The following is a 144,179-nucleotide window of genomic DNA, read 5'->3' on the forward strand; positions in this document are numbered from 1 at the left end:
TAAAAATCTGAAGCACTGCTAACACCAGACGTGGGTGAGAATGTGGAACAACAGAAATCTCATTTATTGCTGGTGAGAATACAAAATGGTATAGCCACTTTGGAAGGCAGCTGGTCAGTTCCTTACAAAATTAAGCATATCCTTACCATAAAATTCAGCAATCTTATTCCTTGGTATTCACTCAAATGAATTGAAAACTTATGTCCACATAAAAAACTGCACACAGATGTTTATGGTAATTTTATTCATAATTTTCAAATCTTAAAAGCAACCAAAATACCCTTCAGTACATAAATGGATAAATCAACTATGGCACATCTAGACAGTGGAATATTATTCAGCATTAAAAAGAAGTGAGCTATCATCAAGCCATGAAAAGAAATAAAGGCACCTTAAATGAATTTTATTAAGTGAAAGAAGTGAACCTGAAAAGGCAACATACTGTATTATGTTATATGACATTCTAGAAAAGGCAGAATGACAGAGACAATAGAAGGATCAGTGGTTTTCTAGGGTTTGGAGGGATTGGGGTGAGTATGTAGAGCACAGGGACATTTTAGGGCAATGAAGCTATTCTGTATGATTCTGTAATGGCAGATATATATCATTATACATTTGTCAAAATCAATAAAATATAAAACAGCAAGAGTTGACTATTTTGTAAACTATTGACTTTGGGTGATAACGATGTGTCAGTGTTGGTTCATGAATTGCAAAAAATGTACCACTCTACTGTGAGATGTTAATGGTGGGTGTGTTAATCCATTTCTGTTGCTTAGAACAGAATACCTGAACTGGGTAATTTATAAAGAAATGGAATTTATTTCTTAAGGTTTGGAGGCTGAGAAGTCCAAGGTCCAGGGAACACATCCAGTAAGGGCATTTTTGATGGTGAGTCTCTACAGCAATGCAGGGTGTCATGTGGGGACAATGACCTGAACAAGAGACCTAACCTTCTCACATGTTCTCCTTATAAAGCCATCAGAACCAAGCCTATGATAACTCATTACTTCATGAATGGATTAATCCATTCATGAAGACAGTTTCCATGACCCAATCATACAGTTTCCATGATCCAACCACCTCTCAAAGGCCCTGCCTTTCAAATACCATAATTGGATTACCCACCCTCTTAACACTGTTACAATGGAGATCAATTTTTCAATACAAGGACTTGTGGGAGACACGTTTTTCCAATAACAGTGGGGGAGTGTGTGCAAGTGTTGTTAAGGGGGTGAATGGAAATTCTGTACTTTTCACTCAATTTTGCCTTAAAACTAAAAGTATCCTAAAAAAAAAAAATACTATCTCAATTTGTGGTAACAGGCATGCTGATAGTCTTGATCTGGCCATCACATCTTGGGCACGAATGGTGATGGTCAGCTTTGTACCTCATGAATATGAATAACCAATAAAAATTTTAAAAATAAAAGTAAATAAAAATAAAATGAAATAGTCAGTAGATGAGGCCCTGCAAGTAGTCACCACAAAATTCGTGCACCTTAATACATGAGATTCCTACCCACCCCCACCAAAAAAAAATCTCAGTATTTCTTACCATTTAAAGAAGAAAATGTGTGGTGAAATTCTAGCCTAATTTACTTACAGCACATTTGCAAATAAAAAGCTCTGATTGCATAGCAATATATAATTATCCAGAAGAAAGTATCTTAGACTACCAAGTTCTGAATCTAGACGTACTGAATTTATGCTGAATTAGAGAATTTTAAAAACTTTTTGCATTGATCTCTTAGCAAGGATGTTCTACTTCTACTACCTGTGGTTATACAGAAAGTCTAATAGGATCATTTTTCAAATATATAAATCTGTATTTTTCAGATAGTGTTATTTGATTTGGTTCAGTAGAATATTTTGTTCATCTTCCTTTCTTTCCACTTTGAGGGGTTAAGCTTATACAATATCTTACTGCTGAATGTGTTTCTTATCCTCTCTGTGTGATCTGTCAATTGACAAATACCTAAATGTAGGTACACAGGAATGTAGACTCTCAGAAGTGAGCTCATCGCATTATTCCACTTGCCAAGCAACATGGTTTAAGTAATAGGGCCAGGGCATACATCAGCATGAAGAAAGACCCAACCCTTTCATTTACCGGCTTTGTAATCTTGTGTAAATTCTTTTAAATCTTTAGGGCTGAGATTCCTCATTTGAATAAAATATCAATTCTTTATCAGCATGATTAGCTATAAAGATTTAAAATATTTAAGGCTTGCAATCTATTTGAAAATAATAAGGAAGCTTGGAAAAATAAGGCTATTTATTATAAGCAAATGTGTTTGTATTTATTAAAATGAGAAAATAATTCTGCTTTAAAAAAAATTAGCTCACTTTTTGAGGTACTTTAATCTTATTGAGTTTGATTCTGAAGTGAAATAAGCCAAATTTCCAACAACACATTATTGTATAATACCCTGGTGTTTGTAATGTGACAACTGTGTGATCATTGATAACTCTTATAATGGTATTCATTATGTTTCTAGTCATGCAATGCTGTAGTGTGTGATAAGGCCTCCAGGCAGATCTTTTACTTGGAGCTGACCTAAAATTAAAAATGCCAACAGTTACTTACCATTTCTTTTCAGTTATTCAGAAGTCAAGTTAAATCACAACAATTATTAAGTGAGAAATAAACGCTTTTATGATTTTAAATATTGTTTATGTGTCTCATTTTTATAATATTTCTCATTTGTTTTAAGTTAAAGAATCTATTTTCCAAATCTTCTGTAATTGATCTTCCCATTTACACAAATGAAATTTCACCCATTTTAAATCAGCCCTGTATCAACACTCAGATTAGCATCTGCATGAATAGAATTTAGAAATGCTATGCTTTCTAAATCACATGTATCTTTTCTAATCTGCTTTTATTTGTACACTAGCTTCATCTTCCACTTATTTCACACACTTAAATTTTTTTTAAAAAGCCTTTAAAATTAGTAATTACCTACCCAGAGTTATTTGGTTCATTTGTATATATAATCATTTGTATCACAAAGCAAAAGATTTTCATTTCTTTATCAATCTGTATGGAACACCATATATAGACAGGCAAGCAGTTCACCCTTCTAATCATAGCTGTGGCCAATTATAGTTCCAAAATTAAAGATTAGCTTGCTGTCTGGGTTCAATAGCTATTTTCTGAAGAGAGAAAATAAATACTTAGGATAAATAAACTCAGAGCCATTGTCACTTGAAGTTGCCTCTTTAGAAGTGCAAAAAGAGCCAGAAGCCTTTCTGTATACTTTTCACCATTCTGTTAATTTAAGGCTTTCTGCATTTCATTTCCTTAGAATTTGACACTAGGTCCCTATGCATTTCTGATATAACTTTTTAAGGGTCCACAGGAATAATATAAATAATATAAATGGCTCAGCTGTTCAGAAACTTAGAAAAGCATCTAGCAAATAGTAGGCTGATTTTACATTAAAAAACTCCAAGCTGCATATCGAAACATTAACAGTTTGTTTCAAGAGCCTCAATTTAAGAGAATTCCATGGGAATATAAAATGCAGCAATTTAAAATTTCTTGAGAAGTGATTCAAAAATGAATTATATGCCTGAGAGAAATTGATCAGTTTTTATTTTGTCCTGTGGGATGTTTATCCATATCTGGAGATTTCAATTCAGAATATTCTTAAACAGGAGGGAAAGGTTGGACTTACACTGTGAACAAATTAAAAGCTTGCTGGTCCTTATGTTATCTCCTTTTGTTGGTTCCCAGTGTGTCTTCTGCCCATCAGTGTTCATGGACATGTCTGATCAATAGACAAGTTTGTCTGCAAGCAATACCCCAATTCAGAAGCCTTATTCTAATTATGCGTCCTGAAATATTTTCATATTTAACATAATGATTATTAAGTTAAAAACAGGCTTTGATTTTTAAAATACAAGACGAAAAAATGCAAAGAGTACAATTCTGTTTGTGTTTTATGGAGAGTATCAGTTTGACACACTTACTAATAGATTTCTGTAGGTTTTGATAGAAGATGGTCTCATTTGCAGCTGCAATAACGATTCTGAAAAAAATAATTATTTATAAAGTTTTTAAAGTCTGTTTACAAATGGAAGATTTTCAAAACTAATAGTGACAATCAAAACAAAAATTTGTTAATTAAATAAAACAGTCTGAATACAAGCAGTCATGTACTATTGTGGTAGCTTTACTCCCAGGTTCCTCAGGTACCCTGACAACTTCTAGCCTGTGTTCCATCACCCCACAAGTGGCCTAAGTTTCATGACTTAAGATCTACTCCTGTTCCGGGCAACTAAACTTAGGGAAGAATAAAAAAGAATAAGCAAAGTGTGTTTGTCAGCTGTCTCTTAAAGAACATCTCTAGAAGTTGCCATGAGGTAAATCTACTTTTTTAGTATTCAGTGGTCAGACCATATATAGCAATAGAACTCTGACCCACAACTTCTGCAGCAACCAGAACAGAAAGTTAAGCCACAGCCTCCACGTAAATAAGCCTAAGTATTTATCAGTACTTGGACAGTGATTGCCTGATTCTCTAATTTTTGCTCCCACTGTCAACTAAGAATAAACCAGAGTCAAGTATGTTCTCTATATATGGAAGCCTATGATTTAGGTTATAGTTGAAATTTATCAACTCAAGTTGATAGTCTACAGCAACAAAAGGTCTAAATTACAGCAACATTAGTTCATAGCAAAATAAGGTCTAAATAATTCAAAATGAATTCATGCATGAAAGAACACGCAAACATTTTTAATATTGGGAACTCAGAAAATATACGTCATGTTTTCTTATACAATTGCTTTAAAATGTGCTCCAACCTCAAAAAAAATAAATAAATAAAAATAAAAACTTAGAAAGAAAAAGACTGAAAATTAACACAGAAGCCAGTTCAAAATAAAGTTTAAATTATATTTGCACATTTGATTATAATACCTAATGTAAATATTAACATCCCTTCTTGAAAAAGAAAATATAAAAGATATTAAATTACCATGTAATAATAAAAATATATACCTAAATTACTATTAAAAAGATGTAGAAGTCAGATCAGGGAGATTAGAAAGTCAACTAAAAGGTTTTTGAATTAAAGTGCTGTATGTAGAAAAATCCAGAAGATTCTGCTGTAGTGTTAATTTTGAAATTAAGAAATATTTTAATAAATGCCTTAAAACTTAGAGGTGAACATTAATAGAATAAAATTCAAAACACATAAGTTTAGAACACCATAGATAACTACAGCAAAGAAAACCTTTTATATATTAAAAATCATAAAAAAGATGTCAAAATCTAAATGTATAAAACCGAACAAAATGTTACTTTAAAATATTTTTAACTTTATAATGTTAGACTAATAAGGAAACAAGATAAAAGGACATTGAGGTAGGACAGCTGAAAAACATTTACACAAAATAGGTACATTAAGAAAAAGCAAATAATTTTTTGTTAAATTAGCTGCATAATATTAAGGGTGGTGGACGGTAGGGTACATTCTAGACTTATTCCCCTTCCCCAAGAATCCCAGAGTTCCCCTTCCCCCCTAGGAAACTACTCCTGGCCAAGGTAGTTACCCAAGGAAACGCACGTCCCCTTTAAGAATTGAAGACCAGAGGAAGCAGGGCCCCTAAGCAAATGAATTAGCAGGCTGGCACTAAAGCACTCTGGCACCAGGAAAGCAGTGTGTAGATTAACTTATCTAACTCAGCCAGATCTCCTGTGTGCTCTTAGTTATGTGAGGTGGGTGAGGGTCTGCGTGTAAGCCTGCAAATTATTTACATCCCTACTTTGATCTGTTAACTGTGTAACTGTGGTATGTACCCTGTGGCAGTGCAACTATCCAGCTGACCGCCTGCTGTCAGTAAGAGCCCTCTCAGATTTGGGGCTCCCACATTACATGGACTGAATGTACTACTTCCACATCTTTATTACACAATTTAGTAAAACTGAAGAAAAATATAGAGGCTTATGTAATACAGTTTATAAGTTTAGTTTAATTTCTAAAAATATAAATCTGGATACTGTATAAATGTATTTTCTTTCATAACACCCAATGATTATAAAATAATTGATAATATAAGGAATTAAAAAAGACTTTCAAATTCAGAATTTGTACAGATTATATACTAATCAAAATGCTATTGAAATAGAAATTAACCACTGATAATCCATGGTTATTTTTAACAGACTTTCCTAAATCATGTTAGATTTTAATGAAAAAGAAAATTTAATTGGGAGTCCACTTTAAAGTTAATAACATTGGAACCTAGAGATGAAGACATTGTGAGAAAATTTATCCTATTCTATTTTATTAATTCTAGTCCTTCTAGTCTTTCTAGACCTACTTATTTATAGGCCTTAAGTCTTGTGATCTACTTCATATTTTCACTTCTGTAACTTTTGGGGATTTTTTTGAAGTTTTCTTATTTATATTATGTTAAGGAAAACTCCCCAAAGATGTCGGGCAATTCCTACTCATAGATCAAGGGAATATGCTTGGGACAGTTTTACTCTGAAAAACTTTTAAATAGTTCTGTTAGTAATCAATGGTATTATTTGAGATACAGTAGTTTGCCTTCTAAAATTTATTTTTTAATTACTTTTGACATTTATTTCAATAAATATTTCAGTGACCACTTTACTGTTGTTATCTTTGTGCATCTGTAAGTTCTCCTGGGAAAAATAATAAAACAGGAAATGCTTCCAAATGAATGCCTCATTGTCTAGAATAATTAACCACTTCTATTCCTTAAGAAGTAAGTTTAGTCTTGCTTTCAGAATAATCAGTAGATTAGATTAGTGTCAATTGAAACTTGGAGATGGCTGGAAGCATGCTATTGAAAGAGCACTTTAAAAATCATTATTAAATAAATGAACACAGTATAGTAATTTGTTTTGCAAAGCCATCATCTTCACTTTGAAACTTTGTCTTTTCTATTTTACATTTAATTAATATGAAAACTTAAACTTTTGCAGAATGTTCCAGTTAGTAATAAGGTACAGACATGTTTTAAAGCCCAGCATTTGTACATTAGCCAGAAATTATAAAACAAACTGATATATATTTTGTTTATCAAACACTAATGACTTCAGAGCTAATCTAAAAACACATGACATATAAAACATATAAACAATTCTATCTTTATATCTGGGATCTGCTAGTGAGAAATTTTTCATAAACTTCATGGAAACATTCTGTGAGGCAACATATCTTAGTTAAAATATCACTGGAATGCAGTACAAAACCTGTGAGAATTTTCACTGAATATTATGCCAGAAAACCCTGGAACGGTCATGAGATAAAACAAAGTGGCAAATAATGTATTATTAGTAAAAACTAATGAAAAGGGAATACTACTTTTGTTCATAATGGCATAACTGCTACAGGACTTCCCCTTCCCAGTAAACAATAAGAAAACTTAAAAAAAAAAAAAAATAAGAAAGAAAACACTATTTTCAACATCAAACAACAGACAAAACAAGAAAGTAGTTCTAGAGAATGGAAACAAACTAGGTAAGTCAGGTCACTTACTGCCTTGAGGAACTTTCCATGACCAGGATGCTGGCACAAGTGGAAAAGCAAGCAGACTACGACAGTCATGCTGAATTGAGGAAATGGATATTGGAGTCAGGAGAGGCTGAGGTAGCTGGAATTGTGGAATAGAGAAGCACGGAGAGGGAACTGTGAAGAAAAGTCGCTCCAGAAATGTATATAGGGTTACACAGGAGTTTCTTTGGCTGAGAACTAAGCTTCGTGAGACTCCACAAAGTTGAGCAAGAACTATAGGTGAAAAAACAACTGTTAGAAAGCTATAGATAGAGCAATTCCTGGAATCACACACAAAACAGATTTTTTTTTTTAGTTCTGATAAACCAGCATAAAGAAATTTTGTTTAATAATTAGAAAATCAACAAAGAACATGAAAAAAATGGGTAAATTTCTAGAAACATCCTGCCTACCAATACTGAATCATGAACATATAGAAAATCTGAACAGAACAATGATGAACAAAAATATTGTATCAGTAATCAAAAACTTCCCAACAGAGAAACCCAAAATCTTATGACTTCACTAGGGAATTCTACCAAACATTTGAAAAAGTAACAATAATCTTTCTCATACTATTCCAAAAAATTGAAGAAAAGAAAACACTTTCAAACTCAATTTATGAGGCAAGCACTACCAAATACCCTAGTACCAAGCCAGACAAGAAAACTACAAGAAAAGAAAACTTTCAGTCTATATTCCTGATGAAAATAGATGCAAAAATTCTCAATGAAATATTAGCAAACTGAATTTAACAACACGTTAAAAGGATTGTACATCACAACCAGTGTGATTTGTCCCTGGGATACAAGGAAGATTCAACATATGTGAATTAATTAAAATGATACACCATATTAACTGAATGTAGCATAAAAATTACATGGTCATCTTAATAGATGCAGAAAATACATTGACAAAATTCAATACCATTTTATGATTAAAAACTCTCACCAAACTAGCTATATAAGAAACTTATCTCAATGTAATAAAGTTTGTATATAAAAAGCCCATAGCTAACATACTTAATGGTGAAATATTAAAAGTTTTTTTTCTAAGATCAGGAAGAAAGCAAGCATGCCTATCCTTGCCACTTCAATTTAACAAAGTCCTGGAAGTCTTAGCCAGAGAATTTAGGAGGGAAAAAAAAAAAGAAAGAAAGAAATGTCATCTAAATCAAAAACTGAAGAAGTAAAATAATCCCTGTTTACGTATTACATAATGTTCTATGTAAGAAACCCTAAATACACTACAGAAAAAGAAAAACATTTGTTAGAACTAATAAGCAGATTCAGTAAAGGTACTGCACAGATGTTAATACATAAAAAAAATCACTCAAGTTTTCATATACTAACAAACTATCAAATGGAATTTCAGAAAACAATCCCGCTTACAATAAGATCAAAAAGAATAAAATGCTTACAAATAAACTTAAGCAAAGAGGTAAAATACTTGCACACTAACAACTACAAAACACTGATTAAAGAAATTAAAAATAAATGAAATCTCATATTCATGGATCAGAAGACTCAATATTGTTAAAATGTCCATACTATCCAAAGCAACCTACAGATTAAATGCAACTGCTAAATCTCAATGGTATTATTTTCCAGAAATAGAAAAAAAATATTTTAAATTCATAAAGAACCACAAAAGATTCCAAAAAGCCAAAGCAATATTAAAAAAGAAAAACAAAACTGGTGACATCACACTTTTTGATTTCAAAATGTACTACAAAGTTACAGTAGTTTGAAAAATATGGCACTAAATAAAAACACATATAGAACAATGGAACAGAAGAGAAAGTCCAGAAATTAACTCACACATGCATAGTCAACTGATTTCCAACGAAGCTGACAAGAATATACAATGGAGAAGGAATAGTTTCTTCAAAAAATAGTGCTGGGAATACTGGATATCCACATTCAAAAGAATTTGAAATTGGACCCTTATCTTACACCATACATAGATATCAACTCAAAAAGGATTAATTACTTAAACATAAGAGATGAAACTCTGAAGCCCCTTAAAAATAAATTAATAAGTAAAGGAAAAGCTTTATGTCATTCATCTTTGCAAGATTTCTTGGATTTACAGCAAAAGTATAGCCAACAACAGCAAAAATAGACAAGTGGGACTACATAAAACTGAAAATCTTTTGCATAACATAAGAAATAATCAACAGAATGAAAAGGAAACCTACAAAATGGAAGAAAGTATTTGCAAACCATTTTTAAGGGGTTAATATCACATATAAGGAACTCTTACAACTAAATAAGAATAAATAAATAAATGAATAAATAAATAAATCCCAAATATTTCAATTTAAAAATGCACAAAGGACGTTAATAAACATTTCTACAAAGACTTTTAAATGGCCAACAGGTATATGAAAACATTCTTCAGCTTAACTAATCATCAGGGAAATCCAAATCCACACTGAAATATGATCTCACACTTGTTAAGATAGCTATTATTAAAAAAAAGAAAACAAGTTTTGGCAAGTATGTGAAGAAATTACACTTGTACACTGTTGGTGGGAATGTCAAATGATGCAACCACTATGGAAAATTATGGAGGTTCCTCAAAAAATTAAAACTAGAAGTACCATATCATTTAGAAACCCCACTCCTAGAAATTATATTTCAAAGAGCATATGTATTCTCATGTTCATTGAAGCATTTTTCAAAATAGCCAAGATATGGAAAAAAAGCCTAAATGTTCATATGGATCAATGGATAAAGAACATATGGTATACTTATACTGTGGAATACTATTCAGCCAAAAAAAAAAAAAAAAAAGAAGGAAATCCTGTCATATGTGACAACATGGATGAACCTAGAGAACACTATCCTAAGTAAAATAGCTAGTCATAGAAGTACAAATACTGAATGATTCCACTTACATGAGGTATCTGAAACAGTCAAAATCTTAGAAACAGAGACTAGAATGTTGGTTTCCAGGGACTAAGAGGTAAAAGGAAATAGGAAGTTGCTATTCAACAGGTATAAAGTTTCAGTTATGCAAGATGAATACATTTTAGAGATCGGCTGTGCAATACTGTGCCTATTGTTAACAATATTGTATTGTGCAGTTAAAAATTTAAGATGGTAGATCTTGTTAATTGTTCTTGACACAGTAAGAAAATAATAGTAGGGCTACACCTGATCAAGAACAAAATCTCACTAGTCATACCAGAAAACGAAGCTTACAAATGAGGCTTGAAAATTTTGAGCTGACTTACATATAACTAAACTTCCTGTTAAAAAAAGAATCAAAACACTAACTGAACACAGCAAAATCCAGGCACTCAACAAATTAGTATTACAAATGCAATCAATAAGCAGAAAAAAAAGTCAATAAAATAGATGGAACAACTAAATTAAATATATTAAAATTAAAAAGAAAATAAAATCAGAGCTATATAAAATATATTAGAAGAGATAAAATAAAATTAAGATATGCATTTTTTAAACACCAGGAACAAGAAAAAAATGGAAAATTGAAAACAAATAATGTTATTAACATTATAAACAATTACACATAGAGTGTATAGACTCTTCAATTAAAGATGGGTATTTTAACAATGGGTTTGAAAATAAAGACCTAACTCTGTCTTATTATGGTAGGCAGAATAATAAAACCCCGAATATATCTACATCCTAATCCCTGGAACTTGTGATAATGTTACATTAAGTAGCAAAGAGAAATTTAAGTTGCCTATGGAATGAAGGTTGCTAATTAAAAGACAGAAAGATTATCTTGGATTTGCCACGTGGGCAAAGTGTAATCACAAGAGTTCTTAAAAGTGGAAGAGGGTAGCAGAAAAAGAGAGTCAGAGAAATAGATGTGAAGATGGGAGTGTCTTCTGAGTGACATTATGTAAAAAGGATTTGACCCACTGTTGATATTTTTCAATATGAAAAAAGTATGTTGCTATGGTCTAAATGTTTGTCCCCTCCAAAGCTCATGTGGAAGGCTCCTACCAGATGTGTTCCCTGGACCTTGGACATCCCAGCCTTCAAAACAGTAAGAAATGAATCTTATTTCTTTACAAATTACCATATTTCAGGTATTCTGTTATAAGCCACAGAAAACTGAATAATGCAGAGGTGATGAACCAAGGAATGCATAAGCTGGAAAAGGCAAGGAAATGGATTCTCCCCTGTAGCATTCATAAAGAAACACAGCCTTGCCTAGAGTTGACTTCAGTCTAGTTAAACCTGCGTTGTACTTTTACCCTACAGACATTTAAGATAATATGTTTTTATTGTTCAAGCCACCAAGTTTGTAGTGATTTGCTGTAGTAACAATAGAATTATAATACACCTATCTACAAAAAAGATAAAATAAAGAAAAAGAGAACTTTTATTTCTAGCCATTGTGGATCTACAGACACCAGATTTACCCCTCACCTAATAAAAATAAAAACAATCAAACAAACATAATATATAGAATAAAATTATTCAAGACACCTTAAATCAGGCACTGAAGAACAATGTTCCCTGCAAGATGAGAAACAACAAGGTAAGCCAAAAAATTGCACTTGCTTAATGTCTTAGATGAGTTTCTAATAATCTAATAAATCCCAGAAAAAAGTCAAGAAATTTCCATCATACACAAAGGTGAAATGCACAATATCTGACAACCTTCAAAATATTGCCAAGCATACAAAAAAGGGAAAAAACATGGTGAAAAAAAATAGATCAATCAACTTTATCAGAACAAAGAGGTAGAATTAACATATAAGGACATCAAACAGTTATTATAATTACATTTTACATATTGCAAATGTACAGAAACATAGGAGATTAAAAAGACCAATTCAAAACAGATGAAATCAATGATATTTTAGATAAAATATATACTGGGTAAGTTTTACAGTACATTAAATATTCTGGAAGAATAGATTAGTGAATTTGAAGACAACAATAGAAGATATTAAAAAGAAAGAGAATAAAAAAATAAAAAGTCATCAGTGATTCAGAGGAAATTTCAAGCAGCTTAATCAATGTAAAATTGGAGTATGAAAAAATAGGAAGGGGGGAAGAGATAGAAAACTTATGTGAAGAAAATTTTCCAAAGTTGATGACAACCATGAATCCACAAATACCAGAAAATCATCTAATTTCAAGTACAAGAAATGTAAAGAAAGTTACACAAAAGTATATTATTGTCAAATTACTCAAAAGTAGCAAAAGCAGGCACAGAAAATAAATATGCTAAGAATAGAGGAATAAGGATAAGATGACAGCAGATATCCTGTCACAAAAGAATGCAAGCAAGAAAACAATGGAAAATACCTTTAGGGTTCTGAAAAATGATAATTGGACATAAACTTCCATAAGATATTAATATGTAATAATCAACTGAAAAGTTGTAGCCAATGAGAGAAATTAAATTTGACCTACATAATGCAGATATATATAATCATTATAGGTCGAAACATTCAATATTATTTGTTGAGGACAGTTATTCCCTAATTAATTTATAGTTTCAATATAATCTCAAAAAAAATCCCAGAAAGTTTTTGTAGATATTGAAAATTTAATTTTATAACTGACATGAAATTACAAAGCACCTACAATAGCCAAAATAACTCTGTAAAAGAAAAACTAAGCTGGAGGACTAATTTAAGGAGTAAATTTTCAATTTAAGGAGTATTAATGAAGAAAACTTAAAACTGGCACAAATTTTCAGTGATTCATAATAGAGTACAATGTAGTACTATGTATGTACAATGTATGCAGTACTATGCAGCACAATGTTTGTACAATGTAGACCTGTACATACAGGGACAATTAAATTTTAATAAATATGCAAAGGAAATTCAGTGGTTAAATTTAGTCTTTTCAACAAATGGTGCCAGAATAATTGAATGTCCATAGCCTGAAACAGACAGACAGACAAAAAACAACTTCAATCCATAGCTTGAACCACATATAAAGAGAAACTAAAAATAAATTATAGACCTCAAAGTAAATTCTAAAAACCAAAATTTCTGCAATAAAACAGGATAATATTTTGTGACCTTGGTTCAGCACAAATTTTATTCCATGTGACTCTAAAAGCACAATCCATAAAGAAAAAATTAAATTTTATTTTATCAAAATAGCAACATAAGTCATGTTTCTTTTCCACTGCTAAACTATGCAGATAATCTGTTTCACCATTCTGTTCACTCTCCCGTTGACATACACTTCCAGGAAATTTTTCAAAACGCTCTTAAAGGGTTTAGTTTGTAGTCAATGCTCTCCTGACTCACATCAGACTGGAGGTAAACTATCATGAACTTTAGGCAACACAAAAAATACAAAATTTCAAGTAACCTTTAATTATCAGTTTACATCCAATACAATTCTGTTCCCTAAACCTCTCAAAATGCTTCGTTTCCATACCTAGAAAACTTGATTGATTATATGTTCCTTTTTACATGCTCTAAAGTTTGTGTGCAAACAGCCTCTGTTCTGTACCTCTTTTGCTATTTTCTGCTTTTGCTACTTCTACTGTAATATGGCTACTTTTGGTTTTGTTTTACAGTGCTCAAATTTTTTTCTATGCTCTTTTAAATAAAATATCATGCTACAACTATCCACGTCTGCACAGCCCCACTCTCACAAAGTCTACTATTATGGAGTTGGGTCGGAACATATTTTAGTGGCACCACATTGTCTTGTAATTCAAGGTCTCTATTTCCCTGCATAAGGATGAGGAGGAGCTTTCCCTTCATTTTGCCTTGATCCTGATGTTCTGTGTCACACAGTACTTATTACCTGTTCATTATAATTTTAATAAGGACCATTTTTGGATTCTTCAACAAATAGCTGGAGATCATAGTATGATGCTGTTCTCAGGACAGACATGCTACTACCCTTCAGTGTCCTTGTTTGGCTTGCAGCAAACAGTTCTCACACTTTCCCACAAAACCTAACCACTAGAAGATATTAAAACCCTACAGGAAAGTTATTAAACTATAAGCAAAAATAAAAATTAATGTAAATTGACGTTAGTTCCTAACTTTAACATTATAATAATTTTTATAATAATTTAATATTATATATAGCAAATAAAGTTTCTTAATATAATGTTCAGTAAATGATTTTTTAAACTGGTGGCAACTGAATACATGCAGCTGTTTTTTTGGGCTATTTTACTTATGTATTAATTGACTTCTAATTTAATTTTATTTATATATCTGGATGCTAATAATCTTATAAAAATCAGTTTGATGTTTTAGTTGACTGACTTTTTATAATGATTTAGAGGAAAACATTTTATTTAAAAAATATACACATTTGCTCTAACGAAGAGTTTGTTGCAAGGAGTATGCCTATATCATATGAATGTTCTCACTTATTGGAGGGAGCTAAACATTAATATATAAATTCACACACACACACACACACACACACACACACACAAATCGGTGGGGGGGAGGGAAGAAGATATAACAACCACAATTATTTGAAGTTGATACAACAAGCAAACAGAAAGGACATTGTTGGGGGGGAGGGGGGGAGGGAGAAGGGAGGGAGGTTTTGGTGATGGGGAGCAATAATCAGCTACAATGTATATCGACAAAATAAAATTAAAAAAAAAATGAATGATTCAATAAAATATTTAGAAGAGAGTATTTTTAAAAAATTTAGCTACTTATTGGTGCAGAAATGATGGCATGTGATAATCTCTAGGATGATGCTAATTAATGTATCCATTTAACAGACACATGTTAAACATCTAACAGTACAAGATACCAGACAGTTTTGACTTGTATGGTCGTGTGCATGTAAATATTTTACGTCTCACCAGACTCACACATAATATTCCACATGTTTCACATCCAAATTATTGTTTCATAAATTACAATCAGGTTTATTTATGGATATCTGTCTATCTTACATTTCTCCACAAGCTATTACTACAGTCTTTCATTCTGACATTAGTATTTTGCCAATATGTTGGTGTTTGTATTGTCAAAAAACTTTGTGTGATAGCAGCAATTCCTGGCACATCTGTTTTCCCTTAAATAAATATGTAATAAAGTAGTAAAAGAATAAAAGGAGCAAAAGAAAAGCCAGATTACTCTTAATCTCAACTCTAGTGAAATATAAATGATCAAGCCATCTGGTCTCTCTGCTGTATTCCTGTTTCCCAGTGTAATAAAGTGAAATACTATTTCATGCATAATTATTTTCAAGGAAAAAACCCTGTAATGTTTATACATTGAGCAAACTAAATTTTAGCTTCAAAAACACCCAAATATTTCATTGGAATAGTTATGCAAACTACACATTGCTCTTGCAGAGTTAAAAAAAAAAAGAAAAAAACAGTTTTTAACTAGGGTTCAGAAACTGCTTTCAACTCTTGAAATGAAAGCATTACAACTCCAATAATTTGAAGTTACAACACCTTAATTAATATCTGTTTCTCTTCTATTTTGGTCATTAATATCTGTTCATTATAAATATTTCTGTTTGTATCTATATCTAAATATATATTCCTAAGAATCTGTATATCTCTTGATATATGGAGAGAGAAAAGAAGAACCATAAAATTATTCAAATTTTATATGCCATATTACTGTAAAATACATTGCAAGGGAAGGAAAGTAATATTTTTTCCTATCTACCATTACTTGCAAGCTATATTAAATCAGAGATCCTTCATTTTTTAACAAATATATGTTATATCTCTACTAGGCATCCATACAGATAGTATCAGCTTCCTGAAGAAACTTCCTGAAAATGGACTGTGAGCGTGACTAACGTTGGATCAGTTTTCTTAGTTTATTATACTGCAAATGTAGAAGCATGGCTTATTCAGGACCCACAGCGTACTATTGAACAATTGCAGATGGATGTACTATCCAAACACATAGTAGGTAATTCCTTAGGGGACCTAGCCTAGTGGGTTGGACAGAATCCACTGTAAAGTTTGTTTACTCTGAAAAGTGTAACTCCACAGAAGAAGCAACAGATATGCTCTGTGTAAACCATGTTGCACTGGCTTTCAGATAACTGGGATATTCATTTTCTTAATAGCCTTTTACCCAGATCATGCTAAAGGCTGTGATTAAGGGGGCTGTATTGCATGGACACCCCATGTAAACTTACTACTGCAAAATTAATAGTCTGAGAAGCCATATCAGGTTTGTTATTTCAGCTTCTACTTATGAGTCTTATATAAGCTGAGAAAATCAGAGTAATTCACAATAAAATATGGATAGAAGTCTGAAAGGAATGGGACAAATATATCAGACTTTGATTGGGTTGACACAAAAGGCTTAATAGAGCACTATCATTGTTGGGTGGACTTGATGGCAGGCTCTGCTATTCCCCAACATTAAAGGTCACTAAGCAAATCTACTCTTATTTCCTCTAGTTTGGAAAAATTTAAAACACCAGAAACCAAAAAGGATAATGAGAAACCTGACCTTGAATTGCCAGGGATGATGGTCTGGCAAATAATCAGGATGAGAATTGAAGGAGCCCTACCCTTGGCTGGAGAAACAAGGTCATATGCACGTGTGTTGAGTAAAATGGCCAGGGGTTATAAAAAAATCTTTCTGAGGTTTCTTGCAATAGGATCACAATGTGCTGTGATTCCAAAACTTGTTGGTGAAATACTAATATAAGCTAGATTAGCAAGATATGAGGAGGCAGTGGTTGATGGAACTAAAGTGAAGTTCAAATAAAAACTGAAACATCTGAACAGGCTTTTATGTGAAGTGGTCATGTCTCTTATGCACAAATGTGTTGTTGGGATGGATGTTATATAAGATTGGAGAATGCTGCTTCTACTCTATCCTGGAGACATGCCAGTTGTGATTGGTGTCTAAAGTGGGGGGCAGTCTTGTAGGACTGAACCCTTAACCTGTGTGATCTGTACTAACTCTGGACAGTTAGCATCAAAATTGAGTTAAATTGGGGCCGAGCCCGTGGTGCACTCAGTAGAGTGCTGCGCTGGGAGCGCGGCGACGCTCCCGCCGCGGGTTCGGATCCTATATAGGAATGACCGGTGCACTCACTGGCTGAGTGCCGGTCACGAAAAAACGACAAAAAAAAAAAAAAAATTGAGTTAAATTGAAAGATATTCTGCTGCTGTCACAGAATTGGTGAGTGTGGGAAAGAAAACCACACATCTGATTTCAAAAGTGTTGTTGTGAGTATAGAAGAATAGCGTTTTCCCAGAATTTGTGTCAGAAGTGGGACACTGAACTGAAGTGTTGAGAGTAGAAGAGAAGTTTTCCTTTCTGAGAACAACAGTGGATTATCAAAACTGGATGAAGTAATATCATCTATAGCAACATTGGTATCTAATATGTTGTGTGTGTATGTTCACCAAACTTTAAAAAAATTTTTCATGGCTTTATTGAGGCATAATTGACAAATAAAATAGTATATATTTAAGGTGTACAACATGATGCTTTGATATATAAACATAATGTAAACTGATTACTACAATCAAATTAGTTAATACATCCATCACTTCACAAAGTTATTTTTGTGAGAGTGTGTTAAAGGCATTTAAAATCTACTCTCTTAGCAAATTTCAGCATACAATACAGTATCACTAACTATAGTTATCATGCTATACATTAGATCCCCAAACTTATTTACCACATAACCAGAAGTTTGTATACTATGACCAACATTTCCTCCAATTCCTCTTTCCTCACTACTTGCAACAATATGGTTTTAACATACAAAACATACAACCTAAAGAAGACTGGTATTTAGTGATTCATCTTGCAAATGCTTTTATCTTGTCCCCAATCTTGGAAAAGAGAAAACCACAGGTTACCTTCACATGGAAAATGTCCCAATTTGCAATTACCATATTACCCCAAAGTTTGTTCAAAGTCATCAGTTTACTGTCATAATTTGGTTACAAGGGATTAGGACTTAATGCAGGTCTCCAGTGGGATAATATCTTGCATTGATGATATATTGATAATATCAGAAGATGAAAAGCAAGCTGGGACTAACTTAAATTTGGTAGTGACACACACAACTAACAGATTCTGGTAGCTAAGGCCAACAAAGACTAAAGGCCACCCAAATGGTAAAATTCTTAGAAATAACTTGGGCAGGAGCCAGTTGTAATATTCTACAGACAACTAGAAATAAACTGCTGTCAGTGCCCCAGTACCTAAGAAAGAAGCACAGTGCCTGGTTGAGTTGTTTGGATTTTGGAGGATGCATACCTACATCTGGAAATATTGCTAGGTGCTATGTACAATAATACCTGGAAGAACAGTTATTTTTGAATGTACCTCTGAAAAACAGCAGGCTAAATCCGAGTTAATCAAGACTCACATTTGATTTGAAAATATATGCAACTTGAACTTATGCAGATTGGAGATTATGGCAAATTCTCATTAAGTGCTGCCTAGCAGCAAACACTGGGATTTTGGACCAGAAAATTTCTGAACATAGTGGTAGTGTACATGGCATTTTAGAGATAATTATTGGCTTCTTATTGGGCATTAATTGATTTAGGGTCTTAAAATAATCTTGAAACCTAAAATACCCATAATGTCTTGGATTATGTCATAAACACTTTAATAATGAAGGCAGTGCCCAGAAGAGTTCCATAATAAAATGGACAATGTTGATCCAGAAACATGATACTGTAAAGAGATGCAAGGGTGTAGGCATACTCCTTGTATGTATGAGCAGATAGCCTTTTTTCCTCTAAGATCAACTTTGGAACGACCTAAGTAGCTTCTGGATTGTATTGCCACAAGGGTGGTACTCTTTGAGAAGCTGCCAAGTGACAACACAAAACACTCAATTGCCCAACAAAACATTAAGTTTATAGATGGCAGTTTCAAGATGGATGCACAGTATCCCATTTGGAAGGCCACCACAATACTACTGACTAGTAAAACAACTCTGATTGAGGAAGGTAATAAATCAGCTCAGTGCACTGAATTGCAGTGATGGAGTAATTGAACAACATTAAGAGACTTGAAGTTTGTGTGTATACTGACCCATTGGTAGTGGCCAATGGATTGACCAATGATCAGTCAGATGGGAAATAAAAACCTTGATTATGAAAGAAATGCCTGTATAATGCATGCACTTATTGAATTCACTATAGGAATTTAAGGGGCACATTAAAGTAGGGCATATGAATGCCCATAAGAAGAACTTCTCAGGATTGGAAGGTGATTGGAATCAGCCGGTAGAAATCTTGGTGTACTTGTTTGAGGTGGCCACCTGGGTTCATAAAATTGAGAAGACATGGGGGATTTACAACAAAACAGAGATAGGCTATGTGAGGATACTTCAAAAGGTTCGTGTAAAGATTTTTATTATCTTTAAATTCTAATTTTCCATGAACTTTTTGAAGCACCATCATATAACAACACACAGTGAAAACCAGACAGTACGGGAAAACTACCTTTGTCTCCAGCTGACTTAGAATCCAGAAATAACGGAATCATGGCCAGTTGTGACAACACCTATTTATATTAATATCTGGTCTAGAGACAAAAGCCTATTTTGTTGGGAGGGCATGATGGAGTTTGGATGTGTTGTCCCCTCCAAAACTCATGTGGAAATTTGATCCCCAATGTGGCAGTGTTGGAAACTGATTGGGTCATGGGGGCGGATCCCTCATGAATGGAATAATGCTCTCCCTGGGAGAAGGGGAATTAATGAGTGAGTTCTCACTCTATTAGTTCACACAAGAGCTGGTTGTTTAAAAAGACCCTGCCACCTCCTCTCTCTCTCTCTCTTGCTTCCTCTCGCCATGTGATCTGCTTGTACCCAGTGGCTGCCTGCCGCTTTTCTGCCATGAGTAGAAGCAGCCTGAGGCCTGTGCCAGATGCAGCTGTCCCAGAATTGTAAGCCAAATAAACCTATTTTCATTATAAATTACCTAGTCTCAGGTATTTCTGTTATAGCAACACAAAATGGACTAATACAGGCATAATAAATACCTCTGCAATTCTTACTGATCTGTTCTGTAATAAAATTGAAACTTACCATGAGCCTACTGCCATATTGTGTAACACTAGTATTGTTGGTAAGATTCAAGTACCTTATTCATATAAATCATATGATAATAGTGATAAAGATGATCAAATGTATTGGACAATCCACTTAAAGCTTCTTCAGATTTAATGCTGATAGAAAATGACTGGCCTTAGGAAAAACTGAATTTAGCTAAACATCTGTTGCAGTGCGCAGGACTGAAGCCATGTTGAGACCTAAAGCTGCCTGGGCTATGGAGGGGGAGAGGATTTTTAAAAGGACAGTTTTTTCCTCTCCACTCTTTCATCCCATTCCCTGACTTTCTTATCTTGCTCGCTAAATAGGAAAACAAGGCTGAGAAGCTAATTACTTCTTTGCAAAGCTAACAGTTCTTTCTTTGAGACTTGTAAAGTTTTGAGAAATGATCAAGGCCAAATGACTGAAGCTGACCTTGGGCACCAGCCAAGTACACTGGCGCAAATCAGATTCTTGCAGGGTCCCGAGATAACAGCGAAGATGAGAACAGAAACCAGATGAGGCCTTGGCAAGACCTTGTACCTGACCCATAGAAACGGACCCCTCATAACTTATATCTCCTGTTCTCCTGCTTTTCACCTCCCATATTCCATTCCCTGAAGCCTTCCTTTAAAAACCCCTCAGTAAATGTAAATCTTTGAGATGGGATAGCCTACCATCTCCTTCAGCTGAATACACGTGATTTTCTAACACCAACCGTTTGACTTCTGAGTTATTTTTCTTTCCTTTTTCAAGGGGGCAGGCAGCCGGACCTGAGTCTGGTAACACATCAGCTAATTTCTATGCTTAATAGTTTTGCACAAAGTTATCTCAAGATGCATGTAACTGTAGATCATTGGGGGAAAACAAGTAATCAAATTAGTACCACAATATAAAACTGTATGTAGTGACTTTACAGAATGGATTAGTTGTTTCTTTAAGTCTATTCCTGTATCCCTTATCAACTCTTACAGATCCCCTTTACCTGACTACATTTATTTTTTTTTTCTGTAGGTTATAAATCATTTAATTTAAGTTTACTAATATATTATGATTATCTATTATTATCTAACTCTTCTAAAAAGTAAATTCAAATCCATGAGGGCAGGCTCTTTGTCCATTTTGTTCACTGATGTAGTGCAAGTACCTAGAAGCATACGTTGCACATAATTGGTATTCAATAAATAATTGTCAAATGAATTAATAAATATTTCTTCACCTTCGATATTCCCTAAGAGTTAATAATTGTTTGATATATGCTTTCTAAGAATATATGACTTAAAAGAAGTCAATAATTCTCAACCAACAGGACCTGACCAACTACCTACCTATATTCAAAATCATATTTCAAAATGTAGTAGTTAATTAATAACTACTTAGGGTTCATTGATTGTTGGAATAAAATATTGGTTCAGAGGGAATTTATAATAGTATATTCAGATAATAGGGAAATGCAGCATCTTAAGAAACTTGTCTGTTGCATATTTATATGCATCCACAGTGGTTGAGTAGATGTTGGAAGAAGTCTGTTTATATTCCACAGTTAAAGTTTTTCAGCTCTAAACAGTCATTCAAGGATATTTTGAATTAAGTAACAAGAAAAAAAACAGGTAGTACATTTAATACTTTGCTTGGAGATCCACTTAACTAGATCATTGAGTTTATCAAGCATATTTTAAGCTTCCATTTAATTGCAGGTGTATTTTAAGCTTCCATGTAACAAAGGGATCTCCTTGTTTTCCAGTTTCAGGTGACATTTTTCTATTTTTCTTACTTCCTGTGATGGTTAATTTGATGTGTCGACTTTACTGGGCTAAGGGATGCCCAGATACCTGGTAAAACATTATTTCTGGGTGTGTCTATGAGGCTGTTTTTGAAAGAAACTTGCATTTGAATCAGTTGACTGATTCAAGAAGATTGGCTTCACCAGCATGAGTGAGCATCATCCAGTTTATTGAGGGCCTGGATAGGATCAAAAGGCAAAGGAAAGGCAAATGTGCTTCTGCTTGAACTGGGACACCCATATTATTTTGCCTTTGAACATGGGTACTCCGGTTCTCTGACTCTGGACTCGGGCCAGGACTTAAACCATCCACCCCACTTCCTACTTCTACCCTTTTCAGGCCTTCAGATGCAGACTGAATTACACCACTGGCTTTCCTGGTTCTCTAGCTTGCACACTGCAGATCATGGAACTTCTTAGCTTCCATAATCCTAAGCCAATTTCTGTAATAAATTGGTTTTGTTTCTCTGGAGATCCCTGACTAATACACTTTCTTTTTTACCCAGTTTTCTTACTTTGTTTTTAGAAAGTATCCTCAAAAACAGATGTCTACTAACAATCTGTTCAAGGCCATTTATTTTCCTTTTACATGTTCTTAAAATATCCTTCTAGCCTTCTTCTACATTTGTACATTTTTGTTATGGCAGCAATTCACTTCCAGTCATTTACTGCTAACGTCTCAGCTTAAAACAACAAGCATATATTATCTTACAATTTATGAAGGTTAGAAATCTGGGTCTGACTGCAGGGCTTAGTGCCAACTTAGGATATGTCACAGGGGGGCAGATCAAGGTGCTGACTAAGGCTGCAATTATCTTAAGACTCCATTGAAAGATTATATACTTTCAAGCTCATTTACATGGCTAAAGATAGGCCTCAGGTCTTTCCTAACTATTGGCTGGAGATATTTGCTTCATGCTATGTAAGCCTCTCTTCTGAGCATCTCACAGTATGGTAGAAAGCTTCTCTGAGAGTAACTGAGGGAGAGAAAAACAGAGAAGGTGAGCATGATAGAAGTCACAGTCTTTTTGTAACCTAATATCAGAAGTGACATCCCATCACTTTTGCCATATTATGTTTCTTAGAAGCAAGTCCCTAGGCACAGTCTGTAAGACTACACTTATAGTGTAAGTCCTACTGGCCGAGACGGCACATCTCACAGAGACCAAGAGACAGAGATCGTTGCAGTCAAGCAAGAGGTGTTTATTCCAGCATGCTGGGGTCGCTCAGCCTTTCGGACAGGAGCGGCCCCGTGCTCTTAACACAAGCACTTTTTATACAGTTTGGTAGGCAGACTTTGGCAACAGGATGAGTTGTATACAGCTTATTGGTCACCTGAGGTGACTTTTAAATTCATTGGTGGATTTCAGTGGGGTGGTATACAGACAAGGAACTGGGGAATTGCCCAACAGCCCACCCCTTGTGTGGTTAGGCCCTTCCCAGAACTGGGTGAAATTTGGGCGGTTTGAGAAGTCCTTTATCTGCCCTTACCAGAAAGTTCCACCCGCAGGGGCTTGTAAAACCTTGCGCAAGCTAATTACAGAAGCAGAAAAGCTAGTCAGTTAATATTTAAGGGTGGGGGAAGGGGTTCAGGTCCACAAGTCCACACTCTAAGGGAAGGGATTATATAGCTAATGTACACCTGGAGTTAAGGATCACTGGGAGTCATGTCAGAAGCTGCCTGTCAAACTGTTTTCTGATTGTTAGCTGAGTTTTTATATTGTACCAATAAATAAATTACACACAGAAAAAAATAAACAAAAATGGGTTGTGTAAAGCAAGGCAGTACTCCATTAGAAATTTTCATAAGTAGATGGCATATGGTAAGCAAATTCAGGAAATTCCATACTATTGATTACAGTTTATTTAGGAAAATGGCCAATTGGTACCTTTTCAAGAGGGTAGATTCTCTGGTTTCAGCTTTTTAGTATTTCTGTCTCTGTGATGTTTAATTTTATGTGTCAGCTTGACTGGATTAAGGAATACCCAGATAGTTGGTAAAGCATGATTTCTGCGTATGTCTGCATTTGAATCAGTGGACTAAGGAAGAAAGATTCACCCTCACTCAATGTGAGCAGGCACCATCCAATTGTCTGAAGGTCTGGATAAAATAAAGAGAGGAAAGGTGAATTCTCTCTCTCTCTCTCTCTCTCTCTCTCTTCCTCCCTCCCTCCCTCCCTCCCCCCTCTCACTTCTGGAGCTAGGACACCCATCTTCTTCTGCCCTTGCACATCAGAACTTTAGGGTCTTTGGTCTTTGGACTCTGAGATTTTACACCATCAGTGCCCCTGGTTCTCAGGCCTCAGACATAAACTGAGCCATGCTTCTGGTTTGCCTGGTTCTCCAGTTTACAGATGTCCTATCTTGGGACTTTTCAGCCTCCACAATCACATGAGCCAATTCCCCTAATAAATTCTCTCTCATCTCATTCTCTTTCCCTCTCTTTCTCTTGTTCTCTTTCCTTCTCTTTATCTCTTCTCTCTTCTGGTTCTGTTTCCCTCAAGAACCTTGGCTAAAACATTAGGTAAACTACCTGAGCATGAACAGACATTCCAAGAATTGAGCTTTACTCAATATTTGATAGAATAGAGGCAACAGACTCCTGAAAATTTACCACGCAAGTAGTAAAGTAACTGGTGAATTGATGACCACCAGGATATGTTATTAACTGAATTAGTGAAATTTCCTAAAGTAGAACTATGCGATACTTTTAATGCTAAAAATATAGATAGTAATAATAAGAAGCAGAGCTAAAGCAAGATAGGTAAAAGTATATTCTCCAGGAATGTAATTAGAAAGAACCTAATTATTTAGTGTCATAATTTAAGAATATGTTTATAGCTCTTTGAGGTAAAACATAAGCTCTGTCTACTTCAAATAATTCTACCTGACATATATAATACAAAGTATTTTTATGCAATCCTCATAATCAAAGTGTGGATTAAGACCCCTATTTTTTAGATGAGAAAATGAAGGCTCAGATAAATTAGGAGGTTTACACAAGGTTGATAGAATTGAGACAATATCTCAAATTGCACTCTCCTCCCTTCTGACTTTGCACCACATGAGGATGCAACAAGCCACCATCTATGAAGCAGAAAAATTCCCCAGGCACCAAATCTGCTGGCACCTTGATCTTGGACTTTCCATCCTCTATGGCTGTAAAACATGAATGTCTGTTGTTTATAAATTACCCAGTCTGAAGTATTTTGTTATAGCAGTCCTAATGGAATATGACTCTCTCTCTCTCTCTCTCTTTCTCTCTGCTTTAATTAGGAAAATTTCTATTTTCCAAATTTTCAATCTCCAAGTTTACTGATTCTTTATTTGAAATATGTAATGTTATTTTATGCTTACCTAATACATTTAATTTCAGATATTACATTAATTATACAAGTATGTTTTATGAGTCTTCATGTCTCCTAAAATTCCCTATCCTGTCACAATTTTCATTGTCTCATATACACTGTACATGAAATCTTATTGGAAACTGAAGAATAATTTGTTTTGTTTTATTTTCCAGAAAGTTCAAGCCCTTTCACCTCTTGGAGTTAATTTCGTGTGTGTGGGTAGAGGGAAGGTTACTGATCGTTCACACTCCTTCTACAGTCACATTCAGCTGATTGGGGTTTCAAATTTAATTATACAGTGTTCCCTTGTAATTATACCAACTCTCAATCACAGTGCAGTGGCCTTTGTAATCCTGCTAGCAATTAAGGTGGAAGAAGTTTACCTGAATTTATTTCCTCCTTACCAGCCCCTGTTAAAAAGGTGCTTTCTTTAAAAATGTGGTGGCGGAGGTAGGGATTATTGGGCAAGGAATCTGCTCTTTAGTTTGGCAGTTTTCCAGACTCCACTCAATTTCACAGGTCCACAATGAGATCCAAGGCCGGCTTGATCCCCTTCATCCCTGCATAGTTACTCATCCACTGGACTCCCTCCCCCACAGTCCACTAACTTCTAGGACTCTCTGATCTTCTGTGAACATTTTATGTTTCTCTAGAATTTAACTCATTGAGGCTTCCTTGTTTTTCAAGTGCTTTGTTAGCTCCAAAGAAATATATGGCTTTTATTTTTCAATAAAAATGTATGGTTTTTATTTTACAATAGAAAAGTATAGCTTTTATTTTGTTACATTACTTCTTATCATCATAAGAGCAAAGGTCTTGCTTGTTCTTCTCCACCCTCCCAATAAATGGAATTTTTGTAACAGTAGAATACAAAACAATATTCATTTTATGTTTTTTAAAGAGGTTTTTATGAATGCCTACAGATAAGCTTAATTAGAATTTATCTATTTAGACTTCCATAATTACGATTATAGTTTTATGAAAAATATTTCATAATATACTCTAAGTTGTCAATTATCTTTTTACTGACTTATTTGAGTAATTAAATGGTCTTTACAATATAGAAAATAACTGAAATTATATTGCATTGCAGCATATTTAAAAATCATGACTTTTTTTACATTTCATAAAATTTCTTAGGATTCTTAGTCATTTTTTATTACTTAAAATCTTCTTAACTTATAAAATTTAGAATTGATAGAAAACTGAGTAGCATCTACTCCAATTCCTCAATTTTTTAGATTGTAAAACTAAAGTCTGAGAATTTCAGGAGATTATTTGTGCATCTATTCAATAGGCCTAAATGTTTTTTCCCATGATGCTTTTCTGGTGCATCCCCATATCGGTACCCATGTTCACTGCTTTGAGTAACACTACCCAGTGGGATTTGCCAATCCTGTTTTTTCATTTTTAGGTCTCTGGTGTGATGCCTGAAGCTCACAGTAACAAGTAGGTACTTTGACACTTACTGTGAGAATAGTTCACATTTAATTATTTTTAATCCACATTGTAAAAATGTTGCAACTAAATTCACTGAAGCTGATTAGTCTCCTAAATTAATATGGCCTTGGGAAACACAATTCAGAAAAAGTTTTGTTTGTTGAACTCATTCTTTTTTAGTGGTCTGGGAAAGCCCTCTTTTCACTGTACTGTTATTTATTAGTAAATATTTTTATTTTATTTTGATAGCCAAATTATGAATTAAATAGATCAAATCAAAATGCACTTATTTTATCTATCACTTATATTTCCTCTCTTACAATGTTATTCATTTTGATGGGTTCTTTAATAAAGAAATAAATGTTAACTTAAGGACAGAGATATTATTTAAGGCATATAGATAAATAAATTATTTTTAATGAGCAAAGCTTTCCAAAGAGAATCATTTTTTTTCATATGTATATCTGAAACAGATGCTTATTTTAGGACAGTTAGGATATGTATTTATAGGTGCAAATATGACCTACAATAACTTTAATGGCAAAGTATAGCTGGTGGAGATAGTCACAAGTTAATTGTACATGTGTCTTGAATCAGAATATAGTTTTATCTAGTCTGAAAAGTCAGAGCAATGTTCACAGAAAAAAAATAATGCACACACATAACATGAAATTACATAACAATAAAAAAGTAAATATAATAAAATTTGCATGAAATTCCACTTATATTTCCATATCTCTTTTCACCGGGAAACAACTGATATAGTTCTTTTTTCATCCCAGGCATCTCACCAGTCTTATATGGAATAAGACAAATAAGTGACTCGAAAAAACACTGCCCAAATCATTTAATATTGTAAATTGTGCCAAGTAACACTTGATAACATAAAGACATTTTGAAACATGTTTTCCAATGACTTAAATTATCACATTTTTAACTTATGTGTGGGCCAATCCATAAACTTCATTCACTTCTTGTTTATTTCTTAGAAGGGATTAAAACCCCTTTATTCTTTCTAGATTTTATTGTCGTGGTTTCCCAAAAGAAGCCAAGATGAACAAAGAATGAGTCAATTAGTCTTATTTGTACATTTTAGTAGAATTTTGTGGTTTCAAATGAGGGTCAAAATTTCAAGTCCTCCAAGTGTTAACTTCTATTTGAAAACCACATTGGGTGCAAATTAAGGTAACACACTCCATTTCACTTTGTGAAATATTACAGTTCAAGTGCAAGGTATGTACAGAGTATCATTAACAAAACTACTTCACACAGTGCAATAAATCTCAAAGGCAAGGGAAGAAATTCTTGGGAAAGATCATACCTTTACACACTGCATTTAGCGAAAAATCAGCCTTATGACGTGGAGAGGAATATAGCTCTGTATCTCAAATTAAGTACCACTGCTATAAAGGATTTTAAAAAGTTTTTTTTGCAACTGTCTCTTTGAGATGACAATGCTGCTTTAATTTGAGAATGATTAAGTGACACTGTGAGTATATGCTGCTATTTAGATTTAATTGAAAAAGGGGGAAGAATTGGCAACACCTTTTGTAATATCAGTTTTTCATTTAAAATCTAGATTCTAAAATAATATTTGCAACATTATTGAGCATCACAATTGCACTAAATCATGATTTGTTCCATAACAAAATAAGGTGTTTAAGAATTTTATGATAGTGCTCTTAAATTTCTTAAAATTAAATAGCTCAAGGCAATTCCAAAACTTCTATCATAGTACTGTAAGCATTTGCCATGTTGCTATCATAATTCTCACTGTTATTTTGTATTTAATAAACAATGCATCAGACAAATATCCTTGTAGAAGTGAGCAAGTTGGTTTTTAGGGTAATAAATGGCACATTTTTAATTTTAATGGCTGTAAGGCTTTTATCAATGTGACTATATCAGTTCACACTCCTGCCAGCTCTGTATGAGCTAACATTTGATATTATAAAAATTTAAGTTTTTGCATGTCTGTTGGGTAAAAATGTATTCATTTAACAAATGGTTATGACTATCCCAATGTTCCAGATCCTATTTCAGGTTCTGAGAATTCAGTAGTGAACAAAACTGAGCAAAAATGTCTGTCCTTGCAGAACTTCAGTACCAGTTTGTCATCTTATTTTTATTTACATAAAGTGTAGCGAAGTTGGACACATTTTCTTGAGCTTACATGACAGTTTTTATAAGTTGAGTTTTTTACCTTTGGTCTTTACTACTAATGAATTATTAAGCTAGTCACTTACATATCTGTTTCAAGTGAATATTAGCCATATTTTTCTCATCAACATTTTTAAAATAAAAAAATAATATTTTTTCATTATGTGATGAAGTAAAGAGGGCTCAGCATTCTTAGATAACTTTCCTTTGCTAAATTTGTATCAAAAGTGAGGAAATATCTGTATATTAAACCAATTTGTCAAGAAAAATAAAAATCAAGCTAAAAAGAATTAGATGATCTCTAAACACTATAATTTTGGTTTTAGAAATGTCAACCTGACTTCCCACATTTTTTAACAGCTTGAAATAATTTTGCTTGAATTATAATTAAAAATTTGTGAACAGATAAAAAGAGCAAAAATTTGTGGGGTTTTTTAAAACATTTTTTTACTAGAACACCAGAACAGAGAGAATGGTCCAATTTTGCTAAACACACAGTATAACTTAAACATATGACTTAACGATACCTTTCACTTGTTTATGTTTACTCCCTTCCTTCTTTTTCTTAAAGTCCTTCTTTCTTCTTGTAAACAAAATATTGGAAGAAGCCCAGTATATTAACGTACTAACTAAAAATATTTTAAAGAATTTAAATAATAATAACAATAATACAATGTTTACCATGGATAAGGTACTCTACTAAATGGGGTGTGTGCATGCGTGCGTGCGTGTGTGTGTGTGTGAGAACTTATTCCCTATAACAGTACTCTAAGATAAATCATACTACTATATTCCAATATTACAGAAAATTAAAAAAAGGAAGCAGCACAGTTTCCCAAGATTATACAGCTAGTATTTAGCAGAGCAGGCAGTCCATTTCATTAACATTAAAATATGAGTCTATAACATAGAGGCTTCAACTACTGGCCAGGTCCCAGGGCTAGGCACTGTGGAAACAATGCATTTCATCTGCACAAAAGCAACATTGTGAGGTTGGTTATTTTCATTGTGTGTGTGCATAGATAGATCTAACAAAAAATGATTAAGTAACTTGTCAAAGTCCACAGGTAATAATGTTAGAACTAAAATTTTTACTTGTTATCTAATGACTCCAAATTCCAAAAATTTAGGCAACGACATGGCCTGGTTTGTCACTAAAAGTCCTAGTTTAACCCTGTTATTCAAGTCTAACTAATGATATTATACCCTTTCAATCTCATAGGCATCTCAATTTGTACAATAAGCTATCTGGTTATCTTATTAACACCACACTATACCAACTTCCATTTTGGAGCTCCTAAACTACCTGCTGCGAGTCACAACTCAGGAATGTTACCAGATCACATTCTGCTTGCCTGTGTAGCAGAAGCTGTTTTACAGATCCCATCAGCCTATAACAGTTTCCTTGCTCATCAGCTGCTTTGATGGCTGTCTCCTTCAGTTTCCTTTGGTCATGTCTAAGCATTACCTGCACAGAAAGTGTCCTTGTTTCTATCATCAGAAACAATTCTCTTACAAATATATAGTCACTGTGAGAGAATTCATCTATTTCCTGTGAATTGCTGGGTCAGAGAGGTCCTTCGGTTCCCTTTAGGACACCTCACACTCCCATGCAATTCTTATCATTGCTACGTTATTACTATCAAACACTGGGTAAATACATAGCCATGTCCATAAAACAGCCTATATTGTATACTTTATCAAAAGATATCATGTGCACCAATAAGACAGACTATATTAAAGACATTCCAGGTCTATATATTACCATTATTAAACATTTCAAGTCAGCAAGGCTAGTAGAAAAGCCAAAGACACAAATGGGTGTCACTGACTGGAAAGTCACACAAAGAAAAAGATGGAAAAAATGACAGTATTCTCTTCTTTCATATTAAATAGAAATGCTATAAAAACATGTTTTTCATTTTTTTCCTATGAGGCATTAGGCAGCAATGTTGTCATTAGATGGGGGGTAGGTCAGTTTCAAATCCTCATTTTCCTATTCACTAGGTGGGGAGCCTATGGTAAATTATATAAATCTACTATGTTTCCATTTCCTCACATGTAAAAGATTAATAATAATGTTACTACCTCATAGGGTTTTTGAAGATTAAATTAGATAATGTAAACCTAACTACTGGCATATAGTAAATGCTTAATACATTGTTATCATTGCTACTTTTATCAACCTTGTCAAAGTTTCAATTTGGAAATCTAAAACAACCTACTATGCTTTTTAAAGTGATTATTTGAATATAAGTCAATAAATATTTTAAACATGTCAGCACATTTTAAAATTCTTAACTTTATAAAACTTATCAATTGTTTAGAAAAGAAAGAGTACATATTCATACAGAGTTACTTTTTGGGATGATTTCCTTGTTATCACTCTACAATTTACCTTTGTAATATGACAGAAAATATTCTTCAAAAGAGGCTTCGTATTTAGTTATTTTTTCTTCGTTCTTATGCAATATCAAAAAAGATCAGTGAAATACAGAATCTTAAAAGAGAAATCAACTGCTACGCTCAAGTACAGCTTTGACAATGTGACTCTTCATTCTGGTGAGCCCTCTGTGGTGGCAGAGTTTGACTAGTCCATGAACTTTAGTTCTCATTTAAGAAAAATGAAAAGGATGACCCAGGAATGCTATCATTCTATGAAGATAACCATTAACAGTTCATGGGAAAGTACCTTCATAAGGTCAGTGACCTGCTCATCTCAGACTTTTCACATCTGTGTGCAGAGTTGGAAGGTAATTGAGCAAGTTACTGCTGTTCTTCTAGCACTGAAAGTTTGTCCATTGTCGGTTGATAAAGAAAATTACATCACTGTAATACGATGTCCCTCATGTTATCACCCTGTGCATGCAAAGAGACCCTTTTATATCAGATCAGGTCTAAGATCTTGAATGAAGATGAAGAGAACTTTTATAAATCCAGTGAAATCCCTTTGCTTTTAGAGGAGGAATTATGGTTTCTACTAGAAGAGAGTGTTAAGCTAATAGCTTTCAGGCAAGTAATATATTTCAAAGGGCAAAATAGCTGCTGAGGCCTCTTGTGCCTCTTTTCTTACTTTTATTAAATATTTTGTCACTCTATAAAACACCTTAGAGCTTGTTACTACTGAAGAATTCCCTAAAATACAACACAATGTGCTGCAAATACAATCCTATTATTATGTCTAAATTGAAGCTCCAAATGATAAACAATGATCCTCACAGCAAATAAATGTTTTTCGAGATGTATTTCATAGCATTTGCTATTAATTAGGTCTTTGTATTAAAACTGTTTGATAGGTAAGCATCACATTAAAATAACTTCTAGGTGTTAAAGACAAAAAGATCACACCAGACAAAACAAGCAAAGAGAGGTAGATTTTATTCTGATACTGTCATAATGGGGCATAGAGTCTGAACTCAACATTCCTGGAAAAGAAAAGGTGGAGAGGTGTCGGGTCCACCGCTGGCCCACCCAAACAGCCCTTGAAAAAACACCTCATTATCAGTCTTTCCCTAGGTGGGCGAGCGAATTGCCCGGATTCCTCTTTCCCTCCAGTCCCCTTGGAAGGAGACAGGGGAAGAGAGCCGTGAAGAGAGGTGAGCACAGCCGCCGGCCCCAACCAGCCTGTTAAAGGACAGTCAGACGCTGCAGGGATTCTGTCGAGCAGTTCCGTTTATTATCACATGAGCACTTGCTTTTAAAGGCAAATGGGGAAGGGAGGCTTTTACATCCTCCAATCAGCTTAAAGGTTATGAGAACATGCATCCTGTCTCAATGCCTAGCTATTGCAATCACGCAGTGTTCACGAGCGTGGAAGTGCGTATTTGGCCAATAAGGGCTAAGGCAAGGTTCCCGCAGACACTCCCACCCTACTTCCTCCTGCACCGTCTTAGGCTGTCACGTGAATATGCCCTTGTGGGCCCATAATGGCGCCACTTATAATGTCACTTAAGGTGGTGTTAGTTTTTAAGGCCTGACAGAGAGGGTTTTTAAGCACTGGATGAGCAGTGGAAAAGTACTGGAAAACATTCAGAGGGAGGCTGATCAATGAATATTGTCCAGTTGGGCCACTTCCCTCCCACAGAGAGTGGGAGATAGAAATGCCATCTTCTTTGATGTTTACTTCAAAGAGATGCTCCCCATGTACTTAAGAAAGACATCTTCTTGGTTGTAAAACTGGCAAGAGGCTGGAAGAAGAATTATACAAATTTCAAAAAGACAGAGAAAGACTTTACAATTGCAAGCTTTTGAAAGAAAATGCTCTTAGAAAAGAGGTAAAGGACATACAGTCTCTGTCTAAAGAGGAAGAAACCTGTCCAAAGTTTAGTCAAGCTGAGGAGAATGTTAAGGCTGTTTTGGTCATTGATTATTATTTATATTATTTCAACATTAACCTATATAAAAAATTATAAACTATCCAAATCAAATGAAATATATATACTTTTGTGATAAAGAATATGAATAAATGTTGATCTACCATTTATTTAAGAGTTTCTACTATTTGGAAACAACATTAAAATTTATAAGTCTTACAAATATCTTTTAAAATCGATATCATTATCTCACAGAATGGGAGCAATCAAGCCTGAAGAAAAAAAATTTCCTAGGCCAGTCATTAAATATGTGATGGCTGAAATTAACCTCAGATCCCCCTAAAAAATATAAGCTTTACAATCAATCTTGGATTGAGTCATGTCTCTGTTAATTGCCAGCTCTACATCTTCAATTCGCTTACTTAACTTCTGTTTGACTTAGTCCTTCTTTATAAGATAGGGCAATGCTAGCATCTAACTTGTAGGATTGGCATGAGACATAGCAAAGCAAAATTTGAGTAATGAGACTAGCCCAGAATAAATGTTCAATAAAGATTAATTATTTATGTTATTACTCTAAATATTGTGTTCTAATTCTACCATGCTGCCTCCTAAGAAACAGCGTTTTGAGGATTTCAGAATGAACTATATGTGAATTAATTACTGGTATTTTCTTATTTTGAAATTAAACAGGATTATGTATTATTTTGAATTTGTTTTGATTATGGGTCTTCTTATATTTATTAAAGAATACAAACTGAAAAAAATACAGAACAAAGTAAAATAGAAGTCCATGAAAATAGTTCTATTTACTATGTTATTTATGGTAGTAGTGTGCTGCAATGGTTAAGCATACAAACTATAAAACTAGATACTTAGATTCAAATCCTGGGACTAGTGGATGACCTAAGGCAAGTAAATCTGTATATCTATAACTTTTAATTATGTCATCTAAAAAAAGGGTTGGTAATAATAGTTCTTATCTTTGTGTGTATGAGTGTCAGGCCTTAAAAACTAATGCCACCTTAAGTGCCATTACAAGCAGCGGCATTATGGGCCCACAAGGGCATATTAATGTGGCAGCCTAAGACGGCGCCGGGAGGAAGTACCATGGGAGTGTCTGCGGGAACCTTGCCTTAGGCCTTATTGGCCAAATACGTGCTTCTGCGCTCGTGAACACTGCGTGATTGCAATAGCTAGGCATTGAGACAGGATGCATGCTCTTGTAACCCTTACGCTGATTGGAGGATATAAAAAAGCTCCCTTCCCCATTTCCGTTTAAAAGCAAGTGCTTGTGTGATAATAAACGGAACTGCTCAACAGAACCCCCGCAGCGTCTGAGTGTCCTTTAAACCGGGCTGGTTGGGGCCGGCGGTTGTGCTCACCTCTCTTCACAGCTCTCTTCCCCTGTCTCCTTCCAAAGGGGACAGGAGGGAAAGAGGAATCCAGGCCATTCACTCGCCCACAGAAAGGAACGAGGCTAGGGCTGTTCGGGTTAGCCGGTGGCAGACCCGACAGAGTGGTGCCCCGTGTGAGGCGTTTTTAAAACTCGTGGGTGAAAGGCGAGTGAGTGAGGCCCCCGGCTGCTCGGTTCTGAAAGAAGGTCGACGAAGGGTGATCAACCAACGAAGTGGCCCCCGCAACCACGGTAGTCGCCATGAAGTAATCCGCCTGCGTGTCAGGGTGAGTACCATAACAGGGGGAAGTCCCTGCAATTCTCTGCCCTGTTACTCCCTTTGTCCCTTCCTCGCAGGGCAACATGGGAGGTGTGTGTGGAAAGAGTGATGAGACAGCCTGCAAGGATCTAAAGTACATGTTAAAAAGCAGAGGCCTAGAAATATCTGTCTCCACAGCCACCAATGCCTGGCATCATGTGGTGAAGGTGGCCCCTTGGGCACCTACATCCAACTTGTTCTCATATGAGACTTGGGACTGGGTTCAGACCCTGGCCAGAAAGAACGAGATTAGTCGCGGGCTAGACCCCCCCTTAGGGTTCTACCCAATCATCTCTGCCCTAAAGCTTTGCTTCTGAACCGAGCATCAGGAAGGGGCAGAAAGGGATTGGGCGCAGTTCGATGAGGAGAGAAAAAAAGGAAACAAAGCTGCCAATGCAAGGCCCTGAGCCACTGAGTGATACCTATGCCCCTACCCTGTACCCTCCTCTCCTGGCATACTCATCCCGCCAAAGTTTAGCCGAAGGAGAGAGAGCAGCACCTGAAGAAGTGGAGGAGGCTAGCCCACCTTTAAAAACACCCCCGGCAGAGCCGCAGGTTTTTCCTGTTATGGCTCGCTGGGAACCCCCAGCCGTCCGCAGCCCGTGGAAAATGCTCTGTAAGGCTGTCCTCCCCCCAAACTTGTTTATCAAGTTCTGCACCTTCTTTAAAGAAGAGTACCATGTACAGGCAGAGAAAAATCAAGCAGTAGCGTTGCCCAATGCCACCAACCCCGGACTCACCTTCCTGCGGGTCCTTGGCAAAAGTTCCTGCGTAGGTGCCAACAAACCCTTCTGCAGCACTGTGGCAAATCTCACTGCCCCCAAAACCCGAAATAAGCAGACCCGAAACTAGTGGGCCTCAGGGGCAGCTGCGGTGGCCATCAGCTCCCCCTTGGGAGTTATTGGAGTGGGTACTGGGACCGCCGGAATAGCCTTGGCACATCAACAGGTAGCTTCCCTTAGGGAGGCAGTGGACATAGATCTTGGCCACTTGGAGGTGTCTGTATCACATTTAAAAAAATCGCTAACATCACTTTTTGAAGTTGTTTTACAGAATCGACGTGGACTAGACCTGTTGTTCTTACAGCAAGGAGGATTATGTGCTGCGCTCAAAGAAGAGTGCTGCTTCTATGTCGACCACTGTGGAGTGGTCAAAGATTCCCTAGCTAAGCTTAGAGAAGGGCTAGAAAAGTGCTAAAAAGAGTGAGAAGCCAATAGAAATTGGTTCCAAGGCTGGCTTTTAGGTACCCCATGGCTCACCACCCTGCTGTCCTCCCTGGTGGGCCCCCTAGCCATTTTCCTTGTCTTAATTATCTTGGGGCCTTACACCATTTGCCAGGTTGTGTCCCTTATAAGGCGCAACACCACTTCTCTCGTAATGCTCACCCAGGTGGTAGAGGAGGTGGCCCATAATGAAAGCCCTGACAGCCCTTGGGTCAATATGGCCCTTTAAAAAATCAACACCAATCTGTAAGGCTCCGCCCCGCCCACGCTTGGCTGGATAGTCAATGACGGGTAAGATTTCCAGAGGGAAAAACCCTAAGACAGGCACAGCCACCAGAGGCTAGGAAGGTTAGCCACCTCCAGCTGCCTTATTAAAACAGAAAGGGGGAGATGTCAGGCCTTAAAAACTAATGCCACCTTAAGTGACATTAAAAGTGGCACCATTATGGGCCCACAAGGGCGTATTAATGTGGCAGCCTAAGACGGTGCAGGGAGGAAGTAGGGTTGGAGTGTCTGAGGGAACCTTGCCTTAGGCCTTATTGGCCAAATATGCACTTCTGCGCTTGTGAACACTTTGTGATTGTAATAGATAGGCATTGAGACAGGATGCATGCTCTTGTAACCCTTAAGCTGATTGGAGGATATAAAACACCTGCCTTCCTCATTTGTCTTTAAAAGCAAGTGCTTGTGTGATAATAAATGGAACTGCTCGAAAGAACCCCTGCCGCGTCTGAGTGTCCTTTAAACCGGGCTGGTTGGGGCCGGTGGTGTGCTCACCTCTCTTCACGGCTCTCTTCCCCCGTCTCCTTCCAAAGGGGACCGGAGGAAAAGAGGAATCCCAGGCCATTTGCTCGCCCACCAAAAGGAACGAGGCTAGGGGTGTTCGGGTCGGCCAGCGGCGGACCCAACATATGATGATAAAATAAGCTAATAAAAGCATGATATACACTTCCAATAGTTACAGGCTCAGAGTATACCTTTTCTTAACTGAGAGCTATCATTATCATTACCTAATTACCATTGTGGTTTTTATTCCTGAATCTCAGTGACACATTGTGCTTTTGGTATACCATTATAGAAACAAATAATAGAAAATAGAAATTTATGAGAAAATTTATTTGATATTACATGAACACCCTCAATTATTACATAGATGAAAAACATTAAAACCAACTATCACCTACCTGGTAGAGCTTAAATTTTTCCACAATCTCTCTTCCAAATTCAGAATAATCATTTTGAAGATACAAGTAGAAAGTATTTGAATCAAAGGAAAAAAAGAAATCATTCAGTAAGAACATAAAATTTATGTGCTAATTTTTTAAAAGTATGGTGGCAAATAAAAAGTAAAAATTTCAGTGGTTAAAAATACATATGTACACACATACATATGTATGTATACACATATAAAAACACATATATAAACAGATGTAGGGTAAATATGTATTTTATAATATATGTTTAAAGTACAGATACATGTAGGTTAGGTATATAATCCATGTTTAACTACTACTTAGGAAAAATTAGGACAGACTTTTAAATGAACCAAAATATGATCATATGTTTTTCAGTAGATTCCTAGGTGTCATCTAGACTACAACTCAAAAGTTTATTTATGCCATAAGGGTCTGTATCTTTCAGTATTTTTGACTATTTTGCAACTAGATAGAGCTAAATGTTAATTGTGTAGATTTGATGGTGATGAAAATAATTTCTATGTAAAGCAATGTGAGAAACTGAATATACAAATGGACAATGATCAGATCATACATAAAGATAGAACTCTGACCCCCAACCTACAGCAGTTGCCCAGGAAAACAACCCCTTATCTGCAATAACCTACCAGGAAGCCAGCTAACTTTAAGTCAGTTTGTAGGAAATCAGACTTCTATCTCCAGTAACATTAAAGGAATCAAATTATAACTTCTTTAACAGTTGAAATGGCTAGGACTTGATTAGTAACTGACAACTTCCACGATTTTTGTTTCTGCTTCCAGCATAGGACCAACCAGAGAAAGCCAAACAGTCTACGCCTAACCAGTCACATTGGATATTCCCTTCTAGTTAGCCTGCCTTCAGCTTCCCCATGCCGACAGCCTCCAATCAGGGCATACCTGAAGCTTTCCCTTTTTTCCACTGTAGATCTTTCCCACTCCTCTGCCTGCCTTTGAGTCTTTGCCAAAAGCAAGTGATGGTAGCTGACTCCCTTGCTGTAGCAAGCTTTGAATAAATAACCATTGTTTGTTCTCATTTGTTTGGTCTTTGCTTATTTCCACAGTCATCATGGAGGTCCTACTGAGACTCAAACTGCACTGCCCAGTGCTGTGGACCCCAACCTTCCACTGGGTGACGTACCCACAGGAGGCCCCTCGTGCCTTGCTGCTCTAGGCTTGGGGAGTCTGTGATGGGATGGTAAGTCACCATGGAGTCTGAACTCCCCTCTCTTTACCCTGAGTTCCTCTGCTGTTTACTCTCTGGTTTAGTATATGTTTTTTTTTTTTTTTTTAATCATTCCCATTTCTGTGTCATCCTTGGGGGAATCAGGCCATTCTTTCTCATCCTTCTGTTAGAGTGCAGAAAGCTGTTACCCCCAAAGTATGGTGCTTTGACATGCTGGAATAAAGAAGCAGCCTCAAGCTGTCTCTGGCCTTACCCACTCCCACCTGTCTCAATCCTCTGTCTCTCTGCAAAGCATACAATGAAACTGTTCCTTTTCCTGCCTAAAGTACATACCCACCAGAGAAGAAGACAATTACCTGTGGTCCTTTCCTTGATTTTTATTACCATACTCATATCACAGGAAGACAGATTAAAGTCTGTTAACACCCCTGGGCAAATTTTTGTCACAGAACAATATCTTCTATTTCAGTCCCATTCAGTAATTTGAAGAGAATAATTTACCAGCCATTGTCTGCTCTGTGGGCCAAACAGACTTGGTCCCATGCCATTGTGTATTCTCCAGTCCCATTTCTTCCCCCTAAGAATCATCTAATCCTACACCTCCATCTCCCCTTTCCCCATGAAGTTGGGTATATAAGCTCTGTACCCCACTGGAAAATTGGGAAGTTACTCTTTTGTGACTCCTTCATGCATTTCTCCTCTCAGCACTTAAAAATAATAAAATTTTTTGTGTCTTTTCTACATAGTAATTTATGTTTATTAGCTGATTTTTTAGAAAACCTTCAGAGGGTTGGAGGGGATATTTTCCCTCAGCCCCTCCACTTCTTTGCTGTCTTTTGTTTTAGCTGTTTCATTATGGGCTGTCTAAAAGTATTGTTTATCATAAGAGAATCATAGGGCAAAAAATAAGTATAGGCCCTAAGAAAGCCTGTTATCCCAGCTGGCTTCTCAGTGAGTTTGGTCTTCGTTTATTCGAAAAATGCAAATCAATTTCTTTCTGGTTTAAGACATAATTTATTAATACCCTTGTAGAACAAGTCAGTTTTATGATGGATTTTGGATGTGACCGGTGCCATTGTGCACACAATAAGTACAACATACCTGGCCTTGTCTTCCACTCAAGCACCAAGCCCCTACCCCCTTTCCTTTATGAGAAGTCTCCTGACTTAAACAGAAACAACTTTCCGGCTTCCTCATCTGCACAGTTCTCCACCCAGTTACATCAATCTAATGGTACCTCCCCCCTGTACATTTTGTGCCCAACAGCTAATATAAACTCTCACAATCCCAATGTTGCTGCTGCTTTCCATTTTGAGGGCAGCCCCAGGCTGCCTCCCACTTTGGGTGCAGCCCAGCAGATTCTTTTCCTTTAATAGAGCTTGAACGGTTCCCGGCATATTGGCTCACTTTCTTTCATTATGATGCTGAAACCCAGGAAGGGTCTTTGCTGGACCGTCGGATTCTCTTGGGTTGACTGGCCGCCTCCTGGCTGCACATCCTGGACCTGACAAAACTGGGTGCCTCCGAGACTCTCTCCTTTTGCCATTTCAGACCAATGCATCCAACACCAGCCTCAATTCAGGGTGAGTCAGTGGGTCTGTCCTTCTTCTACCGAGTTCCCCTGACTACTCTCTATGACTCTGGTCTCTACGAAGCCCAGGCGCCTGGCCGAGGGAACTTTTCTCAAGCCCCCCAGCTATTGGAGGATGCTCCATTAGCTGGTTGGTGGCTTCTTGCTTGAAAAGAAGATGCACACCAAGGAGGAGGATGCTCCTTAGTGGCATTCTTCTGCCAGCACTGCCCATTCCCTTTCTCACCCTCTACATGGGATCCTCATGATCCAAACCTCCATGCTCTATGCCTCTGGGCCATCTCCTGGGCAATTTCTTGGCCTCCAGGGAGACATTAAAACTCGAATGCCTCGTTACAATGGATCCCAATAGCCACAAGATGGCACTCTCGATTTAGACACTCACTGGAACGGCAAAAGCTGTAGAGATTCCTTTATGTTCAGGCCTTCTCCTACGTCTGAATGTGTTCTTCTCTCTGTCTAAACTGTCCTATGTCTCAAATTCTCCTAGCTCATGCTCGACCTCCCCTTCTGGACTCAGATCAATCCTCTGATCTGTCAGACGAATCTGCTACCCGTACAGGCCACCGTGACTACCTCCGTACACTCCAAATACTTCACCAGCCCCTCCACATTTCCCTCTCTTCCTGGTCTCGAGATGCTCGTCCTCAGCCACTCAACCCCTCTCTTTCTCCCCCTTCGTCAGGTAACAACCCCACCTCAACTCTGGCTTTTTATAACCCTTCTGTGAAGTGGCTGGGATGGAAGGAACTGTCTGAGTCCATGTACAGGGAGCAGGTTTGGATGGTGGCTCAAGTACATGCTCAAAATAATAGGCAGCTTTTGGGAGGCATTGTTGTTCATTTCATGGACCCAAATTGGGACTACCAGGCCGGCCATAGGGATCAAGATCTCCAGGATAATATGATCACACACCTACTTCACGGCCTCCAAAACCCTATGCACAAGTCAGTCAATTATGACAAGCTTAGGGAAATCACACAGAGATCCACTGAAAATCCCAGCAAGTTCTTAACCCACCTCTCTGAGGCTTTACATGAATACACATGTATAGATCCAAACTCCCCTGCAGGCATGGCCCTCTTACATTCTCATTTCATTACCCAATCAGCCACTGATATTTGAAAAAAACTAAAAGAGATCAGGCCAAATACCAGCTCCTGGCTAATGCCATCTGTGGCTCACATACTCCAAAGCTGGCTGCCTCCAGAGGCAAGCCACCCGAGAACTGCTTCAAATGCAGTCAACCAGGCCACTGGGCATGAGTATGTACCAATCCATGGCCCCCTCTAGGGCCTGTGGCACTGTCCTCACTGCAAACAGCCAGGTCACTGGGGAGTTGACTATGCCACTCACCAAAGAGGGAGTGGCCTGGTTTCTAACTCACAACCTTCAGCTCCACAGCCATCTCTACTGGAGCTTCTAGGCTTTGCCCAGGAGGAGGACTGATGATGCCCAGGGCCTGATGCCTCCGTGGAGATCACCAGGCATGAGCCCAGGGTAACTCGCCTCATAGCAGGTAAGCCAATCTCTTCTGTCATCGATTCAGGGGCCATTTACTTTTCCCCTCCTGAATATGTAAGACCAACGACCCTGTCCTCTATCACGATAGTAGGGGTCACGGGATCAGAGTACTGCCCACGGATCACTCAACCCCTTTCCTGCACCCTACTTCACACCCAATTCACACACAGATTCTTAATAATGCCTCAATGCCCAACCTCCTTACTGGGATGGGACATCCTTTCCAAATTCAAAGCTACTCTTACCCTAAACACTTTAACTCCAGCTACAATACTCCTGTTACAGGCCACCCCAGACCTGGCCCCTGGGGTTTCCACCTTCCGCTCCTCCTCAGACAAGGTTAATCCTGTAGTATGGGACACTTCTTCTCCCTTCACTGTTACGCACCATTCCCCTATCCTTGTTAAGTTTCAGAAACCCTCTTTGTTCCCTAATGTCCCATAGTACCCCATCACTAACAAATACCTAACAGGCTTAAACCTGTTGTACACAAACTCCTTTCATCTCATCTCTCACGGCCTACCCGCTTACCTTTTAATACACCCATCCTTTTGGTTATAAAGCCTAAAGTCTCATACCATTTAGTACAGGACTAATCCCGACACATGTCATTCCCAACAACTTACTTGGACAGTACTACCTCAGACAGCTCCCACTTTCTGGCCAGGCCTTAGCTCAAGACTCATCTGAACTTCCTCCAGCCTCTTTAATACAATGTATGGATGACCTCCTCCTTTGTAGCCCCTCCTATGAGGATTCACAGGCCCACACTGTTACCTCCTTAATTTCCTGGCCTCCAGGGGATATCGAGTGTCCCCCAGCAAGGCCCAAATTTCTTCTCCTTTAGTCATCTCCTTGGGAATCCACCTCACCCCCAACACCAGAGAACTAATGGTAGATGGCAAGAGTCTAGTTTCTGAACTCCCTACTCCTACCACAAAGAGTGGCATTCTCTTTTTCCTGGGGCTTGCCAGACATCTCCATGTGTGGATCCCCAACTTTGGCGTGCCAGCAAAACCATCTTATGAGGCAGCCAAAGGGGATCCTGCCATTCCCTTAGATCCCACAAAGCCCATTCATTCTCCCTTCCAGTGATTAAAAGCTGCTCTCCTTGCAGTCCCAGCTCTATCCCTCCCAAACCTATCTCATCTTTTTATCCTATATGCCACCAAAACCCAAGGATCGGCAGTCGGGGTTTTGGGACAAGAGGCAGGAGATATTTTCTCCCTGGTTGCGTACCTCTCTAAACAACTAGACACCACAGCTTGAGAATGGGCCCCCTGTTTACGGGCCTTGGTGGCAGCCACCCTTTTAGCATGAGAGAGCTCTAAACTAACTTTTGGACAACAAACAGTCAAGGACTTCTCAGCCATAAGGCTGAGTCAATTCTCTCACCTTCCCACCTACAACTTATTCATCTTACTTTAAATCATCCCTCATTTTGGCCTACCTACCAGTTACTCACTCACCTATGGGCTGCCCCCCAAAAGCCCACAGGCCTCAGTCCCTTTTTGAACTAATACCCTTCACTCTCACACCTCTCCCTTCCAGCTCATCACCTTTAGGCCAGTATCTCCCTACTCTTTCGCTCATTAGAGATCTTCTTCAGGAACAGGCCAAACTTCTATTACCTCTTCCTTTCCCCAACATCCCCTCAGACTTTAACTGAGCCCAGGACAGCAAGTGTATATTAAAACCTGAATCCCAAAGCCCCTCTCACCATGCTGGGAAGGGCTTCATACAGTACTTCTCACCACTCCCATGGCAGTAAAAGTACTAGGAAAGGCCCCTTGGTATTACTTATCCTTGGTAAAACTAGCTCCTGAGACTTTACCCAAAGAATCTGTTAACACCAAGCTAGAGGGGTCCCTCTACTCAACCCTCAACCCAACATCTCCTTATACTTCATCCATTTTAGGACCCACAAAACTGAAAATCTCTAGGGCCTCCACTCTTCCCCTAATCCCAGAAGAAGGATGATCTTTCCCCCAGTGATTATCCTCTCACTCTTGCAGGCCCACTTCACATCCTTCACACAGGAGCTGCTCCAAGACTGGTCCCGAACTGCTATCATGGGTTTGCCATTGTGAAACATGATAAGTATATGCCACCCTGTGTCCCTAACCTTCATTATACTATCTGTTCTAGTGCTTGCTACAGGATTAGCCAGTGCTGCCCCAAAGGTGTAAAATTATAGGAAGATTTCTCAGGCACTCCTTTACCTACTATCAGTAGGATGCTTCTTAACAATTTCATTGTGGCAATATGACCTTTAAATTCTTTTGGCTCCCTAACCCTTTGCCTCCTTCCCGGGTTTTTCCTCCTATCTCAATGCTCCCCCTTACCTGTAACATGGAGGTTCCAGGTCCACAGGGATGATGCAGTCCTCAAGGAATCAGATTTCTCCCCGAGTGACTCATCTGTCTCCCACCTTGCGAGAAACTTTTTGTGGTCACCCCCCCTCCCTGTCAATGCAGCACGTAACATTTCCACAAATGTCTCTTCACTTTCCTCTAAACTCACCTCAGTGGGGACTGTCAGCATTATGCGGGGCCTGCCCATACTCTGCCTAACACCACCAAACACTACCATTCACTTACCTCCTCCTCATCCATGGCCTAAAACTGGAATATATTTCCTTTGTAAAACTACGTTATCCTGTTGCCTGCCCCCAATGTGATTTCTTGCATATTCATTTGGCTCCTCCCAACATCCCTGTCCAGACAGATGGAGGGATGGACACGGGACTGGGACTAACTTTGCCCTCCCCCCCGAAAGTGCCTCCTGCTCCCATAGGGCACTAATTGTACCTTTTTAATTGGGGCAGGGATCCTTCCTACAACTGGGACTGGTATAGTGGGCCCTGCTACTGCCTCTCAATTCTATCAAAAGCTCTCAGAAGAACGAAGTATAGACAGCATCTCCTCCCTCCACCGACAGGTCACCTCACTCACGACAGTTGCTTTACAGAATGATGGGGCCCTTTATTTCCTTATAGCTGAGAAGGAAGGCACCTGCCTCTTCTTGGGGGAGGAATGCTGTTACTACATAAATGAGTCTGGGGTGATCCAAAACAACTTAAACCATTTCATTGAACCCTTGGATACCCTGGCTTATGCCCCTACTAGGACCCCTAACTGTGCCCCACGTTACTTTTTGGTCCCTGTCTCTTTTGTTGTTTCTCTAATTTCTTGTAGGAATGAGTTTAGGCTTTCACCAACCAAAAGGTTGCCAAATTGTTCCTGCGAGGAGAATATCAACCCCTCAGAATCAGTGACCCTTCCCTGGAAGAATACAGCCTCCCCACATGAAACCAATACCCGCCACCTAATTGTATTGCCTACCAAAATAAATCTTTTATTTTTTTCATATCTTCACCCATCTCCAGCAGGAAGTAGCTTCAGAAGAATGAGACCTTTGCCCCTTTTCCCTTCTTATACTTGAAAGGCAGGAATGATGGATTTTGGATGTTACTGGTGCCATTGTGCACACAATAAGCACAAAATAGCTGCCGGCCTCATCCTCCACTCCAGCACCAAGCCCCTCCCCCCTCCCTTTATGAGAAGCCTCCTGACTTAAACAGAAACAACTTTCCAGCTTCCGCATCTGCACAGTTCTCTACCCAGTTACATCAGCCTAATGGTCCCTCCCCCTCCCCCGTACATTTCGCACCCAACAGCTAATATAAACTCTCGCAATCCCATTGTTGCTGCTGCCTTCCATTTTGAGGGCAGCCCCAGGCTGACTCCCACTTTGGGCACAGCCCAGCAGATTCTTTTCCTTTAATAAACCTTGAATGGTACCCAGCATCTCAGCTCACTTTCTTTCATTTTACGTTTCTGATTGCCTATAAATATGTCTGTTCTTTATACTCTCCTTTGAACCATTTTTTAGAAACATCTCACTGGTTTCCTCAATAATTAAGTAAAATTGTTGACATATAAGTGACATATGTTCAGTTATATTAGTATGAGTCATTACTCTTTAAAATAATTTTAACACTACATGTAAATTGTATGAATTAAAATTTATATAATAGTACATATTTTTAATTGTCTCTACTTGCAGATATATTTATGTGTGAACATGTACATGGCAAGAAGTTACATTCAGCTTTGAGCCCTTTTGAATAAATTAGATAGTGGGGGTCTTCTAATTAAAAAAACAAACAAACAAAAAACCTGTTCACTGACAGGGCTTACTTTACAATTTGAAAGGATCTCTTTCAATGACTCAAGAATTACATAAGAGAATTGCAAGGTACGTATGTGTTAAATATTTAATATACTGGATAATTTATTTTAATTTGAAAGTATTGCATAAGGCATAATAGTAATTTTCAAATGGATTATCTTGCATCATTTCTTATTATTTGAACCACTAAAGATGCTGGCTTATTGTTTTGTGGTTGCTAGGAACATAGCAGCTGATTTTATTTTATTTTTTATTTTTATTTTTTTTAGGGAATTAAAACCTAATTTATTTTTTAAACTGGTTAAGTATTTTATTTTGAAAATGACAAATGCTGCAACATTTGGTAACTTTCTTACATGGTTGATTAAAATGACATAACGTTCTATCAGAAGTTATTCCTATAAGGAGGTTCACAGGCATTTGCTTTGGGAGGCATCAAAGAACCATCAATTTGAGATTTCAGTCCCTACCAGTGCAGGTGGCTACCACTCCATCACAGCATACGATATTTTCAGAAAGCACTAAGGAAACACACACACCCATACATACAAAGCCTGACAACATAAAGAAGGTGAACATTTGTTGCTGCTTTGTAATCTTTGCTAAGGCTAAGCAGGCCTGTATGACTCATTTTAGAAAAGTATTTAAATCATGCTGTCATCACAAAGAAATGATAATTTTTTTGTGATGAAAATTTGCTAACTACCCTAATTTGATCACTGCACATTGTATACACGTATTTAAATATAACTCTGTACCACATAAATGTGTGTAATCAATACGTTTCAATTAAAAAAATTTTTAAAAAGTATGTAAATCAAGAATAAGTCTACACAGAATCAAAACAAAGTATTGAAAGCATAAAACTGAGAAGGTACTTTGGGTGTTTTCTCAACCAGATATTTAAAAATTATGTTTTTTATATTGAATATTACCATGGAGACAAAACCTAGTTCCCCAAAGAAAAAGAAAATCATATGTTATGGGTTAAAATAAAAATCAAATTATGATAATAATTTGTCCTTCCTAGTAGGAAACATGGCTATAGATTGGGATAAAGAGAATAAATGAATAAGGACATTTTATCAGGAATTATTATGGAAAATAACGTATGATGAGGTTGCTAGTAGATTCAGCCAGAATAAAGCACGTGAATTGTGGCACAGAAAGTAAAGTACTTAAGGGCTAGGCCCAGTGTTAAATCTGTAGCTGTTGAAAAAAGACAGCTAAAAATGACAATGAAAGGCTGTCTATGCCCCAAGGTAGCCTTTACAAATTTTAATTTGTTGTTGTTCACTGAGCTGTTTCATTCTTTAAATGGCTTCGACATTCTATTTACTCTAAAACCAAAATGACAACCGAAGGCCTTTTGTGCATGTGCACATTTGGGGAATAGAGTACATTTCCCACAGTGTTAGACTAGATTTTTTTTTTTTTTTTTTTATGATATTGAAATGTATAGGCAAAATAATGTTGTGGCTCAGAAAGAGAAACTCCAAAGTAAGGGCCTCAGAAGCAATCTCAACAGCAAAGTCTTCCTCTGACTTGCTCCTGCCCTCTGTTTCTCAGCCTCAGTCTCCCCCTAGGCAAGCCATAGAAAGTAGAACCCATCTTCCCCAAGGCAGGTCATAGAAACCAGAACCCTCTTCCCCAAAGCCGGCCATAAAGACTAAAACTATAGTCTAATCCTTCAGTGTCACTTTCACCAGTTTTATCTCAGTTCCTTTTTGGGGATGTTGCAAATAATTCTGATTGGGATGACTTTGACTCACCTGCTGTTTCTCTCTATCTCTGCATTTTCTGTTATCTCAGTTATTTGTCCTTTGATGTTCCAAACTTCCAGCTTCCAGTTCCCTTTCTCTAATTATTTCGGCTGGAATTACCAGAGACAACGTAATAATGCAGAACGTGATCTCAATTTCCTTTGATGATTTCTTTTTTTCTTTTCTATCTCTCTCTTTTTTTTTTTGCGTTCATGGATTTGACATTTGTGTAATTATCTGAGCAAAAAAAGACAAAGATTGTAGACTGTCTCAATTATTAATTTTCCTTATGTTATTGAATGACCCTAACCGATGGACCTCCAGCCTAACAACATCATTGCTCTCAGTTGACACGTTTTTACTTAACAATTAAAACTAATCTGTATGACTTCTTTCTTTCTTTCTTTTTTTTTTTTTTTTTTTGCCATTTTTGTGACTGGCCGCACCACACTCAGCCAGTGAGTGCACCGGCCATCCTTATATAGGATCCGAACCCGCTGCCGGAGCACTGCTGCGCTCCCAGTGCCGCACTCTCCCGAGTGCGCCATGGGGTCGGCCCTGTATGACTTATTTCTGTTTCCAGCCAAAATCAAGTAACAAAGACCAGATTTGTCTTCCTGCATAAAACCAAAAAAAGAAAAAAAAAAAAAGGACAAAATATGTGAAAGAATTATTTAAGAGAAATTGGACTTAAAGAATTTGTCATGCTATGGCTAGTGTCAGAATCCTGTCGACACTGCCAGTTGTAGAGCTCTTAATCCTGTTCGTGATGCTAATTGTCTACCTACATGACAATGCCAGTTGTCAGGCTCTTTTACCTGTCGGTAATCCGGTACTGACTGGGCCGATTGTCGAGCTAGGGCTGGATCTGGAGCTCACAGACCCCTCAAGCCTGTTCCCAGACTGGGTCACAAACCCTTCACATGCTAGTCTGGGTCACCAGACCCCTTCATGCAGGTCTATGAGCTAGGGAAATGGCAAACAGGTCCTTGGAAGTGGCAGGTTGGAAAGCATGGCCAGGCATGGTGAACACCCAAGGCAGATGCCTGCTCACCTGCCTGCTTCACTAACTGTTTGAAGAACACAAGAATAGCAACAAAACTAAAAAGATACATTGGAGGGCATGTGCACTAACTCCACACACACACACACACACACACACACACACACAAAATTTGCTTACGAAGGATATGCTGAACCACACCCAACCAGACCCTAGGCGAGGGCCCTGACCAAACTGTTCTATTTTCCCAACAGAATTGAAGGACAGCAATCCTTGAGAGATAAGAAACAAGTGTTTATGAGGCTCATGACTGCCCAGCTTAATTCTGTCAAAGCAAAAATTGCACCAAACTGAAATGGGTAATGAAGATTTTCATCAAAGTTATTGCGATAGGGTAGAGAAACTGAACTCAGCTCTGCCCTAAAAACGGTATGAGGATTTTTTTTAACACTGGGATCATCTAGTGGAAAAGTACTGGAGAAAGACATGGTGGGAGGGGGTGTTGATCAATGGAGTATTATTTGTGAGTTAACTGGAGTAATTGGGAGTATATGAGAGTTATTCCTAAATTTGCAAATGTTTTTCTCTGTGATTGGGCCATCTGTGTTTGCTAGTTGGTGCCCATGGGAGTTAGGCTTCTACTGTCACACAGAGACTTGGGAGACTGGGGTGCTCTCCCCTTTGATGTTTACATTTCAAAGAGTTGGTTCCCAGGTCCTGGAGAAAGAGTTCCTGGATTCTAAATCTGTGAAGGGGCTTTTAAGGAGATGCATATACATTTCAAAGGAGCAGAGAAAGAATTTACAGTTACAAATTTCCTACAGTAAATGCTCCAAGAAAAGAGAAGTCAGGGCTATGGTCAGGAAGAAACCTGTCTAAAGTTTAGTCAAGCTGAAGGACATTTTAAGGCCATCTTGGTCACTGCCTTGAGAGTTTCCTTGTCAAGGAGCAGGAATGAAGAATCCATGCTAACCCTTGACAGAGCTGAACTTTGTCTGATCCCTGTGCTCCTAGAAAGTAGTGATGGTCGAGAAACTACCCACTACGTTATCTTTGGAAACCACTAGCTGCAAGGGACCACCCTTCCTTATGACTCAGATTAGACTGACTGTCAACACTTCCTCATGATTCCCTTGTTTGGCTACCTCTGTAAAACCTTAGGCTCCCTTTTCTCTGAAACATTTTTCTGCAGAAATTAACTGTCTCCCTATTCCAATAGACTGAATAAAATTATATTCTGAATTGTCCAGTGCATTTTGTCTTTCACAGTTTTATGCCATGACTCATGATCAGGTTTCATTTTGAAATCCCCATTTACTCCACCCCGGTAACAATGCTTTTTTGCTCTTCTCTTGACTAATGGCCCAGGACCCAAAGGGAATTCCAACTCCTATGCATGTGTGGACTTGTGCATCTGAGTCTCGCTCACCCAAGCAAGACAAGAATTTGATTTTGATTACTTTTGAATACTGGCTTGATTTTTGGTGCCGGTTTCTTCTGCTTTCTATTTTATTTCTGGTTTGTTTACGGCCAATAAGTTATCCCTCATTGGGAATTTGGTTTTGTGGTCTAACAATTTGGTGCTCTCTATAAACAGATTAATGGTTTACAGAAATCTTGGCTTTATTGAGTGAGAGATGAGAGATGACAGATAATCTGGTTTGTTAGTCTTTTCTGTTTGCCTGTTTTGAGCTCAAATATAAAAACATCCTCATTGGGAAGAAAAATATCTTTGACATGGATTCATGAGGTTTGTATATTTGTGTTTACTTTTGGCTCAGGGATGAGATTTAGAATTGAAGTTAAAAGGTCTCTATGTGTGTCTGTATGTGTATTTATTTGTCTGCCTGTAGTTCACAGAAATATTTGCCACTTACTGGGTATGCAATATTTTCTGATCTCCAGATGGCATTACCAAATTAGATTACAAAATCTCATAAAGGAGCTGAATTCTGATGGGTTCAGAGATAAATGGGCCTTATAATAATAGAATATTCCTATTTCTTTTTAGAAAATAAGAAAATTGAACTTTTAAGATTTTTAATGTATTAGATTTAAAAAATATTATTAGGAAAAACAACTTGGAAATTTTCTAAGAATTCAAGTTCACTTTATTTAGGTAAGTAATTTGCAAATGAGATCGGTTTAATATTTTTTTTAAAAAACTATGCTTTCTCTGACTTATCAGTGTTAAGTATAATATACACATAGATTTTTAGTTTACTTAGTATGTTCTCCCTAAACTTATACAAGTTTACTAATCAAATAAGCTTGCATTACTTGTACTTTATATTTAAGATCATGGGAAATGTAAATTTGTTTTTAACCAAATTGAATCATTATTCTGACAAACAATTTCAATAATAATTATATTTTGTAATGTCTCAAACTTGGACTGATAGTAAATTGAGTTAGTGGATATTCATTAGATACCTAGATCATTTCTAAGTAAGAGAATGCTGCAACATTGGTTACCAAGCCTAATTTAAGTATATTTACATTTGTCTTTTCTTTTTGTATGCTACAGACAGAAAATACCTTTGGGTTTGTAATGAATATTCTTTTCTGCCACTTTGAGAACTGTATAAATGATGTATGTGGCTGTAGAAACACACAGTCTGTGTATTCATGAGCACTGCTAGTTTGCTGCAAAAGGCTGCTGTGTGACAGTGCACAAGTATCACTACCACTTGGTCCCAGTTTTCTCTGTGAAACAGAAGTTAGTTACTTTGATTAAAAGTTATAATTGATACTGGTTTAGATTACACATAGGAGCAATAGCTTCAGAGAAATATTACTGTGTGTCTATTTCTATTTTTCAAGGGAATAATAGTAATTTTCTCCTAAAGGAGTGGTTTAATTTGGTTTTCATAATCCTTCGCACTCTTCAAATTTTTGAGGATCTCAAAGAGCATGACAACTATTGATATTTACTCAACTGGAAAATAAAACTGAAGTGTCTAAAAGTGCTTACTTACTGACTAATTTTCATATAGCAATAACAAACACATTCCCTGCATGTTAGGAACATTTTAGTAATATTGTTAAATTTGTTCGGACCTCTTGCACTCCCTGGGATTGGTCCTAAGTACAGTATGTCTGTTCCAGACCATGAAAGAGAATAATGAAAGACAAAATTTGATATGAATTGTATTTGCACTGGTTTATAAAATCTGAGTTTGAAATGCTATGAAATGTGATGAAATCTAAGTAAAATTTGTTTAAATTTTATGGACTTATTTCCACAGTTCAATGTTAATTTTCCTCATCTATAATATAGATATCTCTGATGAGTTTCATGAGACCCACTGTCAAATCAGATGAGATGCTTAGCCCTTCATAAAATTTGTATGGCAATATTTATTAATCTAAATATTACAGAATTATGCTATAAGGGGATTTTCTAGAGAATTTTCAATGCCTTCATTGCCCAGTATGTTCTATTCATGAGTCTTGGTGCTGCTTTGTCAAATATCAGCCAACAACAGAATAATGTTATATCATAATTTTAGTTATATTCTAAAATGTTAACTTTGTTGCAATTTTACTTCCCTAGCTTAAATTTAGTATCTTCCAGGTCAGTGGTTTTTAAATGGGTATTCACATCACTTATTCATGGAGTTTTATTAATAAACTGATGTTTAGGATCTATTCTAGACTTACAGAATCTTTCAGTTTTATATATTCTTGGTATATTCTAATTATGTGCTTACTGTATCCATGGTATATTATGAATGTGAATTATTGTATGTTATAGCCAAAGTATTTTTTTCTCTGTAAAGATTATAATATTGACTTTTTAAAAACTAGATGTAATAGCCACTCTTGAAAATCGAATTAATCATTATGTTTGTAGATATTTTGTCTAAAACTTTAAAAATTTATTTCATTATCCTTCCTTTACATGCCACAGAAATAAATTTCCCTGTCAGTTGCATTATTTTTATTATGAACTCTCCTTTCCCTTTTGAAATTTATCAGTAATAAGTTAACCACAGTCATTTAAAATCTTTTGTCACATGCAGATAGTCTTTTGTTTTATTCTGACACTTCCCTGAAAGCAGTTGCAATCAGCCATAAGCTGTACTACTTTATATTCAAAGGACTGTCTTCGTTCAAAGTCCTGTGGAAAAGGAATTTGCCATGTACAGGCTTCTCATGGCATAACTTAAACAACTTTTGGACTATACCAGTGAATGAGTCAGGATTGTCAGCACTCTAGATAAAAAGCAGATGGGTTTATATCACTGCAAACCCAAAATGAAGAAGAGAAACAATTAATTATATAGAACTGAATAAAGTGAAGAGGAATAATTATAATTTTTTGGAATATTATTTATGTATTAATATTCTATTTTCTAGATATGTAAAGAATATCTTTCACTTTCCTCTTGCAATATCTGTAACTCATAATTGAGTAGACTCCACTTTTTGTAAACTGAAATAAAGCATTTATAATGATATATTATTCTCCCTTCCTAACCTCTCCAGAGTTTGGAAACTCTTATTGAGTATTCTTATCTATATAATGGCAATGTAATTACCTGCATAGATTAAATAAGAATCTATCCTTTTTCACTAAGACAAAATTGGATACTTTAGTTAGTAAGCTAAGAGAAGAGGTAAACTCAGTCATAAAAACCCAATCAAAAAGAATGCAAACAGAAAAAGAAAGGAGAAAACACGGAATAGATTGGACAAATAAAAAAAACAGCAAGCTGGTAGAGTTTAACCCCAAAATATCAGTATCTCACATAATCATAAATGTTTCTAAACACTTCAGATGAAAGACAGAGATAGTCAGTTTGAATGAAAAAGCAAAACCTAAATATGTCCTGGCAACCAGAAACAAATAGTGAATATAAGGACACAAAGAGATTAAAAATAAAATGATTGAGACAATACACATGCAAAAGTATAAATTTTAAATGCTACCTTAAACCATACACAAAAAATAACTTGAATTGGGTCTATAAAGAAAATAAAATTGAATCCACAAAAGTGATACTAAATTAGTAAGTAAGAATAGAAAGCTGCTAGATAAAAGAACTGTAGAAAGATCTAAAAGATCTGTATTTTTATGTACTAGCAATAAAATATTAGAAATTGAAATTAATAAAATATCATTTTAAAAAGCAGCAGAAGTATGAAACGTTTAAAGGTAAATCTGATCAGTGTATTGCTGAGAGAAATTAAAGAATACTTAAATATATGTAGAGACATGTTCATGGGTCAGAAGACTCAATAATGTTAAGATGTCAGTTTTCTCTAAATTTGTCTATAGGTTCAATGTAGCCTCATTTAAAATTCCTGTTGGCTTATTTCACTCAACATAATTTTCTCCAAGCTCATCTATGTGTTGCAAATGGGATAATTTCATTCTTTTTATGGCAGAGTAGTATTCCACGGTGTATATATACCACCTTTTCCTTATCCAATCATCCAGTGATGGACATTTAGGTTAGTTCCATATCTTGGCTATTGTAAACAGAGCTGCAATGAGCATGGGAGTGCAGGTATCCCTTCAACATGATGATTTCCTTTCCTTTGGGTGTATACCCAGAAGTGGGATTGCTGGATCGTATGGAAGATCTATCTGTAGTTGTTTGAGAAACTTCCATACTGTTTTCCATAGTGGTTGTACTAATTTACAGTCCCACCAACAGTGTAGGAAAAGGAAGGAAAGAAAGACCACAGTGGTGTGTTGGACTTGCAGAGGGAAAGAGCATGCCCAGGGATACAAAGTGCAGTGGGGGACATGGGGGTGGGGAAGGAGGTTGGGGATAATTGGATGGGGGACACAGGGTATAATCACAATTTGTGGTAATGGGCATGCTGCCACTATGGATCTGGCCATCATATCTTTGAAACGAGTGGTGACAATTGGCTTTGTACCCCATGAATATTCATAACCAATTTTTAAAAATTTAATAAAAATAAATTCCTGTTGGCATGTTTATAAAAAATAAGAAACGAATTATACAATTCATGGGAAAATGCAAGAGACTTGGAATTGTTGAAATAACTTAGGAAAACTGCATAGTTGTTAGTTAATTCTATCTGATTTCAAGAATTATTATAAAACTACCATAATTAAGACAGTATGATTTGATGTAAAGATAGGTAAATACATAAATAAAACAGAAAGAGAGCCCAGAAGTAGATGTATTACTGCATGAAAAATTAATTTTTATATTTGTAATTCAGTGAAGAAATAATAGATTTTACAACACATGACACTAGAACAATTGCATATCCATGCACCACAAAAAAGGTAAACCTAAATTCATACCCCACTACATATTAAAAAATAATAAAATAAAATATACCATAAATCAAATGAAAAGCACAAAATTATAACAAAGATTTGTAAAAAGAAAACAGAGGATGAAATCTTTATGGCTTTGAGATAGGCAAAGATTTCTCAGGTAAACACCAAAAGTAGCTTCGACAAAGGAAAAACTAGACAAATTATACTTTATCAGAATTTAAAATTCTGCTTTTCAAAAGACATTGTTAAAATAATCAAATGGCAAGTCACATACAAAAAACCCCAATATATTCAAAGTATAAATCAGCAAGACTTGCATCTACAATATATATAAAGAACACTTAAAACTCAATAATAAGAATACAAACAACTGTATAAGTAAATGGGTAAAAGAGTTGAATACAAATGTCACTAAAATAAATGTAGGAATGGCAAACTCTAAAATATATTCGGGAAGGCAAATTAAAACTACAGTGAAATATGACCACATATCTATTAAAATGGACAAAATAAGAAATAGATCATACCAAGTGTTGACATGAAAGTAGAGTAGCTGTAACTGTCATACACAACTGGTGGGAATATGAAACTTTACAAATTGGTATTTCAATTTCTTAAAATATTAAACATATCACCACCATATAACTCATTCATTTCACTCTTAGATATTTACCCAAAAGTCTTGAAAGCATATGTCCGTAAAAGACATGTACATGACATTTATAATAGCTTTATTTGTAATAACCTGGAAACAAGCCAAATATTCATCAAGTGATTAATAGATAATCAAATTGTGGTATATCCACACGATGGAGTACTATTCTGCAATAAGAGGGTATATAGTATTGATACAGACAGATGACATAGGTGGATTTCAAAAAACATTATACTGAGTGAAGAAAGCCATACTTTAACCCTCCTCCCAAAAGACACTGTTTGAGTCCATTTATGTAAAATTCTAGAAAATCAAAATAAATTTATAATAATAAAAGATCAGATGCTGGGGTCTTTCTGCCTGTCCTAGGCTCCAAGCATCCTGTGCCTTGGTCCCACCGATGCCTATGTGAGTGCTATAGAATGCAGGAAGGGCCCCCAGACAAAGGGAGTCAGACTTGCTGGGTCCAGGGCAGGGTGTATTCCCACCACAGTTTTAGCTCCCATACGGTGCTGTGTCTCAGCTGCTCAGGGCAGGAAGGGTTCTCATCACCTTCAGCTTTCATTATGAAACTGCAGCTATACTAACTCCCAGCTACTCACCAACTGGGCCTGAGTTCAGAAAAGACTGGGGGGACTCCCTTGAGGCAGGGACTGCTGGGGTTTGTGGTGACTGCTGGGGTCATATCCAGATCGCCTTCTCTCTGTCTGGTTCCAGGCTGGTCCCTGCAGCAGGGCTGCAGCTGGATGCCCTGCTCTTCTCTCTATGGTGCCATTCCCTTCTCCCATGCCTCACAAGGATCTTCTTGTTCTCCTGGTGCTCTCCACCGTGTTTCCTCGGGTTCCAGTCAAAATATATTTGTTCGTCTGTTGGTTCCCTCATGGGAGGGAACTAGCATCAGACCTTTCTAGTCCTCTTGGGAAGAAGCAATCATAGTTATTCTAATGTCTGTCTGGTTAGTCACACACCTGAATTTTCTGGGATATATTTCTATCATCTCTTTTTTGTCTTGGTTTTTAGTCATTATTTGTCTCTTTCCATGCCTGAATATTATGAAGTGAATGCTGTACATTATAAATGAAGAAAAGAATTGCACAGTACGTTTTACTTCCAAAGTGATTATACCTTCCTTTGCAGAATATTCATGTTTTTGTTCCTGCAAACAATAAGGTTAAGGGTCGTTAACCCTAGTTAAATCAGAATTTCGACGGGTTTAAAAGTTGGATTTCAATTTTCATGGGGGTTTACCCATTTTTCATGATTTCTCATCAGTGTGCCCTTCAGAGGTACAGTGGAAGTCTGGTAAGTTTTTAAGTTTTGGAAAGCAACATGTGTCCTCCTAGTTCACTTTCTGCTTCTTCTAACACCTTCATAGACAGTTTTTTGTTTTTTTTTTTTAATTTGACAGATTCCTCATAGGGAAAAAAGGTACCTCATGTACTGCTGAGGTCTCTGTTCTTCCCTTCTAATAAGACTTATTGCTTTTAAAATTCTTTCTTCTTTGATAGTTCCTTTATGACTTCCAACAGATATTTTTAAAAATATTTTGACTGTGTTATGCTAGCCTACTACCATTCAAATTTGAAATAAGCCTGCCATAGATTTTACCTGGTTTTACAGATTTTATGCTATAAGGATGTTTATAATCATGAATATATCAGTGTTTATCCATCCTGAGTATCAAGAATGTATTGTTTAGTGCTTCTGGAAGTGTCAGTAAACGGAAGTGTCAGTAAGCAGAAAAAACATGTAGAATTGGCATTAAGAGAAGCCTGGTATGTGAAATGAAGAGTTTTAATAAACCAAAGGTAATTGGAAGCTATTGAATTATGTGGAGTTTGCAGCATGTTCTGTCACAACTTTTAGAAAGATCAAATGATAGGATTGATGAAAAATGGTTGAAAAGAGGATTAGAAGAGAATCAGGGAGAACTAAAAAGTTACTAAAATTTTTATTTTAATTTTTTAAAAGTTTATTTATTTATTAATATTATTATTTTTTATATTCTAAGATGATGTGGAGCAATTGGTGGGGAGGGGGAAAAGGGAAGAGGGAAGGAAATAGGGTTGGAGAAGGAGGAAGGAGGGGGCCTGTGGCTGAGGCCTGTGGCACCTCCTTCATTCCTGCAGGGGAGACCAGGGGGCTTCCAGTGGTAGCTCTGTAGTCATCACTGTGCTGGTTGTGGGTGTTGGGGGCATGGCTGAGGCCCATGGCCCTCCCTCCTCACTGGCTTGGGATCACAGGGGGCTTTCAGTCCTTCTAGGTTTTATAGGTGTTCTTTGGTGGTGTTAGACCCTTACTAGTCAATATCAAACTTTGTCTTCGATCTGTGGGTATTTTGTTTTTGCTTTCAGTTCTGTGTTTGATTATTTGCTGTTCCCACCATTCAAACTCTGCACTGGAACTAATTTGTTGTCCTTTGCTTACTTTCAAAATGGGGGAACTTCCTGTTGGGACAAGCACTTGAGCCCTGTGGTTGAGCTAAGTTGCTACTTTGTTGTTGGATTCCCTGGGGAAGGCTTATTGTGCAGTTCAGGTTTAAATGGTTGACTTTACAAGTACTTCCAGGTCTTGTGAGCTCCAGTAAACCTGGGTTGTGTGGAATCTCTGATCTGGGCCTGAGTCTTTTCAGCAAACTGCACACCCTGCAGATCCGTATTCCTGTCCAGTCTCCACTAAGTGGTCCTGTGCTGATTGGAGGGCAGAGCAGCTGTCCTTGCTGTGCCCCAGTGGGCCCATCTCCCCCACTGCCTGCACTCCAAACACTTCCCATGGGATGGCTGTGTGCCAGTCCTTGTGATGACTCACTGGCCTCTGAGTGGTTCCTTTTTTGAGTTGTTGTGGCTCCCCGCTCTCATGTGGGTCCACCAGAACCCTGTTAGTGGTCTTGCTGGACTAAGGGCCACCAAGGTCCTCTTCTCTCCTGCCACCTCCAAGCGACTTCAAATGTAGGGCACAGCTGTGGCTTTTGCCAGCTCTTGCTCCCAATGCTCAGCAGCTCCAGCCTTGAAGCAGCCAGGTCTCAAAATGGTGGAAATGGTCCTTTCTTTCTCTCATTGTGGCTTCTCCTGCCTTCGTGCACTCCATAAGTCTCTCCTCCTGTTCCCCTGAGCAGTAGTGGCCCCAGCTTGGCTGTCATTGCTTTTTAATAGTTGTAAATTGGCTGACTTTTGGGAGAGCGTGATGCTGGGGATGGTCTATTCCACCATCTTGACCAGAAGCCACAGAGTTTACTAAAATTTTTAATGTATAGATCATTTTTATAACTACATATAATTACTTATAATTACTAATAATTTCATTTTTTCTTAGTGGACTCCTGTGAATGTTTGGGTTATTTATATCATTAGAAAATTATTTGACATTTATGCTTTGATTTTTAATTACCATGCTATAATTAAAATTAAGTCTCAGCAATGGAATTTACACATCACAGGAGGGTAGAAGTGACATATATTTCTTTCTCTTTCCTTCCATATCTTCTGCCACAGATGACATAAACTTACGTGCTTTATGTAGGTACTACATTGCCTATAATCAAAGCCATAAATACTTTTTATCCCCTCATTCCTTACATTATAATAAGTGAAAGAAATGTTGCCATTTGAGATGACGGAAAATATGAGCTTAGAGTTTGTAGTGGCATACACAATCTATGTAGATTGTGAAAGAAGGCATTTAACCAAAAATACAGTAGGTGACAATTTTCAATTCGATGATAATTATGAGTAGTTTCAGCCAAGCAGCAAGACTCTAACTGGGTAAGCTTAAATCCTGTAGACTTAATCACCATAGGCAGAAATTTATCCCTTCCTCAATTTACTCTGTGTTTGTGTGTATGAAGGGGTCTTCAAATAGTTCATTGAGATGTTTATATTATTATTATTATTATTATTTTTGTCTTTTTTCATGACCGGCACTCAGCCAGTGAGCGAACCGGCCATTCCTATATAGGATCCGAACCTGCTGCGGAAGCGTCGCCGTGCTCCCAGCGCCGCACTCTCCCGAGTGCACCACGGGCTCGCCCTATATTATTTTTTATTTCCACTTTTCCACAAAATTTTCTAAATACTCTCATATATATATATATAGATGTGTGTGTGTGTGTGTGTGTATGTATACATACATACATATATATATATATTTTATATATATATATATATATATATATATATATATATGTCTAAGCATCTGCAATAGTGGGTTGAGGATGTTTCTTGGAGGTGGCTCCATAAGTTTGTCAAGAGCCTCAAAGGTGCTCAGTTATGAGATTTTTAAAACTCTCTCTCATGTTTATTTATCTTATTTCTAATTCTATCATTTCCTCTAGAAAATAAACTGTACACTTAATGTGACTGTCCATCTAGCTTGACAAAAAATATTAAATATTTTAAAGTGTTGTTGGAAGGGGCAGAACCTAGTCCTTGTCTCTATTTCACCTTTCTCCTTTGGAGTGACTTTTTTCCAAATTTTAGTCAAATGAAACTGCACCAACATTTCCTAAAATACTGTGTCAGGTACAGGAACCCCCCCTTCCTCCCTTATCATTCACTACAGATTAATGCCAGAGAAGTGAGGAAAATGATGTGGAGGAAAATCATTCAGTGTGCTCCTCAAGGTTAAATGTTAATTCACAATTTAATACTTCTAGATGTTTTCTCAAAGTGTGAGGAAAAAGAATGAGAGATTTTTTTTTTTTCTGGTTAATGAATGCATAATGTTTTCTAAACACAGACACACAAATATGGACATCTGTTGAATACAGGTGAAGTAAAAAACAGTACAATCTAGATCACCTTGCTAAAAATACAGATGATCAACAACAGAATCAAAAGGGATTTGTATTGAAATACAAATATTCAGCTCGAGACTTAATGAGGAAGACTTTATGAATGTGCCTACATGCAAAAAACTGAGTACTATGTCTGTGGGTTCATATAAAGGAAGACAAACTTTTGCCAGTGCAAGAAAGCCTGCACATTCCCCATTCAGTGTAAACAAGACAATGTATTATTAGGCAGAACTTGCTCAATCTTCACCTTCTAAATGATTCATGAAGTCCATCACTTGGTATAATATATTATTAAATAATTTTGAAAGAGGATTCTACTAATACTTATATTTGATGCGGATATAACTTAGCATACACCAATACTCTCTTGAGAAAACTGTCTTAAAGTCACCCCACAATTAGAAATCGGTGAACTTCTGGAAATCACCCCAAAAGCAAACTTTCTTCAGAAGTGCCAAGGAATTGTTTTTCTATGCTTTTGCAGATTACATTCCTACGTAGGGTACCCCCAACCTACTGTAAGTAAGCTTGTTTTATTCAAGGGTTTTTTTTTGTGTGTATGTGTGTGTGTGTGTGGTAAATCACATGTAACTTAAAATTTACCATCTTAACCATTTTAAAGTATATAGTTCAGTGGTATTTAATTTCCCAGATATTATTTTAGAACTGCCTATTTCTCCCTTGAATTCTATCAATCTTTGCTTCATATATTTTGATGGTCTGTTACTTGCTAGGTGTGCAAATGTTTCTAATTGTTATATTTTTTTGCTGTATTGACCCTTTTATTAATATATAATATCCATCTTTGTCTTGTAACCTTTTTCTGATTTAAAAAGTATTTTGTCTAATATTTATATAGCTACCTCTGCTCTTTTTTGGTTGCTATTTGCATGGAATATCTTTTCACTTTTTTTTTTTTTCTTGCTGGCTGGTACAGGTATCAAATCCTGGACCATGGTGTTATCAGTACCATGCTCTAAGCGACTGAGCTAGCTAGCCAGTCCATTCTTTTACTTTTAATCTCCTTGTATCTTTGGATCTACAATGAGTTTCTAGTAGATAGTATACAGTTGGATCATGCTTTTTAGTCCTTCTGCCCATATATGCCTTTTGTTTGCAATAGTTAATTCAGTTATATTGAAATTAATTAACAAGAGAGTTACATCTGTCATTTCGTTATTTTTTTCTATATGCCACATAGCTTTTTTGTCTCTCATTTCCTGCATTACTATGTACCTTTGTGTTTGTTGACTTTTTGTAGTAAAACATTTCAATTTCATTGTCATTTCCTATTGTGTATGTTCTATAACTATTTTCTTTGTGGTTACTATGGGAATTACATTTAACATCCTAATGATATAACATTCTAGTTTGAGTTTATACCATTTTAACTTCAATAACAAAATCTTGGCTTTTTAACAGTTCTGTCTCCACCCCTTTCAGTTGTTGAATTATATCTTCATATATTGTATGTCCAAAAACATAAACTAACCATTTTGTTTTTTAATGCATTAATTTCTTAAATTATGTAGAAAGAAAATGTAAAGTTGCAAACTGCTATGGTTTGAATTTGTCTCTCAAAGTTCATGTGTTAGAAATTTAATCCCCAATCCAGTAGTATTGAAACTTTAATAGGTAATTGGGTCATGAGAACTCTGCTGTAATGACTGGAATAACGCTGTTGTCACAGAGTGGGTTAGTTATCACAGGAGTGGGTTAGTTATCCCAGGAGTAGGCTCCTGATAAGAGGATGAGTTCAACTCCCCTGCTCTCCCTCACACACGTCTCTCTTCACCTCCTGCCTTCTGCCATGGGATGGTGCATCAAGAAGGCTCTTGCCATATGTGGGTCCCTTGACCTTGGACTTGCCAGCCTCCAGAATAGAAAGAAATAATCTCTATTCTTTATAAATGACCCAGTTTCAGGTATTCTGTTATAGCAGAAAAAAATCAACTAAGACATAAACCAAAGTTAAAATAATAGTAGATATTATGATTGGCCATATATTTACCTTTTTTAGAATCTTCATTTCTTCAAACAGCTTCAAGTTAATGTCTAGTGTCCTTTCATTTCAACATACAAAACTTCCTTCAGCATTTTTTTCAGTGTACAAAAGGAACTTTACTGTGTCCCTATAGGAAAGAGAAAAATTAGCTTAGATCTATTCAAAGTTTAAATTCACATTAGCACTATATACATAAAAATAAAATTTACTGAAAAGCTTAAGTTAATATTAATAAAAATAATGAACTGTGAATGTATACTAAATTGTTAGCAAATAGTCGTCACTATGTAGAGTGAGAGGATCCTGGATGGCAATGAACATTTATATTATTCTGATTTCCAACAGGACAAAAGTGTCTTTAAACATAATATAGTTGCTGTGGAAGATCAGAGGTGCTAAAAAGTGGAAGAAATGCAATAAGAGAGATTTTAACAGCTGAAATACCTGCAAATGCATCTACATATCTAATATAATCAGAATTATTATGAGGAATATTTCATATGATGGCTGGCGATCTGGTTGTTTCCTTAACTATAACTTAATCCTTCATCTCCTGCTTGTAAGAAGAGATGATAGGAAAGAACTAAAAGAGCAAAGTCTTATAGAACTTCACTTTGCCTAAAACAATTACTCTCTTTAAATTTGTTTTTTATGTCTAATAGGAAATTAACAATAATTAACCTAGTATTTTTAGATGTCTTTGACTTTAAACATATGACATTGAGCAAATAAAGAATTCTTTCAGTGTCTTAATTTCCTTAGTGTACAATAACATCATTAGATTGGTCCATACATACCTCTGACTACCTCCATTATCCTGTGGATGTCTGGAACACAGGCAGTTATTAGTTGATTTTCAAGTAGTTGTGTTTCTCTTATTAGTTATTTAAAGTTATTTAGATAAAGTCAGACATAAGATAAACTTTATTATTATAGAACTATCACAATTCCTTAAAAATCTAAAATTACCAAGCATTGCTAAATGGGAGAAATGATTTTGCCTTAATATATCACAATGTATTTATATTTTGGTGTGTTTTTTCCAAAATTTTAGTGTTATTTATACTTTATTTTTACAAATTTTAGCATGGTCTATCTTATTTTGTTTATTAGGTTTCTCCAGAGAGAGGGGGTTGGGTATCTAAATATATATAGAAATTTATATATGTACATATAAATGCATACACATATAGATATATATAGAAAGTGATAATGTAATCATTTTTATCCCTTTTGCAAAGTTTATTACAGAAAAATCAACCATCCTTCATTTGATTTACTACATTTTATTTTGCATATTTTGGAAAAATGTCTAAAAATATTATTTTTCAGATTTTTGCATGGAAATTTCTTTTTAAAATCTATGGTGTATTCACTGTAAACTCTGGGAATTTATCTATGAGTTTATTTTATAAGGCTTAATACTTACATTTATATGATGAATTTAATCTTTTGAAGTACAGTAAAAAGCCAGTTTTTATTCAATGTGCATATCTGAAGTAAAAACATCTGTAGAAAAGTATATTTTGATATTCTAGAAGGAGGCATTAGGAGAGGCTATTCACAGCAGGCTTATCTTCAAAAACAATTGGGAAAAATTCTTAAAAATGAATAAGTATTGACGATAACTTTTCTTTAATGGCAACAGTTGTTGAAAATTCGTTTTAGCTATGAGAAATGAAAACTAGTATTTTTAGTGAATAGTCTGATCCCAATGTGACTCTAAATTTACTCCTTTGTGACAGAAATTGAATGAAGTTTTTTGAGTAACTAAGACACAAAAACAAGGTATATTTTTAATAGAAGCATGAATCAGAAATCAGTCGCATGTTTAGATTGTAATAACAGTTTAGACTGGCTAACATTAAAAGGCTCGTGTGAATTTTTTTTTCCTTTCCTAAGAGATACTACAGTGTAAATTATACCTTTTCACTTAAAATCTTTCCTGATGTAGGAAATCCTCATATCCTAGAAATGTATACGAAGTATAGTGATACTTCACTCATCATCCTGCCCAGTGTTAGTCATCCCCACACTGGTGGCTCTCACACCTTGAGCCCTACCTGAACCTCTCTCCCAGGCAAGACATCCTAAAACCAACTTTCATCTGAAAGTATCTACTCATGTGGCCTCCAGAAAACTTAAGTAACTATGGAAGGATGAGAAAGAGAGCTTGCTGAGGGTGGATGTCAACATTTTAAATAGAATAGTCAGAAAAACAAACACTGAAAAAGTGATATCTGAGCAAACATTCTTCTTGTGATGATTTGAGATGATATGATGCCTACCTATGTAATGAGATGAAGTGAGGTGAGTGATGTGGGCATTGTGCCATAGCATTCGACTACTATTGACCGTCTGTATTTCTGAATCTGTGCAACCAATCCTTCCTTGCAGGAAATGGCTTGTGTGTCTCATTTCAGGGGATCTCTTGTTGAAGTCTTCGTATAGGTTCAATGCTCTCTGGTGCAACACATTGCCATCAATCGGAACATTTTTTCTGTTCACGTCTTCCATCCACAGCTTAATGCCTTTTATATCTTAACTATGCACTGTGGCCATAACTTAGGCAGTTTGAGTTGAGACAACAACACTAGCATAAATTTCTTTTTTCTTCCTCAAAATTTCACGGTAGAAATGGTGGACATGAAATGTATCTTTCATGGATAAGGGAGGACTACTGTATATTAGTTATTATTAAATTAGTTTATGAGTTATATTATCTATAAAGTTTATTTTAAAGAGTGAAAAGGGTATTACAAAAAAACTTGTAAAAATGGAGTTTCAGTGTGATAGATTTGAGATTCACTGACAGTATCTGGTAAAGGCTTAAACTGGGGCAATAAAGGTATGAATACAAAAGAGGGGCTTTAAGTGAAATATTATCTTACAGTAGATCTTAACAACCTCGGCATAGGATTTTTTTTCTTTCCTTATTAAGTCAAGAACTTTCACCTTTTCACTTGCAGAAAGCACCTTACAGCTTCTCTTTGGTATATCTGAATTGCCTGTATCACTACTCTTGTGCTTTCAGGCCATTATTAAGTAAAATAAGGGTTACTTGAATGCAAACACTGTGATACTAGGACAGTTGACCTGACAATGAATATGTCTACTAAGTGACTCATGGGACAGGTAACATCTACAATGTGGATATGCTGAACAACGGAGGAGTCACGTCCCACAGGGTGGAGGTTAGAGGGGACAGAGCGGGACAGCAGGGGATTTTTTATCACATTAATCAGAATAGCACACAATTTAAAACTTAAGATTTGTTTCTGGAACTCTCCGTTTATATTTCCAGATTGCACTTGACTGTGCTTAACTGAAACCTCGGAAAGCAAAACCACATTTAGGGGGTGACTACTGTAATATGATAATACTACCGTAAAGAAATAAAAAAAGGAAAGGAACTTACGATAAAAATGACATGCATTTCAGTGAGTAAGAACTGACAAACAACTACACTTGAAGACAAAATGATAAATCATAATAAGTTATCTAGACAATTACAAAGGTTCAACTGGCAACTGAAATATCATGAACAGTGTTGCCATTGCTGACATAATTCCCAAAATAGTGAACAACTCATTGTACAATTGTGAACACCAAACACAGTACATTTCTTATTCTATACAAACTGCTTACATTTCTGAAAATATTAGTATATATTAAAATAATGCAAAAATAGATTTTGTATTTTTTGTAAAACAAACTATTATAGAGTCAGATAATTACAAACACATTTTTGGTCACATGAATGTTGTACAGGATATTCAAAGTTTCCTAGGACTCGGAAAATTTTCTGTTGTCTAGGATGATCTCTTGTAATGCTCAGAATTTTCAAAAATATTTCTGCAAACATCCAAAGTATCCTTCCTAGGGAGATATTTCACCTGATGAGAAGTCCTGACATAAATTACTGTAAGCATTATTAATTTTGGTTTTTCTGTCTCTGGCCTTGCTTAAATTCAATATATTCTCCTCTAATCTGCTACAGTACCTTTGCAAAATGCATCTGTATAATATCATTGACTTCTTAAAATCTCCTGGAATTTCCATATTACTTATAACATAAAGCCCAATATTTTTATTATGGCACTGAATACCCTTCATAAAGGTGCTTAAAACCATCAATTGTGTAGTAAAGCAAATAATTCTGTTGCTGCCCACCACCACAACCCCATTACTTTACCTTCTATAATACACCTGTGTTAGGCAAAATTCCAAGATAGTCTCCAAGATTCCTGTGCCTTGCTATACATATATGCCTTGTATAGTCCTCTACCTTTAGGTGCAGGCAAAACCTGTTTATATAATGGAATATCATGTCTGTAACTAGATTACTAATCATCTGACTTTAAGTTAATCAAAAAGGAGATTAACCTGGTGGTGGTCCTGATCTAAGCAGGGAAGCACAGTAAAGGCTCTGGGCTTTTCCAGAAGAGAGAGATTTGACAGGAGTGAGATTCTCTGTTTCTGGCTTCAAAGACAGAATGAACCACATGACAAGGACCTGAGAGTAGTAGGAACCTGAGTTTTACAACAGAAAGTAATTGAATTCTGCCAACAATATGAGGCAGATGAGAAGCAAATCCTTCCGTAGTTGATTGAGCCTCTAGATGAGACCACAATTGAGTGATAACTTCATTCCAGCCTTCTGATGCTCTGAGCACATGACATAACTAAAACGTTCCAGATTGCTAACCCAAAGAATCTGTGATCTGTGAGATGATTTTTGTTGTTGAAACTGCTAAATCTGTGGTAATTTGTAATGCAACAGTAGAAAACTAGCACTCAGACTTACCTAACTACATGTCATTTCAGGGACATGATATTCAATGTCATTTCTCCGTGTTTTGACAACTAGTATTCCTTCCTCCTAAATGTTCCCCTTAATCTCAAAAGCTCCTTCACCTCAAATCTATCCAGCTAATCTGAAAGAAAAATTCTTAAAATCTTATCTCCTTTGTGAAACCTCTTGAAAATGTTGTGTCCCCACTTTTTTTATTTTGTGTATCCATTGCAATGTAATTAGTTGTTTCAAATTTATGTTCCCTACTAAACCTTATTTATTGAGGGCAGAACTATATAATAACTAGAGTTGTAATTAGTGACTAGCACAGTTACTCATTCAATGCAACTATGAATGAATGTACAAATGAATGAATGGGTGAATGAATTAAATGAGTACTTTGTAATAGCTTCTGCTTTGGTTCTATATTCTGTTTACTATGTCTCTCAATTTAGTGTCCTGCATTCTCAAAATCTAACATTATAAAGAAATTGTGTAGCCTAATTTATTAAATTTGTGGTAGTTTAGGGATCATTTATTACTGCAGTAGTACATTTAATAAGTGGTTATTTTTGGGGGGGTTGTATCTTTTTTTAATGAATGGAAGCAGTCATACACTTTTTGTTTTTAATTTGTAGTGTAGTATAGAAAGATCTACATAAGGGCTAAAAAAAAATTTAGAGCATGGAACAATGAGTAGGAAGATACTGTTGTTAAACAATGTTAAACGATAACAGTCAGGAGATTTCCATTTGTCACTGTGAAGGAACTATCCTAGAGGACATTATGAAGCGAGAAACTTTATCATCAAACATCCTTTCAAGACACACAGTCCTTACTTCCGGCATAGGCACACACACAAACAAGCAGGACCCTTCTCTGCAGCGCTAGCTTACTCCTGGGCAATTTTCCCATCTTTCTACCTTATTCCTAGTATTCTTTTTCAACTTCTCTTTGTTTCATGATTCCCAACTATATACTCTTTTCCAGTATATTTGGCCACAGATTTGTTTGAACTTAACATTTTCATTTAAATTTTTCATTCTAATTCACTGGCTTATCCTTACTTTCTTCCTTCCTTTTTTTTCTTTTTCTTTCTTTTTTTTCCCTCTATCTTTCTTCTTTTAAATGTCTTTATAAGTCCATGTCTAAGCATTTTTTTGGGGGGGGTAAATGTTATTATAAACTAGCTCATAGATCTGAAATGCATTTTCTGTTATTAATATAAATGCCATGGCTTATAGCTCTTTACAATAAAAGATGAGTTGTTGCTTATCAGTATCAATATCAAGATTATTGGGCCAGCCAGGCTGAAACTGAATAATAAAACTTGAGAACTGGTAGAAACTTCAAGATTATTTAATAATACTGATTCTTCATTTGCATACAGATAAAGTAATAGATAAGCTCAGCAGAAGCTGAATTACTGTGTAAGGTCACTTAATTAGTCTAAGGTAAGAAAAAAATCTGTTCTTAGATGCCTTTGCAAAGTTTTTCCCACCATTTCTTAGTGTTTCTGTGGTCTCAGGAGAGACTCTTAAAAGTGATGAGGTATCAATAGTACTAGAAAATTCTAATAATTGATTATATTATACCAGAGGGTACTAGAGGAGAAGGATAAACTGGAGATATAAATTTATACTACACATTTGCACATAGAATGTAATTGTAGACACACAGGATGAAATATATTAAGAGAAATTACCATAGAACTGAGATTTGAAGAACTCTAATATTAATGGGAAGGATAAAAAAAAGAGCAGAAGGGAATTCTGGGAGGATGGAGAAGTAGAAAGCACCAGGAAGATGTCTCCCCAGCTAGACAGCTATTGCAAGGACAGGATCTGTCTAATGAAGCTATGTTGGAACTCTAAAGTCTGTTGAAGGCTTGCAACTTCCCGTGGAAAACATGGATAGTAAATTAATTTAGTCAATTTGAACTCTTAGCACATTAGCAACTACCTTTTCCTTTCCCCAGTCCCGGGGCAGGGAGCTGTGCACATATTCCTGAAAAAACCTACACATAGGTTGTAGGAGTAAGGGTGGGTAAAAAGGACACTGTCATCCAAATTTGGTAGATATGTACTTTGTTAATTGTTGCTTTTGATCACCTAGATACAGACAAAGAGGTGGGTAGCATTGTTGCTTCTCCCACTGGAGCAAACCCCTCTCCCTCCAGCTGAAGTATCTTTTAAATCCCCTGGATTTTCTCTCCTTTTTTTCTCTCCTTCATTTTTTTCTTTTACCCTTTTGGGAGCCAGACATTAAAAACTAGCACATTCAACTGCAAAAGCAACTGCATATACTGGAAAGTTAGGAAAGTGACTGCACAAGCTCAGAAAAAGGTACAACTCAGAAAAAAATCTGTGAAGAATTTAATACCCTAAATTTGCAAATCAGGCTGCTGTTTGACACAGAGACAGCCTAAAACAATCAAGAAAAAAAAAAGGAATAAACACAAATAATAACAGAAAACATCAAACCCTGGGGAAGGGGGATAATATGATTCCCAGAGTTATTACATTACGAGATCCAAATGTCCAGTTTTCAACAAAAACTCACAAAGCATACAAAGAAACAGGAAAGTATGATTTAGTATGTTATTACAATTAACAGAATTATTGAGCAGAGTTTTTGTATGTACTGAACTTAAGCTGTTATAAATTCAAATTAGAGAATTACAGTTTTAGGATGTTAAAATAATCCCCATGGTAACCACAAGGAGAACAACTATAGAATATACACAAAAGAAAATTAGAAACGAAATTAAACATTTCACTACAATAAATTAACCAAACATTAAACAACACAATAATGCGGAAATGAGGGACAAAAAGATATGTCATGTAATGAAAGCAAAAGCAAAATGACAGAAGGTCTTCCTTATCAGTAATTACTTTCTATGTAAATGCATTAAACACTTCAGTCACAAAAGATTGGCAAAATGAATTTTTTTAAAAAAATGATCAAACTATGTGCTCTCTATAAGAGACTCGCTTTCAATTCAAAGACAAAAACAGATTAAAATTGAAAGGACAAAAAAAGATATTTCAAGCAAATAGTAAGCAAAAGATAACGGGGTGGATATACTAACATTATATAAAATAGACTTTAAATTACATAAGATTACGAGAAAAAAGGAAGGACATTATATATTAACAAAGGGTAATACAGGAAGAAGAGGTAACAATTATAAACATTTACACACTTAATGAAAGACCATCAAAATATATAAAGTAAAAATTGATAGAACTAAAAACTGCCACTATTAGTGCAGATTAACTTAAGTTCTCAATTTTATATATAAAAATTATTTTTATTTTCATTTGTGATTTCTTTCCTAGACATCAATCTGAGGCAATTTAAAGAGCAACTCCTTGCTACCATACCCCTACCTTTAAGGCCTAGAGGTGTTGATGGTACTAAAGGATCATAAATATATTGCCTCTTTTCAAGTGACCGATGATAAGTTCCTCTTGTAGGAATTTATTTAGGCTAAGATTTCATTTAATTATATTAAAGAGAGTTAACTATGAAAATATGCCTTTGAGTAGCTAAGTACAGGTATTAACAGATAGGTATTTCCAAAAGGGATCTTATTGCTTATAATTTAGGACATAACTCTAATAGCTTTAAGATAAGACACAATGATCTAAAGAGTTTTCTCCAACTGTTCAGTGGCAAAATTAAAAATGTGGAGTAGTTAAGAAATTTTTACAAATGGTGAATGATTATAGGAACTATTATGTTCTCACCTTGTTCTGGACCCTACATTTGCATCTCAACTAATACTCCCAGTTAAATAATGGAATAGTGTTCACATAGTGCTCACATATTGTAGATAAAAAAAAAAAAAAAAAGATTTGAGAGGCTTACTGCCATAATTTTCACACAGATAGGATAAGATAGAACACTAATTCAAATAAACAATTTGATTTTAGAAGTTTGCTTACCTTTTAGATTTTGTGTTTTAAGTATTCTTCTAATGTCATCACAATTCTTGAATGAATTACTTATTTAATTTTCCTAATAATGCTCTGAGGTAGATGGTATTATTTTTATTCTCATTTTACAAATAAGAAAACTTCACACTTTTAGAAAGTAGAAGAGCTGGGATTCAAATTCAGATAGTCATACGGTAAGAGAGATAAGTCAGGCACAGAAAGGTAAATCCCGCATGTTTTCACTCATATATGGGGCTGAAAAATAGTTAATCTCATAGAAGTAGGGAGTTGAATTGTGGTTACTAGAGCTGGGGCATGAGGAAAAGGGAGAGATTGGTTAACAAATACAAAATTATGGACAGATGAGAAATATAAGTTCTAATGTTCTATGTTAGTGCTAGGCATCTATAATTAAGAATAATTTATTGTATGTTCTCAAAAGGCTAGAAGAGAGGAGCTCAAACGTTCTCATCCAAAGAAATAATCAATTATTTTGATGATGATTATGCTAATTATTCTGATTTGATCCTCACACTTTGTAAACATGTACTGAAATATAACTTTCTACCCCATAAATTCATAAAATCAATACATGCCAATTAAAAATAAATAAATAAATTGAAAAGAACTTGGACGGTCAACTCCAAAGTCTTATTTCCTAACCATTAATGTATTCTTCCTCCCATTAGGCTTTATTGACCACTAAATGGGTACTAACTCACTTTATTAAACATTTCCTGTATCCTAGGCACAGTGCTAAAAGTTTTCATGTCACCTATTAAAAATTACCAAAAAAAACCAAAAAACAAAAAAAACCTCTCTTTTTATTAGAGGATTTTATGAGAGGGCACAGAAACAAAATTATAGTTAATGGTCATATATAAGAATGTATGTTACCTAATTATTTCCTGTTCTTCTAGTGACTCAATATGCTGAAGGAGACAAATTTGTAAGCATAATTATAACACAAGCAATAATGTGATAAGTGCTCAAAGAGGACAAAGGGCAGTGATTAATTCAATTTGATTGAAAGGTAGGGAGTGGAAATGCTACATTAACATGTTAAAGATGGCTCTTGGAGGAGAAGCAAGCATTCTCTCTGTATTCTCTACAAGGTAATGTCTCCATCCAAGTCATAGAGACTAGAAATTATGATAATAGGCAACCTACAGCAGTTGAATTTTGTACTGTTGAGCACTTATGTGTCAAGAAGAACGGGTGAGAATATAATAATAAAGCAAAGAAAGTTTCTAATAATTTAAGTCAGATAGACTCATTAATTGTTTTAAAATATTCTATCCAATTTGTTTTGACAACTCTATGAAATTGATGTTATAATCCTCATTTACAGATAAGGAAACTGAGGTATAGAGAAATTACATTTCTGCCCAACATGACACAATCTTAAATAACAGATTCAGGTTTCAAATCTGCTGTCTCCAAAGTCCACACACTTTTAACTACATAATGATGCTCATTCAGATTGTACAGGCAAAGTAAATAGTTTGAACTTCTCTAGGTAATGAATTATTTTTAAAAAAGAAGAAATAAGGCAGGAGATGACTTAAGACAAGATTTTCTTTCGCAGTCAATCATTAGGGTAAGAAAATTAATCAATTCAAAGTTTACAGTTGGACAATCAAATACGATAGATAACTTTTAAAGAAGTAATTGAAAAAAAGTCATAGCATGAGCTGCACATAGTAACATGCCCTTCAAACAGAAATTCATGTTATGCAATGTCAGGTCTGATGATAAAAACATACCATCCTCTAAATACAAGGATAAAAGCACTCTTCTGAATTGAATTTGTTGATATTGAAATTATATGTTTCAATTGATCTATTCAATTGGCTAATGTCTTATGTCAATTAATGACATAATTATTTCAATTAAAGACAAATTTTCATGATGCTTGTTCAATAACATAGCATATATCTGTAAATAAAGTAGAATGTAACCTATATTTTGACTTTACATTCTTATTTGTCTTTCCAAAAAATGAAATTAGTGATTAAGTATCATTAGAGATAAAGCCTTACATATGTGTTCACATGGATGCATTTGAAAATAAATACTTATAAATGTGAAGCTATTTTTGAGTTACTGTTCTTTGTTTGAAAGCAAGAGAAAGTATAATGGCCTGTTATACTCTGTTGTTTGGTTAACCTTATATTTCTTTCCCTTCCATTTGGATTTGATTTTTCCTTTTGAAGAACCACTACTAATTTCATATTAGTCCCTGTGATTTGGGATGTGGCTCATTTCACCCTGTAGATTCCTCATAAGCTAGGCTTTCTCAGGGACTCCCTTAACTCTTGCTTTGGGATGTGAATGACTTTATTTTTTCCAACAAAATCTTCCCAGGACATTTTTTGGTATTAACTGGAAAGACCAATTTTGTCTACCTGAGATTTAGGTCATAATATAGCCATGGAGCTGCAGATATATTTCTTAATGAGTACTTGTATAGAGACACATAAAAAATTAATCCAATATAGAGGTCACCACCAAACGAATGAGAGAATCTGTGTCATACCACCCTGATTTGAGGCCTGGAGTATGTGGATATCTGGCATTTCCCATTTATATGAGTAAATAAATATTTTTCTTCCTTTCTTTCTTCCTTCCTTTTTTCTTTTTAATTTAAGATACTTTAAGATGAGATTTTTGTCAATATCAAAGAAGTTCTTATTAATGAAGTAACTTTTTAAGTAAGTAAAGGGTATTTACTGGTAGCTTACTACTTTGCTAATGTAATCAAAGGAAGCCTAATAATGGCACAGGGCTATAGTACTTCTGGGATCTCGCTGTAGGGCACAGATCTCAGATGACTTAGCTTCAAAAGACTTTTGACTCTAGATGTAATCACTCAAAAAATATATTGCCAAAAATTCATTTGAATAACATAACTTGTGATACATGGACCCTCTGGCTTGATGTGGAGGTTACCCCATTCGAAGTTTAGTTATCCCCTCTCATATGGTTTAGGGTTGGGCAATGCAAAAGGAAAGGAGGGTTATACCCAAAGAAATTGGAAAGGGATTTTTTTAAAGGAAACAGATGCCCTGTCAGATATCTAAGCATATGTCTCAAATTACAATACACAGGGAGCAGGAAATTGTATGTTATTTTAAAATGAAGTATTTATAATTTTAATACAAAACCACAGAATTATAGCCCCTTCCTGAAAAATGCCTATCATTTATCTGTGGAAAGATTTAAGGACATCTAGTTCATTCAAATTATTCCAACTGAAGCTATTCTCAAAACAAACAAACAAATGAAACCATAACATGTATCTAAAGAAATCTAAGAAACAAATGTAGAGAAATTAGTGTTATAGTCTCACAGCCAGAAGCTGCTACATGATTCAGAGGATAAATGGTAACATAAGATTTTAATTATAAGCAGTATTGCAGATTACAGATGATGACTAAACCCCCTATTGAAAACAACTAAAATAAAAAAATAAAATATTTAATATTTAGCATACTAATGAAGAGCTAGCTAAAAAGTAACAAATCTTTAGAGGCCGAAAATAGAGTAGAATCTGAAAAACATATACATAGAGAGAAACTAAAGCCAGTTCTTGACCTGAAACCATGTGCTGAATCCCAAGGCCTATGGGCTTTTGGGCTAAATATTTCAGAAGGCAGTAGAGGTAGAAACAAAGATTATGGCTTCGCTAAGGCTGCAAGTCTAAACATATCCAAGATAAACAACGGGACACCAAAGATCATCCACATTATAAAGGTAAATGAAAAATAAACTAAGTTTTCAGGGCACCCAAGTTTATATTAATATTGGGGAAAAGAATAATAAATAAATAAATATCTTCCTAAGAATCTGTAACCACATGCCTGTCCTTGTGGAAGTTTAACATGCAAACAAAGGAAACTTTAATGTCAAAAATCTTCAAGCAAACAATATGTTATAAAGAAGTACTAAATTAGTATGTCTCTTGAAACCTGGAAATAGAAAACAAATACTGTATGGTCTAGAGGAATGCATATTTAATTAGGCATCAGAGAATTTACACAGGTTAAAATTCAAAGAATATGAAAAGAAAAAAAATAGAAGAAAGAAGGGAAGGAAGGAAGGAAGGAAAGAAACAATGTGGAAATAATGAAATGAGCCATAAGATACAACAGCAACCAGGATCACCAGATTTGGATATAAAGTAAGTATGAAGAAACAAATGGGATATTGAAAATATGAGTAAGAAAAATAACCAATTAGATTTATAAAAGCACCAAATGAAACATCAAGAAATTAAAAAGGAAAAAAAATTAAAATAGTAGTAAAACCACTGGTTTAAAATTAAGAAAATACATATAAAGAAAATATCCATAATGTATACAAAGATATTTAAAAAGTGAGGAATGAGATGTTAAGAAAAATAGGTGATACTTAGAAGAATAGTGAGAGTAAGTAGACAATGAGAATGTCTATTTCCTATCATGTCAATTATAATTATACCAAAGTATATTTACACATATAAATGTGAATACAATAAAGAAAATGAAACAGAAGCAATATCCAAAAGATAATAAATATCAAAACTTGTGAGATGCAGAGTAAGAGCAGTACATGGTGGGGAATCTAATGCATTGATTGTATATATTATTCAGAAAGAAGTTATAAAATCAATAATAAGCTTCCACCTTAGGAAACTAGACAAAAAAGGAGCAAATTAAATCTCAAATAAGAAGATGAAAAGAAATAATAAAAATGATAACACAATCAATGAAACTGAAAATGGGAAATCAACAGAGAGAAAATCAACAAAACTAACGGCTAGTTCTTTAAAAAGATCAATAAAATTAATAAGCCTCTAGCCATGCTAAGACAGAGGTCACAAACTACTGATATCAAATATGAAATAGAAACATGACTACAAATCTCGTAGACATAAAAACATCATAAAGAAATATTATAAGCAACTCTATGCCCCCAAATTTGATAACCTGTATAAAATGGACTGATTCCTTGAAAGACACCATCTGCCAAAACTCATACAAGAAGAAACAGACAATCTGAATAGGGCTATATCTATTAAACAAAATTAATTAACAATTAATAATTTTCCAATAAAGAAAGCACCAGGCTGAGATGAGTTCACTGGTGAGTTCTAGCAAACATTAAAGGAAGAAATTACATCAATTCTTTACAATCCCTTCCTGAAGATAGAAGCAGAGAGAATACTTCCTAACTCATTCTTTGAGGACAGCTTTATCTTAATGTCAAATCCAGCATTTGGCCAAAAACAAAATTTTAAAGGAAACTTAAATTCTGGAGAGAGAAGACAATAAAACAATTTTAAATGATGAATGATATCAGATTATAGAGATATCTGATGGAATGTTGTCACTTGTCTTAAGCGTGTGCTTCAAATACACTCTCTCGGCATATTGATAAAAATAATACTCCATCATTTTGTGTGTGTTTGTTTAAACTGTAATGTGTAACTAGTATCCCTCCTACACCTTCTTCCATAGGTTAAGTGGAATTAGAGTAGATGTAAAACTGTAAATTATTTGAAGCGTAAGTAAAATAATTGCTATGAATGGCCTGTCGCAAATTAAAACAAAACAGATGCTGCTAAATTTATGAAGCTGTTTTCTCTCCAGGGAGCAGTTCACAGACTTCAATACAAAAATTTCACTCTCAGATTCTGCTGTTTTATGATATAGAAGTTAAGTGGTAGGTAAAGAGAGGAGTTCTAGTGTTAAGAGAAAATTGTTTAGAACATGAAAGTTAGCTGACTTTTAACTCGAGGCCTAGAATTTAATATGCTCCTCATAAAACCACCAGCAGCTACTAGGAAATATTAGTACATATACTAACAAATACTGAACAGAATAATTCTTTAATTAAAAACATACATGTACATTTATTAGAACATATGGGCTTGTATATACAGCCCATTCAATAAAATAAAATAGTTTTAATAAAATCATTTTAGAATTATGAAAAAACTTTGTTTCCCCTTATTCTATTCAATGTAAAATAATAATAATTTACTCGGTACTTACTACAGTCATACTTTTTTTTTTTTTTTGAGGTCTGGGTAAGGGACTAATTCTGAAATATTAATCTCTTGAGACATCTATTAATGGTAATGAACCATTTGATCAGAAACCTCTTCCTAAAAAGAAAAACCTGTTTATAGCATTAATTAATCAGAGCAGCACATCTGAGTGCATAGTTTGAATGACTTTTATCTCAATATAAATCAGAGTAATTGGAGTAAAGATTGAGTTGATTGGATAACACAGCCTATTCTGAGGCTCAGCTGTATTTTTCTTCTGACTCTGATATTTTTATTCCAGAGAAGATATCATCATTCCTGTGAAATGAATACTTATATGGTTTCATGGACTAATACAGTTCAGATTCAAGATTTAGAATCCAAGGATTTTACCCTTGGATTATTAAAAATAAATAGATCTTATTTTTTAATTGTTGTTTTTGTTTGTTTGGTTTGTTTTTAATTGATATTACGGTGACAGAGAATAGAACAGTGGTTACCAGAGACCAGGGAAGGGAAGAAAGAAGAGAAAACAGGGAGAGGTTGGCCAAATGGTATAAAATTAGAGTTAGATAGGAGGAATAAGTTCTGGTGTTCTGTTGCACAGTGGTGTTACTGTGGTTAACAGTTAAGTTTTGCATATTGCGTAATAGCTAGAGGAGGGGCTTTTGAATGTTTTTGCCATAGATATCATTTTTGCCAAATGATAAATGCATGAGGTGATGGTCACATTATTATTTGTAGAAAATAAATATGTATCAAAAAATCAGATTGTACACCATAAAAGCATGTACGATTACAAAGTGTCAACTAAAACAAATAAATAAATAAACCTGTTTTTAAAAGAGAATTGACCCCTCTTCTTTAATAAAAGGAATATACAGTCCAACAAATAAAATTCTTTGCCAATAGAAATAGTTCTACCAAGCTTGGGCCAGTAGAAATTAATGCAATTCTCTTCTACAAATCTCAGCCACTGCTTGAGTCAACTGGGTCATTGGTCTGATATGAATTCTCATGGTTCTGAATTTTGCCCATACTTGTACAGTTCCATTTTAATTGAACTGAGTAATTCTGGAAGTAATTATGAGTATGACGATATTTTTAGGGGAAGAGATCAGTAAATTACAAATTTAAGAGCACTGGCAACTTAGCTTTGCATTTATAAAACAAAGGAAAAAAAGTGTATCATTCCAGGATGGAAATAAACATTAATCACATAATGGGTTTTTCAACTAAATATGCAAAATGTAAGTCAGTATCACCATGGGAGTTTGGTTTTCGATTATGAAGAGAAAAGCTATGTATAACTATTTAGAGATTATATACTTCATGTGATAGGCTCAGTAACTGTCCTGGTACAAGTATACTTTGCATACAATACAGAGGAATAAATTGTTACTCAGTATAAAAATTTTATTTTTTGACAGAGTAAGGTAATTTATAAAGTTGAATAGTTAAGTAAAAATAGAGGTCAGAACAAACCAAAATATTGCTAAAGGCAAAAATTGCTACAGGCATCGCAAGAAGGGAATTACCACTTTTGAAAAAAATGGTTTACAAAGTATATAATGTGTATTTCTCGTAGAATGAGGCACTATCTCATAAACATTCAGAGAGTAGTTCCTACTGCCATAGGAACACACATTCTGTATATAACTTTATGTTTCAGGTCATTTCTTTGATTTTTCAAGGGTGTTTTGTCTCTAAAACTAGAAAGTTAATATATGCTGTATGCCCACAGTTGTTAAGAAACAATTCTGAGAGTGAACTGAAGTATACATGACTAAAAAAGCAGAGTAAGCTAAAGTACACAGTAAACTAAAGTGATGCATTTTATAGAAAATTAAGTGCAAAGAAGAAAAAGTTTTGTATAATATTATATGTAATAAAAACATAGAACTCAAACCGTACATTTAGAAGAGTTTATAGCATTAAAAATTAAATAAAACAAACAACAAAATTTAGTTAAGGGAGTTCAATGAGCTACCCCTCTGTTGGGAATGGTCTGATGAATTCACTCTGGGCAGTATATAAAGGCTAGCTTTTGAGTGTAAAATTATTTGATTTTAGATTTTAGTCTTGGTATTGTAACTAATTACCTAAATGCCTTGCAGTTGAACAGCAACTGTTATAACTCAGATAAGGACCATCTCATTTGAGTTTTCCTTTGGGTTTCTGCCAAATTCTTCCACCTAAAAGTCATCACTGATGCACAGTTTTAACTTGATGCTTCGTACTGGTCATGCACATGCAAATGACTTCACAGCCAAATACAATATACTCCATTTACTTCATTTATTTGCACAGTTACTGCATACTCAAGTTGTTTCTTGGCTTTAAAAAAAAAAAAACCCTTTTAAGCCATTAAATGAGTAGAACAGAACACCTAGAAACTTAGTATTAGACCCAGTTTAATTTAATTTTAATATACATAAAACAACAAGATTGGTCAACAGAATGTAAAAGATGCCATTTTGCTATCACCAGAAGGTGCTGTGCTCAAGAGATTAAATAGATCTATTAGTTTAAGTAGAAATAACTGAGCTAATTCAGTTAAAAATGAAAAATAGTATTAAGTGCTGGCTTTCAACCTGATTGTATCTCTAGCAAAAAAAGCAGTACAATTTTTCCTTTTTAAAATTGTTGATGGGAATTCAAAGCACCCTTATTAAATGTGTTATTGCAACTTATCTCAGTAACATTTATTAAAGAAGAGGATGCTTAAATAGGACTTATTTTTTTGTACAGTAGAAATATGATGGTGGAAAAATATGCAGTGATAATTAAAATAATGTGATATTTACTAAAAAAAAGTTGAAATATGGAGTTTTAGGAGTAAGACTATTAAAAGAAAGGCACTTGTTTTTTCCTCAAATGGGCTGATTTGAATTTGAGCTCTGCTGGTATGTAGCTTTATTAATTTCACACCTTTTTTTTTTTTATTTTCAAGGATGTTTTATCTCTAAAACTAGAAAGTTGATGTAAGCTGCATGCATACGGTTGGTAGGAAACAATTCTGAGAGTGAACTAAAGTTGTCATGACTGAAAAAGCAAAATAAGCTAAAGTGACAGCCATTTTTAATATGGATTTTAACCCTTAATCCTTTAAACTACCGTTGGATGGTAAAATTAATCCATGCTACTCTACATTTAATGATATTAAGCATTAGTTTTGATTAGTAAAGCTTGATTTACCTTCGTCAGGAAAATGAGATGCAATTTGGCAGTAGAGAGACCAAATTATATTTCTAGTAGATATGATTTGTAAGACTTGGCAAAAACTATCAAGTGTTTTCTCCTTTGTCTTCTTTGTATAAATATCTACTTAAAATAGTAAATGAAATATTGTAAGCATTTGGCTTCCCTGGACAGTTTGTTTTAAGTTAAAATTGTTTACTGAAAACATTCATTGTCATAAAATAGAGGTAAGTAAAATACTGTGCTAATTTTCTTTCTGGGTAAATTGATTTCTGCTGTCATCACATTCTACATTATCTTAAAAATCAGACTCTCTGCTATTGAATTATTGCAAATTCTTTTGCTGATGTCTCTCCTAGATACGTTATAGAAGAAAATCCCCCAAGCTAATTAACTGTTATGTTTATGTGGCATCGATGCTAATAAATAAAATGTCACATAAACCTAATGGTCACATACTCTGTCAAACACTTCTTAGAGTGTGATTCCTTTCCAGGACACTCTGTTTGCCTCTATAATGCTAGACATTTGTTCAAATGCTGCTGTCTCTAAGTCTGTGTCTTAGGGAGTATTCATTAAAGGTAGCAGTGACAGCTTTGTACATATATACAGAAAAAAAACTTTTTGACAAAAAAATATGTCTGAGAAGCATAATAGTTGGAGTGGCAATTATGGTATTGTATAGTGCTGTGGATTGAGTATTCCTCCCAAATTTAATCCCAGTGTGACAGTGCTAACAGGGTGGTAAATCCTATTGTGGTAATTGAAAGGTGGGACCTTGAACGGGTGATTGGATTGTGAGGACTGTACCTTCATGAATGGATTGATCCATTCTTGGAACAATGAAAGTGTTTCTGATGGCTTTAAAAAAAGAGTAAATGAGGAAGTTAGACTCTGCTCCACCATCTGTCATGTGAGACCCCTGCTTCACTGTCACCACCACGAAGGCCATCACCACATTTGTTATCTGGACTTTGGACTTACCAGCCTTCTGAAACTATAAGCAATAAACTTCATTTTCTTCCAAATTACTCAGCTCCAGGTATTTTGTTGTAAGCAATAGAAATGGACTAATACATATAGCATCCATAATATTTGTGCTCAAAACTGTGCCATGCAATAATATTGCAGAAAATTACAACAATTTCAATTTCCTTGAGAGTATCTTTGTAAAACATGCTTTGTCATTTATGTTGTTGATATGAAGAAGGTTGTTTTATAAAATCCCTCATAAATCAAAGCTTTCTCCAAGAATATGTAAGATATTTTAATATGTTTTTCTTCTACTGTATTATCATTTTAAACAAGTTCATGTAGCTTTTGATATTTGTATAACAAGATAAATTCTTTACTGCTATGGATCTAAAATAGTCGTGTCTGTCTACTTTCATAAAGAAACACAGAGGTTAACACGCTTTATTTATGAAATTCTGAGAACTCCAGAAATTTCTTAAGTAGAACAGTAGTATTGTTAATTTTTTATCAATAGTATGAGCACGATGCTTTATTTCCCTGACATTAACAAGCTACCTTATAAAAACCACAAACATTTCATTATAATCTCTTAAGTATTTTCATAATTTTCATTGATTATGTTATTAAATTTAACTGAATGTTACATATTATCAAGCTAATTATACGAATTTTTAAAAACATATACTTTTTTGTACACATTAATTTGGAATCAGTGAAATAACAAGAATTTTGCACTAAAGCTTATTAAAAACAGATTTTAAAATAGATTATAATGGGCTTTCTGGATGATTCCTTTTTTCTTTTGATTTCTCAAATACTTTATTACTAATTTCATTTCAAATGACATAGAATGTGCAGCACTGTAGAGCTAGGGCTAGGGTCTGGAGCTCACAGACCCCTCAAGCCCATTCACAAACCCTTACGTGCAGGTCTATGAGCTGCGGCTGAGGTAACCAGCAAAAAGGTCCTTGGATCCTTGGTTGAAGTAGGAATAGTCTTTTTTCAGCACACACAACACTATGAGCTAAGCAGTACAAAGGAGAAACTCAGAAACTCAACTGCTACTGGCAAAGTCCAAAGAAAACCTGAAACTGAGCAGCTGCCAGCAGAATAAACAGGCTCTATTGTTAGACACCAGCTCTTTGCAGCCAGCCTGCTTCACAAACTGCAGAACACATAAAAGCAAAAACTAGAAAGATACATGGGTGCACATGCACACTAACTCCACCCACACAACTTGTTTGCAAGAAATGTGCTGCTTGACCCCCCAGCCAGACCTAAGCTGAGGGAGCCTGACTAAATTATTATATTTTCCCCACAAGCACCACTTCTGCCACTATGATTAGATAGCTGTTTATTTGTGAAGGGGAAAAATCAACCAGAGAAAAATAAGCAGGAAAAAGGAAAAAAGTTTAAAATACAGATAAAAATAAATACAAAAGGATGTAAAAGAGTAATAGAAGAAAGAGGGAAATAGAGATTAAAGAGACAAAAGAGGCATGTAGAACAAGGGAGTTATTGGGCAGGAAGAGTGGTTAGAGTTACAAGGCAGCTGAGAATAAGAAAAAGTGTGTAGAGGGAGGTAGGCCAGGTAGGTGGGGAAACAACGAGGTGAGGTTGACCGAGAGGAGATAAACCCATAAGTACAGTTTAAATACAAAAATCTGATGGAAATTGTAGTCATAGGAAGTCAAGGTCAATTACAGGAGAATAAAGCAGGCTTGTAAAACCTGCATAAGCACTCAGAGAATCTAGGAGCCCCACAATTCAACAAGAGTGACATTCATAAGCATATTTGGAAAAAGTCTGATTTTAAAAAGGCAGCTGGTTACAAATTCGTTTAAAATTGTCCTGTAGGTGTGATCAGCAATGAACTCTTCTGCCAGCAGAAGTACTTCAGAGACCTATAGTCGATTACATCAAATGCCAGATTTATCTAAAACTTCCAAAATAAAGTATCAAGTTTATTTTAGTATTAGTGTCTATATATTAATGTAGGCACTCTACATAGAGTATTAAATAATCAGCATTAAAACTGAGCTGGATCTCCATGCTCAGTGAGATTACTGTTCCTATTACAAAAAGTTTTCATTAGGAAGATACAGTCTACGCTGTAACTATATATGTAACATTATTAGCAAAATTGCCATTCTCGTTTTCTCTGATTCCTAGAAGGGCTGCAACTAGAATGTACTGTAATCTTCTATACTGAATGATTGTCTCTGATATCCCCAAAAGGCATTTATTAGTTTCTTAATTATTAATCAATTGAACATTAATTCTTCCATTAATCTTCCTCACAATTTTAAAGAATTGGTTGTGTGCCAAGCATTGTGATAAATACTGATAGAACTGAGAGGAACAGAATTGAGAAGGATTTCTTGTAATTAACTTTACTTGTGGTTGGAAAGCTGTGTTAAGAAATATGCCCACTTTGGTCGACCCCGTGGCACACTTGGTAGAGTGCGACGCTGGGAGCGCAGCAGTGCTCCCGTCGCGGGTTCAGATCCTGTATAAGGATGGCCGGTGCGCTCACTGGCTGAGCGCGGTGCGGCCGGTCACAAAAATGACAAAAAAATTAAAAAAAATCAATATGCCTACTAGAAAGAAGGATAGTTCACTTTGGTAAAAATGTTGATTTAACTAGTTTGCATTAAAGGGTTTTTTGTTTCTTTCTTTCTTTCATTTTTTTTTTTTTTTTTTTTTTGATAACTAACACTCTTTGGTTAGGGAAATACTTTGTAAGTCCCTTAGGAATAGAAACTGAAGTTTCATGGGCATGAAATGTGAGGAAACTAAAATATTTAGCCAGGTTGTCTACTAGAGATTAAAAGGAACCCAGGAATATAGCAGATAGAAAGTGAGAAAAGAGAGTGAGACATGAGGAGAGGAAAGGAAGGTAGAAAAATATGATCGGAAGCCGGTGCCTGTATTGACAGAGGGGACTGATGGGGTTTTTTAAGAGCAGAGAAATTGCATGTTATTTGAAAACTATGTTTTGTAGGGTACTGTCATATAGCATCTCCTATAAGTTATATTTGAATGTCCAGCCAATGGTATTTATTTTCAGTGACATTATTTGTGACATAGGGTAGAGGAAACAAAGAGAATTTTATGTCCCCAAATTAGGTTAGCACTAGATTGCTGTACAAAGATGGAGTATGAGAATTCAGCAAAAGCTGGAAATCAGAGCTAGATGAGAATAGAAGATATTAAACAAATGAGAATTCTTAAGAAACAATGAGAGGGCACTGTGTTTTACACAGGACTTGTGGCAGGATTTGAAACCATATTATCTGGATATTAATGAGCACCTGACACCCAGGCTACACTTAGAATATTAGGATGTCTATTTTTATCCCACGTTGCAAACCTGACAATGAAGATTTTGTAAGGTCTCAAAGCAAACACCCAACTCTATCATTCTTCCTCCAGAAATAACAATTTTATCTCCTAATTCTTTCCATTTTCCTTCCCTTCACTCTCTCCCATGGTGCCAATTGCTGTGAACTCTCTTTTGTCAATTGACAATAATAACGGTCTTTCAGAATCAAGTTTAAAATTTCTGCTGTAAAATGCTGAGTTTCCATTTTCTTAGAGTAACTTTTACTCTGAGTAATACAGAGCGAAACACCTATTGACTCCCAGCTTTCCATACTATGGGCTGCTTGCCCAGTTGGAGAAAGCATCAACCTGGCCAGGGGATAACACTTGTACTGGTCTGCAGCATCGTTTCACGAGCATTACACTCTAGTGACACCTAGTTTTGATTCTCCTTGCTATTTTGTACATTTCCACTAATGTCACAGTGGAGGCCTGTTAACTCATCCTTTAGTGAATTTTTTCAGTAAACTCTACAGGAAAATTATGTTATAAAGTGTTTTACCTGAGAAGCGACTCTGTAAGAGAAATTACAGAGACTGGAAACTTCCTACACATGTGAGATGTTTCTTATTTGTTTGGTTTTAATTTCTTGCAGGTATACATTTAGCTATCGCCATCTCTCAATTTTGAATAGTTTTATATTAAGAAATAGGATCTCAGTCGAAAACTGAACAACGCCATGAACAATAACCAGGGAAAGAGACACTATTGACATTAACTGGGATTGAGGCAGTGGAAATAGGAAAAGACAACGGAAATAAAACAGAATAGAATAGAATCCACCGGCCTTGGTGATTGATTTAATGGTGGACTGACAGAGAGAAAAAACCTGAAAAAATAACAATACTGTTCAGGTTTGTTCCTTGAACAACTAGGAAGCCAGCAATATCTTTAATAAGATGAAAAACAGGAGAAAATGGATAGGCCTGAGACCAAGAGAATGATTTAATTATCGTTAGGCACGCTGAGTTTGAAACATATTTCATACTTTCAGGTGGAAGTATCCAATCAGTGAGCTATAGAGGTTTTAAGCCCAGGAGTGGATGGGCTGAAGATATGGATTTATTGATCTCTGCAATGCTACATGTACATGGCATGTGAGACCCTGGGAAGATATTTTGTGGAATTGTGTAGTTAAAATCATAGGATAATGTAAAAAGTAACTAAAATGTAAGAATTGTAGATTGTGATAATTATACCTATTGGGCTTTAGCAAATTGAATGCAAACAGAGAATTCCCAGTCCTCGTTTCCTTGAGAGAAATAAGTAAGGAAACATCTCACCATGTTGTGACTCTGCTCCTGGAAGTTTGTGGCAGAGACAATGAACACTCACTGAATACTGATGCACTCTTCCACATTTCTCAGCCAAATTGCAGTTGGGGCCATGAGATTAAGTTTACACTATGTTTAGTTTACACTAAGATCAGTTGACAGTATTCCACCCTTATTCTTAGAGGATACATTTCATGAGCCCCAGTGGATGCCTGAAACCACACATAGTACCAAACCCAACTGTCACCAATTGGAACTCATGTCTGTTCATGTCCTCTATTTACAAATTTAATGATTTTTCCATCTTAATTAAGCACTTATTATACACTATGACCATACTTTTGCAGTTTGAGGTGCGAAACTGAACTAGCAAAATTGTCTTTTTTCTTCTTGACAGTTTCATGTATAGAGGATTTGTTTTACTATAGATCTTAGCAACTTCAGCATAAGGTTTTTTTTTTTTCTTTCCTTCTTAAGAACTTTCACCTTTTCACTTAATGGAAGCACTTTAAAGCTTCTCTTTGACATATCCGAATTGAGAGCATCACTACTCTTGCTCTCTGGGGTCATTACTAAGTAAAATATAGACTGTTTGAACACAAGCGCTACAATACCAAAACAGTTAATCCGATAACCAAGACGGCTACTAAGTGACTACCAGGCTGGTAATGTGTACAGCTGGCTACACTGGACAAATGGATGATTCATATCTCAGGTGGGACACAGTGGGATAGCACAAGATTTCATCATCCTACTCAAAACAGCGTGCAACATAAAATTGATGAATTGTTTATTTCTGGAATTTTCCATTTAATATTTTTGGGCTGTAGTTGACCTAGGTAACTGAAATTGTAGAAAGCAGAACTGCAGATAAGGGGGAACTACTATACCAAAGTTTTTACATTCCTCAAACATTTCACACATCTAGATACAACAGAAAAACAGAAGGGATGACACTTCCAAGTACGACATGCTAGTACAATGTATTAGAGGTAACTATTATCTCCACCTCAATGAGTGGACTTTGCTTCAGACTCAGGTGTGTACATTAGTAGACTGAACAATTCAAGGTGTTTTTCATACTTTTTATTTATACCTTCCCATTGGTGGAGTGACATTTTATCTTGGTGAGATACAAAGGTCTCAATAGGCTAGAATAACCCCATAAAGCCATGTTAACCACTGGCTGGGGTCACTGTATCAAAAATAATGTGTTTATCTGCTAATTTTTCATGAATCTGTTTATTGCATTTTTTATTTGTAAAACAAGCCTCAATCTTCTTTAATGTGGCTGGTGGGGAAAGTGCTATTTAGCATGCCCAATTGTCCTCACAGATACTTCCAATTATCCTCAATTTGTTCTCAGTTTTGAATCACATCTTCCAAAATGGTTCTCAATAAAATATGTATTTGGGAGTTGTTGCTTGTTACTTAAATAGAAGGAGAGCAAATATTATTCCTGATTCTTCTCTAGCTCCACATATTTGTTGGTGAAGAACCTGGAGGCTATCATACTGAGTAGCTTTCAACAGTCTTTAATCAAAAGTGTCAATCTGCAGTAGTTTAGCATTTGGAAAAGAATCCTCCTAGTTGCCAGTATTTTACCAGTCATAGTTGATGATTAATTGCACAATCTAATAACCTTTTATGATAGAATAGGTTTAGATTCACAAACATGTTGCAAAGATAATACAGAGAGTTTCTATATAACGCTCACCCAGTTTTCTCTATCATACTTAGTATAGAACATTTGTCACAACTAATGAAAAAATATTAATAATTATTATTAACTAAAGTCCATATTTTATTCAGAATTTTACAGTTTTTATGTATTATATTTTCTTTCTATTCCAGGATCCTATCCAGGATGCCACATTACAGTTAATTCTCATACTTCATTGGCTTCTCTGGGCTGTAACAATTTCTCAGACTTCGGCTGTTTTTGGTGACCTTGACAACTTTGAGCAGAAATAAACAGATATTTTGTAGAATGTTCCTAATTTGGGATTTGTTTGATGTTTGTATCATTATTACATTGGGGTTATTGTGTTGGGGAAGGAATTCCACAGAGTAACGTGCCTTTATCTTCACAACATATCAAGGGTGCATGCTATCAACATGACTTATCCCATTGATAGCAACATTAAGGTGGTGATGATATTAAGGTGGTGTTTTACAAATTTTGCCACTGCAAAATTACTCTATCCATTCTGTATTCTTTGGAAGGAAGTCTCACTTCCTTACCCACACTTCCTTGAGGGTAGAGTGCCCACATATATTACTTGGAATTATTCTGCACAGATCTATCTACTATATTCCACTTATGTATTTATCCAAGAATTTATTCGTATCAATATAGACTCATGGATATTGATTTTATATTTTGGGTTATAATACCATTTTATTTGCTCTTGTGATGAAATTTTTCCAACTCTGGGCACTGGGAAATCTTTAATTGATTCCTTTGTTCCTTTGACAAACCTTGATCATTATGTTTAATTTTGCTCTGTTTTTTTCTAAGCAGTATCTTGCTTTCTGGCACTACAAGATGTTTCATTTTGTATGTTTCCTGCCCCAGCTCTATGATGAGTCAGTTCTTCAAGGATAGGTGGTCCTTCTTACAGTTGAATGATATTAGAAACCAAGATTTGGGTGTTGATTTTTTCTTACTACTGGAATGTCTAGGTGTAAGCTTTCTCAGCTGTTAGAGCAAAGACATATATGTGTGTATGCCAGTACACATATCTATAAATATCTTTATATATATCCATCTATATCTATATTAAGCTAAAAATAAGTTCATATTAATGACTCATATAGACTCATTTGAGTCTCCAACTCAAATACATTACCACATGGATCATTCTAGCCATACTCATACCCAGTGGGAAACTATTTTACCAACTGGAGTACAGTGTTTGTACAGTTCCTTTTGCCTTTTAGTCTTACAGTCTCTACTAATTTTAAAAGTTATTTAGGTCAGTTAGGTCAGCATCATTTTTCCCTACCACCTTCAGTAATATCATTTCATACATTTTAATATAATTATATGTGTGTGTGTGTGTGTACACACACACACACACACACACACACACACACACACACACACACACACACATATATCACAGTCTGCACTCCCTCCTGGCATTCTCTGACCTTCTAAATAATTTTTTTAAATGTATGCATTAAGGTTCAATGTTTGAGCTGTAAAGTTCTGTAGGTTTTGATGAATACATAATGTCATGTATACATCATTACAGTATCATACAGAATAGTATTGCCACTGTGTTTTACCTGTTCAACCCTCTCCCCTTCCTAAATTCTCTGTAACCACTGATCTGTTTACCATCTCCATAGTTTTGCCTTTATCAGAATGTCAGATAACTAAAATTATGCATTACGTCGCCTTTTCAGACTATCTTCCTTCAGCTGGTCATATGCATTTAATCCCTGTTTTTGCATGGCTTTCTAACCTTATTTCTTTTTAATGCAGAATAGAATTCTGTTGTTTGGAGATACCACCGATGTTTATTCATTTATACCACAATGATTATTCATTCACTTATGAAGGATATCATTGTTGCTTTCAGGTTTTGGCAATTATGAATAAAGCCGCTATTATCATTCACCTGAGGGTTTTTGTGTGGACCTAAGTTGGCAAATAAATTGTGCAAATAACTAGATGTGTATATGTGTGATTGCTGGATTATAGGTAAAATGATGAATGAAACTGTCCTTCAAAGTGGCTGTACGATTTTGCATTCCCATCAGCAGTGAGTGTTGCTTTTGCTCTGCATCCTTACCACCAACTGGTATTGTCAGTTATTTGTATTTTAGCCATTCTAATAGGTATGTAGTAGTAGCTGCATTCTTTTTATTTATTTTTACCTGATGACAAATTATGCTAAGTATCTTTTCATATATTTGTTTGCCATCTGATTACCTTTTCGTGAGCTATCTGTGTAGCCTGTTTTGCTCATTTTAAAATTGAGTATGTTTTAATGGTTCTTTACATATTTTAGAGTCAAGTCCTTATTGGATATGCTTTTCAAATGTATTCTCCCAGTCTGTGAATGCATTTTTATTTGCTTAACAGTTCCTTTTAATATTAATAATTTTAATAAAGTCCAAATTATTTTTTTCTATCATGTATCATGCTTTTGATGTTGTATATAAATCTAATTACCAAAACCAAAATCAGTTATATTTTCTTCTATGTTGTCTTCTAGAAGTTTTATAACTTTTTTAATTTTTATTTTTCACTTTTCTATAATTCATTTTAATTTCTGTGTAATATATAAGTTCTGGGTCTAGTTTTATTTGTTTCCAAAAAGATATCCAATTGTGCCAGCACCATTTGTTGAAAAGACTATCCTCAATTTTGCTTCCCTTGTTTGTCAAAGATCAGTCAATTATATTTATGGATGCCTGTTTCCGGGCTTTTTATTCTGTTCCATTGATCTAAGTCTATTCTTCCACCAATACCATGCTGTGTTGATTACTGTGGCTCTACAGCAAATATGAAATTGGGTAATGTGAGTGGTCCAGATATCTTCTATGCCTACTTCAGAATTGTGTAGCCAATTCTAGATCTTTTGTCTTTCCATATAACTTTTAGAAAAAGTTGGCCAATATCTGCAAAACAGCTTGTTGGGATTTTGATTGCTGCTGTATTGAAGCTGTAGATAAATTCAAGAGTAATGAAGATATTAACAATATTGAGTCATCTAATCCATGTAAAAAGAATCTCTCTCCATTTGTTTGAATCTTAGATTTCTTCCATCAGCTCTTTTTTAAAGTTTCTGCAGACATATTCTGTACATATTTTGTTATATTTATAACTATATATTTAATTATTGTATGTGATATTTTAAATTTTAAATTCCAGTTTTTTATTGCTGGTGTACTGAAAAACCATTGACATTTTTAGAAGATTTTGGAAAATACACATTACATAAAATTCAACATTTTAATAATTTTAAGTGTATAATTCAGTAGCATTAAGTGCATTTACAATGTTGTGCAACACTTATCACCATCTAGTTTCAGACTTTTTTATCTCCCTAAATGGAAACTTATAAGTTTATGCATAATATTCATTATGCAGTCACTCCCTATTCTGTCTTTCCACAAGCCCAGGAGACGACAATTTAATCTGCTTTCAGTCTCTATGAACTAGTATCTACCAATACTGTAACTGTTTTCTATTTATGGCTTTTGTTTATTTTTGTTCCGCATTATTCTGTATTCTTTGGTTTTAATTGAGCATTTTAAATAGTTTGATTTTATCTTATCTGTCCTACCAATTTACCAATTATACTCCGTTAAAAAAATTTAGTGGTTGCTCTGGAGTTAATATTTTTAATTTATCTTAGCTCATTCCCAAATAACACTATACTGCTTCACCTACAGTGCAAGTAATCTATAACAGAGGACTCCCAATCCTCCTTCCCATTCATTGTGATACTGCTGCCATTTATTTCACTTATCCATATACTCTAAGTCTCCAATACATTGTTAATATTATTGCTCTAAAAAATTATCTTTAGATCAATTAAGAATAAGGAAAATAAAATATTTTATTTAATCTTTATTTATTTTTCAACATGTCTGACTTTAACACTCTAAATATTTTACTCCACTATCTGCTTCAATGTTTTTTGATGAGTAGTTCCTGTGATTTTTATTCTTGTTTCATTGTAGGTAGAGTGTTTATCTCCTTCCCTTCTGGCTTCATTCAATATTTTCTCAATTTGTTTCTTTGTAATTTGAATATGATATGCCTCAGTTGTGCGTGCCTGCGTGCGTGCGTGTGTGTGCGCGCGTGCGTGTGTGTGTGTGTGTTTATCTTCTGTGTTTTGGTCATTTTCATGATTGGTGAGCTTTCTGGATACCTGTGGTTTGGTGTTGGTCATTAGATTTGAAAAGTTCCTACTTATTATTACTTCAAGTATTTCTTCTGCTTTGTTTTCTATTTTTTCTCCTGCAGTGTCAATTGCTATTTTATATATTACACTTTCTGATAATGTCCCACACTTCCTGGCTTTCTTTTTAAAAAAATTTTTTTATTTGTTCTTTTAATCTCTGATTTTATTTTGGGAAGTTTTTATTGATCTATCCTTAGACTCACTTCTTTCCTCACTCATTTTGTATCTACTAATTAGCCTACTGAAGACATTGTTTATTTCTATTACAATGTGATTTTTATCATTTTCATTTAATACATTCTTATAATTACTATCTTTCTGGTTATATTCTCCTTCTGTTCTTGCATGTTGCCTACTTTTACCATTATAACCAAGAAGATATTAATCAGTTATTTTAAATGCTCTATATGATACTTCCAACAGCTGTCATATCGAAATCTGGTTTAGATGATTTTTTTTTTTTTTTGCCTTTGACATACCTTGTAATTTTTAGTTGAAAGTTGGAAATAAGAGGCTTGGGATACTAGGAAGTGAAGTGACTAGGCCTTTATTATGAAATTTATGTTAAACTGGCTAGAAGTTGAACCTCTTGTCTTTCAGCCTCGAATCCTCAGTGATTGCTTCGCGTCTGTACATATGCTACTTTGTGACTGCTTGGTTGGCCATGGATAAGAATAAATATAACCCTGGAATAAGTCATTATGGGCTTTGACAAGAAATGGTCATTACCTGCAGATTATGTACTTGGAGATGACAATGATTAAAGATTATAGATCCATAGTATCATGGGAAGTTTTAAAAAACAGCAATACCTGTACTCCACTCAAAGGGATTCTGATTTAATAGGTTTGGGATGGGGCCAAGACACCAGCGCTTTCTGATATCTCCCCAGGTGATTCTAATGTGCCAGCTGGGGCTGAGAACCACTGCTTTAAAGAAAAAAAGTCTCTCTAGATAAAATGTAAGATATTTAAGATATGACTTTGAATTGTTCCCAATAAAAGAATAAAAGAGAGCTTTTGATATTTACCATTTGAGAGTCAAAGTATTTTTTAAGTATAAAGTTTCTGAAACTATATATATATATATATATATATGTATATATATATATATATATATATATATGGGAAAAAAGTGTTTTGGTGAGGTATTCAGGAAGAAATAAGAGTACTGATTATGCCACTATGTAGCTATTCTGCTTAAACTATCTTCTAAGGATTGTTGCTTCACTGACAACCCACACTGCACTTCTTTTGGTAACAGGGAAAATTGGTAACAGTTCAAGAGGTTTAACACTGACCCATGGGCAAATATTTTATATGTATATGTAACCTTACTCTACAACGAGTTAAGCCAATTGTACTCTCAGAATTTGTCAAAACAATTATGTAGAAGAAGGATTTCCCAAATATAATGGTGTATGCACGCAAAACGTAATGTTTTAGAGACCATGATGAACCATTCACAAATTGACATGATGTAGGTACAGAAGCCGGGAGTAGCTGTTTCTAACGAGCTGATATATCAGTGGCAGAAAACTAGAGCAAAGAGCTGAGAACCACTGATGAGGCCCCTCGCACCTTGACTCCATTGCTAACGTCCAGCTACAATTGCCGGACAATCATGTTTCCAATTGAATTTTCACAATGTTGGTCTTACATTTCTGTAAGATTTTATATGTATCCTAAAAGCTGATATCTTACTTGAGCTTGTTTGAGGAGTCTCTGCGTCTTGCACTCAAATGTGGCTGATTAAATTTTTCAAAGCACTGTGTTAATTTGGTTAAATGGCACACAAGGTTTATGGTCATTTTATGTTTAAATCTCAGTCCCTCCATTGTCTAAGTCCCTCACTTAATTGAAAAATGTGGTGATGCCAGTGGGAATAATTGACAAATCTATGCCCTGTTTCTGAGAACTGTTTCTAGAGCTGTCAAAACTGGAGCCACCGTTTAAGAACCTTCACCATGTTTATAATATGAGTAAAAATACAAAATATATATATAATAAGAAATCTTCAACCAGGAAAAAAAAAAAGCTGATTTCTGAAATAAACTTTATTAGTTCAGCCTAGAAAAAACTATATCCTTCCCTAGGAATTTCGGTGGAAACAGGAAAGACTGAATCAGTTTGATAAATGAGCTTGTATTGAAAGAAAACATAAATCTGGTTCCTCAATGAAATCAGGAAAATGGAAAGAACTTTTATAATCAAACATAACAAGGTGGCTTCAGGGACCTTTACCCAGAGGGAAAGAACTTCATTGGAGTAGATATGGCTTTAGTTATATGAGAGAGTAAAAATGATATTTTGGACATGGCAAGAACCAGGAGAATAAAAGCTTTATTTCCTATCCAAGAACTTGAGCATGTGAGCATTAATGCATGCCACATGACTGGGTTACAGAAGTACTATTCTTTGAAGTCCAATTTCAGTTAAGAATAAGCACTGAGGCGAGCTTGATTACCATGGAATGAGAGGTATAAATACATAGAAGTCTGAGACAAATGTTCCAAGCAGATTTCTGAAAAACAAATGCTGAAGCTAGGCTAGGCTCCAACATGAAGCCAAATATTGCATAGAATGTCTAGCTAAGAGGTTGTCTGTATAAGTGCTTTTAGGATATAAACATATAAAACTGGTTTTTATAACAAGGTAGTTATTCTGAATATTTGAGGCTTTTTGCTTTACCCCCCTTTTTATTGTGATTTAATTTATATACCATAATAGTCCTTTTTGAAGTGTAAATAACAGTAGATTTTGGTGTTGTCATGAAGTTGTGCAACTATCACCCATACCTAATTAGTGAATATTTTCATCACTCCAAGAAGTATCTCATACCCATTAGCAAGTCATTACCCATTTCTCCTATCTTCCAGCTCCTGGCAACCACGAATCTACTGTCTGTCTCTAGGGATTTGTCTATTCTAAAAAATTCATATAATTGGAATCATACATTTTTTTGTCCTTTTGTGCCTGACTTATTTTACTTAGCCCAAAGTTCATCCATGTTGTGTATGTGTCAGCACTTCATTTCTTTCTACAGCTGACTACATTTCATTGCATGGTGTATTCACTTTCTAGGACTGCTATAAACAAGCAAACTGGATGGCTTAAAATAACAGAAATTTATTTTCTCACAGTTCTGAAGAGCAGAGTCTGAAATCAAGGTGTAAGCAGGGCCATGCTCCCTCTGAGACTCTGGGTAGAATCCTTTCTTGCTTTTTCTCAGCTTCTGGTGGTGTGTTGTACATCCTTGATTTCCTTTGGCTTGCAGTTGCATCTCTCCATTCCCTGCCTCTGTCATAATACAGCTTTCTCCTTGTGTGTATTTGTCTTCACATGTTTTTTTCTCTTTTTATAAGGACACCACTCATATTGCCTTAGGGCCTCATGATGACCTCATCTTTACTTGATCACATCGGCAAAGATGTAATTTCAAAATAAGGTCACATTCACAAGTACCTTGGGTTGAGACTTAAACATACCTTTAGAGGGATACAATTCAACCCATAACATATAGATATACCATGTTTTGCTTAATTCATGTACTGATGGACAGTTGGGTTGTTTAAATTTTTTGGCTACAATAAATAATGCTGCTATAAGCATTCATATGAAAGTTTTTTTTTTACTTACACAAATCAGAGGTCTTACTTACTACAAAGCTTCACTAACACGTGTCACTTCGTATGTATATTTAAAATTGTTAGTGAAGTTTCGTAGTGAGTAAGACCTAAAATGTGGGAAGGAAGGACTTGGGACAATACACGTGTCTCCTCAAATTCTTCCTTCTCACATGAGAGACCCAAGGTAATAGACATAGTCCCTAATGTGATCTCTCATCACTTACATAGAAGAAGGACAATTTAAGTAGTAGATCATTTCCAAAGCATACCTTAGATGATACACCTGTTTTACATGATATTTTCCATGAATTCATTTTCATAAATCCATACATTGTCGGCTTGTTTAAAATAAGCAATTCTAAATTAGGGATGTACTACTAAAATAATTCCTAAAATATAGACTTTCCTTTAACATCATTAGTATGTTTTCTAGCAATGCTAGTTATCCGCACATTTGCAAGGCATTTAGATTGGGTCACCTGCCTGCATCTTTTTAGATTAGTGTCCCTGACCCAGCCCATATTATTGAAAGACAATTGGATCTCAAGTTAGCTATTTTATATTTTTCTTCCCTAATGAGCAAAAGTCATTGGTCCACATTTTTTGGATGAGTATTCATAACTTCTCACATCTTAAAATTGTGTGTGTGTGTGTGTGTGTGTGTGTGTGTGTGTGTGTGTGTGTATACGCCCATAGAGATGGTAGCAACATGTAGGAGTAGGTCTTTTCTAGCACAAGTATGAGTACCTTAGCTAAGTATACCCGTTCTGCCTGTTAAATATTTCCTGAAATGAGCTGACCAAGGTCTAAGCTAGAGGTTCTCAAAGGGTGTTCTCCAGAGCAGCTGTCTCAGCATTACCTGGGGACTTAGAAACGCAAATTCTCAGGTCCCATTCCAGACCTACTGAATCAAAACGTCTGGGGCTAAGCCCCAATTATCTGTGTTTAACACGCCCTCCCCGTGTTCTAATGCATTCTCCAGTGTGAGAACCACTGGTCTCGACTGTGAGGAACATGCTGGTAGTCTGTCAGGCAGTCCCATCTAGCTCTCAAGTTTGATCAGCATTCTAATTAGTCCCAGGTTCTAATTTTAAATTATTTCTTTTAGTAATTTTCAGGATAAAAGGCTTATGACCATTTTGGCTTTTTAAAAACAGTATTATTATTTATTTTAATAAAAAACAATTTTATATGTTGAAAACAATTCTGTATTTTATCCACATATAAATGTAAATATCAAGCTTTCAATTCAGCCCTTACCTTGACACTTAATTCTTTCCTGAGAATATCTTTATGCAATCTTAAGATTCAGAAAGAACAGCCTTTATTTCAGTGCATCTCAGCTGAAATGTATTCCTGTCTTTACTTCTTTCAAATAATATGATGAAAATACCAATACCAATACCAAGTCTACCTATACTCTGCGTTGTCTAGTCAATATGCCTGTGGTGATTTAATCCCTATCTTTATCAATTTCCCTGTATCACTATGGTTTTCAGTGTCTTTGTTTTCTTCTATCTGCATTCTTTTCAATTTGACCCTTGTGTTTTAAAATGTTTCCTCAACTTCCCACCTTTCATTGCTTAAACAGTTCAACCTTGTATTGTCTATTTGACAAAAAGTGGCTTCCCTTGTTCTTTTTATTTTATTTTATTTTATTTTGTCGATATACAATGTGGTTGATAATTGTGGCCCATTTTAAAGATTAATGCAGCAGAAATCCAATTTTAAGCCTAAGTTGAGTTCACCCTAGCATTTAAAAATATCTGGAGGAGTTAGAGAAAGATACTTAAAAATATCTTGAACTTTGTATGAAGTAAAAATTGATCTTCTGCTTTGACTTTGATTTAAAACTGGCATTAATTTAAAAGCAGCTTTTAAGAATTAAATACAATTTAAATTGTAATTACCAAAAGGAACTTGTTTTTCTATAAATGTAAAGGAAAAAATGTAAAGGGGAAAAATCGATTTTAACAAATATCAAAACAAAACAAAATAAAATATTTCTTAAAATTTAAAAATATACAATAAAATGATTCATTATTTAATTAAAATAGTGTGTTCTCTCTCTCTCTCTCTCTCTCTCTCTCTGTATATGTACATATACATATACTAAAATTTTTATAAAAGTTACCTATTATATTTTGAGGAAAGTGAGTTATAAGAAATTTAAGTTCAATACCAAAGATTTTATACTTTAATCAGTGTTCTTTTATTGTACTTTTTCTATCCTTGTTTATTACTTTGTGAACTGTGTATTTTTAAGATTTCATTATTTTTCCAAATGTAGAATGGATATCTTCCCAAATTCTCCTAGATTTAGTTAAAATGCCTATCTCATAGAACCACATATATATAATATTTCTATCTCTCTAGTAACCTTTGACCTGATATATCTCTCTCTCTACGTGTAATTATTGAGTTATAATATGTAAGTTGTCCTTTCTTGCAAGTCAAATACAGTAAGATACCTCAAATAAATGCATGTCTTTAAGTATCTTTCTCAAACTCCTCCAAAGTTCAACACATATACAAAATATCAGGTATAAAGCTAGGATACTGGCATTTTTGTTTTAAATTCAACTAAAACCTGTAAGAACCTGTTTCTGACATTCCATTCAATTACTGTATTTATCCAAACACAACAGTAAATGTGGTTATTTTAATTCCTATTGTTGGAATGTTTTTATTTTATTCTTTTCTACTTATCATTGCACTTATTTTTTAAAGTCAGGATTCATTTGTATTCTATTTGAGCATCATAACAAAATCTACACACACAGAATGCCCTTGATTTTTATAAAACAAGTATTACTGCCTATTATATGCTTGTGCTCAGTTTCATTCTTTCACATGACAGCTTCAGTCCCATTTAATGCTACTTTTTGAATCCAAACAAGACCCATTCATTTGATTTAGCACTTTAGCCTCTAAAGTCACTTTGCTTACTGGGTCTGGTTTTGACTTTTTAGTCATTTTATTCATAAATGTACCACCATGTTCATCATTTTATGAGGCTTATGATGAATCCAATGACACATCACTGAAAATAAGGCAGAGTCAGATAGCAGGCCACCTTATTAGCACTTTTTTCCAGACCAATAATCTTGTTACTATTTGAAATTTAGCAAATTGCTGTCATATCACTCACTTCCAACCCTTTTTAAAATGACCCCCTCAGATTATTTTGCTGCTGGGTTGAAGCCAATCATGATGCTGCTGCTGAATGTGAAGTTTGGAAGTACACAGCTCTTGCTTCACACTATTGGAAAGAGTATTTCACCACCACAGTGCAATAGAATGCTGTCTAAATTTATTAATTTCAATTTTTATTTGAACAATAGGTGTCTCTTAGCTGGAGATCTTTAGATAGCAGTCAAGCCTAAATCATACTGGAATACATATTTTTCTGAAAGTTTGCAAAGTTATTTTAAAATTTTCAATTATATCTCTGACCCCAAGTGAACATGTGTATCTGTTTGAAACTTAAATGTGCTAAAGAATTTACAAAACAAACAAATGTTACTGTATGTAGAGTATACCAAGGGACATAATCTATAAAAATGAAATTACTTTCCTTGTATGAAGATTATTAGAAAGTAAAATAATTGGGATTTTATTTCTTATATTCCAAAATAAAGCTTGAGTTCCATTGAGTTCCAATGGTATAGACAGCAAATTTGTATAGAAAAAAACCTTTTTTTCCAGAATGAAGCACACGAGAAATTGTTTTCTTCAGATGAAATAGTAGTATTAAAGCTCTTTTAGATTGTGAGAAACAAGAGTCATGTTCCTGTCATCTTAATTACAGAGTGCTTTCTCTAAGATTACCTAGAGCAGTAAGAAAGATAGACACAAACACCTCAGTGCCAAGTCTTTTCCAAAGGGAGGCTTGTTCAGGTCACAGCGTAATTCTAACAGTCCACCAGCGATTCCAGTGGGTCAATTGGAACCACAGTAATTTTCCTTCAGAAATAGTCTAATAATGTTCCAAAATAATATTCTACTTTCTATATCCATATGTATAGCTCCTAACTGATTTTTTTTTTTCTTGTGTTGAAGAGTGAAAATTCTTGGGAAAAGAACCTGATTGGTTTCCAAATTAGAACTGCTCATCTTAAACAGTCATTGCTCACATGTCTTCTGGATACATTTAGTTAGACATTCATCCCTTGCTCAATTAACTGAAGCCAGACGGAGAGGGTATTAAGCTGACTAAATACCCAGTAAACAACTCACTCTTTTTGTTTGTCATCAACATCACCCTCTAACCGACTGAGCTAACTGGCCAGCCCCTAGTAAACAATTCAGAAAGCAACAGGGACATGACAACAGAGAAGCAGTTTTCTAGATGAGAGTGAAGTTGCTTGTAGAAACCTCACTTGCATATGGATCTCTTTGTACGATGAGTGCATTTTGATCCTATTAGGGCTAATCATTCGATAATGTATCCTAGAAATCACTGAGTTCAATAGATAACTAAAATCTTGAGAGCAACATGCAGTTATTCAACGGGCCCTAAATCCTCAACCAAACAGCCTATACTTACCTTATGAGTATGGTTTTAAAGTTACAAGACCTCTTTATATTTCTAATTTATCTACTTGGCTTCTGCATTTCAGCATGGGTAAGAAAGAAAATAGAAATTAATGTGTGGCTTTTTGTTTTTTTCATATATTTTGTGATATTTGATGTCGAGTCTACATCAGCAAAGGAATTTCTAGGCAAAGAGCAGGTCTGGGGAAAAGGAGCAGGAAGTCTACAGTTGTAGAAAGCCCAGTTGTTGAGATATGATTTTTATTTTCAATGGGAAGAATTTCATTATCCATTGTGTTACATTAATTAATCCACCCATATACACAGAGCTACTCTCTCATTCAGAAGAGAGGCATTTGGGAACAAGCACCTACACAACAGAGGAAATTTACATAAACTATCTATATTAATTATATTACTTTTTAGATGATCAGAGATTGTAGGTAAACCAATAGAATAAAAGAAAAACTAAGATGAGCAAACAGAAAAATTAATGTGAGAAACAGAATGTAATCATGGAAACAGAAGTTGAAAAAATTGGCTTCTTGAGAAATATTTGAGAAAAATTATAAAAGATAAGAAAACTGCTATGACAAAAATAATTGTTAGGTAAGACAAACTACGTAAATTAAATATACAGTCACATGCCACACAATGACAACTTGGTCAACACCTACTGTACATACAAGTGATGTTCCATAATACTATAATGGAGCTGAAAAATTCGTAGTAACACTGTAATCATTGTAACGTTATAGCACTTGAAGCATTACTCACATAGGAGCAATAGGCCACATCGTATAGCCTAGGTGTATAGGAGGCTATACCATCTAGGTTTGTGTAAGTACACTCTCTGATGTTAGTCCAATGATAAAATCACATATCGATGCATTTTTCAGACTGTATCCTGGTTGTTAAATGACATACAACTGTACAAATTTTCAAATCTAAGAAAATTATTGGAAGAGCTGGATTACAAAATTCCTGAAATCTTTCAAAACATAAAACAAAATTACAAAGCTGAAAAATATAAAGAACAAATTAAAAGACAGCAATATCAATCTATAAGGCACAAAAGAATAATATTGTGGTTTTGGAAAGAAAAAATAATGGCTGAATGAAAACAGTTATAATTAAGTGATTGAATAAAGTAATTTTTAAAAGCAACCATTTCTCACCTATTAAACCAGCAAAAATCAGAATAGGATGCTTCGTTCTTTTGGAAAAACAGGAACGCTCATACTTTACCGGTGGAAATGAGAACTATCCCTTTGGAGAGGAATTCGTCAATGTCTAAAAAAACATTTGCACCTACCTTTTGACCTAACAATCCTACTTCTAGAAATTTACTGTGAAATAAATATGCCCCAATGCAGTCTTATTTGTAATTATAAATTATTGAAAACAATGTGAATACTCATACATACAAGCGTGGTAAAATCTGTTAAAAAAATTTTAGATGATCTAATTCTCTGAACTGATATGATGATTTTTAAGGTAATATTATTAAGTGAAAAAAAAAGCAAAGATTGCATATAGTATGCTACCTTTTGTTTATGAAAAAATAAGACAATATAGAGTATTCATGTTTTCTTTTTAATTTTAACTTAAACATCTCGTTAAACACCCTGTCTTCAAATATATTACATTCTTAGGTATTGGGTGTTAAGAATTCAACATACATATTTGGGGAAGACACAATTCAGCTCATAACAGGACCCACGCTGATACAAATGAACAAATAAATAACATAATAAATCAACTAAACAAATTTACAGCGTATTTACAATGAAAGGGGTGGGGAAGAAAAGTACTAACAATTTTGGAAAAAAGTAACATTGGAAAGAGAGTATTTTGGTTGTATATTCTAAGACAAATGACAATGAAGAGTACTGTAGAAAAATGTTGGATGTTAGAATGTAACATTTTTTACAGAGGTATATGTTAGAAATTCTGAAATTATTTTATATATTTTCTTGGATTGAGCAAATAATTAAATATATTGATGAGAGCTAGTTTTCCCATTTTCAGAGAAAGAAGTTACAAATAAAGAGAGAAGCCTAGAATAAATTTTACAGAGTTGGATAAGAATTTGAAGTATCAGTGTGAATTCATGGAGAGACTGATACAGTAATAGATATAAATGTGTTTGTACGTATAAATGCATATATTTCCTAACTTTAACTAGCATCAAGTTACCCACGTACCTTGAAGATAAGAACACCATTTCTTCAAAAGTGAAGGAAATGTATTTACTGTCAAAGAAAATAGTGTGAGCCAAAACTGATCGAAAAAGTGGCTAGCTTATAGGGAGAATGTGTGGTGTAGGGTTATTATAAGTTACGTACTTGGAAATTCACCTTGAAACAAATCTTGGAAGTCATTAAGTTGAACCCAGTAGGTTTGAAGGTCCCCCAAAGTCCATGTACTACAAACCTAACACCCTCTGTGATAGCGTTAAGAGGGTGGGAAATCTTATTATTGAAATTGAAAGGTGGGGCCATGAAGAGGTGATTAGATTGTGAGAACCAGGCCCTAATAAATGGATGAATAAATTGATGGTTTAATGGTGGTAATGGGCATGGTTCTGAGGACTTTAAAAGGACAGCACATGAGGAGCTCTCTCTTGCTTCCGCCTTTCTTGGAATGTGATACCCTGTGTCACTAAAGTCACCACCAAAAAAGGCCCTTACTACTTGTGTTCCCTGGACTTTGGACTTCTCAGCCTCTGAAACTGTAGCAATAAATATTGTTTGTTTACAAATTACCCAGTTTCAGGTATTCTGTTATAAGCAACAGAAACAGACTAATACATCTGTGTAGTAGAAATCCAGAAAAAACATTTTGAAAATAAAAAAAAATAATAAATAAGTGACAATACTCAAAATGAGGGGTTTTTTGTAAGAATTAGCATCAAAAATTCAATATAATTTTAAGAAGCAAACAAAATATAATAATTATAAAGTGATATTTCCTAATTGTTATTGACTTAGAGAGAATGTAAATCTCAATTTGCAAATGTAAGAATGCCAGAGGTGAGACAGTTTTTCAATTGGTAAGCCTTTCAAAGTACCTCATTTGCCAAAATTACGTTTCAATATACTTGAAAACTTAGTTCAGTTTTAGTTCGCATTCCTCTTTTTCCTCAGGGTGACACCTATGTTCTAAGGTCATGTAGTGTCAATTTAGTTCAGATGAGGACAGGGTTAGGCATCTGGTCTTCAGAGTTTGGTGCTCCAGTGTTAATTCAGTACTGTTCCTTCTGCTCCCAACAGTTTGGAAAGACCAAAGCAAGTCCTCACCCATATTCTAGTTATTAAAAAATCACAAAAAGCCAGAATACAGACTGGGGCTATAACATAAGAATACCCTGAACCAAATCAGGCCAACTATCATAGCATATCTATTATCAGCAAACAGTCAAAAAAGCCACAGTTCCACCGGCTCTGAAAAGTTTCTATTTCTTTTCTAATTTTCAACCTAGTAATGTTTCTGTGTAAATTACTAACCATTTTTGAGGGCCTAGATTGGCATGGCCATTTACCAAAGACGACGATGAAATAGATGGTTTTGCAGGATTAGTAGCTGAACAGAGAGAAATCACTGAATTAAAAAATGAAATCCTGAGGCTAGCAGACTGCCAAGAAAATTGTTTGAGAGCCAGCGTCCAAACTTCTCGAGAGTTAGGATAAGTAGCAGATCTTTGAAGGACTAAAATAGATGCTGAACTACAGGTGCATCTTTCATGTTCTGTTCCGGGAGGATAGAAAGGGAAACAATCTGGATCAAAAAGAAGTGAGATGTATCAGAGAAGTATTTTGAGGTAAATTTTACAGCCTGGAGGGATGCATTGTATTGATATATTTCATCGTTTTTATCTCAGTTGATACTTCAGCGATAATGCCACCTCCTCCCCATGTGTTTTTTCTCTGTACCATAATCCTTTTACATAGAAGCTGGTGTGTTTTTATTATTGTTCGGAAGTTCTGATGGGAGACTTTTATTTCATTTTCTTAATATGCATGAATTTGAAAATTGCTGATGTTTAATTGACAGTGATAATGTAAGCTGACATTAATCAATAGAGATTATAGCTTTTATGTCTGGGTAATAAGCAGCCTCGCACTTGTGAGTTATCTGCCATGAAGTAAGTATTTTCTCAGAAGATATCATCATTGCTGATCCAGTATGAACTCTACCCAAGGTAAACATAAACTAGTTCTGCTGATTTTTTTCAGCTGATATTCTGGCTGTTAGCATAATGAGAAAAAACATAACATGTACAATTATTTACAACATGGTAACAGAATTTTTTCACTTTTTGGAAATTTTTTCTAAACCATCTTTAGTTTTCTTAAATGCTTACTAATAGAAACTGTATTTTTTTACAGGAGCTGCAAAATTCAGCATGTGTTCACATCTCACTGAAGAATACCTAACAAACCCCAGTATCTGCAAAAGTGATTTGCCAAGTTGGCTCCTTATTTTTCCCCAGCGAGCATTTTCCTTAGCTTCTGCATCATTGTCGTTTGTAGCAATGCTATCTAATATCTAAATTTTATGGTACATGCACCAGAAATGTTTTGTTTCTCTCCCTTACACTTTTAAAAATATATGTCATTAAATAGAGTGATGGTCCAACTAAAAGAGTGAGTCAGAGTTTTCTGTGTTTTTAAGTTCCTCAAAATGATCTAAGTCAGCATTTTTGAAAGTTCGAACATTTACAACTTGTGAAATGTGATTTGATAAAAGACATGCTGATGTGCTAAAAGTTAATGCAGCTTCCTATGGTGCCAAATTCATACTAAGGGAGTGTCTTAGGCACAAGAAGAATCTGATTCAACAATTCCATATTTAAGGTCAATAGATTAAGCTGTACTGGAATTTGAGGGGAAAAAAAATCACCTAAGTCGGCAAAGTCATGCTATCTGTTTCTTAAGTGTTTAAATTGGGAACTAGTGACAAAAGTGCACTGTGGGGGAAGAACTGCTGAGAGAGAGGCAATCTTTCATCATTGAAACAAAGGTTAAATAAAGATTAAGCTCTGAGCAGCAGCAAGAGCTCTGGAGACTTTGGGTAGGCAAGATGCCCAGATGTTCTTCCTATCATTTCAGCCTGGCGTATGAGCAAAGGTGAAGGAGGTCAAGTGGGCAGGCGGCTGGCTGTAGGGCAGATGATGGTGCGGTCGTCAGTTATTCTCTGAGAGTCTGAAAATAGAACGACTACTGCTACCTGGTTAATTGATGATTTCCTCCACATATTTAAAAGTCTCATGGAATTTTATCCTTATGTTCATCTGATCCCAGTATTTCCCCTTTTATTCACCCTACCCCATATACCGCATTTTTAGTTACATTCAAAACAAAACAATGTGGTTTTCAAACAGAATTAGAAGAAAAATGTATTTCATGATTTTCATATATACATGTAATTTGGCAATATGGGTGCTATTGAATTATATTTGTGCAATAATCTAAGAATTTAATAACAGTAAATAACCTGAGTGGTCTTTCTTTTACTTGATCAAAACAGCAAATATTCTAAGACTTTTCCTGATGAAAAATTTTTATTCTCACTGTTATAGAATTACTATCAGCATATAGACATGTTAGGGATCCAGACCAGTCTGCTTTCTGGCCTTATTCCTTCTCCTGATGATCTTAGATTCAGTACAGAATTTGAAAACCCAGAAACTAAAATAGAGTGGTGTTAATTACTCATTTGGTTGTCAATTAAGTTCAAAATTGTGCCTGAGGATGACTTGACCAGGAAAAACAAAGACTATAAAACATTGCATAAATTTATAATAAAACATCCACATTATTTCCTGCTTTACAATGACTCTTGCTACATTTTACAAGTGAAGTTTAGAGAGATTGGTCACAAACAGGCAATCCAGTGGCTATTTTCCCCAGAGTAATTTTCCATTTGGGATTTTCTGTTTAACAGCCACACTTCCAAACTTATTATAATTCTGAGTCCTCCTTTTTCTATCAAGACTACAAGTCTTTCTCCATCATTTTACATAGGCTATGACCTCTCATTCTCTGGGTTACTCCAGAAAACTTCAAATTTCCCCATTCGATTTTGCAGAACAAGAAATTTGAATAACTTGTGCATATTGCAACTGAAACTCACCACTTTTGATATACCTGTAAGGGCAATTTCTGCAGTTGCCATGATTTTTTTCTGACCCTTAATTCCACCAGAGTTTTAATCTCTTTGCTCTGAATGCTGTCAGTCTCAAATCCCCCTTCAAAGATTTCCCCATGAAGCCTAGAAGCAAATTGTAATTATAACTATTAGCCAGTGCTGAGACCTCAGAATTCTTAAGGAAGAAGTGTAAATGTAACTCTTGCTAAAGTCATGAAAATAATAATTTTGAGAAATACATCTGCCTGCCTGCCTGTCTGTCTGTCTGTCTATCTATCTATCTATCTATCTATCTATCTATCTATCTATCTATCTATCTATCTATCTATCTATCTATCTATCTTCTATCTATCATGTTGGGCAGCAACACAGTACCAGAAATATACACACACTTTCCATTGTAGATATTTGGAAAAAATAAAATTAGTTTAATTGAGCATATTTCTATGAATAAGTATACAGTTAAACAAAAAGCAATGGTTCCTAATTAGTTCCTCTACATGAGTACTAATGAGAATGAGCATTGACAAAAGCCTGTCTATAGTGTTTTGATTGATCTCTCCCTGGCTTAGTTACATTTAAATATTAGTTACTGCAGCTTGGGCTACACTATTTTGTTTGTATCCAAAATGAATGACTTTTAAAACTGTAACTACACATACATTTCCTATAGTTACCTCATAATTACCTTAATATGAATGTGTTAGAAATTCTAGGAAAATTGGGCTCATAACAACCAGGCACTTCAGAATGCACTTATCTTAAAATTACTTGCTTTATGCAAAAATGGAGGTGCCTGATCTCTCAGAGTAAATTGGTGTACTTAAGTGTTTAAAAAGATATAATATGTTTGTAAAAAAATTGTCATCATTCTGGAAGGCTACCAGTATCATATTTTGAAAACTTTATTTGAAGTGACACATTTTATGCATGAGTAACCATACTTTGGTGTCAAAGTGACTAAGCAGATGGACCTTAGCTCCAGCCCTAAGTGACATGAAGAAGTTGGCCACAGAGTTGAAATCCTTTGAGTCTGCCATCTGTGTTATCAAGAACCTTGTTCATAGCCTCTTGAGTAAGAACATAGTTCTCTCTCTAAATGGGATTTGGAAATATTTGACACATCAAGCTGGACTTGGCAGAATATGCTGTTTTAAAAAAATTTTATATGAACCAAAATAAAAATCAGGTTTCTAAATTATGACAAGCAAACAGAAAGGACATTGTTCAGGGGGAGGGAGGAGAGGGAGGAGGAAGGGAGGTTTTGGTAAGGGGCAACAATAATCAACCACAATGTATATCGACAAAATAAAATTAAAAAAAACAAAAACAAAATTAACACTAATTGCTGACAGTAATGCCACATTTTAATTTTCAGAGCAATACTTTGTCTTTTCTTTTATTTTTGCCTCAGAATAAGCATATAAATTACTTATTGCCAGTATCTTGCATGGATCCTACAAATACAGACATATTAAATAATGATCTAAATTTTAAGGTTTTGCTTTTTATATATAAAAAATGTTATGTAAGATAATTATGACACAAGTGTCCATTAAAATTTTATACTACTTTTTCTGACAGTTATATTGACTGTGGCTGGATGGCCAGCTTCCTTGCTTATTTATTTATGTTTGTTTTCTTGCTTTTCCTTAAGTACTTCTCATGATTCTGTTAATCTAATCACTTCAACTTTGAGTATTCCAGAGGTTTCTTATCTTTCTCTTCACCCTCAACCTACTGTATTAATGACTTAAGGACATTTTCAAAAGCCACAGATACCCAAATCACATATTTATAATTTTCCCCCCATAAACAATAAAACATAGGATACACTTAATGTATCTATAGGTTAAAAATTAAGATAAAATGTTAAAAGGTTCTAACTATGCTCAACAAAGGACATCATGAAATAATTTTAGTAATATCGACCATAATTTATATAACTGAAAACCTGAAGATTAATAAGATGAAAAATGTAGAGTAATCAATGGTTTAATGAGCATCACAATAAAATTTACTCAGCCATAGGACACAGGTGATCACACCAGGTAGCACAGTGTTCTTTTCCTTGACATTTTGACCGTCAGAAGAACCAGTTAGGTGTGATTTATGCATATCATGGGTTTTTTCTTAAAGAATAAAGACTGATAGTTGCCTTTTATGAATAATAACACTCTCTACAAATTATGATATATAGATCCAAGACCTCTATCACTTCTTGCATGTTCAATCTAATTACTCATGATTGCAAAATAACTTTAGAGATGTTAATTTTCATACCATCTTTAATATACATAGAACTATTATCTAAGCACCAGTATTTTCCTAGCCATCTTCCCTCCACTTTATCCTAGCAAAATAATTTTTAATTTTTTTTTTTTTTACTTTCTCCCTTAGACTATTTACCAGAGATAAATACAGTTTTTATTATTTTACGAGAGACTCTATTTCAGTTATAACAGGCAAAGAACAACAAAATTATGCTGAGGTGAATTTTGGGTTCTAGAGTAGGTTTACTCTCTAGGAATATATTGAGGTCCATTTCCCAAACACGCATTCTTGCTGTGTGAATATTTTGACACACAGCTAAACATAATTTAAAAATCTTATGTCATATCCCTATGCTTTCTTTCTTGAAAAAATGGAACAAATGTAAAGACATGCCATATTTCTAGCATTTATCTCACATCTGATTCCTAATTCCATAGTATTTTTGAATATATATACTTATATGTATAAAATATGCTCTTTTATAAATATGTATATATATATATATATCACCACTTAAGATAAAATTTTCTTACTCCTAATTCATCACACAAAAATGAACTCAATCTGGTACTACTTCTTAGAATCATAATTTTTATCAGGAGCTCTGGTGATATCTCACTTGTATATGCTTCAAATATTAAATATTTATTTTCATATAACCATTATGATTCATTAGTTACTAATTTCTTTGAATTTTTAGTTTAAAATGACTCTCAAATCATACTTATTCTCAACGTAATTTCCATAACCTTGTCTCTTATTACGTTTTACCCAGTTCAATTTTTGGAGAGGCCATGATTGTATAATTCATATTATGAATTCTCAAAAATTTGTACTATAAAGTTTTCAACAGAGTAAGGAAGATTTAAGTGCATTTTCTCAGCACATAATATTAATAAACTTTTTTAGATACACATATCAATAGTAAATGATATTTTAAAGAATATTTACTGTTGCTTCTTAATTTAAACAGAAGTGGGTAATCTGAACACATACTCCATTATAAATAACTTGGAATAAAACATCTGCTAAAAAATCCAGTCACATAGTTTTTTTGTTTGTTTGTTAGGTTTTTTTTTTTTTTTGGTTTGTTTGTTTGTTTGTTTTAAAGGCTCCCTGATGGTAGTAAAATGATCTCCTTCCTTGTAATTGGGCAAATGTTAATGAGGTAGGAAAGTAAGCAAACATTTAAATGTACACAATGTTTATGATTTCATAATCACGTCAAACTGCAGCATTGATTTCATCACCAAGAACCATGACCACAATGACCCAGAATCACTGATAGATTTTTCAATAATCTAAGCAGGTCTAATTGGATAAAGAACTCTTTCTACAGAGAGAAAGGCAGGAACTGAAACAAATCAACATGAAAGCACTTTTTTTTCTCTCATCAGTAAACTATGCATTAGAATGCAAGAAACTTAATAAATCAAGTTGAATGTCCAAGAAAAAAAAAAAAAAGGTGGACTGTCTTGATGAAACAATTTCCCAGAACACTCCAATATCCAATACTAGTTAATTTTTAAAAAGAAAAAAAAAAAAAAAAGAGGAAAGAAAGAAAAAAATAGGAGTCTGTCTTAAATGCCTTAAATGTCCAAAGTCCAAAGTCTTTCTCTTTTGTTATAAAGCAGGCTTCATAGTACACTTCTGACAGCAAAACCCTCCATCATGAAAAGATCTCCGGGCTTTTTGCTACTTCTTCCTCTAAAATAGTTTTTAGAACTTCAACATAGCATATAAATAGACAAGGGCTTTTTCACAAAATACAATAGAAAGTTTTAGATATTGGTATCCCTTTATTCCATCCTGTATCTATTCCTATTATAATGCCCTTCTCCTTTCTCCAGAAATGCACAACAATACTATTCTATAAAACACTTGGAAAGGCTAATGTTTCCCTTTCAAAGAACAATATCTGATGCATGATAATTTTAATAATATAATGTTAATTACAATAATGCGATACAATTTTAAAAACTTCCTTGGTGAGGAAAATTCAGTTGAAGGTTTAAAATATTTAAGTAAACCTATAAATACTTTATTAACGTTTTATTTATCACTAAAATAAATTCATGTGAAAATAAGACTGAAAAGAAGATATTTGCAATAAATATTCTAATTAGTTATAGAGGTAATTTATCATTAATCATTTTGAGACGACTCTGCAGGTTAAAGATGTTGCTTTGTTCTCTAACATGTCTGAATGACAATGCATGTCCATGATCTTTTCCTGAAAGCACTTTACATACCCTTTAAAAAAATGTACAATATAATTTAAATGTTCTCTTTATAAATATTCCTTTTATGTATATTTATACCAAATCATTCAAGTCTTTTTTAAAGTTCTGTCTTCAGACTTGGCTTAGACATTTTTTGGAAGTATACACCTTAAAACAAAAGTTTTATCAGTTAATTTTTTGGAAAAATGTTGCTTAACAAAGAACGCTCTTACACAATTTTACTTACCTGATTTATTGAGTAATGCTATTTTCTCTGACCCTCAAGTATAAAAACTGTGTTATTCTTTTGCCAGCTCTTTCCTCAAGTTCAGGTTTTTGCTTTGTGAAAATGGAAAATGTGTTTAAAATATACATTGCGACTTATTTAAAATATCATTTCTATTTGTTGTTAAAGATAAAAGCAAGTTTTTTGATGCTTAACTCTACAGCAGTTACTGTCATTATACATAACAGCCCTTCTGTGGTCTCTTCCAACTCCTTGAAAATTACATGATTCCAGACTTAAACAAATTGGGAAGTATGCCACATTCAGAGATTGTAAGAATATCTATTATTAAGAAGTCAATTCTTCTAAATGTTATCTATAAATTCAATGTAATCCCAATCAAATTCCCAAAAGGCATATCTGAACACTCTAAAAAGCATATAGATATAAAAATGACATAGAAAGACCAGAGAAGTATTTTTTACTATAAAACTGCAGTAATTAAGACTCTAGTATTAATGAAATGATTGGCATATTTATTAATAGGGACAATATGTATAATTAGTACTGATTTAAAAATATGGAGACTTCATAAAGAGTCCCAGACAACTGATTTTCAACCAAAGTGCCAGGAAAATTAAATGGGTATGACAAAGTCTTTTCAATAAATAATGTTGGAACTGGATATCGTTATGGAAAAAAGTAAACATCAATGCCTTCCTTATATCACACACAAAAATTAACTCAAATGGATCATAGATAAAAATGTAAAAGCTAAGACTGTGGAAACTCTTACAGCATGTAGAACAAAAATTGTGCAACATTTCTTAGATGGAACACACACACACAAAATAAGCCATCAAATAAAATATTGATACATAGTTAGTGAAAATGTAAAACTTTTGCTCCTCAACAAAAGACAATATTAAGGAAATAAAAAGCGAAGAATCACAATGGCAGAAAATATTTATAGTGTATAGGTTTGACCAAAGCCTTATATTCAGATTTTATAAAAAAAAAACTTTTAACTCATTAATAAGAAATAAAGACTATGACTGACACTCCATAAAGGAAAATATATAGATAGTTAATAAGCAAATGAAAAGTTGCTCAATATCATTCATTAATCGTCAGCATGCAAGCACGTTAGAATGACTAAAGTTTAAAACATATTAACACATTAGAATAACTAAAATTTAAAACAAATTTAAGGAAATATTGAATGATAGTGAAGATGTGGAGCAACTGGAATGCTCACACACTGCTGATGGGAACATAAAATTGTGCAAATACTTTAAAAAACATATTGGTGTATTCCTAAAAAAGGTAAACGTACTTTCACCATGTGATTCAGACATCCACACCTAGGTTTTTAGCAAAAATAAATGAACACATATGTCCACGGAAAGCCTGAACCCAGATACTAACAGTTTTATTTGTAATAATCCAACACTGGAATCAACCCAAAATATTCATCAGATTATGAATGATACACCACAAATCAATCTATGGAAGTTCATATGTAGCATTTTAGCATTATCGCCCATCTTATTTTCTTCACAGTACTTGTTTTCTTCAAATAACTTATTTTCTTAAATTGGCTTATTTACTTTATCTTTTTTAATTCTATGGTAGAATGTTAGCTCCTTAGCATTTCTATCTTCTTGTGTTTTCTTCATCAATTTGCTAAAACAGTACTTGTTGGCCCACAGAAGTCTTACAAAAATATTTGAGTATATGACTTTATAGCTATAATTTTGTTTGATGATTATTTTGTTATTTTTCTTCCATAGATAAACAGAATTGTACTCTAAGCAGCTATATTTCCTGGAAAGGATATTTCCTCAATAAGTAGCACTATGTTTTCAAGTGAGTTAAATTAATCTCAATATAATACAAAGGTTTATTACTACTCTGCTGAAAGTTGGTTCTTATAAGCATTATCTTTATTAATATTCTTTCCTCATTTTCTACTCATTACTATAATAGTAACTGCCAAAAGCTGAGGTTTCTCAAGAAAAAAATTTGCTGTAAAAGGCTGAATATATAATGAAGAAAATATAATAAATTTAGCACATTAAATGACAAGAAACCTGTTTCTTGACAAAAATTCTATATAGCTTAAACACGTTTTTCTGCACCATGTATAAAAATCACCGCATTTGCTAATATAACCATGTTTACATTAGAGGGTTATAGAAATAAATTACATATTTTGTGCCTAACTTTATCTACATAACATTTTGATAATCATCATTTCTTATCATAAAATGTCAATGATAAGATTTTAAGTTCAAAGAAAACATGAAAGGTGTTATGACGCAGATTTAAATAGCATAGTAGATATAGGATCACTTTTACTATTTTATTGGGATGATATATCATTTCTTAAGCCAACAATGGTGAATAAAATTTTTTATGGTTTTATTTTAATTTTAAAAAGTTTTCTTCTGTCAACAATATCTGTAAACATGATAAAAACTAACATGTGCTTTTCATTTTTTTAAAAAAATAAAAGACAGCTTCTTCAGTCAATGGTGCTGGGAATACTGGATATCCATGTGTAGAAGAATGATTCTAGACCCACACCTCTCGCCATATACCAAAATCAACTCAAAATGGATTAAAGACTTAAGTATAAGACCTGAAACTATAAAACTCCTAGAAGAATGCATAGGGAAAATACTTCAGGACACAGGACTGGGTAAAGACTTTATGAATAAGACACCAAAAGCACAAGCAACAAAAGAAAAAATAAACAAATGGGATTACACCAAACTAAAAAGCTTCTGCACAGTAAAGGGAACAATCAACAGAGTGAAAAGACAAACTACAGAATGGGAGAAAATATTTGCAAACCATACATCTAAGGGATTAATTTCCAGAATACACAAGGAACACTAACAACTTCATAGTATAAAAACCAAATAATCCAATTAAAAAATGGGAAAAGGAGCTGAATAGAAATTTTTTTAAAGGAAGACATACAAATGGCACCAGGTACATGAAAAAAATGCTCAACATCTCTTAATCATTACAGAAATGAAAACCAAAACCACACTAAAATATCATCTCATGACTGGCTATTATCAAAAAGACAGAATAACAAATGCTGGCAAGGATGTGGAAGAAAGGGAACTCTTCCACACTATTGGTGGGACTATAAATTAGTACAGCCATTATAGGAAACAGTATGAAGATTCTACCACATGAGCCAGTAATCCCACTTCGAGGTATATACCCAAAAGAATGGAAATCATTATGTTGAAGGGACACCTGCACTCCCATGTTTTTTGCAGCTCTATTCACAATAGCCAAGATATGGAACCAACCTAAAAGTCTATTAGTGGACAACTGCATAAGGAAAATGTGGTATATTTACACAGTAGAATACTGCTCAGCCATAAAAAAGAATGAAATTCTGCCATTCACAGCTGCATGGATGAGCTTAGAGAAAAGGCTAAGTGAAATAAGCCAGGCACAGAAAGAAAAATTCCACATGTCCTCACTCATAAGTTTCATAAGAAACAAAGACAGACTATAATAAAACATCAAACCTTCAGAAGGAGAAAACAGATCTTTAATTACTAGAGGTGAGGAATGGGCAGGGGGAGTGGGGACAGAGAGTAATTGGGTGAGGGAAACAAAAGTAATTATGATTTATAATGATGAACATGCTAATAATATTGCTTTGATCATCACAAACTGTACATGAATATTCACAGTCAACTCTGTACCCCTTAAATATGTATAAATAAAAAAATTAATTTTAAAAAAGAAATACATATTTCCTATCAACGTCTATACTAACATTATTGTCTTAGCTGATTTTGTGTTGCTATCACATAATACCCAAGGCTGGATAATTTATAAAGAGCTTTATTTGGGCCGAGCCCGTGGTGCACTTGGTAGAGTGCTGCGCTGGTCGCCGCGGGTTCGGATCCTATATAGGACTGTCCGGTGTACTCACTGGCTGAGTGCCGGTCACGAAAAAACGACAAAAAAAAAAAAAAAAAAAAAAAAAAAAGAGCTTTATTTGGCTCACAGTTCTGGTGGATGGAAAGTATGAGATTGGGCAGCTGCACCTGGTGAAGGCTTCATGCTGCTTCGACTCAAGGCAGAAGGTCAAAGGGAAGCAGGAATGTGCAAAGAGATCACATGGCCAGAGAGCAAGCGTGATAGAAAAAAAATCAAGGAAGCCAGAGTCTTTTTTAACAACCTGCTCTCACAGAACTAATCCATTCCTGTGGGAGCAAGAACTCGTTCGCCCCCACGGGAGGGCATTTATCTATTCAGGAGAGATTTGCCCTCATCACCCAAACACCTCCCACTAGGTCCCACCTCCCAGAATGCAACATTGGGGATAAAACTGCAACATGACTTTTGTCAGAGACAAACCACTGCAATTACGGTCTTACTGTTTTTATACCACTTCAGGAATGATTCACAAAAGGATACAATTTTGAAATCCATAGTACCATCTCTGACACAGATACTCCTCAAACTTATCATGTGGTTATGTCCCGATAAACCCATAAACTGAAAATATTGTAACTCAAAAATGCATTTAAAGGATAAGATGGATCATGAACTAGGAAAGTCGTAACTCACATGTGATGGCCATTACCGATTTACTATCTTCGTGATGGGCAATTATCCTGAGTTTCATCCCCCAAATAATTGCCTTCCTCTTCTCACTAGAAGCAGGAGATGTAGGTGGGTGTTTTGCAGACATAATGGGTTACAAAAGCACAAAACACAATATCCAAAAAACAATGACAATACTGTACATGGTAGAGTATCAGTTAATGAGTGACTAAGAGCTGTAGCTCTCTATCACTGCCCAGCATTGAGAGTATCGATATCACCTATCGTTAGCTCAAGAAAAGATAAAAATTCAAAATTTTGAAGTATGGTTTCTGCCGAATGTGTATCACTTTTGCAATATCGTAAAGTCAAAAAAAATCATAAGTCAAACCATTGTAAGTCAAGGATCTGCACTTTCTATTCACATGAATATAAAATAATGTATTTCAGTAATTTTCTTATATTTTCAATAAAAGTACCCACGTTTTCACAAGGTAAAATAAGAGGATTATTGAAAGAATGGTACCATTTTATATTTTTTCCTACTATCTCTTAACTTCTATACATTCATCTTTTAGAATTTAATTGATTACATCATTTTTATTATTTGTTTAGAATTGAGTCAGATTCTTAGAAAGCTGTTCTAGTTTTAATAGATTATTTTATATTTTCTAGTACAGTGAATGGTCTCATTTTTTTGTTTATTTCTTTTACATTTTCTCAGCTTTGTTGAGATATAATTGGCAAATAGGAATTATATATATTTGAGGTGTACAATTTGAAGTTTTGATGACGTGTACATTGTGACATGATCACAATTCAGGTGATTAATCCATCTCCCTACATAGTTGTCATTTTCTTTCTCTTTCTTGCTTTTTTCTTTTTCTGTATTTCTTTCTTTCATGGTAGTGGTATAAACAATTAAAATCCATCCTCTTAACAAAGTTCAAGTATACAATACAGTACTGTTAGCTGTAGTCACCACACTGTTCATTAGATCTCCAGAACTCATTCATCTTTCATAACTGAAACTTTGTACCCTTTGACCAACATCGCCCTATTTCCCTTGCCTCCTGCCCCTGACAGCCATCATTCTATTCTCTGCTTATATAAGTTTGATTATTTTAGGTTCCACAAAAGAATGAGATCGTGCAGTATTTGTCTTAATGTGTCTGGCATATTTCACTTAGCATAATGCACATGGATGAAACTGGAGGACATTATGCTGACTGATCTAATGTTTTATAACCCCAAATTCAGTGGTCTTATGTAATAACTGGTAACTGAGAAACCATACAGTGTTTTACTTTTCCATACAATATTTTACTAAAGGTTGTTTGAGAAATTCTCACCGTCAGGTTACAGCTAATCATCTGGTTGGGGTTATTGTTGGAATACTGCCAATGTAGCCAATTGTATTGCTAAGGGACTATGCCAAATGTATGGCTATGCCAATTGTATTGTTAAAGCAATTCATAACTAAAGCCAAAATGTTTCATTATTTATACTAACTTATACTACATTTCCATTTGTATTGTCAGGGCTAGGGCTCAGACCCTTCAAACCCATTGTACAGACTGGGTCACCAGACCCCTCACACACATGTCCACGAGCTAGGTAATTGAAAAAGATCCTAGGAGCTTTTGGCAGATGACACGAGCTCAGTCCTCAGCAGCAGCAGCTTATGGCAGATCCAGCAGCAGCGGCAGTGGCCTCCCAGAGAGTCCCGGGGCCCCTGGCAGCAACAGTTTTCAGTAACAGCCTCCAGCAGCAGTAGTGGCCTCCCGGTTATGCTTAAGTCCATAACCCAGAACACCTGGGTGCACATGCACAGTTAGACAGTAACTGAGGAACACCTGGGCGCATGTGCATATTTACTTCAAATGCTCAGCAAGATTCTGAACATCTGAGGGGCCCTGACCATTTTCCTATATTTTCTCTACACTCACCGCAGTGAAAGTCTACCTTAAGAAATCTATTTTTATTGTCATTGATAAGATATAAAATTATTATCCACCCAGTAATATATGCTCTCAAAATTCAAGGCTTACAGCATAATTGATTTCTAACATGTATTACTATTTATAGTTACTTAAAAACACCTTTGTGGTACAATATATTTGTAATCTACAAGTAGTATTTTACTCTACCAAAAGCAATTTCTCTTTTTTGTAAGTCTATTCTAGGTATAGACATTATTTTCACAATTCTCCGTGAACTGAATTTGCTAGTGTATGCTTAAATTTAAGCTTTTCAAAATACATTTTAGTAATCCATGTACAGCTTTGTTTTTCAAATGTGAGCTAGAACCACCTGAGGGCTTTAAAAAACACTGATTCTGAGGCACTTTCCCAGACCAATTAAATCAGAATCTGGCAGTGTGTCACAGGCATTAGCAGTTTTAAACCCCTCAGGTGATTCTAATATGAACCTAGTCTTGAGAATCTCTGACACAGAACAGGACTAATCAACATTTAATATGCAAGGGAATCACATGGGCATCTTGTTTAAAACTAAGAAATAGTAGGTCTAGGGTTGGGCCTGAGATTTTGTATTTTCTAAACAGTTTCCAGGTGATGATGCTGTTGCTATTGATCCATGAACTATATTTTACATAGCAAGGGCGTAAAACAGATGGATACTGAGAAGGAATATAGCTCATGGCTTTCATATATCATCTGCAAAAAAAGGAAGAAAGAACAGAGGAAAAAGGAGCAGAAGCTAGCAGAGACAGGAACAATCTAACGAAAACTGATCAGGGTTAGTCTTTGTATTTATCAACTTTAGTTAATAATCGCTTCCTCTATGCAGAGGTTAATTGTATTATTCTAATTAGCCTTTACTATGTTTTAAAAATGAGTACAATAAAGCTCTTGAAAAATCAGTTCTGTTTTAAAGGACTCTTGCTCACATATATCGTATCCATTTACTACTTTCAAGAAAAGCGCAAAAAACAAACATATGACGAAGAAGCCTTTGTTTACATCTACACTGATTTACCTGGTTGTTTGCACTCACTGCTTTCCCAGTCCAGCTTTTCTCTGGTGTCACAGTGGAGCCATCTCCAGCAGGGCAGCTGGTGAGTACTGCTTGTGTAGCTCCCAGGGGAATGAAGCAGGTGAGGAGACAGAATAGCAAGCACTTGGCTGGCAAAAGGAAGAGGCAGGTCTTGGCTCAGATTCAGAAGTTATTTCAAAGTAGGTACTTATTTCATCAGCATGCTTTGGTGGAAATGGTTGCCACCTGCCCCTATTCCCAGGGGCTAATTTTCCTGCTGCCTAGTCAGCTTATAGTTCACAAGGCAGTTAATGTCTGCAATATCAGGAGTCTGGAGACATGCCCTTGCTGCCCAGATGGTGGCTTATGGGCATGAGGTACAGTCCATTTATACTGGCAGAGTTCCCTGCTTAGAAATCAGGGCCCATATACGTTTGCTGCTGTTCGGTGGCAGCTGCCCCAGGTATAATAAGATCAGCACATCCCAGGAACACCTGCAAAGGTTTGTGTATAGAAATGTCAGTTTGGATCTAGTTTCAGATAGAATAATACACTACATTTTAAAAAATACAACCATTTTCTATGATAAAAAGTGGAATTAAAATGTGAACAAAATGTCAAAATTATAATAAAAAATTACACAATTTATTTTTCTTACTTCATATTATTTATATATATATATGTATACACACAGTTACATAGATACATGGATATAGTTATATATATAAAGGTATATTCATATTTGTGAATTTAAGTTTATATATTTTATAATATAATATATGACATATATTATTGTATTTTAGTCTATTTCTGTTGCTTATAACAAAATACTTGGAACTGGGTAATTTGTAAGAAAAAATTTATTGCTTACATTTTCTGAGGTTGGGAAGTCCAAAGTACAGGGAACACAGCTGATGAAGGTCTTCTTTCGTGGTGGAAATGCAGGGGTCTCACATGGCAGAAAATGGCAGAGCAGAGCAGAGAGAGAGAGAGACTCTCACTGCTCTCCATTTAAAGCCCTGAGAACCATGCTCATGACCACCGTTATTAATCCATTCACTACGGCATGGTCCTACATTCTAATCACCTCTCCAGGGCCCCACCTTTCAATTACCGTAATATGATTTTCCACCCTCAAGAGTTACAGTGGGAATTAAACTTCAATGACTTAGAGGGGTCATTCGATTCACTGCAACTATGTTGTATAATCACTTGTATTTTACAGGATCTACATGGTCTTACTGGCACATACTTTCTATCATGTTTTACAAATATTCATTGTCACCAAACCCCTAAATAAATAACTATTGAAGAGTAAGTATTTAGGACAAGAAAAAGGATCAATTACTGTAAATGTATACAAATCTATGTAAGAGATGATTAAGACAAGCATCTTGGCTTTGAAATAAAGAATGATCAATTATAGATGTTATTTTAAAAAATAAAACGCACGGGTCAATAGATACCAAAGTTTTTGAGAAAGACTATCTCACAATCTTCTGGTCATTATTAGTCAGTTTCCCCCAACTCTCAGCCCTCTGGCAACTTTGAATCTGGCAAAATATTTTTAAAGAAAAAGAAATAAAATTAATTTTTACAGTGGGACTCAATGTGCAAGACTTTTCGTTATGAGAGTACTTGTCTTTTAGTTTGCACTTCATTTATGTATAGGCAATATCATGTCATTAACTGTTCTGAATTCAGCACAAAGCAGAGAAATAAATTATTGAAGAACTGGTGACATTGCCAGAAACTAATGGCATTGTCAATGTCATTGGAAATACAAGTTATCAGTATTGCCACAAAATATCCATTGCAACAATAGAAACAAACAGCTAGAGTAAGGTCAAACTCATGTTGGATAATGTAATTTTTAGCAGCAGTCAAACATGTATACACTATGACTGCCTCCATTCTTTTGATACTGTTTCTAGCCAAGGAGAGCTAAACAAATAGTTAAATAAGATAACACATTTATGTGATTTGACAGTAGATTTTCCATCCTGGTCTTTAGTGAAACCTTCAGTATTATTAAAAGAAACTTAAAAGGAGGAGGATAGAAAAAAGAGAAGGAAAGCAAAGAGGAACAATAAAATGTAAAATAAAAGTGAATATGGAAGTAAAATGTCAAGAAGAAACAAACTTTTTCCCCAGTTTATTTCCAAAATATTTTATAAGGTCTAGAAACATTATTTTTCTGTTATTTAAGCTCCACTTAAATTTATACTTTAGGAAACTTTCAGATGTTCTGGTTTGATCAGTCATTTTCTTATCAGTGATTAGCCTACAAGAAAATTCATAGGAAACCCAAGTTTAGATCAGATATGTGAGAAGCCATGAAAATTTGAAAGCTTGATGCTTAGTGTAGAGTAAAATCTTGGCATAGCCTGATAATAACAAAACCTGAGTAACATTCATAAATTCAGCATCATCTCTAACACTGTATTTGACTTTCCAGAAGAGAATTGGTCAAAACGATAAAAGTGCATGTTTAATATAGACAAATGGAAGATTTTACAAAATATCTATAGCATGATTTACTGGTTTGGGCTCTAAAACATATTATCATTATACAGAAAACATGTAAAATGTTAGTATGGAAATAATCTTCAGATAAGAACTACATTATAAAAATTTTGTGGCACTAGAGATTTTAAAACACCTGCAATTTTAACCAGCTCTATATTTATAGTATCCAATATGACTTTTTGTTAAAATTTAATATTTATCCTATACAGATTGTTGAGTAAGAAATAGAAAATCATCTGAATTCTTTTATCAATTATTTAAATTTTAAAATGGCGTAATTATTTTGAGAAGCAACATTGCTAAAAGCATTTTGATATAGATTTATATGTTAATATATTCACTAATTTTTATTCACATATTCTCCAGGTAAATGAGTGTTATTGTTTTCTATAATCAAAATTAACTGCTGTGTATAGCACACACAGCAAAGTTCTGTTTTCAGCCCCTGTGAAATTCTGACAGAGCCACATTTTGTACCAAAATTTGAAAACTATATGGTACTGCAAATACCATTCCATTTGTAAAGGTAAATTTTCAGAGTTGGACAAAGCAATTGAAACGGTGATAGTGAAATTTCCAGGCAGGATTGGGAAGATAAAGACAAAGAAGAAGCAAGGAGGTTTAGTGTTAAATGAATGGGAATGTGTTAAAAATAGCCAGTTAAAAATTACTCATTGACAGGCAACCTAACCAACAGCCTTATTTAATTGTTTGACTCTCTCCACAGATCCCCACAAAAGATAATTTTATTATGATCAAATTAAATGCTACATCCCTTTTTTGAGAACTTTCATTATTTCAACCAAGCTTTTAACTCACCTTTCATTCTTTAAAATTTCTGCCTATTTTATCTTTATTTCAACATAAATATGGTTACATGTAAATCTGACTATTATTTTAGTATAACATTTCTGTTTTCTAGAATATGTATATCTGCTTTCCCATGAAATATTATTTTCCTAATCCTTCTAAATATTATTTAATCCTGAGACAAGGTGCTTGTGGTCATGATATAATGAACACCTCCAACAATAGTCAGCGAAGCTTGCTAAGGTAGTTCAGTCTACTCTTGCTCCATTTTTGTCCTTTATCTTTGTGGTCTCTTCTAGGGCTATGTTCATATGGTGGAATTGTAAACAGAACATGTTGTAGCACAGGAGTATCCTTAACAATTATAATTTGTAGTAAAGACAATTTATGTAGAGGAACTTACCCTACCACAAACTTTATCTAATTTTAGTTAAACTTCATACTTGTCTGTTGGGAAAATATAAGGAAAATGGTCAGGGCCCCTCCGGTGTTTGGAGTCTTGCCAAGCATCTGAGATGGGTATACGCATGTGCACAGGTGTTCCTTGTTCTAATGTGATTGCACATGTGCATCCAGCGTTTTGTTTTGGATTATGGACTTGAGTAAAAAGGACTAATGGTGCAGATGCGCCGAAGCTTCTAGAAGACCTCTGGGAAGCCATATTAGGTCGACTGCTCCTAGGTCTGAATAAAGCCTATTATTTCTTCACCCAGGGCTGCAAAGACCTTTTCCTATTACCTAGCTCGCAGACCTGCATGTGAAGGGTTTGTGACCCAGTCTGAACAATGGGCTCAAGGAGTCTGTGAGACCTAGCCCTAGCTCTGCATTGTCTATAAAGTATTCTTGATTTTTAAAAATCTCCTTAGCTGGTGTTTCAAAGATTACTTCGGAGTTGTTTAAGCTAAAATTTAATATGATGTTTAAAATAAAATTTTGTTTTATACATGAGACCAATGAACACTCAAATAAAAATAAATAATAATAACTGGAAACTCTTCTGTTAATAGTTTATCGAAATTTCCCTGAACTTATATTCAACTTTTAGCATTCTTATATTTTTGTAAAACATTTATGTAAGGTAAAAAACAAACAAAAACATGAGCAAAACAAATTATAAACATTTTTTAAGGAAGTTAAAGTTTTGCCTTTTATTTTAACATTTTGCATCCTGTCTAATGATTACAATTTTGACCTTAATGATTACAATTTTAACTTAGTTTTAACCTCAAAACAGTTTTTAATAAATTTACTTGGAATCCTGGAAGAACATCTTAAACCTAACATGGTTTATGGCTTAATGCCCAGAAAACCTGCCACAAATAGTTTATCAGACGGAACAAATACAATAAACCTTAAGTTTTATTAATAAGAAAGGCTGATTTTCTCCAGACTCTCTAGAAAATTATGTTAAGTGAAATAAGCCACACAAGGAAAGAGAAACACCACATGTTCTCACTCATATCTGTGTGGAAGGAAGGGAGGAAAGAAAAGACCACAACAATACGTTGAACTTTCAGAAGGAGAGAACAAACCTAAGGATACTAGAGATGGCGGGAGGGAGGGAAGGGTTTGGGGAGGGACAGGCTGGGTAAAGGGCATAAAGAAAAATCATGATTTGTAATGATGAATATGCTAATAATAATAAAAAATTTTAAAAAGAGGCTGATTTACTCACAGATGTTTAGATGATCAGAAAATTATACCAAAAGAAGGAAAACTGATGCAAAATTACAATTTTGAGGATTTTTTTAGAGATATGCTGGAGATGTTTTCATCCAAAGTGAGCTTAAATAATTATTTTAAGTAATCAATAAATGATCTATGTAGACTTACAGTCATGGGCTTTTACTATTAATAATGACTCCAATCCCCATTTCATAAATTGCAAACCTTCCAGTTTTTTTTCTGATTAGTTCTGTATGTCATGCAGGCTTAAGCTCTCAAAATTGTCTTGGGTTCTGTGTTCTCCCACATGTTTACTTTAATTTATAGATCATCTCATCATTCTGCTCATACTATGCACATCTTTCCTACCATTTTCCCCAGAAAAATGGTACTTACCTTATTTTGATAATTATAAGCATATGAAGCAAGCAAGCAAACTAATAAATAAAATATACATCTAGTCTTTAGGTTCTACGTCATAGGTTATGCTTCAGTAAACAAATGATCCTCAAACTTCAATGATTTACAACAATGAAGTTATTTCTAATTCTTTCTGAACACTCCTCTTAGAACAGGTGCACCTTTATTCCACACTTTCTTTTTTCCTTGACCCAATCTGACAGAGTGGCTCCAACATATAACATTTCATTGCAGCAGAAGGGAAAAGATCTGGGAGAAGCATATGGTGGCTTGTGTAAGTTCTACTCTGAGATGATGCATCACGTTGCTCACATTGTGTGGTCTGAAGCAAGGCAGGTCATCTGGTTAGGTATGAGTTTAACAGAGTTGGAAAGTATCCTGCCACACGGAGGGGCGCAGCGTAATTGAGGATAGCAATCCCTGCTTCACTCAGAATTGGGAAGTGATTATATTTAAGCATGCAAATAATTTAACTGTGAGATGGTACTTCAAAAAGTTTATCAAGAGATTTGTATTATTTAATTCTATTTTTCCACGAACTTTTTGAAGTACCTTTGTTTATGCCATTCCACGTTATATTTCAAACCTCCCTCCCCTTACTGGCTCCTCTCCCTTTCTCTCTTCATATCATCTTTTCATCACCTCCTAACTACATTTGATTTGAGAAAATTTAGTGTTTTCTCTCTCAGATATTCAGTAAAATATGTTGTGACCCATTTATGTGAGTAGACCTACACTCAAGGGCATTTTCTGAGTACCATTAAAATATTACATGTATAGGAAGAAATGCAAAATATAGTTGCAAAGGAACTTTATTATAATCCAAAGAAAAAAACAACAAACAAAATTGAACATCTATATTTTAATTTTTCTAAAATTTATGTTTTAAAAAATAATTATAAAAATGTATGTGGTTTAATTTACTTGTTTAACTTATTTATTGAATTGATGCATAATTGTACATATTTATGGGATACTGTGTTGACTGTCAGTATTTGTGTACAGTACATGATGATAAAAAAAAGTATGTGTTAATTCCAAATTACATTGGCCTTTTTTAGATTTTAAGATGTTTGACATTTTAACATATTCTCCACATCAACATCAGGTGTACATAAAATCTGAAAAGATAATTTCCATGTAAATTGGTTTGTTTCTACTAGCTGTTTAATAATTGGATAATGATTGATTGATTGACCTGATTGGTGTTAGCACCTCCGTTTTTAATAGCTTGGTAAATAATGTGCAAGATGATGTGGATTATTTGACATAGGATGCTAAGGAAACTCTGGTACTAATATAATATTAATTTAAATACCTTACCAGTCTTAGAGCAGTAACATTTACCCATTTAAACTTCACTTTTGCTTCATTGTTTACAGCAACATGAAAAGATAAAATTCTACAATTTCAAAAATCAGTCCCAGAATTTGTACTTACCTGAATTTTCTTCTTCACTAAAATGCTGAGCCATGTGACATTAATAATTGATAGGAGCTCATAATGAAAGATCCTCTAGAGGGCAAGAATGCATATCTCTATCCTTATCTCCGTCTCTATCTCTACTTCAACTTCTACATCTACATCTATTTATCTCTATATCTTACATTAATAGATATAGAGATAGATGATGGATGATGGATAGACGGATAGTTAGAAAAATAGAAATATACTTACTGTATGTTGAAAATTACAAAAGAGCCATATGCATTTATGTTTTAAAAACAGAAATGCATTCATGGCAAATGTAAAGTCAAAATTAATGGGAAAAATATTTTTAGACTTCAATCCATGTCAAATTGGGGAAAAAAATCAACCTGCAAATAATTGGTTGACAGTTTCTGTTGAAATTTTTTATTACCAGGCCGACATATTCTGTTTACTTGTTTCTGAATGCTGTGGTTTATTTATGCTACTGAACACTCTATGATGACTGCAGAAGTGGAATGCCTGGGGAAAATCAACTGTCAAACTGAATTCAGACATTGTAGTTACTGTGATGTCGAAAAAGTCAGTTCTGTCACACCCAAACACTTGTAAGGTTGGGAAACATGTTTTTGCTGTTTTTTTTTTTTTTTAGTTCCTTCTTTTGAGGTTTTAACAATTTTAAAATGCTGAAGTACATAATGCCCTCACACAGTCTTTAACTAGTTTGGTGTGGGAGTGATGGTGGGAAAAGTGGTTAACACCATTGGGTTTTCTGCACCATATGTTGACTGGTATCTCTGGGCCAGTAATGGAAGGAAATCACAAGGAACAAAGATTTTATATAGCACTTAAAAATTGTCCTGCTGAGCATTTCTCCTTCCCAGTACACAAAACAGAAAGATGAATTCTCAGGCTTCCTAAAGCATTTTCAGATTTACTGTTGCTTTCAACAATATTTTTAGAAAAAAAAAGTGCTGAAAGCTCAGGAAATTATCTGCATAAAAATAAGCAAAAAGTACACAGATAAAAGTAAAAACAGAAAAAGGACTAATTACATTAAAGTCTAACTTTTACCCCTGAGTTTTGACAGGATGATTTTCCTGCTTTCTATTTTTGTTCAGTGTGGTTGCTTTGTAAAAAAGCAACTAAACAATTAAGCTTGCATCTTATAATCTCAGATGTTTTATTTACATATATATATTTTATATATAACATTTGAGACTACATATATGTTATACATATAGTATATATATCATAGATTATATATAATACATCACATATGAATATCATATATGTTAGGTGTTCCATTTAACCTCATTTTCTTTTTATATTATTTATACGCTTTCTTCTTTCTCTGCCATGTGACCTGCTAATGTTAACATAAATCAGTTATTGTGACTTAAAATGGATTTCCCTACATGTAAACAGTTTTCTATGACAACAATTCTTATTTTCCCAAATGGTGTCTATGCAAAAAATTGAAATACTAAACAGACTGAAAGTTCTGAAAAACAAACCTAACAACAATATTTGAATATTGTAAGAGTTGTCTATGGTATGAGACAAAGAGCACTTAAGCAAAATTATGAATTAAGAGCACTCTCATAATTTATGGTTGCTTAATTGTATGGTTTCTATTTTCTACTATCCACTTCCCAATAACAATCTGTGATATCCATTTTTCCCCCTCATATAGAGAGGTACATCTTCTATCTCATCCATCCATCCATCCATCCATCCATCCATCCATCCATCCATCCATCCATCCTACTTCTTTGCAGTTATTTGGTCCAGCAGTGTTTTGTTGCTTATCTAGCATTCCCTACTGGATTCTGGAGATCTCCTGCCTCCATCTTCATCCAGGAGTTTCATTTATGGATGTTTATGAATGATGCACAAGCACCAACAAATGTAACATAAAGCTTATTGCTCGAATTGTAAATAGCAAAAGCATTCCCCAAGCAGAAGGCCTCAGGTTCAGTAAGGAGTGTAACAAGAGTGGCAGTGGAGTGTGGGGAGGGGGAGGTTAGCAGCTTTCGGTTTTTAATTATGGTTAGGAGTAGAGCATGGGCTGAGGTGCCATCCTATGGCCTGAATCTCACATGGTTTGAAATTTTTAGGGCTGCCAAGGGGACAAAGGAAAATGGAATTTCCTGTCAGATCGCACAGATATGGGGCAAAGGATAAATAGGAAGTTTAGGGACTTGAAAGCTCTCAGGTGTGAAACTTCAGTAATAGGATTTTTCTCTTTATTATAAGTGGGCATTTTTGTTGCCTTCCTATGATCCTAGAATTGATCTCACCTCTCAGTCCAATCAGGGTAATCTCATTCCTCTTTTTTGATCCTTTTCAAAAATAGTAAAATAAGTCAGTCAGCTCATTGTTCTGGGTGTGATCTTGATTGAGTAGTAATTTTGGGACAAACAAATTGTTTACTTCTTAATCCATTTCAAGTTGAGTATTAATTACTTAAATCACAGTAATTCTAACTGGCCCAGCAAAATACTGATTGCTATTGGTTAAATATGTCCCCCAAAGTTTCATGTATTGGAAAGTTAATACCCACTGTAACAATGTTAAGAGGTTGGGAAATCCAATTACGGTATCTGAAAGGTGAGGTGATTGTATCGTGAGGACTGAGTCCTCATAAATGAATTAATCCATTCATGGAGTAATGGGCATGGTTCTGATGGCTTTAAAGGAAAGCAAACAAGAAGTTAGCTCTCTCTTGCTCAGCCTGGTCTCACCAAATGATACCCTGAGTCATTATAGAGTAACCATCAAGAAAATGGTCCTCACCAGATATTCCCCTGGACTGTGGACTTCCCAGCCTCTGAACTGTAGAGAAAAAAATTATATTTCTTTAAAAGTTACCCAGTTTCAGGTGTTCTTTTGTAAGGAACAAAAAGGAATAATACACTGATTAAGGTGATAGTTGCTGTAGCAGTTTTAATAAGACTTGGCTAGAGGAACCAAAGCAGTATAAAAATCATAATTTCCACTGACCTATTCCTTACTTTATCTTCATTATGTCCAATAAAACTTTGATAAGAGTTATAGAATAAAAGTTTAATAGTAAGTGGGAAGCAAAATAGCATTTCCCTTTTAAAGCAGGTCCAATGCCAATTCTAGAACAACTGGCTTCCTTCACCTGAGTGTAAATTTACCTGAGTGTAAATTTTATCAATTTCCAGCCACCTGCTAGGTATAGGAAATCAAATAATGGTCAGGATGTTATAGAGCCTATAAAATGATCTATGTTGAGCCTATATAGATGTTAAATTTTGTTATGTTTATTTAAAATATGTTCATTAAATGTTTACTTCAAATATATTTAAATTTTTATGTATCCTTACGTATACTTGTTGCAGTAATAAGGAATTCTCATCATTGGTTTTATTATTGGTTTCCTTTCTACACAGTTCAATGGACGTCTCTTACTCATTGCCTAATTCCAATTCCCTTCTGGGGTTTATTTAAATTTTCCCTTAATATATTCTCTTGCCTCTCTTTTAAATCTCTCTGAGCACCAGTATCCTTCCATGACCTAAAACGAATCAAATATACTCCTCCCTCCTATCCCAATCTTTAGAATCATCTTGATCATGAAGAAAAAAGAGATATACCCGTTGCTAGTTCTGTTTAAATATGCACATAATGTAGAGAAGTATTTGTAATTGCAACTGGATTAAAAAGTGATATGAGGTAAAAAAAAAACAACAACAAGCCTCAAATATTAAATATTTCTTTTAAAGAAATTCTTCCCAACCTCTACTTCTTATCATGGAGTTATTCTTAATTTTCTATTTATATTGCAAGTATTGCTATTTTAATTGCAAGACATTCTTCTTTTATGCTGTTATTCAAACTCTATTCTTGGAGCTAGAATATTTTAGGACTTTTTTCCCCCATCTTTTTTTGTTTGTTTTTTGCTTTCAGGATTATATTCTCATGAATATTTTGCATATTCATCTGAGAAGATGATATAGGACTGTATAAGAACTCGTGTTTTCCTTCATCCATTCATGAAAAATACCCAGCATAGTCAAATACACAGTTTCAGTGCCTGAAACCTAAAATATGACTCTGAGGGATTATTTCCAACATTCTTCACTACATGATCAGGAATGCATTTTGCAGTGGGGTAAATAAGAATGCAATTTTGCTCCCAAGTGTGATGCCTTGTCCATATGTTCTGAGATTATATTAATATGATAAGGCTGTTAGTGGAATTCGTATTATATTTAGTGAAGGAAGAAAAGGATTGTCTATATATTGCTATCTTGCCCTGCCCACAACAAACTTTTCTGCACATTTGGCATATTCATTGCCAATTTCAACCCAACCTAATCTAGCTTGACATCCAATACAATAGAGAATAAAGGAAAATAAAAACAATTCTTAGGCTCTCTAGAAGAGTGAGCATGTGGATAGTTTTTGCCAACAAAGGCACCCATATGAGAACTTGAGAAGGAAAATGTGAGAAGTTTGGTAATAGTTTTTTTTCTACCAAAAATCCCCTCAAACACCCTGACTAATCCTTTCCCTGTGGGATCTTTACACACAAAGAATAGGTACTAAAGAAAAACAAAGAGCTTCAATAACTGATATACCAATACTATATGATGAATTGGAACAAACGACTTGAGCGTACAGTCTAAGTGAGATCATATACACCCCATTAGTTAAATTTAAATCAACTTATTAGCTGGGAAAAAAGCAAAAATAAAAACTTGAAACTTTGGTGAGAAATACATAAGTGGATAGATGGGGAGTATGAAGGAGGTTGAAAAGGAGAAAGTGGCTTTAAAAATGAGAGGAAGTGCCAGGAGGGATCACAGTTCTCAAGCATAGAGAGTGTGTATAATTATATGCTACACCATCACTGAAAGATTGAAAACTTACAATCAACTAATCAGTTGAAGGTGCATAAATACTTTTTAACTTGTATAGCTTGCATTTTGTGTTTTCTTTCTTTCGTTTTTTCTTTTCTTTTCTTTCTTTCTTTCTTTTCTTTTCTTTTTTTTCTTTTTTTTTTTGTGGCTGGCTGGTATGAAGATTTTAGTGTAACCAACACCATGCGCTAAATAACTGAACTAATTGGCCAGCTCCTTCATTTTGTGTTTTCAATGCAGTAATTATCATCAATTATGAAGTAATTAATTTCCAAAGATCACATCTTACTAACTAAATTAAGTGTATTTGTATAATCTAAGATAATTTGGGGAAATCTAAACAAAGCCTTCAATTATATAAGCATTTAGAAGCATTATGTTAGTAATAGTTTCTAGGAAATGACTAAAATGGAAACAAAATAAGGTGAATATTCTTCCAAATCTGAAGCATTTTTGCTAAGGAGAAACATGTGATTTAAATTAGTTAACATAAAGAATATGAAAAAAATCATAGTATTTAAAAATGGTTTTTCTTTTAGCTTGCCACACTTTATATTTTAAAATAGAAATAACTGTCAAAATATACCTGTACATTTTCATGGTGGATGTTCCAGAAAATTAATTACATAGTCAGGTGTCATTTACACTCTTGTTTCCTTTTTAAGCATTGTTTTGTGGTATATCTTGAACAGCCTAATCATGTAAGTAGATCATAGTACCATTCAGATTATAACTTTATATACTTACACAACTAGGGACACAAGTTTAAAGAAGGAGAGATGCACAAATTCAGATGTAAGAATGAATATTCACATATTATATTCACAAGTAAAATTATTTTCTGAACTTTATATAGTAAAATTTTTCAAGTCAAGAGAAAAGTATGCCCAATCCCCTAGATAGCCAGTATTTATCTTCAACAATTGTTGATTCTTTTTGCAAGCATTCTAATATCTAAATCTCCATATAGCATTTATATGCTATCAAACTGAGTATTTTAAACAATTATACTCTAAATCTATATTATACGTATATATTTAATTTTGAATTATTAATGAAGGTCTTGAAATGGAAACAATATGATCTGGAAAATACTGTCAGATTCAAAGGTATATCACATTATTGACAGTATTAAGCAGCATTAATATCTTTCTCTTTCCAAAGAAAGAAAAGAAGAAATTTGAAAACTTTTCATGATAAGAAGCTGATTATTTCTAAAAGCAATGAGGAAGGGGAGGTTTGAAATAATACTATACTCTCATCTCTGGCTGTTTCCAGCCTTTAATGTGGCAAAATTAACCCATGTGGTGAAAGTGGAAGTATCTCCTTTATTCTTCTTTCAGGCACCACTATAATTACAACTTATACGCTAGGAGAGTTCCGACTTCTGATACAGATACAAAAGGTACCACATTGGATTTTTATATCTATGTATTTTGATCTTTCAGAAAGATTGCAGTTGTATTCCTTCTCATAAGCATCAAATTGATAAGTGTGGCTCTGAGTTAGCTTGTTGAAGCCAGGCCAAGAAGCATACTGCATTATTAGTCACCCAGCTCTAGTTTTACTGCCAAATGATTATGTAATTAAGTGGATTTTACTTAATATTATCCACTTCTCTTTACATGTAAAATGATTATAAAATGTACCTGATATTTTTCTTGCAAGAACAAGATGAGTTGATGAATATCAGAAGAGTTTTAATAAAGCCTTGCACATAATAGTGATCCCTTAATGAATATTATGCCCCCTTTTTCTTGTATAACACCTAGGGTAGAAACCCATGGTATTTATTTTGTTTTAGTTAATAGGTATGCTCTTTTTGAATGCCAGTGGAGACATTAAACCTTCCATACATAGATAACTAACTCCATTCATTAGTGTGTCATCTCGGCTTCACAGACACAATCCTGCCTTGTATTTCAAGTGGTATACTCAGATGAAATGAAGTATGATAAGAACCAGGGATAAACTTAACAGTACAAACCACTAAAAATAAAATTTCTTCCTATAAGCACTTATGTAGGATAAAAATTTTTGAATTCTCAAACAAAAATCTGGCAAAATACTGACAATCAAAGCTAAATAAAATAGTGTTCATTACCAACAAATAAGCAAGAGGCAAGGATATCTACCTCTAAGAACACTGATAACAGGAATGAAAACTTAAACTACGACTAACCCTAAACTATGAGAAGACTTTGAAAGGATACATCCATTAGAAGAATTGCATATGATCAGAAGACAGAAGCCACACAGTATTTAATTGCAAAGTTTAATGTAAAGAATTATTTGTCTATGATCAAAAAGCAACTCTTATATGTAAAGAGAAATGTAAAGAATATTTTAACGGTGAAAATAGCCAAGGAAAAGCTTTGCTGCTGAATCCCAAGTCTGGGGTTCAGATCTCATTGAAGAGGTTATGTTTGCAGCCCACCAGAAGACAGTAAAATTTGCCAGCTTGCCTGAGTCAGAGCTGATCCGTAGCAACTGGGCAAGCATGAAGTAATGATAGAGAGCTGGCAAGCAGGCGTGAAGATCCACAGAGGACGTCAGGGTGCCATTGTGTGCATGAGCTCTGGAGTGCCTGGCGTCCATGTTACAAGGGCTGTGGGAGACAAACTCCAAAGAAAAGCAGGGGGAGAAGCATGTTGTTCATTCAGAAGATCTGAAGTCTGTGTTGTGTGTGGTGGGAGAGCAGCAGGAAAGTGATAACCAGACTAGATTAGGGTTGTGAAGTCTCAGGAGACTAAGCATTCTTGGTTCATGACTGGGCAGAGAAACTCTAAATGTCCTCTCATCCTCAGCATGGATTCACCATGTAGCCCTAGAAAAAAGCATGAGAAGCCCCCTTCTCCTTCAGTGTCCCTCTAGCACCCTTTACTGAGAAGTCTTAATATTTTGCTCACTGGAAAGGAGAAATGTTTAAAGGAGTTCTGACCATTGACAGAGAGAAGGTATAGAAGATTGAATTTAGAGGTTCAATCCAAATGGAAAAATGGAAAATCACCTTATTTATCCATTCTTCTGTTTATAAATGTTTAAAAATATCTTTGAATTTCAAAAATGTTACTCTGAATATTCTGATACGTGTCCCATGGTAGTATATAAAAAAGGGGATATCTAGAGTACAAATTAAACGGCACTTTTGCTGAGCAATAGGTAGATATATGTTAATTTTTACCAGGTAATGCCAATACAATGTCCAAAATGATTGTCCCAGATTTTACTTTAATTGGTGGTATATAAGAAACCTCATTTCTCCAAATTTTTAAAATATTGTAGCTTTGTCAGTCTTCTTTATTTTTTAAAGTCTATTTAAATTTCATTTTCATAATTACTCACAAGGTTTAGTATATTTTCAAATATTAGCCATTTAGCATCCCTCCTTTGCACAGTACCATTTTAAGTCTTTTTATATATTTTATTAGGCTGCTTTTTTCTTTCTTATTAATAATGTAATAGTCATTATCCTATTCTGTGTTCTAATCATTTTTTGATTACACATGATGCAAATGTCTTCTTTGATTTTGTGGCCATCTTTTGACTTATTTAATGTTTTTATGAAGAGAAATTCTTAAAGTAGTCACATTAAAGAAACTTTATGTTTCTTGTGTCTTATTTATTTAAGAAATATGGACAGAATATTTCAGTTTGAATTGATTGTATAAGTTTCTAAGACAGACTTGTTCCGACATTAGTAAACAAACAAAAACCAGAATTTTGAAACCCATAAAAAATTTGAGGACATCAAGAACCCTAAATAAACTAAACTTCAGAAAATAAAAAGGAGCCCCACCCACAGATTGACTATGCCAAATCACCAAATATTTCTCAAGAAGAGTGGACTAAGCCAAGTCAGATCTCTCACAAGTGAAATTCTCCCTCAAAACATAGAGGTGGGGAGGTTGTAAAAACAAAACAAAATAATATTCATAAAACAGAGGGCAGCTGGCCTGCAAATGCTGAAGAAAACAACAAAATTGAACAAAGTATTCTGAGATACAGAAAATGGAGAGTGCAATGAGTAAAGAAAATCTTTCAGCATCCTCAGTACATGGTAAGTAGTCTTCAAAGCTGAGAGAGATCAGCTAAAGTTTCTGAAACTGGCACTTCTGCTATAAAACAGATTCACTGGAACCTCAGAAGTGCCCCAAACCCTGGACCTATTCATTGGAAAGTACAGATTCCACGTTCAAAACATTCAAATCCAGTGGTGAACTAAATAAATCTAAAGCACAAATAAATGCTAGATCTAGTTCATTTAAAGATTCAATGGACTATGAACTTAGCTACCACCATATGATATAAGACAAAAAGTGCCTACCCTTTTATGGAGAAAAATATCTGGTGTCATATTCTATGAAGAACCACTACAAATCTATATAAAAAGTAGTTGACATAGTTCTATGTACATTGCAAAGAGGATATCAAAATAATAATATGATACACAAATCAACAATGCTGTCGAGTAAATGCAAATTAAAGCAAAAGGAAACACAACTGTAAACTATTCAGATAGGCTAAAATTTAAAAATAGTTGCCAAGGATCTGGAGTAGCTGGACTTTTCATATATTGTTAATGGGAGTGTAAACTTGTAATTTGCTTTGGAAAACTGTGTAATATTAGTAAAATACTAGTAAATTTACACAGATATCTACCCATTGACTCAGTAATCCTGTTCCTAATTATTGACTCAAGAAAATTAAAAAAAAAGATTGTTCACTAAAATACTTGCAGAAGAATGTTGAAGGGGAGAAAATGTGTTAAAAAATTATGGTATGTTTGTACAATGTAGTATTAGCCAGTGATAAAAAAGAATAAACTATTGCCACAAAAGAAGCCAAACACAAATAAATACATAATCTATGATTCAATTTATATCAAGTCCAAGAAAAGGCCAAGCTAATCTAGAGTGATTGATATCAGAAAATGGTTGCTAGTCAGACTGGTTAGTGGGAATTGGCAGGCAAAGAGCCCAAGGGAACTTTCTGATGTGATGAAATATTCTATATTTTGATGGTAGATGATGATTACATAGGTGATACAATAGTCTAAATATATTCACCACTTAAAATCTGTATTCTCTACTAAGTAATACTTAAGTTAATTCTATATTGAGTAGGACTCTATTAAACTTACATTTTGTTAGTTATAATTTAATTAAAATAATAAACAAATCAATTTCTATCTTGAAGTTAGGAGAATGTTCTTCCATAATAACTTCTACATTCTTAACAGCTTTCCTCTCAAGTTTAAATCTTGATACCCCTGGAATTGATACAATTTTTTTTTTCTAAACTATAGATGACCACTTATCCCAATATTATTTAACAAAAGGATCAGCCTTAAACCCATTATATAGTAATACATGATATACTATAATATAATACATTATATAATAAATACATGAAAAATACACCTCTTTCACATATGGTGTCTGTGTGTATGGGTTTGTTTCTGGGCTCTCTACTATATAGCACTGCTTTGCTTTACTTCTCTGTTCTTGAACCATTTCAAACTGTTTTTATCACTATAACACTATAATAATTCTTGACACCTAATAAAACTCTCAGAGGACAATTAGTGCTCTTCCCCTAATCACCTTCTTTTCCCATCCCACACAATTGTTATTTCTAAACAACACTGTATAGTCCTCAAAGCCCTTGTCCTGGACACTTTTCCCATTACACTCAGCGGTATACCTTAAGTCCTACTTAAAAGAGAATGTACTGGCTTACAGACCTTCTGCCTACAAGCTTATCAGCATCATCAATCATCCTTATAGCTTTCCTTCCAGGTGTAGTAGAAGAGATGCTTCTGCTGTAGAATAACAGTAACTGCAGCTGTCTTTAGAATCCCATCTCCTCCCACTTTGTCAGGAACCTTATACCATCAATTTCCTCTCTCCGTATATTACCTTCTTTTGAAAATATTTTACCTCATTTTGATAACAAAATTAGTGATTTTTGTTTTCTATTTTTAAAAGTAATATAGTTTAAGAATAAAAATTAGAAATGAATTAGCTCAGTTGGTCAGAGCACTTTGTTGTAACACTAAGGTCACTGGTGTTTTTGGCTGTACTGGACTGCAGCCAAAAATCAAAGTTATTTTGAAAATGATTTTGATGTTTATCTCTTTGCTGTATGTGAATATAATAATGCATATATGAGTATATGCATATATGTTCATATAATCCCTTTCATACCAACACAAATAGAGGAAGATACGCTCTATTCTCAACATGGCTGTTTTCAATTAAGTTCTCTCTCTTGATTCTTCTACCTGTTAACATGTGCAAAACTGGCTGTATTTCCTAATATCTGTGTAATATTCCCAAACTTTACCATACTTCACTTTCTTTTTATTATTTCTCATTCTCTACTATGCTCATTCTTTCTCTAACTCATCCCCTCTCTACCCTTCTGTTAATGTTTTAGAAAATTCTAATTTTGATTTCTGTTCGCAATGGATGTCCTTTTTCTGATGTATAAAACACTAATTACTCACAAATCTTCAAAGTCAGCTCAACTTAACATTTTGTGTTTAAATCTTATTGTATCTAATAACTGATTAGAAGTTGGTTTATCTTACAGGAAGATGAAAATCAACATTTCTAAACAAGAATGCATCAATTTTCTATAAACTTAAACACAATATTTCCTTCTTACTTGAGTCTGTTTTTCTTTGATATTATTCCGGTGCTGGTAAATGTCAATTCTATTGATCTAGTTCTCCAAACTAGAAATGGGAGTCATTTGAATCTATTTATTCTTTCATAGCCAATCAAGAACAACATAGGCAGATTTTACTTCCTTAGTGCCATTCAAATTTGTCTCCTCTGATATCTCCTCACTCCTACTGCCTTCTCCTGTTTACTTATCTCTAAACTTATTATTAAATGAGCTTTTTTTTACTTGCTTTCTTTTTTGTTATTGGTTATGAATATTCGTGGGGTACAAAGCTGATTGTCACCACTTGTGCCCAAGACGTGATGGCCAGATCCATACTGGCAGCATGCCCATCACCACAAATTGTGATTATACCCCATGTCCCCCACCCAATTATCCCTGACCTCCCTCCCCATCACCCTTTCCCCGACTCCTTTGTATCCCTAAGTATGCTCTCTCTCTCTGCAAATGAGCATTTTAATTGGCCTCTCTGAAGTCATTCAGTTTCTCTATGCTAATATCCCAAGCTGTTCACTGCTATTCTGTTACTTTTAAGCATAGAATCGTGTCTTTGAAATATTTAGCTTCAAAATAAAAGCTGACTTATTTAATTTTAAATGAAAAAAATAGCCATCTGTTACAGTTACAATTCAAAGATGTCTTCCCAAGATCATCCTCTGATTATTCAGTCAAATACTAATCTAAGTACTGGTGTATAGGGACTGGATTATCATTCTTTTGACTTTAAAATAGGGAGATTATTCCAGATTATCATGGTAGGCCCAATCTAATTACACAAGTCCTTAAAAAAAGATGACAAAGGGATAAGAGAGACATAGATGAAGAGTCAGTCATAGAGATATAATAGAAGAAGTCAGAGAGATTCAAAGCATGAGAGAAACTCAACCCTCCCTTACTGAAGGAAAATTCATAGAAAGTATGAGAAGGAATGCAGACACTGTACAGGAACAAAGTGTGGCACCTGCTGGCAGCCTCCAAGGAAATGAAACTTCAGTTTTACAAACAAAAGAGACTTGATCCTGCAAACCACTAAAATGAACACAGAAGCATATCCTTTCCAGAGCTTCTTGATAAGAGCCCAGCAGGCTAAAACCTTGGTTTTGGCTCTGTGGAACCCAGAGCAGAGAAACCAATTAAGCCAACAGAGACATATGACCTACAGAATTGTGAAGTCATAAATTTGTATTGTTTACACTGCTAAATTTGTGATAATTTGTTAGAGAACCAATAGAAAACTAATATACTTTTATAATTCGACTTTATCCTCTTGAACTTTACCGCTTATCACTGCCCCTTCCCCACTTTACCTTGAGGTATCCTGAAATATTTTATATTTAAAATTATCAGGCTCTTTCCTGTCTCATCATGTATCCATGATGGCTTTTTGTCTAGACCTTTTTATTTTGCCTGGTTAATTTCCACTTACCCTTCACAAGTCATTATAGCTTTGATCTCTTCTGGAAACCAACCTGAATTACCAAGTCTCTGTTGGGTGCTCCATTTATATTTCCCCATACACTGATTTATTTTCATCAAAGCACTTCTACTCTGGTTATTATCAATATGCCTATCTCCTCATCTTTGAATATAAGCTCTTTGAAGACAAAGACTATAAATCATGTCTCTGAATTGTCTGGGCCTTGCACAAAGCAGAGCACAGCATTTATGCTCAATAAACATTTATTAAATGAATGCCAGAATGATGGGTTTGCATTTTGCAATGAATTCTTAAGGATAATTTATGATTACCAAGTGTGTCAATGAAAGGTTATTCTCCTTTTAGTAAAGTTATTTTTGCAATAAAGATTAATCTGGAGTAATTTTACTATATTCTGGTAATTTATTATTTTAATATTAGTTTATTTTAAACTAATTATATTTGACTCTGAAAATAATTTTCCTATTTAATTAAAAGGCATGTTATCTACTTGAAACTATGTCCTTTTTAAAAGCAAATCTTAATTCTCTACATTCAGATGCTTTTTTTCCAGGTAGATGGATGCTTGTATATTTTTTATATATTTTTTTCTCATAGAAGGATGATTAATTGCACTTCTCTTTAGGAGACAGCATTAGAAGATTAGTACCTGCCTTGATTTTTCTTCACATTCCTAACTTGTACCTCCTAAAATTGCTGAAATGCTTACAACTGGAGTGAGCCTAAAAACCATTGACCTGGTTTTGGTATTATTCTCACTATTGCTGTCGATGGGACAAATGTCTCCATACTGCCGGGAAAGCCTGCGTTTTCCTAACTCCTATAGGTAGGAAGTAGAAAGCCCATTTTGGCTTCGGGGCAAAGGACAGCCACATATAACTATGCCATTTTGCCCTGCACAAAGGTATATGGCCTAGGGGCCACGGAGTGCTGCAATGTAGCCTACACTTAACTTTTCAAATTTTACACCATATGGGGCAAAGGCCAGAGGGGTGCCTTATGTTCATTCACATAAAGATATAGCATGTGTATCCCGTGTCTAATGTGCTACTCTGGACTCCTTTCTCTGTTCTCATTTGGTTCAGAACCTATCATTAAGAGATCCTATGACTTAGCTGATTTAAAATCCTACACAAGACAGTAACGTTAAGGGAAACTTAATTTTCATCACCATGTCATTATCCTAAGATATCGATTCTGTTTAAAATAATTTTGTCACAGTCTGCAAACATCTTTTCTTGTGTTCAATCTTAGACATGCATTTTTTGGTCATAGTGCTGAAATAGTGTATAGGATCTGTATACTAGTCATGTGCATATGTTAAATATACGAACATATACATAGATAAGTAATCTCATGGTGTATTCTTTTTAATGTTATACAGTCCTAAAAAAAAGACCATGGTCCATTGTTTTGCAAATAACTTTTGCTTTTTACAATGGTAAACTTTCTTCTACCCTTGGTAGTGATGACTTCCAGTGATATCAGCTTAATGATGTATTGCTTTATTTGAAATATATTTATTTTTGCATAAAAAAGTAAAACCTTGCAAATTTATCTGATTAATAATGATGATAACTTTGAGTTTATAGTAGAGTTACATTAGACTGCAATATTCATGTTTGGGATGTTTCTTATACTCATCAATCTTTTAAAGTACTCAGTTTCCTTTGCAAAATGTTGTTTAGACAGGAGAAAACAGCAAATTGAGGTTGAATGCCAGATGTTTAATTAGCACCACTTCATCTAGTCCACTTCAAATGGCACAATGCTTTCACAGAGGAATAAATTTTCTGTCAGTATTTTATTTAAAAAGTACAGTAAATTCTTTTAAATGATTTAATGACTCTATTGTAAATCAGTTAATACATAAAATGAACAGGGAAAGAATATGCATATTTCCAAGTTAGCTTTACAACATCATGGCAATTCCACAAAGTAAACTTGGGATATTGTAGGATAAATGAACACCAGTGTAAATAGGACCACATTCACATATTTGTCTACAGAACTGGTTATTTTGTTTTCTTTCTATTCTTAAAATCAGAGTGTAGTTTATCTGCAATAGCAAAATGCGTGCACAATAATTTTTCAATTAAACTCTTCTATACTGCCTTACTCCAAATTTTAACTCCTCTGCTGATTAGCCATGTCATTTTGGACAATTAAGTCTCAGTTTTAATGTATAAAATCAGCGTAATATAAGTATTAAGTATTTACCCCCCAGGGTGTTGGGAGGATTAACTGAGATAATTCATGTAAAATGTTTAGCTTAGGTTTAGACAAACTGAAAGTGTCCAATAAATGTTAAAAATCATTATTACGGTAATTTCTGAAAGTAAAAAATATATGTTATTAATCATCCTTATCTCTAAACCCCTATTTCCTGCTAAAAATTAAAACATTTAGAAATATTAAAATGATGGTCCAAACTTTCTTCTACCCTTGATAGTGATAACTGATGCATTTGTAACAAAGCACACTTATGCAATTATTTTTTAAAATCAAATTAAATGTTCCTCCTCTACTTACACTGCTCTTTTAAGAGATGCTTAAATGCTCTTTGAGTTCTGGATTAGCTTTATATTTAATTAAGCCTTAAAAAAACAATTTATGTTATCTTTCTTAAGTTAAATGATTTAAGTTAAATGGCTGAAGTTAAATGATTTAAGGCATTGGTATTTAGTTTAGAAATATTTTTGTGACAAATCTGTGACCAGCATTACATTTTAGGGCCAAATTGAGAAAAGACATTAAGATATTAGATATTTCCAATATATTTAAATATCTTGTTTGACTTTTAAGTAAGGTAGAAATGCAATAAGTAAAAAAAAAAAAAAGAAATGCAATAAGTACCAAAGATCACAGAGAGATATGTGTATTACAGATATACTGCCCTACCTATCAAATAAAAATGGTTGAGTACATTATTATTTTACCCATGAAACCAATGAACTACATATGTCGTTTAGTTTATTTTTATATTTTAAATTTATAGTGTTTAATATAATTTTCAATAGATTTCAGAAAATAAAATTCATTGGACACCTAGTACATATCATATACCATATTTGGCACTACATAGTTTTAATTCATTTATTTCTCATGTCAGCATTAGATATTATAAATAATACATAATATTATTATACATAATATCTCATATAGTACTCTCAGCCTCTATTTGTGTTGCTTTCTTGATTCTGTACAGAAAAATTAGAATGCTGCCATTTAAAAACATACCCAAAGTGAAAAGTGAAGATGTTTAGTTATGAATTCAGGACTCTCTGAAGCCAAAGCTTTATACCTGCTTTAAATAAAACTCTTATATCTCCCACTTCAGTTCAGTGCTCTGAAAAAGATTAGCAATCCAATTCATTAGATATTACCAAATATTTAAATTTTCTATGCCATATACTGAACGTTTCTCCTTTTACTTAGCCACATGTTTACTGTGCAATTATACCATGAAGCTGGTCAACATGTGCAACTGTGGATGCAGTCTTGAGATACGACAAGGGTTAGTAAAGGACTGTGGGCAAGCCTCTAATGGGCAAAATGGGAATAGGAAGTTTTAGTAGGTGAATTCAGAAATGATTAGCCATAATCTTCATCACTCCTTCTAATCCTATCATGATAATTCATAGGAATATAATATTTTTGTACTCATTTAGCAATCTTATTTTTATGGTTTCCATATGAAGATTCATAATCTTTGCATACACAACTAGTTCTAGATACCATACTTCATTCATAAAATATTGTTTGTCTTCCCAGTTCCACTGTAGTATTATTCATGCCCCTTATGTCTTTATATCTAAAGGGAAAGGAAACATATTTGATGAGTTTATAATTCGACCTATTTGTAATTCTGCTTTAATGGAATTTTCAGTGAATCTATATTATTTTATACACTTGTGCAGACACTACTGTGAGAAAATTAAGGGCAAAGAAAGCCTATCAAAGTGTTGGTCACATAATAGGCACTGTACAATGGTTTTAATTTAAAAAAAAGATAAAGTTAAGGGAAAAAGAAAGAAGGCAAGAAAAATGAAGTAAAATTTATACACTTATGATTTGATCATTATAAAAAAGTTCTAAATGAAAAATATATTTTAGCTGTATTTCCAAATATTAATTATCTAACACCATTAATATCTTTATAAATTTATTTTTAAATGCTTCCAGTATATAGGATACTGAGAATATTTATAATTACATTTATTTCAGTGCAGACGTCATTGAGGTAATGTGTAATAAATAATTTTAGAAAGGATACGAAGTACACAGTATAAATTTTGGCATATAAATTGCATTTATAACATCAGAAATTAAAGCATAAATAAGAAAAACAATAATTAGAATTTATAATGGACTCTTAAAAAGTTCTCTAACATAACCATCATGTTAAGAATTTTATTTACAAAGTTATTTAAGTTTATTAGATCATTACTTGTGAGTTATGTGATAATTAACAAGTAAAAGACATTTCTTCAAAACTGTCATAAAGGCTCACACCTTTCATCAAATCCACAACTTAATCCAAAGCTGAAAGTGTAATTAATGAAATGGTAATGAGGTTTGCAAACTTAATGATAGTTTTCATTTTACTCAAAAGCATTGAGTGTAAGAAACTACTAATGCTTTTAAAGAGCATTTAATCTTTTCCAAGTACATTAAAGGCAGCAATAAGTTTCCATAATTATCATGTGTGAAAGAGAAAAAAAAATGTAATTTTCAATGCCCTTTTTTCTTTCTAGGAGAAAAAAAAGGAAAAATATTTCAAGTTGCATTCATTGTAAACATATTATATGGCATTCTAGGAATTTAAAAGATGATTGTTATTCACATGTTCTGCAGTGCTGAATCACATATAGTGAAGGAACTTTGATAGGAGGCCAAATTTTGAAAGTTATTGTTATGAATAAATCTGGTTCAGAGGAAAATGTCAGAATTCATTTGTATATTGTAAAATTATGTATTATTAATATTGACATGTTTCCCAAGTAATTACTTTCTAGTTGAAGAGAGGAAATAGGGTGGATGGGAAGAGGGTTAGTACAAAAGATTAGTATAATTACAATCCTGAGGATATTTGTGTCATACCAAATTTGGGAATTCTCCACCTTTAGGAGTTCTATTCTATAGGAACAGGAGGTTTCTTTATAGAAAGGAAGACAAACATCTAATCAAAATATCACTTGATCTTATAGCTTATACTTTATGAGCTACTTTTTTATGTCTTTCTATTTGTATCTAATATTAATGTTGCCATACCATAATTCTTTACATTTTTAGAACCATCTGGGACAGAAATGCAATTTTGGACATACCATTTTCCTGAATTGCAAATTTAGTATTTTTAGAAAAATTGACATTTTCCACTTACTCCAATTTGCTACACTAATGTCATCATAATTAGAATCAAGTTTTA

Source organism: Cynocephalus volans, chromosome 3 (assembly GCF_027409185.1).
Source record: "Cynocephalus volans isolate mCynVol1 chromosome 3, mCynVol1.pri, whole genome shotgun sequence".
NCBI classification, from domain to species: Eukaryota; Metazoa; Chordata; class Mammalia; order Dermoptera; family Cynocephalidae; genus Cynocephalus; species Cynocephalus volans.